Source organism: Gymnogyps californianus, chromosome 10, assembly GCF_018139145.2.
Source record: "Gymnogyps californianus isolate 813 chromosome 10, ASM1813914v2, whole genome shotgun sequence".
Taxonomy (NCBI): Eukaryota; Metazoa; Chordata; class Aves; order Accipitriformes; family Cathartidae; genus Gymnogyps; species Gymnogyps californianus.
The window spans coordinates 732,098-853,208 of record NC_059480.1 but is presented as its reverse complement, the minus strand read 5'-3'; the positions used below and the strand labels follow the sequence as shown (position 1 = coordinate 853,208).

Sequence of the window (121,111 nt, the reverse complement as noted above, 5' to 3'; positions counted from 1 at the left end):
TGGGAGCCCAGTGTCAGGTCAAGGATATGGCTCCCCAGGGCAAGGGGCTGCTGGAGACCTTCAGGCAATGACCACCTCCGCTGCGGCACCGTGAGCCTCTCCTACCTGTGACTGTGGCTGCTGGAGGTCCCTACAGGCTGAGCAAGAGGCACTCATGGCCATGCTGGTTATTTCAGCATCATCTTTAGCAGCTCCTTCGGCATGGCTCGTTCCTATTTCTCACCCCTTCGTCCCCTGCTTTCCCAGAAGAGCAACACTTCTTGTATCCAGAGCATCTCCAAACACTCCCCCAACTGAGAGACTGACTTGCTCCCACTGCAAGCCTTCCTTCCCTTTTAAAAGATCTCCCATCCGTATTTACTCCAGCAAGCCGTGGCCCTCCATGGTGTTCCTCCACTGAGACGTGTAGATGCCACTGAAATCCATCCCCAGCTCCCCGTGGGTCTCACCAATCCTCGCCTCACTCAGGGTAGCCTTAGCAATGTCCCCATCCGTGGGAAGAAGAGGCACAAGGGCTCGCAGGAGGCCGTCCAACACGGTTCTTCCATAGCCTTTTGTTGATTTGTTCCAAAATGCCTCTTCTAACAGATATCCCGAGAGAGCCTAGAAATTGCGGTGCCACTGAAAAATCAAAGATATCTGAGCACATAAATAATGGTGAAAATATTTGGACATCTCGAATCCACAAACTAAGTAGTTACAACACTATCCAGAGCAGATAAAGGTGGTTTTGCCACATGACAGATGAAGGGAAAGACACAGAACAAAGTTTGGAAAACATAAAGGATCTGTTCAAGCAACAGAAGAGCAGTTGCTGGAAGAGCCCATACTAGCTTGCCTTCTGCACATGGTTCCCAGCCTTTTTTACATGGACCACCCGCTGCTCCCCTCTCACCTCTCAAATCGCACCTGCATCCCCAATGCACTCTCTGTATCTGCCGAGGGGATGGCTGCGATGTGGTGACGTGATGGGTGCTTTTCACTCCACATTTCTTTCCCTTGCCCTCCCAGATGGCATCAGGGCAGATCCAGGGGTGAAGGAAGAGGCTTGGATTGCAATAGATTTTACTGCTTACCTCTTGTCCTCCAGCCGTTAACAGTAACCTCCTGAATTTCCAGATGTCCAGCCACTAGTCATCTGGAAAGTCACCAGCCACATACAGAGCTGCTTCTATACCTGCTTTTGATGCTATTAAATCCCACCCTTCTCCATGATGGATTTCCATTCACCTCCTGGTATGAGCCCATCTCGTGGCTGCTCCTTCAGCAGCTTTGCCTCCTGTGGCCAAGGTCCGCTGCTCCAGCCTGCTGCAGAGCAGCTCCGGGGAGAAGAAACTCTTCCAACACACAACTTGCCTTGGAGGTACCCACTGGCAGAATCACAGCAGATTGGTGATGTGTCCTCTAGGCCGCCTGGGCTTGAAGCCTCAGACCTTGATCTCCAAAGGACCCAACAGGCCTCCGAGATCCTCCTTTCTGAGGAGTACATTCCCACCAAGGGAAGCCTTGGATGCAAAGGGAAAAGTACTCTGGGTGGCCTCCAGCTGCAAAATGCCTTCTCTTTGGAGTCCAGGAGGGACAGACTTCTTGGTGCAACCAACTTCTTCCCCTGAACGTCTATCAGAAAACTGCTTTTCCAAATTTGGTGTTAGAAAATGCACGCTTATTCACACAGTGGGTCCCCTCTCTCACTAAATACACACACATGCTTCTACAAGTTCTAGTTAGATCCATACCTCACTGCCTGGGTGCACGGTTTTGTGCAAAAAGAGAGCTCCTCCCATGCCCAAATGCATGTATATCTGGCTGACTAAGCTGAGATGGAACAGCGAGGGCCAATTCTTACTAACGATGGAAATTCCTGTTGTCTTTCAAGGTAAGAGGTCAATGTTCTGGCTCATGCAAGCAGGAGCAGCTTTACCTGAAAGGACAGAGCTAAGCCAGTGCCTCTCGGACTTTGTCCTTGTTATCCAGAAAGCATCAAGTCTTCTGTAGTGTACATCTTCATGAAACGAGCTGAATTATTATTACACGTCACAGGTTCATTGTATTGCAACACTACAGATCCCGGCTGTTCTGTTTTCAGAAAGAGGATGCTGTTAAAAATTACACGAATGATGAAGAAATACAAATTAACACATCCTCTGACCAACCCGGAGTCACTGGTGATGCATAAACACATCTGAACCCCAAGAAAACAACAGGGCTCAGCCCCACGCTAAGTAAAATTGAAGGTAAAATAATACTACTTATTTCTAAATCTCCCTTATTACTGCAAACCACGCTGCGGTTTGTGGCTGAGACGAGGCTGGACTGGGTTTTCGTTGTGTCCTAAGGAAAGGACATTTGTTGTAATTGGGCTGGGATAAAGTTAGAGCTGGCACGACTGTCTGAGAGAGGGCTCGGCTTTACCACGGTGCTGGCTGCTCCCCACAGCAGAGCTCATCCTGGAGCCAACGCAGCTGAATGGAGGCTGGAGCCGAGCTCTGGTTGTGTGTGTGTGTGTGTGAAACGCTAACGGGGGAGAGGGAAAGCTGCGATCAAGGCACCGCACCAACGCAGGCATCTCGCTCGACTCTTCGGAGCAGTTATTTCCGTAGAGGTGCTCCTATCCAGCGGTGGAGGCCTTTGGAGCTAATGCTGCTGGTCCCAGGGGTCACCAGGCTGGCAGCTGTTGTGATGAAGACCCAGCTCACCTTGAGATATTAAGGAGAAAAAGCACTGAAAATGGAAGGAAAAAAAAAAAAAAGAATCAATCGAATCTCGAGGTGGGATGGGCTGAGGGCAGAGGGCAATATACACCCACCAGGACTTTGGGCTTGTCTATAGAGTTGGCTTGTTTCCCTCTAGAAATGGGGATTTCTAGTTTGTCGAGAAGGCTGGAGCCTGCCCACGACAAGGACATCAGCGTGGTCAACCATGAAAGCTGGGCTCAAGTTCTTGTCCTGTCCTGGCCCCACAGGTCACGTCACAGCAGGTGAAGGCAAGAAGATGAAGGCAAGAAGGCTGCAGAAGCAGCCTGATGGGAACCCATTTTCCCAGACCATCTTCCCTGCTCCTCTGTCGATAGCCCAGGGTGGGACACAAGACTGAGACTGGCACTGGACTGGCAACGGTGCCCATCTCAAGAGACGGGAGACGATGATGCTGGGTGGTGAATGTATGGGGAGCAGCCCTGCGGAGAAGGACTTGGGGATACTGGTGGGTGACAAATTGGACGTGAGCTGGCACTGTGCAATTGCAGCCCAGAAAGCCAAGCATATCCTGCACTGCATCCAAAGCAGCGTGGCCAGCAGGTCGAGGGAGGGGATTCTGCCCCTCTACTCCGCTCTGGTGAGAGCCCACCTGGAGCACTGCGTCCAGCTCTGGGGTCCCCAGTAGAAGACAGGCATGGACCTGTTACAGCCAGTGCAGAGGAGGGCCACGAAGATGGTCAGAGGGCTGGAAGACCTCTGCTATGGAGAGAGGCTGAGAGGGTTGGGGTTGTTCAGCCTGGAGAAGAGAAAGCTCTGGGGAGACCGTACTGTGGCCTTTCAATATCTAAAAGGGGCTTATAGGAAAGATGGAGAGAGACTTTTTACCAGGGTCTGTAGTGACAGGACAAGGGACAACGGTTTTAAAGTGAAAGAGGGTAGATTTAGATTGGATATAAGGAAGAAAATATTTACAATGAGGGTGGTGAGGCACTGGCACAGGTTGCCCAGAGAAGCTGTGGATGCCCCATCCCTGGAAGTGTTCAAGGTCAGGTTAGACGGGGCTCTGAACAACCTGACCTACTGAAAGATGTCCCTGCCCATGGCGGGGGGGGGTGAACTAGATGGTCTTTAAAGGTCCTTTCCAACTCAAACCATCCTGTGATTCAATGTTCAGGTACCCAGGAGGGGCAGGGAGAAGTGAGGGGGCTTCTGCAGGGCTGGCTTACCTCGTCAGTGTAAGCATCTGGGGGAAATCCCAGCCCTCCTGCCCGATGCTGGGTCTCTCCTGGAAGAGGGAGTCACTCGTCCCTGGAGCCCAGGTTGGCATGGGGCTTGCAGCAGCTGTAAGCCGCACCGTGGGAGTGACAGCTCTGCGAGCGTGTCCGTGGCCGACGGCGGACTGGGACCAGCTCGGCATTCCCCGTGGCTCCCCAGGCCTGACAGATACCTGGAGAGCTGTGGCAGTCTTTCCAGAAACATGCTTTCAGGCCCTCTTTGGACCTACAGGTCAATTTTGAGGCTGTGCTCCAACTCCAGAGTCATTGCAGTTAGTTTATTTTTCAGGAAATGCCACAAACCAGTTTCCCCGCTGGTTAGGAGAAAGAGTTGGTGTCAGGTTTTGACTGTGTTGCAATATGCTGTTTTCTACCTGGGATGAGCTTAACTGGCCACTGGAGAGTGGGAGCTGATGTTGTTTGAACCAATATTTGCTTCTAAGTATTGCTTCTAGGTATTGCTTAATTCCTAAACTGCACACAGCAAACAAAGAGCTCTCTGTCAATTTTAAGCAGCTCTTTCTGGCTCAGAGCACTAAGCCCAGCTGCAGACTGTAGCATCTTGTCCGGAGCTGTTTACCATGTCATGGCATTACAGGTTTGCATTTTTAGGTTGGAAACTAATGTCAGCTCGATAGCCGGGTACCAGCAGTTCGACCCTTTCTGCCTTGCACAGCAGCTCTGCAGGACGGTGCCGCTGCCCCGCGTCCTCTCCCTGCAAACACCAACTGGCCCAGCATCAATGAGGAAACAGCTTTTCTTGATGTCCTCTCTCAAGCAAGCCGCCGCTAACTCCCCAGCCCCCTTGCTGAAGTCAGCAGTGGTTTCTGCTCTGCCAGCCAGCGGTCCATGCAAAACTCACCCTCTCGGATATGCAATTAGTGCCATTCCTCCTAATGAAGGATTCCAGTTTGCTTAATTAACCCAGAGGTTAACAGGATTACCAGCATCTCCTGCAACCTTGGGAGCTGTGATGTTCTTGAAGGGCTTTTGGAAGGGAAGGCAGACAAACGCGGTGGGTTAATCATTCCTGCTGAAGGCACGCTTGCAAATAGAGGGGCTGGAGTCTGATAACATTCACCCCCGTGTATTTTCCAAAGATCTGTGGGAACAAACCACTAAATACTGATAGCCAGGAAAGAAAGGGCAGGAGTGTCAGCTGCCCTGCATGGCCACAGCGCCCTCGGCTCGTCTCCCACAGAACCCCCAGGTCCCGCACCAGGGCATGCACCAGGTAGTTGCACAACTCTTCTGTCCACAAAATGGTTGTGTCCAGCTCCGTGGGACATGCCAGACAGTTTCCAGGGGGGCAGGTACCCCCAACGAGATGCTGGACCATCCCAGAGGATGTGGCTGGGTGAGAACAGGAGGAAGGGTGGCTTATTTCCAGGGGAGGAGGGAGCTGTGGCTCACATGAGGCCCCGTGCACACATCCAGGGACAAGGGAGTAGGGGTGTGAGCGGGGACGTTCCCCTGCCGTCACAGAGCCCAGGTCACCAGGATGGGGACAGAGGCAAGACGGTGGCAGAGCTGGTCAAGGAGATCCCACGGTGAGAGGGGAGCAAGAGCGGAGAAGCACGAGGTGCATCTGGAGGTGAGCCACAGCCACCCCACCACCACAACGGGACACCCAGCTGGGTCCTACATCTTCGGCTGCCAAAGGAGCAGGGGGACATCACTGAAGCAGGCAGAAGAAAGCTCCTGGCAGATGCAGCCAGCCTCGCTCGGGGAGCAGCCCTGTGCGTGCTGCAGAGGGGGGCTGGTGATTTGGGTCGACCAAGAGCGACTTTGCAGGAGCTGTGGGCACAGAGCTGCCGGTGGGAGCAGGCAGCAGAAGCCAGCAGCCAGAAGGACACAAAAGGAGAAAGCAAGGGGAGACACCAAAATGGGAAGACTTGTGAACCGGCTTCACGGAGCAGCGCCGGCGGCACGAGCCCCGGGGCTGGCAGCGCTGGCCGGCTGCTGGAGCAGCTCTCGCTGCTGGGTCCAACCCGAGGAGCAGGGACTGAACCTCTTATCGTCCTCCGCAGCCCCGGGCTGGGCTGGCACGGCCACCCACCGCTGTGCCCAAGCATTGTGTTCAGCTGTTGGATAGCCGCTCTGGCCAGAAATGAGATTTGGGCATTAAATGAACGGGAAAAGGGTCAGCTCACCAGTGGGTCAAGCTGAACTCTACCACTTGCTGTTCAACCCCTTTCCAGTTAGTTAATTCATGGTAATCATTAATACCAAGACCCTGTCCGTATGCAGAGCCTCACAATAGCTAATTTTTAAACTGTCACTGCAACTACAGGCTGTTACATGTGTCCTGGTTGAAGCCGCTTTCCCATTTAAACACTGTTATGGCCAATACATTTCCTCGCTGATTAAGAGTGGTTGTTTTGAAACCACCAAAAAATCTGTTGGCCAGCATTCCCTTCCACTTTGTAATTTTAAAGCAGCATTAAAGGGAATTAATGGAAATAAGGCTTCAGAATAACAGCAAGGCTTAGTCTTTATTGGAGACCCTTTGAACTCTAGTTAAATTAATTTTCCTTCTGCTCTTGAGCTTTTCAAACACAGATCTGGCAGTTCAGCAGTCACAAGCCATGCAAACATCTCACCCTTTCGAGGTCAAGAGCGAAGTACGACACCAATGACTAAATACTGGACCCAGGACCTGGGAGGGCATCTCTTCCCTGCCAGCGTTGGTGACCACCATACCATCAGTGAAAGACCTCCCCTGCCCAGGGATCTCTAAGGAGCCCACGGGCAGGCTTGATCTTTCAACGCCTGCCAGCGTTGGTGACCACCATACCATCAGTGAAAGACCTCCCCTGCCCGGGGGATCTCTGAGGAGCCCCCAGGCAGGCTTGGCCTCTCAGTTCCCCCTCTCCCTCCCAAGCGGCAGAGGAATTTGTTTCCTGGTTGTTGGTCAAGATGTTCTCATCAAGATAAAATCCGAGGGGAACGGCTCCTCCCATCCTCACTGCTCCACTCCCTGGTCGCCCGGGGCTGGCACAGCCCCGAAGGCACCGCTGGACCCTGGCTTTCAAACCACCTCGTCCTTTCCAGTAATTACTGTTTTGCTATGTGGAAAATAATAAAAGTCTTGGGACTATTAAGAGCTCTGGGAGGAGCAGAGAGGTGAGAGCAAAAGGCCAAGCTGAGCAGATTTCAAACCCCCTCCTGAGGGCTTTTAGACTCCCGTGGCATTTTAATCCTCTCGGCATTTCCAGCTGCAGGGGTAAAGGAGCAGAAATCCTAGGCAGAGATGTGGGGGCTTCAGGGCACATGTCTGGCTGGGGCTGGTCCCGGGGAGGGAGCTCTGGGGTGGGGTGGTCAGCAGGACGCAGCAGCCCTCTCCCAGAGCCCCCGCAGCATCCTCCATCGGCCCCTTGCCCACACGCTCTGCTCATGCGGGTGCCTCGGCGCTGGGGAAAGCGATGGCAAAGCCCAGCTAAAGTGCGACGTGGCCCTAACAGCTCCTGAAAACTGTTGCAAGAATAAGGAAGGAACTGGAAAAATTTCTTGCTTCAGATGCTTTGCTAGAAGTTGCATAAGGTGGGGCAATGTGGCTGTGCTCTGTAGGTGAATGATCGGTTACGTTATGGACAAAGCGTGCTGTATGGGGAGAAACGGCTTTGTGCCACTAACCTTTGAATCGCGATGGAAAAGGAAAACAAACTCCTTTTGGGGAGTCTGGGCACTGGCAGTGACTGAGGGTCTCAGCACGGCCGTGTCCACAGCCTTGCAAGACTGGAGCTGAGGTCTGTTGTTCTCCCCTCCACCAGAGGATTTGCCCTTCAACACGCACTCCTCGGATCACCAACACCCTTCTCCCATCATCTGCATCTGCCAGTGGCATCCACTGCAGGCAGAAAGCCCTGCCGCTGTTCTGCCACGCGAAACCCGGACGGACGCCACAGCCAGAGTGCACAAGGACCACATGCTGAGGTCAGAAAGAGAGAACAAGCTTTGGAGAAGCACCGGTCAGCTGTGCAGTGCTGCAAGAGATATCCCTCACCAAAAGGCATTACCAGCTCTTACAACCCCATCCTCCCTCATTTTCAGCCTCGCCGGGGGCTTCCAGCGACAAGCCTCCAGGAGCCCGTTCATGCTCAGCCCATCAGTCCCTGCCCGAGCAATGCTGGAGGAGCAGCCCAAACTCCACCACAGCTCTGCCCCTGCCTGGCCGTGGCCCCGTTGATCCAGACCCCAACCCACCAACAGACTTCCCAGCCAGACCTCGGACCTGCCTGGTCACTGCAGACCTGCCTGGTGGTCCCCGGGCTGTGTCCAACCCTGCTACAGTCCCCAGACCTGATCCCAACCTCAGACTGGCCTCTTCACTGCCAGCTTCCCAGGGGATCTGGACTCTGGGCTGACCCCAGCTGCTATCTCAGGGCCTATCCTGCTCACCTTGCACGGAGACAGTGATGGACGAGTCCCCTGCCCGCCCGGCCATGCCATCACGCTGGGCTCCTCATCCCTCCAGGAGCAGTCAGCCCTTGCGGTACCCTGGCACATAGGAGAGAACAACACAAAGCTATCTCCTGGTTCAACCAGGGAATGGAAAACAAGACCCTGACTTTCTTGTAGGGCAGTGAGCCTATATTTCAGTCCATTTACAGCCCACTTTATCCTGGGCAATTATTTTTTGTATGCAGCAGTAAAGATCTGCCCATTGAACCAAACGTTTCTACTGAGTGCTGGCTCTTGACGGAGTTCCACAGCCCCGAGCCGAGATCAACACCGTCGTTCTATAAACATGCCATGGAGAAATAACATGAACAAACAGCAGGAAAGGCTTTATGGAGATCCTATTACAAACAAGATATTTGTTTCTCTTGCACATTCCCCTTGAGGTGGGAAATCCCCATGAAAAGACCAGCTGGCCTTTAGTCAAGGACATTAGAGTTGTGTAACGATGGTGGGCTCCAGGGAAGCTGGACCTGCCAAGCCATGTCTCCTTTCTTGTCTGCCACAAGGGATGCTAGCACAGATTTTAAGACCACGGCAGCAAACAGCTGCTCCAGGGAGCATTTTACACCAGGAGAGCAATCAGCTTTTTACTCATTAGTGTAATATTTCTATTAGTAACACTTGCAGGCTTTGTCTGTGACAGAGGACTTAATAAATTGGAGAAGCCAAAAGAAGGGACCATCTTGCTCCGTTTTAGCCCTCTAAAAGTTAAATCTGGACTGCCTTTGTCATCCCAGGGGGTAGACATCTTCAGAGGCCGATTCACCCCACTATAGCAGAGGCAGCACGAAGTGTCCCGTAGACGTGGTAGAGGACACAGACGGTGGCTCAGACAGGGCACCCACTTGCCTGCTGGCTAGGGGAGGTTATTCCCACCTTCAGCAATCAAAGCTGAATTAAAGGCTTAACTGATTGCAAGTCAAGCTGTCCTGTTTCTAAGGAGAGGCATAGGCACCTGGAGCAGTTCGGGGTTAAAGCTACTGTACTCACAAATGCCAAAGTACAGGTTGCTCATTTATCCGGCAGCCACAGTGCAATTTCTTCTGGTCACAGGTGACCGCTTAAAAATAAAAGAGGCGGGGGCGGAAAGGTAGGGGAGGGAAACACAGAGGATGTGCCGCGGCCGGACTCCCATGGCAGGGACATTCCCCCCGGCTGGGGCACCTTGATGGAGAGCTCGGGGCTGTGGCCAGCTCCTCTCCCAGCTCATGCACTGCTAGCACGCAGGGTCTTGGCTTGAGGGGATAAGCCAAGGAGCAGTATCCCAGCCCAAACCTTGGACGTCATCATCTCCTGCCTGAAGGTTTTCAGCAGGGTGCTGAGTCTGCTAAACTCACTTTCCTGCATCTGCAGTCTTCAGCAGCAGAGTGCTGAGCCAAGAAGCAAACTCCAGCATCTTGGGCACGAGACACAGCCCTCCTCTCCAGGAACAGCAGCTCTTTCTGCTCAGACAGCTTGACCTGGGGCTGCTTTTTGAGCTCTAACACATGGCAAGATGGGTTCCCAGTTTGAGGAAAGATCCCACTTTTCTTTTTTTTTCCTTTAACTCAGCCCTTACCCAGTTCACAGTTGTCAAACTCTCACGTTCATGCATCTCTTACTCAGAGACTTTGGTGGTGAAAGGGAAAGCAGGGGAGATCTGTAAGATCATGATCTGTAAGATTAGCTAAGGTTAAGGAGCAGTGTAAAGATGGAGAAAGGCTTTATGCACTATCTCCTGGTGTTGGTCTGTTCAAGGGAAAAAAATGCTCCCAGACTGGCTGAGGAACATCTGGAAAGAGACACATCCTGCACGAATAGAAGGACAATGGCCCAAAGGTCTCTGAACACTAATATCCATTCCCTGGGGCACAGGGGCTGTTGTAGAGGGGCATCATGCCAACCCCTCCCTGGAGCTACCACGCATGGGAGCACACCGACCACCCTCCAGAGATGGTCTTCAGGCTGGTGGAAACCACTGCAGCTACACAGACACCAGCAGAGCTCTTCTGTTCCTTGTGATCTGACCTCTGGCCTGTAATTTGTCCTAGGCCACTTTAAGCCATACATATGTCTATGGCTTCCCCCTTTTCTCCTTTTGATGCCAAACAGTCTGAAGTGCTCTAGTCTCTCTCTCTCCTGGGGCTCAGTTCCTCATCTCTTAACTTCTTCCCAAGCTGGACCTGCATTCTCCTTATTCAGAAATTGCCTTTTCGAAGATGGGGTCAACAGATGTGAAGAGGGGAAGGCTCCTCCTGGGATGTGGTGTTCCACTACACTGTTTGCAGCAGTTTCTATCCCATTCTTCCCTGCTTCCCAGCTGGTTGAACTGCTGAGCCTCACTGGGCGAGTGTCTCCCTTGGGCTACCTTCAACATAGATCTTCTCTCTGACAGGGGAAAGATGTCTAGAGCCCACTCAGCTGCACGACCGGCGCCAATCGTGTTAATATGTACCCCTATGCCTGCACGCTTCTTGCTTCGATCAGCTTTGCATGGCATCTGCATTTCCCTCAGCCTTGTTTTGCAGAGAATTAGTTGTCTTCCTAAATACCAGCTCTCGCCTCCTTACAGCATCCCAGGGAGAGGCACCAAAGAATGCGTCGACCCTACCCAGCTTCATGTCTGGTGTGTCGTGGTTCAACCCCAGCCAGCAACTAGCACCACGCAGCCGCTCACTCACTCCCCTGCTCCCCCCGCCTCGCCCCGGGTGGGATGGGGAGGAGAATCGAAAACAAGTAAAACTTGTGGGTTGAGATAAGAACAGTTTAATAATTGAAATAAAAAATAAAATATAATAACAGTAGTAGTAGTAGTAATGAAAAGGAAGACAACAAAAAGAGAGTGAAATATAACCCAAGAAAAGACAAGTGATGCACAATGCAATTGCTCACCACCCGCTGACCGATGCCCGAGCGGCGATCCGCCCCTCCCAGCCAACTCCCCCCCAGTTTCTATACTGGGCATGACGTTCCATGGTATGGAATACCCCTTTGGCTAGTTCGGGTCAGCTGTCCTGGCCATGCTCCCTCCCAGCTTCTTGCACACCTGCTTGCTGGCAGAGCATGGGAAACTGAAAAGTCCTTAACTTAGGATAAGCGCTACTTAGCAACAATTAAAACATCAGTGTGTTATCAACAATATTCTCACACTAAATCCAAAACACAGCACTGTACCAGCTACTGAGAAGAAAATTGACTCTATCCCAGCCGAAACCAGGACAGGTGGGACAGGAGCCCCTCCAAGGTGTCCTGCCAGCTGCCCTGGGGCAGCATATTGCAGAAGATGCAGAGGATAAGCGTGAGGAAGAACCACAAAGCAGCAAAGATGGAAATAAATGGCCCAGAGGAAGGTCATTCCCTTGGCCCACGGCAGAGAAAGGGATCCAAAGCCAAGGCAGCAGACGTGAGGGGGGCACAAGTTGTAATACCTGATCCCCGGAACAAAGTTCAACCGAACTGTAGCCTAATGAATCCCCTCTGTGCAAACAGCAGCTGCTTGCTCAGCAAACACACCTACCCCAGCCCCGGCTGCTGCAGCCTCGGCCAGGATTTTTGGAGGAGGGGACGTTTTAACATCTGCAAAGAACTGGTGTTTGGACCACTTATGCAACTGTTGCATGTTCGGGGGGTATACCTTCGCATGCAGCCACAGTGCACCCCGTTCCCCTCATTGAACCACCATCGTCAGTCTTCAGAGGTGCAACCAGGAGTGCCTTTGCTCTGCTGGATGCAGGACAGTCCACCAATGGGACTTGGCAAAACACCCATGTCCAAACCCACAGCACACGAGGGACTCCATCCCCACCTTCTTCAGCTCCTTGGCTTTCTGTAGGACTATGTTTGTGCGGCAATCACAAACGTGCCCTCAGACCCCACGGGAAGAGAGAGAGCTCTCCAGGCCCAGGAGCAAGATGAGAAAGGACATCAGAGATGTCAGGGCAGGAGGAAGGAATGAAAGCAGCCTAGGAGATGGTGCAGGGGCAGAGTGCCTGTGCTCAAGTGTGCAGAAAGGAAACAAGTTGATTGTGCTCCTCTTCCTCACCACATCCGCAGGGCTGCTGCATCCACCTCAATCTTCTCTTCTCCTCCTGCCCCACAGGTCTACACGGAGCACCCACTCTGGCTCCTGAGACCACAGCACGGTGCTCTCGGTCCCCAGACCCTATCGTGTCTCTGATGAGTCACAGCTCTCCTCACACATAGACTCTGGACCCGAATCTGTCCCTCTGAACCTCCGACCCGCCGCTGCCAACAAGAAATGGCAACGGCAGCCTTGGCCCAGCACGTAGTGCTGTTTGCACAGCCCTTGCTCAAACACAATGGCCGGAGCTGGCTCTGCACAGGGCGCAGCTCCCCACCAGCAACGCCGCGACCTCCCTCCCACCCTGACCTGCTGCCTTAGCAAGATTACGATGCCGCATTTTGCGCCTCCACCTCTGCTTCAGCGCCTGCGGGAGCTTGCAGGCAGGTGTCCACGGTTCAGCTGCGGAGGATGAAGGTTCACACTCCCTCCGCGACACGCCTCGGCACTCTTCAACTAATCCACGGTGTCTCAGAGGGCACTGACTTCCGAATTAGGTTAAATATTGTGGTTGTATAGGGTAATTAAGCATAAACCTCAGACGGTATTGTACAGTGGGGCTTTACTTGTCTTGGAGAAGACAACAGTGACTTGGCCAGCGTTCAAGCCCTGGATACCTTCTGTGTCAACACTGTCCTGAAGGCGAGAAGTGATGGGAATGTGGTTTATCTACAGCCTCCATGCCAGCTGAGCTGCGGCAGAACCAAGCAGAGAGCTCGGGAGCCCCAGCAGGAGCCTGGCCTACAGCTGTTGCTCAAAGCAAACGCTCCCCATTTACACCTTGAGCCAGGAACCCCCCAAAGCAGCACCATCGCACGCAAAAGCCGCAAAAATAAATAAATGAATGAATAAATAAATCGATCCATCAGCAGGCACTGGGTCTCCGAAAGGAGCAACTCCCCTTGTGGGAAAGCTTCAAGTCCAGAGTCCTCCTGGCCAAAGGGAGAAGCGGCAGACCCCTACCTTTTGTGTACATTATGGGTGCAATGGAGTCGGTTGTAGGAACAGAGCATCAGCTTTTCATTCATAGTCGAAGGTATCACACGCTCGCTCCTGGAAGCTCCAGCGACCAGACCAAGAAGCTGGTGGGACCAGCACAACTCAGACCTGAATGCCTTTCTGTGGGGATTTGACTTCAAAAGTCCTTCCTTCTTGGGGTGAAGAGGTCGGTGGCAAGGGAGCCAGGCCAGAACAGACCAGTACGTGCTGGTGGAAAAGCAGAGGGGCAAAGTGAGGCTTCCTGTGAACTTCTTCAGCTCCTTTGCAGGCTTCCAAGGCCTGCAAATTATTTGTCTTGCCCTGAAAACATTTTGGACATGTCGACAGATTCGTCCATCGCAACCGGGGATAGAAAATGCATATCTCAGGGGCTTTTTTCCAACAAAAAGTAGCTCTGATCAGGAAATACTTTATTGTGCCTGTTCTCTGGGCAGCTACCTGCGATTTCCACGCTGCTTTGATGACCCCTGCAGGGACAAGCAGTAAAAAGTCCTGAGTTTTTAATCCCTTCCTCACCTAGAAGAGCTGTGGTGTGGACATGGGCACTGCAGTTTTTGTAGGGGACAGCTATCAAGGCCGGCCAGTCTCTCCTCCCTGGGGGAAGCAAAGATTTAACACTCGCAGGAAGCTCCCGGAGTTTGAGGTCCTTGTGCAGGGAAGGCTGACTGCTCTCAGTAGCATCCAGCTGTGGTTGGGTATGAATGGAAGAACCAGATACAGCATCTGCTGCATGGAAATTGCTGCACAAGAGCCAAAATATGAGCGCATGCACGTTGCTGATAGCACAGAGTGGTGCTGGCTGTGTCCAAGGACATCTCCTGATGTTTTCCATCTTTCCCTTCCCTTTCACATACAGAGGTCCTCCATCCCACCCAAAACTCCCAGATCTCTAGATAGTTGTTTTTAAGCTCATCCTTCTACATAGCCACATAGCCACTGCTTTTTCCCTTTCCCTGGCGGGCACTCTTTCTTCTCCAAGTCCTTCAGGGACACTATTGCTAGTCCTCCTGTTCTCCTCCTTGCTGATGGGACTCCATGACCAAATTCCCAACAGATCTGACACAGCCTCACACGAGGACTAACACTTTCGGTATATGAGGAGGAGGCAGCTCTGCTGTCATGATCTACAGGAAAAAACAACTGCAAACCCATGACTTCAGCATCCTTCCTCTTACTGAACTGAGGCTCGCTTGTGGCAGCTGGGACTTGGAGAGAGCAGGGCAAACTCTCACGTCCCGCCTCCCAGTCATGAAAAGATGGAAAGGTCTGATTTCATTGTGGACACCTCCTCCAACACTAACGAACCATGACCCACGCAGTAATTACATTTCATCATGGCTGCAAGTATCCCTAATACGAACTGAACCCATGTTTTAAGAGATCACGGACAAAAGGCTCTTAAATGAATATCAAACGGCACACACTCTGCTGTGATGCCCTCCTTGCAAGGTGCTCACGGGAATGCTCTGCAGTATCTCGCCATGCACCCTCCACCACTGCCAACGTTTTCCTTCTTCTGATCTTGTCGTCAGAGGCAGAAGGCGGGACACTGCTTGTGGCATGACCCTGCAAAGACATCTCAGTCAGCAGGGCAGGTATGCAAGGGATACTCCCCTTGGAGAGCCAGCAGAGCAGCCCGTCTTGGCCATCACCTTCAGATGATCACCCTCAGCTTCCCTCCATAACCCAGGGAATACCCCTCGGTGAGAGGTGAGGCCAGGGTAACTCGCACATCTCCACCTTTGGGGCAACTGCTTCGTACTCACTTGTCAATCCTGTAGCTTTCCTAGAAACAATAAAATCTCTCCTAGATTTCACTCCATTTTGGTTTTTTTTCACCAGGTGAGGCATTGACATTTATCTGGGTGCCCTGTCATGCTTTCCATAACTAGGACGTGGCATCAGACCATGAGGTCCCCACCCTGTTTGCCTGCTGATTTTTTTCAAAAGGCATTTGCTCTGTAAACGCCTGCTCCACCTGGTTTCCTGCAGTCAACGTGGCTTTTCTAGCCAGGCTTCATCTGAAAACCATTTCCACTATTTTATTGCGGGCACCAGGTGCTGGCCGAGGCAGAGCCGGGGCTGGACCCAGCACTTACCCACTCCTCCAGGTCAGATGCAGCTGCACAGGACTCCTGCTGGCTATGGAGAGTCCTAAAGACGTCTTTGGCCATCCCCAGGTCAAACACAGCTTCCTGAGCTCCAGCAACCTCCTTTCCCGCTCTGCTCAGTACTGTTGAGGCCACATCTGCAGTGCTGGGTCCAGCTCTGGGCTCCCCAATACAAGAGAGAGATGCGCTTACTGGAGCCAGTCCAATGCAAGGCCACGAAGGCGATGAAGGGTCTGAAGCATCCTTCATATGAGGAGAGGCTGAGAGAGCTGGGGCTGTTCAGCCCAGAGAAGACTAGTCTTGGGGGGACCTCATAGGGAATGAAGACGAGGGAGCCAGGCTCTTCTCAGTGGTGCCCAGTGATGGGACAAGAGGCAATGGGAGCAAACTAAAACGCATGCAATTCACCCACGGGAGCTGCTTCTCTCCACCTCTGCTGAGGAGAGCCCATGGCACCTCGTGGTTCGGATGCCCACTTTCGTTTCTGCTTCCAGACACCTACAGACGGACCAGCAAGTCGTCCCAGTAACATGTAACCTGGTGTCTTCGGAGAAGACGACATGGACAGCCATCAGGAATTGTTCAGAAGACCCTGGATCCTAGCAGGCCCTGAGGGATCTGGTCTGATATCGAAGCCACCCTAAAATATACAGGTCTTTCGGCGCGCAAGTGCTGCCAGCACTGCAGGCTTCAGAGGATTCAAGGCAAAGCCCAGGTTTGTGAGGGATCACTCAAATCTCTCGGAGGTCTCTGGCAAGGAAACAAAACCAACCGAAAACAAATGGCAAAGCCTGTTCCCAAGGTGAATGGAGATGTATTTGGTTGTTCAAAGGCTTCTGATAAGGGGACTGAGATTAAAGAACAAAAAAGGGTATGGTTAGGGCCAAAGTCCCAATGCAAGCCGAAAAGCGTACAGCCAGAAGCAACCGCGCACTTCTCACCTAAACCCGAGCACATCCAGCTGTTCTTCAGCCTGCACGCCCAAGAGGAGCTCTGCCGGTGCTGGCACAGGCTCTGCCTCGTCCCCTCTGGGACAAGGTCCCCATGCCGGCGGGGATCCCCTACAGCCCAGCAGCTGCAGCACGTCAGCACCGGTCCTCTCTCCACGCTTTGCTCCCGACTTCCCAGCTGGATGCATCTGCTCCCGTTGGCCCTGAGCGTCCTTTCAGAGGGAGCTGGTATCGACGGGCACATCACCGCAGAGCAGCCTGACTTCAATGTCCCAGGACAGCTGTTGAAGCTAATAGAAACTAATTAAATGGGCATGCCTCACTCCCTCTGCAAAGTGTAAAATTAACCAAGTATCAATTTAGGTAGGCGCTAATGGACCGCCAACTGCCCAGCAGCGGAAGGGGAGGCCCGGTGTGTGATAGATTTCAAAACGGCTTGGAAAGCAAACTTGCACGTTGCTGATAATGTGGTGTGCTGGATTCCCTGGATAAAGTCATCTAGAAATTATCATGGGTCATTTCATGAATAGGTCTGTCTGGAAACTGGTCTGAAAAGCAAACAGAAAAGCTGCACAAAGGGTTTGCTGGGGGTGGGGGGAAAGCTTGTCCCTCTCCGAAGTTTCTCTCCATCAGGGGTTTTGCGGGAACGACTGCAGATCTAGGAAATCGGGATGTCCCAGACCCTGATTTCCCCAATCCGTCACTGCCTCTGGGGCTGACTCGCTGCTGAGGAGACACACACAAACCTCTTTGTCTTTTCATCCCCCTCTGATATCCAGCAAGCTCCAGGCTGCCAGGGTACAAATGACATGGCCAAACTGACCGCGTGTAGGCAGAAAATGATGAGGATAAGTCCTTGCTTAAGCAAAGTGCACACACACACACACACACACACACAAAGCAAAGCAAAGCAAAGCAAAGCAAAGCAAAGCAATAAAGACGGGGAAAAAAAATGCCGAAGCAACGTGAGCAGGGACAGCCCTGCCAGCCTCGGCAGCGTGCAGGACTCGGCCGTCCTCCTCTCTCTTGCTGGGGTCAGGACAATGAATTGTGGCGTTGCTCGAAGGTACGGTTTTGTGCGCCAGCTCAGGTCGTACTTTTGCGCCTGTAAAAGGCAGATCCCCAGCCTCAGCCACAGCTCGTCCCTTTCTTGCAGGGTGGGAGGAGGCAGCAGCGCTGGGTGACCTTAGGACTAAGGACCCGAACCAAGAGGCAGAGGTGGGTTTAGGGGTTTGCTGATGGGATGCTGCGAGTGTGCGATGAGAGACGGGTCAGTGGAGCCTGGGCGAGCAGCACGGGCAGCACAGGCTCAGCAGGAACCAGACAGTGGGAAACAGGACCTTGTGATCATCCTCAGTGAGGAAGGGGACGCAGTCCGACATCGGATGTGCCTTCCGTGACTTATCCCAGTGGCAACAACCTCCTTCCAGGTCCTCCAGCTACCTGCATGAGGCAAAGGGACAACAGTCTCCAGCCAGGAGACTCTGGCTTCAGGTACCTGGACTCCCACCGCAGATGCAGCCAGTGCCACCTCCGGTCCTCCCTTGTGGGAGGGCTCCTCAGCCCCTCTCCCCAGCTGGGCTTCTTTGGAGGTCTGCCCCACCATCACGGCACTGCAGTCTGGAGTCTTCCAGGCTCCCCTAACATGGGATCAGTAGTATTTTTACTCCTGGCCCTTCCTAGGATAATTTTAACCCTGGGCAAGGCTTTTCTGTAGCGCTCTGGTTTTTCCCCTCCAGCTAATGGCTTCACCCGGAATTTAAGGAGCATTGACTGCTTCTTTTAGACACAAAGAGGTTTTCATTTATTTTGCAGATGTTCTGCTTTGACTTTAAAAGTAAGGCGCCATTTCCAGCAGCAGCTCGATCACTCTCCATTCCCTGCTAAGGAAACCTCTGCGGGCTACTCCCACCCCAGGAGATCCCCAGGGCTTGCCCCAACCTCTGTTGGCAGAGCCCAGAAGCAGGGACCAGGACCCCAGTCTCTGCTCTCTACAAAGACACCTCCCTGGCTGCCTGTACCCTCCGGGCTACAGCTGCCTCCCTCTTGCCAACACACCCGAGGACATCAGTCCCTTCCTCGTTAGCCAAGGAAAACATTGTCCCAGAGAGCAGCGGTGGCCTTTCTCCTGCCCCTCGCTTTCGCAGCGCTGTCTTGGCATCCTGGCTCTCGCAGGAGAACAAAGCTTCGCTGCTCCTGCCTGGAAAGCCCTTGCTGGCTCGTCACCTTTGCAAGGAGATCTGTCATGCCGCCCACGTGAAGGTGGCTGTTCATACCTCGGGGCTCAGTGAGGAGCGTTGTTGATGGCAAACATATCTGCCTTTAGCAAGATCAAACAAAAACCCACGTGCAGCTTTCTGCTGTGTCATTCTTATGCTGGAGTAGTCCCCACCCAGCAGGGAAAGGAATGAGGTGCAGATGATGCGAGGCAGGCAGCTAGCTGATGTTACAGCGAGGCTCAAGCCCTTGCAAACCCCACTGCTCTCCCTCGTACCACCCATTGCTCCGGCAATTGATCCAGCCCCCAAGGTTGGAAATCTGGGTTGCAGGTCTCCTCTCCTCCTCACCAGCGAGGCAGTCACCTTCCCACATGTTCCTCTTCACCTCAACCCCAGGTACAGGCTTGCAAATGGACCAGAGATGCCCGCTTCCCAGGTGCAGGTGCAGCTTGTCCAACAACCCTGGGAAAAACCCACCAGCAGCTCCTCCAGGCCATGGACAGGCCAAGCAGGGAAGCCATTGCATGAGAGCGGCAAGGTCCTGGGTGTCTTGAGGCAAGCTGAGGTCTCCTTGCTCATCATCTTCAGCAGGGGTGGGAGTACAGGGACGGGGGACACGAAGGGACTGGAGTCTTTGGGGCTCCTCAACTGCCTTCTGCTGAGATCAGCCCGTCCCCAGGTAGCAAATATGCACCCACCTGGGAGGGTGCACATACCATCATAGTATGATGACCCTATGGGGGTCATACTCAGCAGTGGGCAGCTGGGGCAGTTCTGCATCACCAGGACAGTCCTCACGCCTACGCAAAAGTTATGAACCCGTTAGGTCACCCCAGCAGGACCCAGCTGCCCGGTGAGCAGAGACAGAGCCCAATCCCTCCTCCAAGGGCACCTTTCGCTTCTCAAGAGACACAGCTGCAAAAGACGCATTTGCCTGCCCGTATCCTGACCCCTGCTCCAGCATCTGTGGGAGAGAAGAGACCACCGGGTGTAATCTCAGAGGACTGCCATCTCCACCAAGGCCCTCAGACACTGGTCCACAAGTGGAGCCCCATCCCTTCCAGGTGACGCTCCAAAACAGCCTCTCTGGGACACAGTTGCAAGGTAACAGAAGCAGCCCAAGAGAGCTGCTGAGGTCCTGCAGATGTGGCCTCCAACACAAGAAGCATGTGGGCAGATGAGAGCATATGCTGTGCTTCACGTCACCAGATCCCAGCAGGGGCAGACAACTTGCCCTTTGGGTTTCTCTTCCGCAGATGCGTCAAGTCGTGCCCAAGAAAGAGGCTGCCAGGCAGCAAACAGGAATACAGGCGATCCTGACCAGGATTACATACCGAAACTGGACCTCCCATGAGGTCCCCATGGACAGATAGGCTTGTCCTTAGAGAAACAAGCAAGCTGAGCAGTGGCAAATCCCACCAGTGGCAATCCAGCAAGACGAAACAACCAAAGAGGAGCAGGATCAAGCCAGTCTGGGCACCCTCACGTTGATGAGCCTCTGGATGCTCCCAGGCAAGGGTGCCCCATGCCCTGCAGCAAGAGGATGTCTCCCAAGGTCCTGCCTGGGGGATGCTTGCAGACCCCTCAGCCACCTACCCCACATCACCGTGGCCCCCCAAGCAGGCTTAGCCATCTCAATTGCATGGGGCATGGTTGTGCAGAGGGAAGGAGAGGGGAGAAGCACCGACCCTCAGTCCCAATGGCAGAAAGGGGTTTGAACCCTGCAAACAGTGAGCTAGCCCATGGCTCTCACCCAGCCCCGGACTCCCAGATAAGCTGCCAGCCTGGGTAGATAGCCGGAGCGCAGGATGGGTGGAGAACACGACAGCCCCACAGTAAACTTGTGGTTTTGATGAAGTGGACAGGGAGAGGCAGCGCCTGCCTGTGCCAGAGTGAGGGGAATGGCTGCCTCCCTGTCTGCGAGGGGGGAGGGAGGAAGCTGGGCCCCTTTTCTCCCTTGAGAAAGCCAAGGTCTGGGCTGGAAGTGACTGGGATCTGCCTGGTATGCATTTCCTGAGACCCATGGGCACGGGCGAAGGGAAAGCACGCATTGCTGGGGTCCTCTCCACTGGTGCCAGGAGGCATGTGGGGAGCCTGGTCCTGCAGGATGGGTGTTGCACAGCCTTGAGCCGCTGGTCCTCGCGGCACACATCACAGCCACGCATCCTCCGTCTCCACCACTGCCCCAGGTGTCTGGTGCCCAAATATGAGAAGCATGTGGTCCCGCTGCCTGGGCTTAGGGCCCCTGGTCACGCAAAGCCGTGGGCTGTGTCTTGCTGATGCTGTGCATGATGCCGAGATGAGCCTCAAAGGGGAAGGATGTGGAGGAAAAGCTACTGAAGCGGGAGGAGACCCTGGTCAAAGGACCGGCTGTGGACCTCCATCATGGAGGGCAGCCTCCCGGTCCTCCTTTGAGTTGTCTTACGTTGTCGACCAGCCAGCAAGAAGCAGACCCAGTGACCATTTTTCTACTGGTACTGGAAAACAGTTGGCTTCCTAGCAGGGCTGTCCTCTTGCTAGTCATCCCGGCACAGCACAGTCCCAACACGGGGGACTGAGGACTTTGCTGGCTTGGGGGAACATGGGAGGCCAGTCTGAAGATGGCAAATGCAAGACATCAACGTGTTAAGCAGTGCCTGGAGCCACAAGTGGTTCAACGCTGTGCCTGGAGCAGCGAGTATGGCAAGGGCAAGCAAAGGAGGGAGCTGGGGATTGCTGTAACCCCAGCCCAGGGTGGCTGGAGCCAGGCTGTGTTGGAGAGGGTTAGCTCCATGCCATGCAGGTGTGATGCAGCCTGCACGGGGTCTCAGCAGCACAGACCTAAAGACTGTATCAACATAGGGATTATCAAGAGCTAAACACTTACGACCAAACCGTCTCCGTCCTCAGCTTTGTCAAGAAGTAAAAGCAGGACACGAGAAGGGAAAAGAAGGGACAACCACAAAGAGCAGAGCAGGAGGACACGAGGGGTCAAAGCGGGACATCAACAGCCATGGGTGAAACCAAGGAGCAAGGCAGGGATGCAGACATGGGTGGCAGTGTCCACGAGCGCCCGGACAGCCTGCCCACCGCTCTACGTGACGTGGCAGCGGTTTGCAGAAGGCAGGTCGCTGCCAGCAGCCCTCGAGGCCGTGGCCGCGTAAATGTGCCACTCACCGGAGCGGAGGCTGGTCACTCCCTGGGGCAGGCGCTGGGGAGCAGGGCACCAGTGGGAAGGTCTGCTGCGGGCTCGCCATCCCAGGCGCCCACCCCGGGGAGGGGCCACCGGCCGCAGGCACACAAGCCAGGCTCCGGGTGTTTGCTTTCCATTCTCCCAGTCTGACGATAACCACCCACTCCCCAGCCAAGGCTCCAGCTCACCATGCTGAAATTCAGAAGGTATTTGATCACGTAAGTGGATTTTTTTTCATTATTTATTTAAGTAAAATACTATTTCCTTAAGTAAAATTCTATTTCCATCCTACCCTGAGGTCATGTCCTTGTAGGTCCCTCTGTGTTGAGAAACGGTTGGGGATTGAAGCGATGACGGGAATGGGCAGAGGAGCGCTTCTGCTCCGCATAGACGCGAGGAGGTCTGGGTTGATGGGGCTCTCTCTTCTAGTGAAGCTCCAAGGGCGGCACTGCTCCCCTGCGTGCTAGGCAGGAAAACAGCATCTTTTGTAAGGCCTGATACTGCGAAGGAAGAAGAATGGCAAAGAACTTGGCGGGGCAAGTAGGACGCTGATCCCTCTTACCTTGTCCCAGGCGAGGGCTCACCGCTCTCAGCTCTGCACGCTCACCTGCGGAGTAGACGTGGAGCAGAAACGTGTCTCTGTGCAAGTCTTTTACGTGGCCGACCTAATGAATGCATCTAGGGTGAGGTGCGCTCTCCCACAGCCTCTGTTTTGGAGAGGATGGACGAGGAGCAGAGAAGGGCAAGGCTTGGCTTCGCGGCAGTGCCCTTTTGCTGGGGGAGAGCGTTTCGGGGCAGGACAGCCTTTCGACACGCGCCTGCAGCATCTGGGGCATTGCACGCCCTGTTGCTGCGCACCAAGCTGCAGTGCTAGGGGGCTCGGGGTCTTTCCTAACCCAGCTGTTTCCAGGGCAGGTTGGGCACCGACACGGGCAGGCAGTGCCGTTGTGCCCTCGCTGCACTACCTTCTCCTGAGCCTCCTGCAGACCGTTGTCCCCGTTTTCTCATTTATTGCGATGCAAGTGAAGAAAATGGCTCCAGTCGCCGGTCAGAGGAAGCGGGCTATCGCTGGTGTACATATCGTGTGCATTAATTCCCCGTGCAACGTCGCTCGCTGCCTGGAGCACATCTAGCCGCAGCAAATCAATAAAGTCATTTTCTGCCACCTGTCTGCCCGGTGAACTCAGCCTCGGCACCTCCCGCAGCAGCCGGCAGTCGGCTGAGACCCTGCACGGCTCAGCAAGTGCCAGCCGACCACAGACCCATCCCGACCGGTGCGTTTATTTTTGTGTTGGACAGGGAAGGGGCACAGGTCGGAGGGAAGCAGGTCGTCCTCTCTGCTTCAAGCAGAGGGGAATAAATGGAGGGGAAATCTGCAGTACCGCTGCAATCAAGCAGTGCCTGCTTCCAAGCAGCACCCCAGGCACTCCCTCCTCTGCCAGGAGCACGCAGTGAGACACGGCTGGGGGCATCATCCCTTGCAAATAAATGACCAACAGTTTGGGTTTTGATTAAATCCATTGAGTGCTGTGGCTCTGCTGCTGAGCCCTAGCAGCCAAAGGCATCTTTGGGGTGCTGCATTCATCTTTGCACCCTGCTTTGTCACTTGTGGAGGTGACAGCACACAGGCTTTGATCTGCGGGGGCTCTTCAGCTGTAGCCTGCCTGCAGCCAGAGGCATTTCCAAAGACTCTGCAGGTTGTTCTCGCAGCCTGACCTGCCCTACGGGGCAGCATTGACTCCCGCCAGCTCCGAGTACATATTGGACATCTTCCCAGCACTTTGATCTCAAGTATTTAACTCTGCCCCCAAGATGCCCACGCCCATGATCTGATCCCGGCATGTTAGACTGAGAGAAGGCTGCGAAGGAGTTACCCGTGGAAAGCAGTTGAGCCTTTTGAAGGCTCTTTGCCCAGCTACAAATCATCCAGCTGCTCCAGCCTCCAAGACAAAGGCTCTCATGCTACATGTGCCATTTTATCCTGGTTTTGCTGCCTTCAATGCAACTTCTTGGCATCTTCAGCGCAAACTTCAGTGCTGCCACAGCTCTCCCTTTCTCAGCGCACCCTCCTTGATGCACGCGTGTCCCACCAGAGCCAGCCTGGAGGAAGGGCTCTGGCTTTATGCTAGCCTGATCAGACCCAGGCATCCAGCAACATGTTGCATGTTCTCAACTGGTTGTTCAACCAACACAACGGCCACCTCCAAAGAGGCAGCAGGCTAGCAGCAAAAGGACTTGGATCTTTCACAGATTCTCTACGGGTTGAAAGTTTAGTACTGACCAGGAACCTCTGTGGAAGCAAGTCCAGAATTATACCTGCACAAAATGCAGATACCGGAGTAGCAGAGGGTGCCGCCCTACCTCAGCGCCGCTTACCGGGGGGAGGCGTTGCATCATTCTACCTTCGCTACTGGGTGCTCGTGCAGATCTCCCCGAAGAGAAAGTTTGGGTATATCGCTAAATACCACAGTTAGTTAGCTCTTCATTCCCTTCTTGCTGCTTTTGTTAGGCTGGCCAGGCAGACAAACTTATCATCAGCTGTACTTTGAGTGATGGGAGAGCTGGATCAAGTCTCCAACAAGATCTGTCCAGCAGCATCACTTCATCCTGGAGCAACTCCTCCTTCACTGCCTTCTCTCTCTTTGGTCTCTCTGGCCATCGGTGATCTTCCACACAGGGGTATTTCAACAAGCCTTGCCTCGCAGCAGCTCTGGGCAACCCCGAGTCTCCGCTCCAACCCTCTCCTTTTAACGTGTCTTGGCATTTTAAGTGCTGTTTAAGCATTTGGCATTTTTCTGATCCGTCGCTTGTCATACCCATTCATCTTTGACAGCATGAGGCTCTCCTTGTGCTGCTTGCACGGCCAGGCAGCGAGCCACGCGCGCGTTCGCCAGCCGCCTGTCTCTCGTCTGAGCTTGGCAGTCTGCTCCTCAAGTGGAAAATGAGCGTGGATACCTCCAGGTTGCCATCAGGTTTTGGGGATGCTGTGCTGCTGACAACTCGCTCGTTCACCGCGCTAGTAATTACGTGCCTTTTGAATCCTCAGGAGCACTGTCATGACCTAAGACCTCCCAGCTTTTACAGTCCCAAGTACTTTAGACATGAAAAATCTCCGAGGAGGAGCTTAGCGTTTCAACTCAGTAAGTGACATTATTGAGAGCAGGACAGAACCGTACCCACGAGTGTCCAAACTGATGCGCAACCACTGGAAGTAGTGCTGTAATAAGCAAGCTACAGTTAGTCGTAACGGTCAACAACTTTTCTGGAACAAATCCAGTTTTTCAATAGCAAACCCAAATTCCTGACCAGTACCAAGGAGATGCACGTGACCACTTCAGAGAGCCCGTGTTTGCATCATTGCTAGCTCATCAAGCTAGTACTTCTCCCACATGTCACAAGACTGCCCAGAGTAGGAGATAAAGCACCACGGAGGTGGAGAAGCTCCCGGACAAGCAGGTCTGTGCAGTCCCAGGCCCACTCTCTTGGTCCAAAACTGACCACTGAAGGAAGCGGGCAACATCGACAAACACAGATTAGCTGTTGGAACGTGGCTTCCAAGCAGGCTCTGCCCAAATTTCTGCTTTCATTAATTCCTCCTATTTAGATCCCTCCGTTTCATGCTCAGCAAAGCAGCCTGTGCCTGCTCCCTCCCTCTGAGAGGGGGAGAGCAGACATCTGGGGCTTGCAGGTTGGACTCCCACCCAAGGAGGAGCCCACGACAGAGGATTTAACCAGATTCTCAGTACAAATCATCTCCTGTTAGGAAACAATAAGTTCCCTGGGTAGAAATCAGCAGAAATGAAATGCAAACTAATCCTTTTTTCCAGGAAGCTTAGTCCCCCGACTGCTCTGCTTAAGGTAAAGACTAAGATTAAGACTACGATGAAGCTCCACCAGGGTTTGCAGCAAGCCCTACAAACGGCAAAATTCCCGTGGCAATGTTTTTCATGGCCTGAAGGTCCCCACGCACAACCCAAAACCCCATCGCGTAGTGCTGATGACTTGAAGAAATCACGCTGCCGTTGTAGACTTGGCTAAAACCAGAGTAAAAGCCAGGTCAAGCACCGGAGAGGCAGAGCTGGGCCCCCCGCCGCCCCGGGTAGCATCACATCTGCAGCCACAGCTGGAGCCTGCGCAGGTGACAATCACCTCCAACGGCAGGCATTGAGAGAAGGAGAGAGCAGGGAAAACAAAGTTTTCTTGTCTTTGTTTATAAAGATAAGGTCCCGATATTTCTAGGCCAGGCAGGGCAGGGAAAATGCAAGCAGTGCCTGTTCCTGCTGCCGAAGTGGGAGCTCAGGCCGTGCCGGTGAGGCGTTCCTGAGCAGCCAAGGGACTTTGCGGTTATCGCTGTTTACCTTTCGGTGTGATATTCGTGTCCCAGCTGGAAATTTCCACTGGGCTACACTGCCTGAGCACAGCCTCTGAGGTTTGCTGATTATCGCTGCCTCTGCACCTCTTCCACCCGTGATAACATGACCTTACCTTAAAAAAAAAAAAAAATTAAAAAAAAAAAAAAAGTCTCAAGGCCTCTTTCCCCCCTGCCTCACAAACGCATTTCTTCTACCTACTAATGGTCTGAAATGTCTGCTTCCTTGCAGGAAGTTGAAAGCAGTATACAGGTGCCAGCCAGGGCAGCTCTGGGTCTTCTTCAGCCTCCTCATCCTCCTCTTGGTCATGCTACAAGTCGTGGAGAAGCTGCAGCCTGCCAAGTAGGTCTCAAGCAGGATTGCAAACCTGCACTTCATCCTCCAGCCTTTCGCTGACCACTGAGGTGGGCTCAAAACCGCCCTCCTGAAAACCACCCAACAGTGTCTTCTTTAGACAGGGAGGAAAATCCAGATGGGATAGGACCCCTCCGGGGCTCTCTCATCCAACCCCTACGCCCTGGCCAGAGCTGAGCCCGCTCTGGGTCCAGACCAGGCTGCTCTGGGCTTTGTCCTGGCTGGCCTCAAAACCCTAAAGCCCTTGAGCATCCTCCCAGTCCTCCCAATCTGCGGTCATCCGCAAACTTTCCTCCAGCTTCTCCAGGCCACCTACTCTTCTCTCTCCCTGCCTCCTCTTGCTTTGCCCCTTTCCACCAGCCCACAGTGCTCCAGCGGGACAGGGGCATTAGCACCTTGCTGCTGACTTGTTCTTCTCTTCTCTCACCCAACCCAACCTCCCAGGTCAGTGGTCACCCACCAGCAATGCCACCCGCCCCAAAAAAGATGGGGGAGCGCGCTTTGGGGTGTCTGCAGGGGGGATTTGTTGGGCTGCAGAGGAGCTGCCCTCTTTGCACGCTCCTTCCATCCTCTGCAGCTGAGCCTCACGTCCTCCCTGTTACAGAAACTGCCGGTGCGAGCTGGAGCATGCCCTGCAGCAGACCACGGACCACGGGCAGAAGGGGCTCGGCTATGCCCTCCAGACCCCCGACTCGCTGTGGGCGGACAATTCCCCGCACTGGCAGAGGAAAGCCATGCCAGACCCCACTTTGACTGAGAGCGCGCAGGACATTTTTCAGATGCATCCGTACTTCAGCTGGGAGACCCCACTGGAAAGCAGCCCAAAGAGCCAAGAGGAGCACTGGATGTGGCAGCCCGTGGAGAGCAGCAAGAAGGTGAAAGCCCACCTTTCATCCACGAGGCTGAAATCCCAGCCTCCTGGCCTGAGAAAAGCAACTGGAGAGGGTCCTTCTCCAAGTCTTCCTGGGAGGAGCTCCACAGTTTCGGGAGATGCTGACCCTGTCACCAGCAAGTTCATCATCTTAGCAAACAGGATGACCGCAGAGGAGCACAGGAGAACGTCACCACCAGGAATGACGCAGGTGGTGGTACAGAGCCAGTCTCAGCCTCAAGCCGTGGGTTTCCCCCACCATCAGCGGGGCAGCTCGCTTAAACACGCCGTGCCAAACTCAGCTCAGCCTCCACGGGCAGAGGACTCTTACAAGACAGGCCTGGAGAGGGGATTTTTCCCAAGCTGGACAGAAGTCTCTAAGCTTAAGAAGGTGACACCTGGAGAAGGCCAGCAGATCAGAGGGGTCTCCTCTCAACGGGAGACGTGTGAGCCGAAGACTGACGTCGTCTTCCTGAAAGTCCACAAGAGTGCCAGCAGCACCGTCATAAACATCCTCTTCCGCTTCGGCGAGACGCACAACCTCACCTTCGCCTTCCCCGTCGGGGGCGGCAACCAGCTCTTCTACCCGCACCACTTCTTGGCGAGGTCCGTGCAGGGCTTCTCCCCCAGCAGCCCTCGGCGGTTCAACATCGTCTGCCACCACATGCGATTCCTGCAGCCGGAGGTATGGGCAAAGCCGTGATGCCTCAGGAGGGGCGAACGGGGGGAGGGAGAGAGGGGCTCGTGGGGAGCAAGGTGGGACACCCATAGAGCATGTCAACTCTGCAGGGATGAATCTAAAGAGAGACGGGATTGCCCTCAGGTACCTTCCATGTTCTGGGCATCTCCTGAGAGCTTCCGTAAGCAAGTTTGATGAATCGTTGTGCTGTGACCTGAGACAAGCCAGGGGACAGCGTCAGTAGCAGTCAGCAACTACCATCTCGTTCTTGTCTGGTGGGGCCTTGGAGATGTCTTGCTCCCTGGACAGGCCCAGAGGGTACCAGCTGCGAGAGGAGAACGCCTTAAGTGCATCAGGTCAGCCGTGCCCCGCACCCACCCTTCTGGGTTCCACTTGAGGACACGCAGATCTGGGGAAAGGCAAGGAGATAGGATCTATCTCAAGCCCGGACAGGCCACCCAGCAGCGGCAGCATGTAGCGGGGAGCTTTGGTCGCTGCTCTCCCCCTTTACCTCCTCTGGGGCTCCCCACAGCTGACACAAATGCTCCCTTGATGAGCTGTACCCTGAAACCCTCCCCAGCACCCACCACCTCCAACCCCAGCAAGCATTTCTGCTTTCCAGCAGAGCGCAGGATTGCGAGAGAGCAGGTCCCTTCTCCCTGCCCCACCTTTAAAACCTCCTTTTTCTCCTCCACAGGTGCAGAAAGTGGTGTCCAGCTCAGCCGTCTACTTCTCCATCCTGAGGAACCCTGTGCAGCTCATGGAGTCCTCCTTCATGTACTACAAGGGCACATCGGCTTTCTCGGGCGCTCACAGCCTGGAGGAGTTCCTCAGCCAGCCCTACCACTACTACAAGCCCACAAAGAGTGACAGCCACTACGCCAGGAACCTCATGACGTTCGACTTTGGCTTCAACCCCGACGGAGAGGTCTCCCCTGAGCGGGTGCAACTCATGCTGAAGGCCATCGAGGCATCCTTCGACCTGCTCCTCATCTCCGAGTACTTCGACGAGTCCATGGTGCTGCTGAAGGAGTTGCTGTGCTGGGACCTGGACAGCGTTGTCTCCTTCCCGCTCAACAGCAGGCACAGCAGCACCAAGTTCCCCCCCTCGGACGCCATCGTGGAGAAGATAAAGGACTGGAACAGGCTGGACTGGGAAATCTACACCCACTTCAACAGGACCTTCTGGGAAAGGATCGACCGAGACTTTGGCAGGGAGCGCATGCAGCGGGAAGTAAAGGCTCTTCGGGAGAGGCAGGCAGAGCTGGCGAGGACCTGCCTGCAAGGGACAGGCAGCGTGGCCCCGAAGGACATCAAGGACTCTTCCCTGCAGCCGCTGCAGCACGGCAACGCGAAGATCTTGGGCTATAACCTCAAGCAGGGTTTGGATAAGGAGACGGAGCGCATGTGCCGGCGGCTGGTGACCCCGGAGCTGCAGTACAGCAGCGCTCTCTACAAGAAGCAGTTTGCCCCGAAGCGTCCCCAGACCCACCAGCTCACTCCTCAACAGGGCAATGCCCTGCGGCACAGGCTGGAGGGCACCCAAAACTGAGCCTCCTTCTCCCTTTCAGGCATCGTTCTCCAGCTGCCGTTGCTGAGGACAGCGAGGCGCTCGCCTCCTGGGGTCGGGGGCTGCTTCTGCCCCGGGGGGGGGGGGGGGGGGTGGCTGGGGGGCAGGCAGGCTGGGACGCTGCTGCCCACGAGAACCCCTGGCCACCTCTGCCTGGGCAGGACTGTGCACAAGGCTCTTGGGTGCTACGCGCTGCCGTTGCTGCTGCAGAGCAGGACGGGCTGCAACGGGGGGTCCCAGGGGCTCGACACGACACGACTCTTCCAGGGTAGGTCCTGAGTAAACAGGGCAAAACCCCCCCCCGACCGGCAGCCAAAGCCTTGGAGGAGGCGATACGGGGCTTTGCGTTGCGTAGCACCGACTCCAGCAGCGAGCAGCAGAACCAGGAGGGCAGCTCAAGTCCTCGGCCCCACGCCGGAGACCGCAACAGCGCAGGGCCAAGCTGTAAATCAGAGCTGCGGAGCTTGATTTACAGCTTGGGAACAATGTCTGTCCAGCTGCGGCTCTCCTCCACTACGCCTTAATGCTGCTGTGCTGGAAAAGCAGCCTCTTAATTAAAAATAACAATATTCACCGTCACTTCTATTAAGTTCCCCTTAATTACATCAGTCTGCCAAGTAAACAATCTCCCCAGCAGCCCAAGAAACAGAACTCAAACAACTGAAAATGTCCGGGGGGGGGGGGGAAGGAAAGAAAAAAAAAAAAAAATCAGTGTTTTTTTTCCTTGACCCTGTGGTTACACACTGCCTTCGGATGCGGCACTCGTACGCTGCATTTGTAGGATCGGCATCCTACCCCGGAGCTGACGCTGACACCGCAGTGTCAGACTGCAAGTTAAATACCCACGCGTCCGGGAGACGTCTCGTGAGCATCTCTGCAGCCAGACATCCCGACCCACCACTTGGAGCGGCTGTAGGAACACTCTACGCTCTGCTTGGGGAAAAATACCACAAGAACGGGTTGCGGTGGGCTAGTCAACCTTACTTTTCACAGCCTACACTTATCCTCAAATCAAAAGCAGAGCCAGCAAATCAGTTTGGAGAAACGGAGGCCCCATCTCAGGATTTTCGGCGCGATTTCCAAACCAAAAGAGGTTCAGAAAAAATTGCCGGGGGGGATCTGAGCATCCCAGGCTCTCCCTTGGCCAGCCACGCGGAGCCTCAAAGGTTTCGGTTTCCACCCGAAGGTGCCCCATCTCCAGCTCACAGTTTAACCAGGATAAAAGCCAGACTGTGTTCCCACTGCCCTTCCCCGGAAGGGACCGGGCAGCGCCAAGCATCTGGCCGGCATGATGCGGGGGCATCGTTTTTTAGGGTGTTTGCTGCATGTTTTTTGCGGCGTTGTTTATTCCATAAAGTTTCATCTCTAAGGCACGTCCATGTGTTGCTGCATTGGTCCCTTCCCTCATTTCTCCTGTTGGGATGCGGTGTGGTCTCACGGTTTGCAGAGGTCCAGCTCCCCTCTGCGTTCCCGGGCGGTCTGCGGTTCACCCCAGAGGGCAATCTCGCACGCGAGCAAGGGAGATGGGCAGCCCACGGGCAGCGTAGCCAGGGTCGTCCCCCCAAAACCCAGAGGGGACATAGCGGGGGTGCAGGGAGGAGCAGGATGGCACCCGGGTATGAAACCTGCATCCGACACCTTCGCTCCGGGTTTTAATCGGGCGCCGCTTCTTTCTTCACTGTTTGCAACTCAGTAAATAGGAGCAGATCTTCCCTGCTCGAGCTCCTGCCAAGGTGACCCAGGGCAGGGACACTGTACAACCACAGCATCACGTCCCCCCGTCCCCACTGGCACAAAAAGCACGGCCTGCCCCGCAGCACGCACCCCGCCGATTGCTCCTTTATCGTGGTGTAAGCCCAGCCGGCAGCTCAGCACCACGCAGCCGCTTCCCCCTCCCGCCGCTCCGTGGGGTGGGGAGGAGGAAAAAAAAAAAAGGTAAAACTTGTGGGTTGAGATAAGAACAGTTTAATAAGTAAAGTAAAATAAAATACACTACTAACTAAGAATAATAATAATATAATTGTAATGAAAAGAAATATAACAAAACAAAATGAAAAAGGAAATAAAACCCAAGAAAAGACAAGTGATGCACAATGCAATTGCTCACCACCCGCTGACCGATGCCCCAGCGGCGATCCGCCCCTCCCAGCCAACTCCCCCCCAGTTTCTATATTGGGCATGACGTTCCATGGTATGGAATAACCCTTCGGCTAGTCAGGGTCAGCTGCCCCGGCTCTGCTCCCTCCCAGCTCCTTGCACACCTGCTTGCTGGCAGAGCATGGGAAACTGAAAAGTCCTTGGCTTAAGATAAGCGCTACTTAGCAACAACTAAAACATCAGCGTGTTATCAACATCATTCTCACACTAAATCCAAGACACAGCACTGTACCAGCTACTAAGAAGAAAATTAACTCTATCCCAGCCGAAACCAGGACACTCCTAAAAGCCATGGTGCATCAAGAATATATTCAACTCAGGAATTTTCTGCCCAGAGAGGTCCTGCAAAATTGACTATTTTCTGCAAAATGCAGGAACCGGCCGTTTTCGGCAGGGGAGACCGCTGGGCAGCAGCTCAGTATCCAGCCGTGCCCAGCAGCCCTGCTCCAAGGATGCTCCACATGGGATTGCCCCAGCCCCTGCTCTTCCCCACGGAGAGACCGCCGGGGCGCAGCACCCATGGGGTGCCCAGTACTGCCTGGGGGAGCCCCATTTACCTAGCGGGTGTTTCCACCCAGGTTACCCCCCCTTCCAGAGCAAGCAGCAGGCAGGGCAGCGTCAGTTTGGACATCTCCACGGTGTCTCCCATTTTCAGGGATCAGAAGGGCTGATCTCCCTCCGCAGAGCTCACAGGAATGACATCACTCACCCAAATGCCAATCACAACATTTATTTTTATTATTATTTCCACAAAGTGTAATTTTATCTTTAGGAATATTTCATGTAGACACGGCGAGGAGCCCTGGGATGCACTTGCTCACCCACACCGGCTGCGTACCGGCTGCCTGGGTCTCGTTTTTTAACCACAGACACTTTGTGCACTGTTTCTTGATGCCTCACAGCACACGAAACCCAGGCCAAGCACCGCGTCCACAGAGGAGCAGGGTCTCCTGTGGCCAGTGAACTCCCTTGCCCCGGAGCACTTTTAATTCCTCTCCAAGAACTGCCAGGTTCAGCCTGTGCAATTCAAGGACCTCCGTTTAACTCAAAGAACGCCAATTTTTGACCAATATCCATTTAGTAACTTGAAAGATCAAAGCCTGCTTCCTCCTCATCCCAAGTTGCCAAGGCAGTTACTGGTTTATGCTTTGTTTTTATGGCTGCAAGAGACCCAGTCAGATTATTTCAAGCATTGCATGATGCAATAACCTGGGAGTTGCTCAAGCCTACCCACGTAATGGTCCTGACTTTCTGTAAGCTTCCTGGCAATACAAGACAACCAGCAATTTATGCAAAAGTGTTAGTTTTTTTTCCCCCGACTGAGCCAGCGATGCAGCCTTGAAACATGTTGGGCTCTCCAGGGAGACTTTCAAAGCTATTCCCAAAGGAGCTCAGGGATTCAGACATCCTGCAAGGCCAGCTTGGCCGATTCCTTTGCAATGCTTTAAAAAAAAAAAAAATCTCACCCTGCAGTAGGGAGCGAACGGGCAGGACGGGTGCTGGGTGGGACGAGCAGCAAAATCCTCCGTGCCGGGAAATCCGCTCCCAGGAGAGGGGCTGCAGGGACCTCCTTGGCCCCCCTCCACGGCTCAGGCACGAGGCTCGGAGTTGCTCTTCTCCCTTTTCTTCTTCTGCCGTGGCTCGTCACCGTCTCCGTGCGCCGCCACCCTCGCCTTGGGTACCTTGTATTTGCTCTTCTGGCTGTAAAGGAGATTTTTCTGGAAGAGTCGTGGGATGTTGCCTTGGTACAGCAAGAGGGCAGCGAGCATCCCTGAAACGAGAGGACGGACCCCTTCCGTGTGCTGCATCGAGCATCTCCGCGGCCGAGCAGTCATTTTCAGGCCCTTGCCACAACCTTCATCATGACCAAAATGTAGCTCAGCACCACTGAAGTCCCCACTGACAGTATCTGAAAGACCCTCGCTATATTACTTAAAAATTTAACCATTGTGTCCTTAATATCATAGCAAGGCTTGTTTTGACCCAAAAGGGCCATAAACCACGCCAGCAATCTTCTGTCCCTGCTCTCTACATTCTAGGCAGCACATATCCAACTCCCCGTGGTCATCCTGAAGCTGTGGACAACCTCAATAGCATAGCTCAGCTTATTGTTGCCCTAGAACATCTTTTGCTCCCCCAAACTTTGGCCTCAGGAAGAGTTTTTGCCTACGTCCCATATAGACATTGGATTTAAAAAAATTGGATAGCAAAGGGATGACTCGAGTGACAGGGGAAGGGGAACAGAAGAGGACACTTGCCACTGGCAAGACGCACGTTCAGCCCTTTGCCAGGAACGGTTTGCGTTACGCCCAGCATTTCTGCCTTGCCCATTGCCTCCCCCCGTGCCAACCCCTGCCCCCCGGTACCTCCCGGGCAGATCTCACCTACGAGGGGGCCCAGCCAGTAAACCCAGACGTAGTCCCAAAAGCTGCTCCCCGAGCAGTGGAAGGTGGTGACCGTGGCCAGGGCAGGGTTGAAGAAGGCCCCCGTGAACGGTCCGGCTGCGTGGGAAGAGAAGCATGGCCATCAGTCTCGCTTGCATCCTTTGAAAGACCGACAAAGAGCTGGACCAGGAGACCCGGGACCCTTCCTGCCTGCCGGGAGCATCTCTGCTGCCGCCCAGCTCCGGCGGCTGCATCGCCGGGACTGTGTAATAGGGGGGAAGCAGATGGGGAAATCCCCCCCCTTGTCCCCCTGAGCTTTGCGGGAAGCGGAAGAGCTCAGTGAGGGACCGAGGGGTTAGGGACGTTCAAAGAAAGCGGTCCCAGTCTTGAGGCAAGCTATAGCTTCTCATGTGCTGACATTTCACCTGCTGCCTAGATATCCTAAACTGCAGTCTTCACCCCAAAATGAATATTCCCCAAAATAAGTAGAAAACAAACGTCTCAGTACTTGTTCTCTCTCATGTCTTGGAAGATGAAAAAGGGACAGTTCCTCCCCCACAAATTAGGTATTTTTCTAAATTACTTAGAAAAAGAAAGGCAAGTGCTGCTCACCTGCGTAGGTCAGGAAGGTAACAGTCACTGCCAGGGCAGGGACCCGGTACATCAGGTGACTCTGGCGCGACTTGAGAAGGACAAGGTGGAAAAGGAAAGAGCAGGTGCCTTCCACAAAGGCGCCGTGGTGCAGAGACGTGTGGATGGAGGAGCTGCACTCTGATGCTATCAGGTTCTGGATGAGGTGGAAATGCGTCAGCTCCCAGGACCAGTAGAGCTTGGTGACAGCCCAGCCCGTCCCCGTGCCCGCACCCTGGGCCAGCAGCTTGGCAGCAGTTGCTGCGAGGTTGGACTCGAGGAGCAGGAACTCCTGGAGAGAGACGGTCGGGTTGGCGGATGCTCCATCGAAAGAGGCGCCGTGAACCGCGAAGAGGAGGAAGAGCAGAGTCAGGACCACATCTGGGCCAAAGCCACCGCCCCACGGACCGATCTCCAACAGCATCCTCAGCTCAAGGCAGCTCATGCACAACTGCAACGAGCCAGCAAGTTCTCTGGCAAGGCAGCCGTATGCTCCAGGAGACAGAAGCCTCTTGGAAAGCCGCCTGAGCGCCTGGCACACCCCAACCACCAGGAAAAAAAAAGCAATGGAGACATTCAGGCCAGCCATAGCCAAGGCTACGCGGGGGAGAGAGACGGAACCAAACCCTGGGAAGGAGCAGAGAAAGCTTCTGCGCCTCCTCTTTATAAAGCCGTGTGTAAGCAAACGTGGCGCAGCCCGACAGGCTTGGGAAACGCCGCACGTGCTGCCCTCTCCTTTGCGGGGCAATGCCTGCTGCCACAGGGAGCTGATGGACTCACCCGCAGCTGGGTCACCCGACAGGTTGTTTGTCCCAGCGAGCAGGTCCCGGTGTTATCTCCACCGCGCGGTTGCTGAGCCTTCAACCCCCAGCCTTTGTATCTGAGAGCCTGCAGCAGCTCCTCGGAGCTGCTCAGGTCTTCCAGAAGGAGCAAAAACCTTCATTTCATTTCTCCTTGGCACCATGCGACGCAACCTCCTGCCCCAATCCCAAAGCCTGGGACGCGAGGGGACTCTTAGAAAGCCAGCAACCCAGGCAAGGAGTTCCCATTTCTCCAGGGCAGAGCCGCTCTAAGCCACAGCAAAGTCCGTCTTTGGCCAATTCGAAAGCCTGACTTGCTTACTGCTTCCTATCCTTGTCTTGAGTGAGACCTCACCTCGTTTTTTGGTGGTGGCACTAATTGCATGTGGCACTGGTCTGCAGGTGGCATTTTAGTGACAGTGACATTTCAACTCCTTCTGCTGGTAACACGTGTATCGGGGACAGGATCTTTCCCAGCTCCACCAAAACCACCCCTCGGTGTCGTCATTACCTGACTTCTGAAAGCCACGCCATCTAAACATCTAAATACATTTGGGTTAGACCTTTGAATACACGACGGAGTCAACAGCAACTGTAGGTGACAATATACGCCGCGTTTGCTCCATGCATGACTCCAGCGGTTGCATCCTCTGCACCAGCTCCCGCCAGGTCACTGGGGACCCCCGGCCTCCCACCGCTGGGGTCTGCGGGAAGAAAGGGGACGGTGAGCGATGCAAAGCACCATGGCGGGAAGGGTGGGATGGGGTGGGTAATGTCATATCATCAGGGATTTATGGTTAACAGAGCATAAACAATTCATTATGTCTCTTCTGGGTCACTTCCCTGCTCTGCAGCAGCAATTACACCACCCTGAGCTCACGTTTCCCATCCGTACAGTCAGAATAGCATCTCCTTCATTGCCAGCATGCTGCAGGGTTAAATGTGCCCACGGCGTGCTCTGCTATCGTGGGAACAAGCGTCGGGACGTACTGTGAAACAGCTGCTGGGCATCGGGACCACCATGCTGGGTACGCCGCGACCAGGGCAAAGCCCGGTCCTGTGCCCTTGCGCAGGCGAGTAATGCAGGCTCCTCTCACCGCCCCATCACACGCAAGGAGCCAACAGCTTTTATTAACGGCATTTTATTTTCCCCTCAGTCATTTATAAAAGAAAACGCCAGGAGACACAGGTTTGAAGGACGCTTGAGCTGGGGATGAGGCACTTAATACAGTTCAAGCCAGTTATGGCAACGCAGACCAACCCGTGAAAACCAGGAGCATACGCTTCGAAAGCATTGGAGCTGCTCAGCCTCTCTCCCTTACAGCCTTTGCCGCAGTGGAAAAGAAACACGACGTTTTGGTAGGGCATTTTGGAGAGGTTTGTGAAGGTCACGGCCAGCCTCAGCATCTCCTCCTGCAACGCTCTCCCTCCTTTCATCTTCATTCCCACAGTCGTTTCTATCACCAAGTGCCCACCCGAGGGTGGTTTTGGGAAGGTTCCCGGTCCCCAGTGATCGCCGCACACAGTACTTGCTTTGGAAAACCTTGGGAAGCCCAAGCAAAGAGAGGGACCATGCTGCAAATCAGCCCATCGTCCAAGCCCTCCCCTCCTCCTCACCAGAACTGCCCTGGTTTTGGTTGGTCTGCTCAAAACATATCACAATGTTACCATTTTGAACCCATTTCTCTCTCCAGAAGACAGGATAAGCGTGCATCTTTCATCTCAAATGAGCAAAAGACCTTGCCCAAATAAAGGAAGATGAAACATGCTTTAAGAGACTCATAAAATTTGTATTTTTGGCCTCGTGAAAATTCACCTCTGGCAGCATTAAAGTGCTGGTCAGACGAAGCTACTCATCAGCGCAGAACAGACCACAAAAAAATTTAACATCACAATCCAATTAGCTTCTTTCCGTCTCCCCTACTTTTGTGTTTCTCAAAGGTAGAGAAACTGGTAGAGTTTTATCTTAGAAACAAAACCTTACGAGGACCCAGTGACACCAGCCCAAACCAACCCAAACCAAGTCCCTGGAAGAGAACCGCCGGCTCACGGGACACAAGAGATAGATGAGCAGTTTGCACAGAGGAACACCACAGATCTTCCCGTACCACGTCTCAATCCTTCCTATGAGCATTTGAACCTTGGTTTCAACAGAGGGTTTTGCTAGAGCAGACGAGAGCTTTCTGCCAGCTCCCCTCTGGAGAGCGTCTCAGCCACTGAGCAGAGTTCATCCAGATCAACAAAAAAAAGGGGGTTAACACATGTCCCTTACGCTAATACTTCTAGCTACTCTTAGAGACAAAGCTGCCATGCGCTAATGCCCAAGAAGCAAGTGCATTCTCGTCCCCTTCCTCCAAACACAGCTGTGACATGGAAAACATTGTGACAGCCATGGTAAAACTGGGGGGGATAAAAAAAAAAAAAATCCCAACATCTCTTCCGTCCCACAGGAACTGATTTTTCCCTTCTCCTTCTCAAGCATTTTAAGAGTTGGGCCTTAGGAAGTCAACGTTCAGAGGTCTTAAAAACTATTTCCCGTCCATCGCCTGTAATTATGCCCACGGCACATCCTGCAATTGTGGGACACTTAACCCAGGCTGGAGAGAGGAGCTGGAAGCTGTTGCTTATGAGGATAATTATGGGATTAAATAACGGCAGTGACAGATCCGCAAGCGGCTCGTTTCCTATCTCGCTTTAGTGCCGACAGCAGAAGGGGGCCCGCTGCAAGCTCTGTACTGGAGCACGTCTTCAGGCCGCCGCAAAGGCAAAACTCCTTCAAGGAGACCACGCAGCTTCGCACGGCTGCTCTTCTAGAAACAAGACTGTCTAAAAATTCAGATACTCCCACTGAAAAACCACTTTTCTGGGGCTGGAACATCAGTGTCTTTTCTAAACCAAATTTGCTTTCGGGGCTGTCAAGAACTACAACAGCTTAAAATGCAGATATTTTAAATGGGGGGGTTAGCCATGGGATAGGAACAAGCTGGCATTTCCACAGTTCAGTAAAATAAACACTCTCCAAAACCACCGAAGGATAACAAAAGCTGAACAGAACCACCCTGGCTCCCCCCACACCCGCTATTTTCACTCACAAAGAGGCAATAGCTACAGCTGAATACCGCTGTAAGGTTATTTAAGGAGAGTTTTACCAGGCAGGGGGGTGGATGAGAGCTTTCCAAGAGCTCTCATCATCACTTGTTATCAGCTACCGCGACAAGGCAGCAGAAACAAGCAGCAGAAACCCGGCAGCGGTCCCTCCCACAAGCAGCCAGATGAAAAGGGCTCAAGGAGAGCCACGAGTTAATTGGGCTTTGTCAAAAGATCTGAATCCTTACAACAAGCATTCGCTGGGAGGAAGAAATAACAAAGATGGATCGTCCTTGGCTCTAGAAAGCTTGAATTCAAGGGAGACGTCTGTCCCTAGGAAGGTCACCCCTGTACCCAGTATGGGAAGAGAGCATCTATGTGTTCCCTCTCCAGAACATCCCGTGGGGATGCCCTGAGTCACATCAGGGTCTTCTCCGTTGATCGGCAGCTATACCGAGCCGGATTCATTATTCGCAAGCCCTTCAAAAACCACCAGAAACCGGAGTCTGTGCATTGAGACATCTCTGTGCATTGAGACATCCTGTCTGCTATTCCAGTGCCATCCTCCTCTCTACTGACTCAATACATCTTCTCCAAAGCAGAAGTCAGGTGGCCTTTTAGTGTCCTAAAGAGAATGAGCAATCATTAACTTCCCAGTGTGCAAATCCCATTAAAGAGAAAGAAGGAGAGAGAAAGAAGGAGAGAGAGAGAAAGAAGGAGAGAGAAGAGAAGAGAGAGAAAGAAGGAGAGAAAAAGAAGGAGAGAAAAAGAAGAAGAGAGAGAAAAAAAAGAAGAGAAAAAGAAGAGAGAAAAAGAAGGAGAGAAAAAGAAGGAGAAAAAGAAAAAGAAGGAGAGAAAAAGAAGGAGAGAAAAAGAAGGAGAGAAAAAGAAGGAGAGAGAAGAAGAAAAAGAAGGAGAGAAAAAGAAGGAGAGAAAAAGAAGGAGAGAAAAAGAAGGAGAGAAAAAGAAGGAGAGAAAAAGAAGGAGAGAAAAAGAAGGAGAGAAAAAGAAGGAGAGAGAAAAAGAAGGAGAGAAAAAGAAGGAGAGAAAAAGAAGGAGAGAAAAAGAAGGAGAGAAAAAGAAGGAGAGAAAAAGAAGGAGAGAAAAAGAAGGAGAGAAAAAGAAGGAGAGAAAAAGAAGGAGAGAAAAAGAAGAGAGAGAAAAAGAAGGAGAGAAAAAGAAGGAGAGAAAAAGAAGGAGAGAAAAAAGAAGGAGAGAAAAAGAAGGAGAGAGAAAAAGAAGGAGAGAAAAAGAAGGAGAGAAAAAGAAGGAGAGAAAAAAGAAGGAGAGAAAAAAGAAGGAGAGAAAAAGAAGGAGAGAAAAAGAAGGAGAGAAAAAGAAGGAGAGAAAAAGAAGGAGAGAAAAAAGAAGGAGAGAAAAAAAAGAAAAGAAAAAAAGAAGGAGAGAAAAAGAAGGAGAGAAAAAGAAGGAGAGAAAAAGAAGGAGAGAAAAAGAAGGAGAGAAAAAGAAGGAGAGAAAAAGAAGGAGAGAAAAAGAAGGAGAGAAAAAGAAGGAGAGAAAAAGAAGGAGAGAAAAAGAAGAGAGAAGAAAAAGAAGGAGAGAAAAAGAGAGAGAAAAAGAAGGAGAGAAAAGAAGGAGAGAAAAAGAAGGAGAAAAATCAGTCCCTACAGGCCGTTTCAATAATCAGGTCAATAGGTAAATGGGATTTGAAATGACGTCACGATGTGCTGGAAGATATTGCCCCTGCAGACGCTGGCTGGCGGGCAGGAACGGGAAGAAGCAGTATCACCATTGCGATAAGGGAACAACAGCATGAGAAGCTGCATCGGCACTGCCCTCCTCCCTCGTAACAGACTGCGAGTAGAGAAATTACAGTCAGAAATTCATTGTTCTCACTTGTTCGTATCTCCCCCCCCTCAAGAAAAAAAAAAGATAATAATCCTTCCTTAGGCTGGAGTTCAAAGTAGGGGAAAAAAGCTCCTGGAAAAACCTGCTTTCTCCACACATCTGGAGAGCAACATCAAGAACTCAGCTGAGCTCAGCACAGTTTCACGTACCTTTCTCACGTGACCGAGGATGGCTGTTTTTATTAAAAACAATCTTCAGAGCAAAATGCAAGTTATAAAAACAGGAAAAAAATGCAGCTGGACAAATCCCTGGGAGCAGGCATTTGCAGACAACTGCTGCGCTCGCACACGAGCCACGCGAGTTGCACTGAAACCCAACGCTTTTCTTCAGGCACCACTGCAAAAACGCTAATTAGAAATGAAGATCCTTTTCGGTTTTCCGCCATCCTGGTTTTAACCAGTGTGTTGCTGGCGCAGGCCAAGTAATTGCGCTCAGCTTTGCGGTAAACTCACCGCAACCAAACAGCAGCCCTGAAAGGGAGAAATCGTTGCCCCCAACTTCACTATCTTGAAGACCAATGTTTTAAATACTCAATCTTGAATAAACGGATCCAAAAAGATGGGGCTGCTCTTGGTTTTAGTCTAGGCCAGGTATATGCAAGGGATGAGCAAGTTCACACAAGACTTAATAAGATTCATCAAGCAAGGACTAGCAACTTCCAACTTGTCCAAACCATAATTAGCGAGTTCCACTAAGCACCTTCTCCCTCCTCTCCTCAACTTTTTCCCCCATAAATCAAATGCAAAATCACTTAAATGCAGAGTTAGAGAACATCCGTTTAAATGCATAAAGGGTCAAGTATATATAAAGACAAAGATACTATAACAAATTAATTAACCTGAAGAGACAGTGCTTTGTGCAAAACAACATTCTCATGTCTGGTTGAAAAGGCTTCTGAAGACGACTGGTTTCTTCATTTCCCTTTGTCAGTGGTATGAGCAAAGCTTGTACAACATGCAAGAAAGGGGAAGAGACGATTTCCCAATAACACATGGGAAACACACGACACGATGAGTCCTTGACATTCACAACCGAGACAGAAACTTCATCTGGATTTCAACTGAACCGGTCTCAACCCCAAAGTAAATTCGTTTAGATGTCCTTTTCTTTAGCTAGACCGCCACGCCAACACGCCACAGCATTTTTGTAGTTCTGTTGAAAAAACACGAGCGACTCTCCGCAGCCTCCCAACAGGCACCATCCATCTCCTCCCAAAGTCCTAGGCGAGCTGTCGACACCCAGCGTCCTCACCCCCTTCGGCTCTGCCGCTCAAACGCTGATCAGCGGGAGACGGTGCAGACCCAGGAGCCGCGTCTTCCAAGCGGGCACCAGGACAGCTCATTCCCCGCGTTTTCCTGTGCCGTAATGCTTATACGCAGGATACCGGATGATATTCCCGGTCCAATAAAGCAGTCTTGTTCGGAATAGTTACCGGAACATCATCATATTGCCACGATTGCAGTTTACTGGCCCATCAGTCCTCCCCAGTCACTACCAAAAGGCTACCTTATGGCGAATGGATGGTGGAAGATGCGGCTGTGACGAACTAGGCCGGTCTTTGCTTCGCTCCCTTCGCAAGAAGAGCGAGGGATTTCTCTTCCACGGCGGGGTGAAAAGGGTTTTTCAGAGCTGCCCTCCTGCCGTCAGTGATCTGGAGCATTTTGCGGGAGGCATAACCATCTGCCAGCAGCGCGTGGCAGCAAGGAAAGCTCGCCGTTATCACGGGGTTGGTGCAGACCCTGATGAGTAATAAAATTTTAAAAGAAACAGGACAGGCTAGTATAGCATAAAATTATATCCATCATAATTAAAGCATTCGTAAGAAGCTTAATTACAAACAAATACATTCTGTTAATCTCATTAAGACATCTAAACATGTACTCTTTTCAGCTACTCTTGTCTTAGAAGGTATAAACTCATGACAGGGAAGGGGGGAAAAAACCCAAATGTTTTTTAAAAGTTTATTTCTAGCCCTGAAAGAACAGTTATTAAACAAAGTCAACAAATACAGTAGTTAATATTGCAGTAACAATTAAATAACATAATGGGATTAAATTACACAAAAGGCAACATTAAAATCTGAAGACAGTTAAAAAAATAAAAAGAAAGCTTGCACCTACTTCCATTTCCATTGACAGCGTGAGGAACAGAGGGAAAAAACGGACCAGAGACATTTATTTATTCAACTCCAGCTGAAGAGACCCTTAGCAACCTCCTTGCTCCCTCCCCAGCCCACCCACCATCCCCTCTGAGAAGGGGACCCAGCCTCTCCCGTCCGCTCTAGCCACACCTTTGCACCGGAGAGCCGGGGGGGGGGGGGGAAGCCGACAATTAGTCTCGTTAACACCTACGGCAGATCAAAGTGCACATTCCCAGCGCCATGGTTGCTTTTAACGAGAAGTCCGGTTTTATTCTACGATAACAAGAAAATCCCAGGAGTCACGCATTCCCTGCACACTTGCATCTCAGCCATAAGCTGCCCAGCTCCATATACCCAACTAACCACACCCGTGTACGTTACACTTCATACGTTATCACATGCGTATTTGATCCTGACTCAGGATCTTATGCGAGACGTATGGGAATCCCAGCACTTGCAGATGCAATCCTTCCCTTACCAGCAGCTGCTCGGAACTCTGGCTAGTCTCTGTCTGTCTGCCCCGGTGATACAGCAGAGTTGAACAGCCCTGCAGCAAGTCTTAAGGACGCTAATCTGCTCCCATCAGGGGGAAAAAAAAAAAAAAAAACCACCACAGCTTGCATTTTTTAATCTTGCAGACACATCCAGCTGACATCGTTAGAAAAGCGATGCCTGACCCACTAAGACACAAAAGCACAGCACGGCAACCTTCTCGTGGCTCTCCTCTTCTGCCGGCTCCATCTCTGACCCTGATTTCTGGCAGCGGCGGGGTGAGAAACCTCACCACGTACCAATAAAGCTGCTGCGTGGGGAAGGGGAGGTGTGGACGCTGCTCCACCTCGGAGCTAAACACCTTTCCAGGTCACACAGCAAGCGCCGAGATGTTTTGGTAACTTCTGGATTGAGCCAAGTTTTGTGTGCTAAGATGGCTGAAAGTTTGGAAATCATCTCCTAAGTAGACTAAATTGGACAAATTTTGTAACATATGTTTTAAACCATTCTCATTCATCAATAAAAGTGAACTAATAAGTTAAAATTACTTATGATTCCTCGCTTTTCTATTTTAAAAAACCCTAAATTTATCGCAAGTTATCTTACTGTCTAGATTGTGCCATCAGAAAAAAAAAAGAAAGAAAGAAAAAGCTCCCAGTTTAACTCTGGCACAAGGAGTTTCACAAAGTCCATTGCCAGCAATGGACAAAGAGAGAATCATTGGTACGACAGGTTTTTTTTCCCTCAGCCAAGCCTCCTCGCTACTTCATTTGATCAGGGAGCCAGACGCACTCAAACCAGGGCATCGCCATTACAGCGTTTACAGTGTCCATGGCTCGTAATACACTTTGCCTGGGAAACGCATCTAGATTTCCTTGCCTGGAATGAGACGCTTCCTTGAATTTAAAACCGTAACTATTCTTACGCTTAGAGCTAGAGGGCTTTATCCCTGTGATGGAGCAGTTAAGATAGTTTACCCGACGTAAATTTTTACTACCACGCAAGAGCAGAACGCAAGCTGAACTGCGATACTGCAGTGCCCTGCACAACAAGGCATCTTGTTGGTACCACACCAATTCCTAGAAGCTAGTGAGCCGCAGCAGCAGATGCTGCGAGACCCTAGCCCCGCTTCCCCTCCATCATCAACACAAATAGCCTCCGCTGTTCCGGCTGGCCGCTCTCAGCTGGAAGTTGGTTTTGTCATACCTCGGCTACCAGTCCCCAAAACGTAGTTATCTCTATCGCTACGCAAATACTGAAATTATCTGAAAATGACGTCTATCTTCTGCCAGCAATGTTTGTAAAATTGTGCAAAAAATTTTTATTCAGGGTCCTCCGTCCATACCCAGCCATAACCCTATCTGTCCCAGGTCCTGCCCCACTGGGAATGCAATAAAATCCCACTAAAGTAATGGTTGTTCTTTCACAGAATCATTTGGCACATTGTTACTACAGTTGGCTCTTCGTTAAACTGGTGGGGAAGTTGAAATGCATAGACTGTAGCGCTAGAAGCAGCCAGGGGCGCAGGCTCTTCTACACTTGCCCCTGGTAACGCCCCAAGAACTCAACCGCTCAAGTTGCTCACTGTCCTTCAGAGGGAGGCACTTTTTCTTGCATTGAATGTTTGACTTCAGCCATTCTAGCTGGTACAACGTCTTTAGTGAGAAAGGATCGGCGTGACACATCACGTCTCCTCAGCCTCGAACTAGCCGGTCAAATAAGCCCCGTGAACATCTGACGGCACTGTTCTCCCCTCTCAGCTTTCATCTTCTCAGAACAGTGCTTTGGCATTTCCAGGTGTTCATAATCTTCTGTTTGAGTCATATTTAAAAAATCCTGTATCTTCAGTGTCCTCAGATCTGATTATTTGTTCTTCTGATTTCATTAGTACAAATGGAGCACATACAAAATTGGAAAAAATAGCTCTAATACTTAAACTCTGACAACTCCATAGGTTGATGCATTATTTGCTTGGGGAAAAAAATTACAACATATACAAAAATGTATTTGATACAAAGAAGGGAAATGTAAAATAAAAAAGTCAAAGGCACCAGCGTAACTTCCAAAGCCCAAGTCAGAGCACAGATACAATACATGTTTTTGAACCACCCACCGCACCAAGCACGTTATCCCTTAAGCTTCTGGCCAGCAAGTCTAATGGGAAAAAAAGAGCAGGCAGGAAGACAGCTGGAATTTTTTTTTTCTTGCCCTGACTATAGCTGATCATTTGATCATAAATAAAGTATCTGACCCCTACCTACATATCCATAAACCGACATCCAAAGACTTGACCAATCAATAAGTTTCTACAAAGAGGCCACATCTTTGATTAAAAGTCCACAGAGCACAGGCATACAAGAAACAGCTGAATACTTCTCTTCCCCCTCTCTCCATATTCATCTTAAAAAATGAAAAACATCTCAATACATTACGATTTCTTAAGTAGCCAAGTTGTCAATTCTACAGTACAGTGACAGCTAATCCATAAAAGAAATGAGGGGCAAGATGTACCTTCACATTTGTCACACTTTCCGTAAATCTAGTCATATGGGAGCTTACTAGAGCGATTTAAAAGTAAACAGGTAGAGGGGAGGAAGAGGAGCGTGAAAGAGATCAGCAGGTAAAATTAGTACTGCTCTCTGAAAGCTTGAATCTGTCATTCAAGTATTGAAAGTACCCAGAAGGGTACAATGAATGGGAGCTGTTACAGCAAAGTCGTTAAAAACCCTTAAAACCCCGGGCACAGTAAGTGGCATTTCTGGGCTGTCTGAAAAGGGGGGAAAAAAAAAAAAAAAGAAAAAAAAAAAAAGGCCAGTAATTCAGTCCTCAATTCCTTCTGGACCCCAGACAGGGATTGCTAGAGTCACCACAATTTATTTTGGGTGTCTTCTGGATGAGAGTTTCTTCCCTTCTGCAGATGTTTTCCCCCCCACAAAATCCCTTCCCTCCCCCCAGAAGTGTAACAATTTCATATATTATAAAGATTTGTAAAATACAAACAAACAAAAAAAAAAAAGGATGAAGGCTGTGGCAGTAATGTTAGCGGTTACTCTTCATTGCTTCTTTGGCTGCCAAGATCAGTGGCGTCAAGCTAGACAGAGGTTTGGCCAGTTTCAAGAACGGATGCTGCCAGGAAGAGAGAAAGACAGTAAATTAGTGAAAGACATGGTTTAAAAAGCCATGTATCTACATAGCCCTTTTCATTCCGAGATACGAAAAACAGATCCAGAGCACTTCAAGCCTGACAATCATTCCTCCTCGCCCCAGAAGAGCCTAGGCCTTTCCTTTTCCAATAATTCACTACAAAGAGGTTTCCTGCTCAAACATCTTCTCTCAGTCCCATTCTGCTCACTTCAATGGCTCTATTACAGTAAGTTTGTAAAATGCTGGATGCTTTAGCAGTGGCAGAATGAAGGCACAGATCACTGATGGAAAGACTTCAGAGTACGTATCACAGTCTTTGATGACTGTAGTTCCTACTAACTGCTCTCCACTAGTCCTCAGAAGAAAACACAAAAAAGAGGGTGCGAGTCGACAGTGTGGTTTATCACACAGTAACAGGCTGACCTTACTCGTGGCTTCTGTATCTCAGACTGTGAGAAGAAGCGGACTCTCACCTGTAGCAATTCTTTGGCTGATCCTCTTTTCTCTACATCCATCTCCAAACATCGGTTCAAGAAGTCCCGGAATATTGGGGACAGTTTCTCGGGGTTCTGCAGCTCTGGTGTGCCGTTAGTTGCTATCAAATATAAAGCCTGTAAAATAAGGGATATTGTATAACCAAGCCAAATCTTTAAAAGATGCCAAACTGACCTGCCTAGCGGCAATCCCTTAGTCTCGATGAGAAAGGGCTCTGCAGCCTACTTCTGCTCTCCCTGATGAGATGAAAAACTGTAAAAATGCCACAATTATAAGCAGTCATGACCTATTCTTGCTAGTAGCAAAATAACGTTCAAAATCTTTTGGCAACAGATACTTACCTTGGCAAAGAAAATATCAGACTCTGACACAAGCAGCATTTTTCATAACCTAATGGACTTACTTTCCCTAAACTATCACAGAAGACTGAGTTCAAAGTCCAATGTTTTAGTTACAAGCAGGTACTCATCTTCTAAACAGAAAAATTCAGGGTAGGACTGACTGCAAATTCAAGACAGCTGTCTTCCTTTTGGAGGAATTTTCTTGCACTGCTGAAGCTTGTCGGTTTTTTCATTTCATTTTCTTTTTAATGTAGATGCTATTAATGAACGATTACTGAAAACATTCATACGGTAAACACCCGCAAACAGTTCTTGCCACATCTGGGCTTCTTACCCTCAGGGGGTTTTCGTTGAGGTACGGGGGTTCTCCTTCCACCATCTCAATAGCCATGATGCCCAGAGACCAGATATCCACTTTAGGGCCGTATGCTTTCCGTGTGACCACTTCAGGAGCCATCCAGTAAGGAGTTCCAACCATAGTGCTGCGCTTGCTCTGCTCTGGGGTGATCTGAGCACAGAAACCAAAGTCGGCTGTAGGATAACAGAATTTTAAAAAGTTAAATTGGTGCACCCCAAGTAAGTGGGCTTCCTAGAAGACTTCTCTATTACTACACGTATATTTTACTCCTCTACTCTTAAGAGGGGCTTGGGGGGGGGTCTCCTCCCCCCGCCCCCCACATTCTCCATATTACAAAATCCAATGTGCAAGATAGATAGAAAACCTGAAGGTGTTTAAGCAGGGCAGAATTCCGTGGAATGAAGATAAAGCTTTTTGTCCTCTGGAAAAGGGACACGAGTATTACCCTGCAGAAGAACGGTATTTTGCCCAGTCCTTCCTTCAAGAATCCTAGACTGGTAACAGCCAAAAAAAAAAGTAATCGAGCAGAACACAGACGGCAAGTGTTCTGCGCATGGTATGTTATACAGCCTGAGCTAGAAAAAACGAATCCACAAACCATGTCTTCTGCCCTGCTAAACAGATTTTATTTGTGCAGCTATTGAGTTCAACATTTCACAGCAATTTGGCCATCAAATACAGGTACTACAGCTGACAGAGACATGGAAACAAGGCTTCAGATAAGTGAAGTGCTACCCCACTCAGCAGAAGGAACCTGGACAAACAAACCTTTCCACAAGCTAACTACCGAAGAGAACAACCACACTCAAGAAAATGAGAAAAGTCACCTATTCCTATAGCCTTCAGGTGCAGCAGCAATGCATGTTCCATCATGTTACTTTATCCAGCTGCAGCACTCCCACTTCCCAGGCATGTAAAGCATCAATAAGAACACAGTTAAGGCAGGAGACAGATATTACCTTATCATTGACACTAAGTTTGAGAGAGAAAGAAAGAAAGAGAAAGAGAGAATTTAAAATTTCGAGTCGGTTTTGAAAGTGTTATGCCAAGCAGTGCTAACAAAAGAGCCACAGTCATGAAAGTGCTAAGTTGTACCAAGAGGACAATTTAACAAAGAACTACCCCCACCCTGATTCACAAAATGCTGCCTTAAAAAAAACAAAAACAAACAAACAAACAAAATCAAACCTATGGGAGTCACTGAGCTCCTCGCCAGCACTTCTTGGCCTTTATCAAGGTGCCACACTCAACTCAAAAGCACAGCTTATTTCAATGAATACACCAGAGAAGCAGCAGCAGTGCATGTCTCCTGACCTACCAACGAGGCCTTCGGCACCAGGCCATCAGCAAGGAGAGAAAAGGCAGGCAACATGTAGAACCCAGTTTCACCAACCAGTAGTGCGTGTAGGTATGTAGTGGCGACAGGCAGACTGGTATCTCTTACTTCTCCTGTCACCAGTCTCCCAGAAGCCAGACTCCCCCAGAGAAGGGGAAGACCTTGAAAAGAAGGTGCAACTTCTTCCACCCTCCACTCTATAAACAACTGCTAGAAGCTCTATAATCACACAGCCAAAGAAGAGCTAGTCTCAACACCGATTACAATACCTCCCCTTCATATAGGCCATTTTTACAGCTGACTCCTGTTTTCTCCTGTCTCTCCTTCCTCCTCATCTTCCCCCAATCTCTGGGGGCCGACGCTTCTTTACACAGGCTGCTAACCCGTCCTTTTGCCACTCTGCTTTGCTTTGACAGCTCTTACATTTTTGAGCCTTCTCCAGCTAACTCTTCTCAGCCACCTCCTCTACTGTAACTATTCCCTTCAGCCTCTGAATCCATACAGTTTGTGCACAAACACATCACAGCCTTAAAAAAAAAAACAAAACAAAACAAAAAACTCCTATGCAAGCAAGCAGTGCATCCAACAATGCTGGTGAGCAAATCAGGTTGCTCGTAATCTTTCTTCACACTCCATCTCATAAACAATACGAGACTGCAAACCATCTAGACTAAGGAATATTGCTGAGATACATTTTCATGGCATTTCAAATTTCTACCCAACTGTAAAAACACCGTCCCTTAACTCTTTGGTCGCTTTATGCTTTGCACATCCCTACATAGCAAGAAGTCAGATAACGCACCTCTCTCTCAACAGCCCTGACAGCTTCTTCAAGTGGTTTCACATTTTTTTATTGCCACACACATTTACACACACCAGAAACTGACTTACTGTACACAAGTCCATGCATGCACAACAATTACCTGAAAAGCAAGTGGTTTCTTTTGTCATTTCATGATTATATTAATGAAAGTGTGTTACACTTTCAGTCCAAGAAAAGGAGACCCAGTACAGGCGCAGAATAAGACTAGACTGCAATATAAATGGTTAATAATGTACAATTTTCTTGTTAGTGAGCTTCCAATGAAAAGGGCAAAACATTAAAAGCAAGTCATGACAACCCGAAGAGACTAACAAAGCAACTGCAGATAGCTGCAACTTTTCTCTTGCAATCATTCACATCTTTGCTTCACTGTATGGTTCCAGTTACTTCATATTTACCAACGTATTCATGTGGCAACAGGTTTGCTTCAACATCCTTCCGGTCTAACATGTTCACAGCCTTAGTCTTAGAATTTCAATACCTGCTACCTGCGAGTTATACATTTTATAACACAGAATGAATTTCTATTACTCATAGTCAATAAAAATTCACCTCAAATTTCCCTGCCAACTCTCATTCTACCAATTTACACTCTCTGAGTCAAAGTTTACTGGGGAAGGGAAGACAGAACATTGAAACAATTGTCTGGTACTCACTTAGTTTAACTGATCCATCCATTCCTAACAGCACGTTGTCACTCTTAATGTCTCTGTGGATGACCTGGTTCGCATGTAGGAACTCAAGCGCTTGCAAGCACTGGATGGGAGGAGAAAAAAAAAAAAATTCAGCATATAGAAACACAATTTGTGTACATGAACACAAATTCAAAGGCAATGCTTACACCCTCAGCCAGTGTGGAGTGCAAAAATATAACAGGTATTATTTAAAATAACCAGCAGAGGAAGCTCTTGTGCTAAAAAATACTCTCCAGATCTCATGAGGTCAAAAGTAAAGGATTAAGTGAGAGCTTTTTAGCCTGAAGTCTGACCAAGAGGAATTGGTGAGACTTCATTCTCAACATGCATGCAACTTCTCCTACAGTGAAGGCTGTAAAATATCTTCATTATGAAAGCCACTAATACTGGTTTTGTATTGTTTTTAGATTAAAACCTTTCACACTAAGTTTCTGCCTAAAAACATAATGAAATTTACTTTTGCAATTTGAGAATAAAAGGCAAAAAAAAAAAAGTAAGATTTTTCTCTTTGAATATAAGCAGAACATTTACCATTTGCAACTTGGCATGGATGCAGTCCCCAGTGGGTTTTTTGCGTCTTCATTTGCTTTAGCAAAGTGGTGCTGACTTGCAGAACAAAGCGTGTCTAACATACTGGGCAGCAGAGTTTTGATGAAGTACAATAGTTCAATATTAGACTTTTGCCTCAGAAAAGTTAATTACTGTTACAGTAAACAGTTACTTTCGTTTCTCTGCTTCCAGCTCCGGTTTCTCTGGAAACCATTACCTGTCCATACACGTTAATGTACAAGTTTGCTTTCCATCCCCTCCCTTTGGGTGAGTCATCAAAAGCACATGTCATGTTGATGTAGTCAAATGGGGTTTTTAAAAGCCTAAGTTTCTCCTGCACAGCAGATAATACAATTACTTCTCCTTCTGCCATAATAAATCAAGCCTGAGCTGGATGCCAGCACTCTCGCTCAGGGCACAAACCACTGGTAAGTTGTGACATCAGCTATTTTTAACTCTTCCATTTGAAATCTTACTGCAATCTTAAAATTATTCCAACTAAAATCTTCTGGAGAATTATTTTTCTGAGAAATCCATAAAGAAAGCTTAACTGTCACAGAACTACAGATTTCACACACTATGAAAACTACTAAAATGAGAAAGGGATAGTCTGCATCAAATTCATCTTTATTTTAGTACCTGTTTCTTAAAGTATTCCTGTTTCATCAGATCTACTTTCACACTCTAAGAAAACACAGTTCCCCTTCTTCCTTCTGGAAAACACTCCAAGCTTTCAGCCTTTTTTCTTTTTCTTTTTTTTTTAAATATGTTCACATCTCTACCTTCTACATTACCTATATATGAATACTCAGTTTTCTTTTTGGTGCCTTTGAATATTCTTCCTTAGTCAAAGTTAAAAAAGACATTCTTTCCAGCTGCTAAACTTCGTTGCCCTTCCTCGAACTTCAGTCCACATTATTAATACCTTTCTGTTAACATTGTCAGCAGGACTAGGCAACCCAGGTACCAAAACCTTTATTTGCTCCATAACCTAACATTCCCAAACACCCAGCTCAAAACCTGCCGCAGCTCTTTTGTGTTACAACTTGCAAACCCCCAATTTTCTGAATTACAATTCATTTTGTTCTTTTCTGTAATTTTAATATTGATTTCTGCTCTCCGTATCGTTCATTCTTCCTAACTCAATGGCTCCAACGGCAGTTGTTGCAATTAGTCCTAACCTAAGTGTACCATAAAACCTAGGGAAATAGAGTGCACCTTCATTCCTCTACCCGTCAACTATAATACTCACCTCTCTGCAAACAGCAGCAATCTGTGCTTCATCCATACATGTTTCTGTGACCACATCTGTTAGTGAGCCTCCAGCTAGATACTCCATCACCACAAACAATTCATCTCCCACGAGGTAACTACAAACAGAAAACAAAAAGCATGCCCGTTTGCCATCAAGAGATCGAGAACTGAAAAATGACTGATAAAAGCTGGTCAATGAAATGATTCAGAAGCACTTCAAGATAAAGAGTAAAGAAAGTTAATCTCTGGAAGGTAGCCTGAAATGTAAACGCTGACAATAAAAGCTGCATGCTTCTTACTACCTAAACAGGCAGGAAAACACCCTACATATCTCATGCACAACACAAGCATTGCTCCAGCTGTGCTCTTGTCCACCACTGATCCCCAACTACACGTAGCACTGCATTCATGACAGAAGCAGCCTTCTTACTGAATCAAGACCATTCCCTGTAACAGATGACTTTTTTTTTTTTTTCCTTCCAGATGACAGTCTAAACACAGTCTCATTTGCTTATAAGACCCTTAGGTACACAAAGTCCCAGTCTGTGTAAGTATATCAAGTTATAACCTCGTGAAACCCTTGGGGATGAAGGAATCAGTCAGCTGTCTGCATTTACCTGTCCAGGAAGTTGACTATGTTGGGGTTTTTTAGCTCCTTCATTACCAAGATCTCATTAATAATCAACTCCTTCTTGGGCTGTTTCTGCAGGTTTATCTGTTTAATAGCAACCTGAATAGGACACAATAAAACAGCAATCACTCAAACCTCAGTATCAAAACCTTTCGGTCATTCTTAATACAGTGAAAAGTTAGAAGAAATTCTGTAACAGGATTAAAGGAGTTTAGCACAGCTTGCAGCTGGCATGTTATTTATTTACTAGCATACAACTTAAAAGAATGCAACTTGATGAGCATACAACTTGCATTCATAGCCAAGATCATCCTCTTGCAGCTGAAAAGATCCACAAACAATAACAAAGGCCAGAAGAGACAGCAAAGGAAACATTCAGGAGATAAAAAGATAGTCGCCCAATTTCATATCAACAGGCCTAAAGCAGAAGAGAATTGTGTAGCAACTAAGAGACAAAGTATAAGCCTTCCAATGCAAGGCAAGGCAATTCGTTTTTCTATATTCTGACCAAATCAGTGTTTGGGTATAAGGAATGCTGGGAGGCAGAAGGATTCCTCCCAAAGCAATTAAGCCAATGATCTATCCCAGGGAGAGAAGGGAAGATAAAGACCTATCTTGTCCAGGAAATAAGCTAACCAAGACAAGTATTCCAGACTTTAAAATGGAGAAGAATTGTCCCAGTTATGTTAGCTACAACACTTTGAGGAGGCAGTTTGGAGTTTTACAAGATAACCTACCCATGAGTCCAAAACCAAACACAAGAACCAATATAATCTTGTAGAAACAATCATTATCATATTGCCAAGGGCATTAAAAGAAGAGAACTTGTGGCACAGAATCACAAAATAATTAAGACTGGAGGGGATCTCTGGAGGTCATCCGGTCCAATCCCTTGCTTAAAGTACAGCCAACGTGGAGCAGGTTGCTGAGGGTCTTATGCAACTGAGTTTTGAATGGAGATCTCAATGAGCAGCTATTCCACAACCTCTCTGGGCTCCTGTCCCACGTTTGATCATCCTGACTGTGAGGGGAAAAAAATTTCTAATATCTAACCAGAATTTCCCTTATGGCAATTTTTGTCTGTTACCTCTTGTCCTGTCATTGTGTAGCTCTAAGAGGAGCCTGGCTCCATATGCTCTACACCTTCCCATGAGGGCACTGAAAACAGCAAGAAAATCCTCCTTTGGCCTTCTCTTCTTACCGCTGAACAGACCCAATTCTATCCTCAGACATTAAGCACTGAGGAAGCCAGAGCACTGCATCTGTTTAACGCACGCAGACTGCAAGCAATCAACTGGTAGCCCACCTGCCTGACAAGACGCAGAGGAGGTCTAAGAAAGGAACTGGACTACCAAATTTACTCTGCAGTCAGTAAGAGGACATGAAGTCCTGCAGTACGTAGAAAGTAAATTAAGAGACAACATATTGAGATGACTGAAAGGCTTGCGTTTTATCAAGATGTGGTGCTCCGCTACAGTACTGGTAAATGTGGTTACTGTTGAAAGGGCAATTACTTATCAGTGACCTCAGGAATGGCTACTTGCAGATATTTAAAGGAAAATTAAAGAAATCTGAATTTAAAGAGAAGCAAATAATTCCTAAAATTTTAGCCCCGGGAACCAGAGATGACCACTGGATTACAAGCATGCAGAGGTTTGCTGATGTCATCCATTTCACCAAGCGGGTTTGGAGACACCAAGGAGTAAAAGCAAAAAGCAGGATGTGGAGAAGGCATTCTAACTACAACGAAGAATCATATGGGGCAAGCTGTTTCCATACAGATAGGCGCATCCATCACCTCTACTGAGACAGGACTAGAGAACAAGCGTGCAAAGACTAAAAGTTTTATTTCTGAAAATGCAGGACACCATTGCCTGCAATTCTTGAAGGATTAACTGTTTTCAAAACTCATTTCTGGAACACCTCACTCCCTCTGCTTTTCACTGGAAAGACAAAACTCTATTTTTAGCTTTCATCATCTGATTACTACAGAACAAGGCACACACTGTTGCAAATGACTATGAGAAACATTCTTCTGAGAGATGATAGCAGAGATGGGAGCCACAGAAAGAGATCTAGTCAAATCATTTCAGCCACCTACAGAAGAACATTTATACAGAAAAAGTATTTTCATTGCAATGAACACAGAAATCTTACCTCCTGCCCCGTTGCCACATCAATAGCTGTGAAAACTGTACCTGAAGCCCTGTGAAGAAAAACATTACAGCCAGTTGCATCTCTCTGTGTAACAAACACGCACATGAACAGACAATCACAAACACAAAATTGTGTCAGCTTTCGATGTTGCAAGAGCTGTATCAAAAGGAAGGCTATTAAAAGTAAGTGGTATCATAGAAATGTCAGTCAGTTCACACAAGACAAACTAATCGCAAATACACTCTCTTCTGACACCAGCCACACCTCCTGCATTCAGGATGTCTAAGCCCCCAGAACTTGTGCTGCTCCCTATGATCAGATAAGCTGGGCAGCCCTTTCTGTAGCAGGTATTACTTTTCATTTTCCCCCAGGGGAAGCCTGCCCACAAACACACACAGACCTATTTGCAATGTATACAGCAGGAGTTAGGCATATATATAATCAAAGCTGGAAAAGCTAGAACTTGTATATACTTTTTTTCTCAGAAGGATTCAGAGGACCACTAGAAGAATAACTTAGTGAAGGCAGTATTGTTAGCTTAGCACACAGAAAGCCTTCTGACGTGCCCTCATGCTATTCAGCAGTCATACTACAAAATAGATGAACACTTCTTACTGGGAGAGGAGAGGACTAGCTACACCCACAGAGAGGTTACAGAGCTATGCTTTTGCATTAAAAGACACAATTCAAAATTTCCACCATTGTGTAAAGCCTTCACCGTCTGTTCATCACTGCTTAATACAGCCAACATTTCTGCCTGCTTCAGTAAGGGCTGGCTACATGATAGTATCAGATAGAGAACAGCATACCGCTTTTAATACTGGCTCACGAGGAATAAAAGTTGCGGTGAACACTTACCCCTGCCCGATTTTTTCATATCTGGTATATTTTTTCTTGGGATCTCCTATGCTCACAATAGTGCCTAAAAAACAAACAAAAAAAAAAGTCAATCCTGCTGTCCCCCTTTAGTGGGGCTGGCCTGGCCAAGTACCTCCAAGAGTGGGTCAGCTCAAGTAGTAAATGCTGATGCATGAACAGCCAAAGCGTCCTGATTCAGTTCCAGTCGCAAATGGCCCAACTTCAGACAACCATTATGCTAGGTTATACTCTTAACGAGACAGATCATGCTATTTCCCCTGGTATCACAATGTAATGATAGTCTTCCATGTAGCAAAACCCAGTATGAGGTTATGACAAATCCATTAGCTTAGCCTAGTCCAGAAACGAGTCAGTTCTCGGCTTAAGCACAGGAACATTAATATGGTGAAAAATTATCTTCAAGATGATTACGGAACAAGCAACAGCAGAAACTATTTTTGTGTTATTATGGTTGTATTATACACGCAGATCACGTTATCACAACTGAAATCCAAAAAAAACCCGTTCTACAATTTTTTTTACCCAATATGGCTCTGAAGCATATAAATCAGCAAAACTTCTGAATGCAGCTCTCTCAGCTACTGTCTGACACAAAACCCATCAAGCACAGTATTCACACAACCCTTACACAAAAATAAGGACGAGGGCAAAAACTTAATATTCCTCCCCCAGTCCTAAAGCCTTTGTTTATCTGAAATAAAAAACACCTACGTAGTTTTTCCATGATCTCTTCATCCGACATTTTGGTCTTCTTTTTCTGCTTATCGCCCGATTTCGTCGCACTGTCAACAGAAGTGTCACTGGCTGGTGCAGGGATGGGGTCAATTACAGACCGTGTATAAATCTGTTAAGAGAGACCATTTACCTGAGCATTTTCTTTGCAATCATCGACCTTCAGTTGAAAACAATCACAGTTCTTCAAAGATCCCTAAGCACCATTTTACATAACAGGTTGGGGGCAGAAATTAGACCTGAGAAACATTAAAGTCCAGTAAGTCAAAATGCTGGCAACCTTACTGACCTCTGAAAGAAAGACCCAGGCACCTCCTGAACAGAGTGGATGCTAGGAGATTAACTTCCACAGACAGATGTTTTGTGGGTGTTCTACCTGCTTATTCTTTATAACGCAGGCTAGTTAACAGAACAGAAATCACTATTTAATAGCGAGATCAACTACTACTAAGATCTAAAGGAAAAAGATTCATGCTTCGCCATGAAAAGAAGCACGAGACTCTCAGAAATTTCCCAGTTGCCCCCAATTTAGGGGATTTTCTTGAAGCTTTATTTAATTTCCTCCTGAGCTGTTCACAGACATACACAGCTACTCTAGAAATATCAAACTGCAGACCTGTCACATTTTATATGTCTACACACCCAGAGCGGGCAATTATAAAGCAGCATCACTTGACAAATAAACACAATTCACATTTGCACTCCTGGAGCGAGAATAAGTGGGCAACAGAGTGGCAAAATGTACACCTGCCACAGTCAAAAGAATGAGCTGGAGTAAGTGGGATCCCTGGGACATTATTAACAAGGTGCGTAGTTCAGGACGACTACACTAAAACTTAACGAACAACTTCTTAAGCATTTAACTTTTCATGTAATGCTGACGACTTTGCGAGTTAAATAAGCTTTCAAATCTTAAATTTGAATTGTTTTGGGTTTAGGGTTGGTGAGGCAATCACACTGCAATCAAATAAAATAAAAAATCAAATACACTACACTTGTACCGCTGTACTGTGCAAATTTACAGAAACTAGCTATAGTTTTTTAGGACTAAAAAGCCTCTTCCTCGCATGCTGGGTTGAAGGATAAGCATAGCTGGATACCTTCAACACAAGCCGACAAACAAATCAGCATTAACTTCAGGATTTCCGATCCAACCGATATCCAGAAATTAGGCATTTTCTCAGCAAACTCAAATAAAAACCAGAACTTTTCCCCAAAACTTAAAACAGCTCATTTCACAAATGTAACACTTCGCTAGAAAACAGAAGTAGAAAAAGTTCTGCAATACTGAGAAGTGCAGGTCGGCACTGTAAGTTTTACAGCTGCTCACCGATTTGTGTGATCTGGCCGTGGAGCTATAACAGGAGGAGGAGCTTCTTCATCATCCTCATCATCATCTGCCACAGCTGTTGATGGTTCTGAACCTTTGGCATTGGTCTACATTTTTACCAAAGTTAAAAAAAAATTAAAAATAAAAAATAAATTGTCTCCCCCACAGTGGTGAAGACTTGCTTCCCCCTCCCCCACATGAAGATAAAAGAATTCTTACTGATGTCAAAAGAAAAGGATAGGCTGAGTGGTTTAAGTGCCCTATTACATTTTATTACGAGACTCAAATGCTATTGCTCCAGTGAAATATGCTCTATTGACTCCTCAATTTATGTCTTTATTCCACAAAAAATTCTCATTTTGTTTTATACTGCAAGATTCAGTATATAACAAATACAGAAGACCTGAACTTGTATGCGCCTAAGAATACACAAAGAATAATGAGCACACTCACCGTTGGTGTTCCTGAAGGGAAACCATCTTTTTCTAAACAGGACAAATAGCAGAATACATAAAATCATCAGAAAAAGAATAAAAAGTGAACTTTACAGAGTAAAGAACACAGACCGCTTCAGAGATTTTTTTTCATCTCTCAGAAAGCAAAATTTCATGGTCACAAATGAGAGAAACCAGTATTGCACTGTAAGACCATGCAGAAGGAAGCTGTAACTTTCTAAAATCCTCCCCTAAGGGCAGGCAAACCTACTCATTTCCCGACTTGCTCTTCACCTCACTTGAGTACTCACACACAGTTTTCCAAATTGAGCACTGCTCATCAGACTTATGTGTTCTGTCTTACTGAGATGTGAAATCAGGATCAAATGGATATTTCTGTTCTCTTAGCGGTATCTTGACTCAAGGATGAGAATATTACAAAGCCTTATTACTAAGCTATTTTCAGAAATAATTTGGAAGAAAACTAGGTAAAACTGCATCTGTTTGTAGGACAGTCATTCTCTCAGCCCCCCCCACATAGCTCCCGATCTAGGAGCCACGATTTATTTTGCATCGTTGATGTCACCACATGGTGACATCAAGTTCACAGATAGCTGTTGTTTCAGCCACAGACAGGAGGAGCAAGATCTCCAGCACGAAACCAATTAATCACAGTGTCAGAGCCCCAGCTTCATAAACACAGCCTGTTAAAGTTAATTTTGGCTGCTATTTTGAATTATCCAGTTCCATTTCTTCCCCTCTCCACTTGAAACAGGAAATTCACTGGACAACGCCAGTTTCCAGTAAGTTTTAAATCCATCTTCAAATATTTGTTCCTCGTTGAAAAGTAGCTTGCTCTTTCAGCATTTGAATCTGATTTATTATTCTGAAAGAGAGGAAGACTGTGTTCCAAATACCCAACTCCTCTTCAATATGTCTTGCACACACTTGGATCTCACCTGGAGCAGAAAAACTCAGATATTTCTGTTTTGCTGTGTCTTTGGAGTCGTAGAATTTCAGCACATCTAGTACCGCCTGGGGGTTTTTCTTCTGTTCTAGCTTCGTGATATTTGAGGTCTGAAGCAACCGAGCCCATTGCTCTGGCATTCCCTGAAAAAATGGGCTATTTTAAGCATCCTTCTAGTATTTTAAAGGTTTTTAAAAAGCAGAACAAATTTCTTTCCTCTATAAAAAGCATAACACGCACAGCCTTAAACACATGAACAAGTAGGATGGGGTTTTAATGGGGAGCCATATGTCCATAGGTGACAACACAAATCACTGCGCCGACATGAGACCACCTCTTTCAGGTGTATTAAGCCAGAGGCGAGGAATGGGAATACAAAAGCACTCAACAGAACCAGTGTTACCCACTAATGAAAGTGAACTGAAACGGGTTTCTCAGGGAAGGCTCTCCCAGGTGACACAAAGCGTCAGATCTGACATTTACACTGTAGAAGTACTAACAGGTCACAGTCTCATTACTCTGCATGCTGTACAAATACACAGTAAAATTATTTCTTTGATAAAAACAAAGACTAACTCGCACTTTATTCTAAAACATCGCAATGGCTTCACTACAGCACTGACCCACGGCTGTTTTCTGAGCAACTCCAAGGCAGGTATACTTACAGTGAACTCTCCAGTAACAGCATCAAAGCCAACATGGATGGTATGCTCAAAATCTGATGGTGGGGAGATTTCTGGCCTTTCCTTTTCCTTCTTTTTGCTTCCTGAAAAAGACATTCAAAGATCTACTGAGCAAAGATTTAAAGTCCTATTGTCTCCATTTAATATAATCAACCCAAGCATTACAACAGTGAGGATGAATGTAACCATTATTCTGTTTACTGGATAGAGGTGTTTACATATGCAGCACAGTGATTTGATATTTTCAAGTTGGTATAGACTTCACGTAAGAATCAACAACTTGTTCCATTCAAATCATTTACACTATGGTAGCAAGCAAATAAGAGATTAAGAGCACCAGAGTGCAAGGAGCTCTGCTGAACATATGAAATCTAAACATATGAAATGTTTACAATGCAAAAAAAGGACATTTTAATATGGGTTAAGAACAACACCGAAGACAACTTCAATTCAACCTCAATTTCACTATAAAGACAGTTAAAACTCAGTTGCCTCACTGCTTCAATTCAAGGTAATTAATGCAAACTAGGACTTCCTGTGATGAAGATAAGAGTTTGTAGCCTCAGAGCCATTACCTAATTTAAATGGGGGGTGGGGGAAGCAAGCATAATAAGTACCAGAAGCAGGAACAGATAATGAGAGGGACCATGTGCACAATCCAACCTAGATTCAATTAAATTTATAGGATGTTTTATAATGCCTGGGGCTTCGGTTTTTTGGGTTGGGGTTTTTTTTTTCTGACAAAGAGAAAATAAATAAAAGTGGAAGACAATGTGTAGTTAATTCTAAATATAAAATACACCATTCTGTTCCCTTTACTCAGAAAAGGTGCGGAGTTAAGTTGAAAAGTTTCAGGAACCTGTTTTCTTGTTCTTGCAAAAAAGCCCGAGCCCTGCTTTCTTTCCCTGCCAGAGCAGAGGAGTGTACTTGCGGTTTGCTCTCCAGGTAGAAAGACGATGCTCAAGGCCTCATCTCATGGTCCTCTGCTGAAAGGCAGAGGCCTGGCAGCGAGGTGTAGAGGGTGTCTAACCTGATACCGAGAAAACTGCACGTGTAATCCTGGGAACGCCTGTGGGCTCGCAGAGCATATCGCTGAATCAGCTGCATTTATTATAGCATGCATGAAGCCAGCAAGAATGCCATAGTGCTCATAACCACAAAGGAAAGCAGCACACCATTTTGCAATCTAACTTGATTACCATTTTATGTTTGTATGTCAAAAACCAAACAAACAAAAAAAAAAAGGTTTTTGCTTTGCTTTTAAATTCACCTCGAAAAGAAAAGTCATGTAGTTTCAGTACAGAAAAAGAGACGCTAAAACAGCACCCTCTTCGTTACTACATGGTAAAAAGGCACTGAACATGGGGCAAGCATAGATCATGCTGCTCAGAGCCAGAGAATCCGTCTGAAATCCCCTCACGCTGGCGGGAGAGGAAGGACAGGGAGCCGAGGACAATACTTACAAACGAAAAGCCATGTGGGCTGCCTCCAGCTGAACAATGCAATGGAAAGACACGGCTATTATAAACAGGATATCTTTAATATGGCTGCACAGGTCAGAGCCAAAAAGCAAACGGACTCACTAACATCGTTCAGTCACAGGACAGGAGAAACTTGCTTATGTGAAAACCTTTAAGGAAAGTACTGTTTCTTCCCAATCTCTTGCAGTTGTTTATGTGAAAGCAAGGGGGGAAGAAAAAAAAAAAGTTATATTCCTCAGGAAGGTTCCTGTTCGGGAGCACTTGACATGTAGGGAACAGGAGCTGGTGCTCAAACCCTCCAGCATGTGCTGCACAAATAAACCCACTCCTTCCAAAAATACACAGATCTTGTTAGTAGGCTAGGCAAGGAGACTAAAAATCACTCCTCTGCCCACAGGAACAGCAGATCAGAGCAGCACTTCAAACAAACACAAGCAGCGAGCTTCCGTCAAGAGGCAAGTCCCGTGAGTCATGTGTTGGCAGGACATACTCGAGGCTCTGCGAACAAGGCCACTGTGAGGCCACGCTGCTTTTCAACCTCTGATTACGTTTGCAACAGTTCTGTATTTGAATGGGAATCCCTTTAATAAAGGGCAACGCTCGTTTCAAACGGCAAGTGAATCTAAGATGTGGTCCCCTGGCCCTGCAGAGAGAGCAGCATATAGTCCCCTTGTTCCCAGGAGGGGGAAGATGCAGGTCCTTCAGAAGGATTCCATGAATTGGAGAATTGCTCTGTCTGATTAAGAAAGTGCCTCAAATACAATTGGACTCTTCTCTTCCCCAAATGAAGCCACAGGCGCTCAGCAAGGCGTCACCCAAGGTACTTCACACACCCTCCTGCATCGCAAACCCATCCTCAAGCATCCCTCGCTTCCCACCAGCCAACCTCTGTACACAAAGCAAGAAACACAGATGTTTCTCAACAGCCTGGTCGTAGTAGGTAGATGACTCCAGATGGTACACTTTGAGTTACTGAGCCACAGCTGAAACCACACTGAAATGTGCCCCGAGCCAGCGGTCTTGAGCATGTCATGTGCATGATCCCGGGTCCTGGGCGATGCCCCACAGCACCTCCTTTAATAAGTTCTGCTCGAAGACAAACATTTCTTGTTTTAGGGGACTATTTTAAAGCTTTCCAAAAAACACACACAGGTTCATTTGACTTCAGAAGTCTAGCCAAGGAAATTCATGGCAATTAAGTACTCTAGTAAAAAGATGACTATCACTTCATTTATTCTAAACAATGGAACGAGAGGAAAAAAAACCTCCACGACTAGGTCATTAAATAATCCCTTCAAACTCTTCTGATTATTTCAGCACAGAACTAGCTCAGACTTGGGGCAGAAACTCTGCATTTGCTAAACCTCACCGTCTGCAGCGAGTCCCCCAAAGCACACCGCCTCCCCAACGCCATCTCCTAAGCAAGAGAAACCTCCCAAGAGAGGACCCGGGGAGGGGGCAGAGCTGTGGCAATAGATATGATGAAGCTGGCCAGGAGGGACCTTGCAAAATCATACGGACAGAGATCTGCAGAACAAAGCCAAACAACGTTATCTAATAACAGGTCTGTTTGCAGTAGCCTTGTACATCTCCTGGTAAGGCATCCCTTCGTTTTCTGAAAAGGAGAATTTACCGTTTTTGTAGTAATTTGTTAACTTTTGCACTGGCTGGAGAAATTTTTCCCATGAAAAAATTTCTACCCCAGGTTGACAGATTATGTTGCATATAGTCCCAATATATTTTTAAAATCCAAGTAGGAAGATAATATTTCTGTAAAGCTTCCCAGCAGCAGAATTTAAAAAAAAAAAAAAAAAAGTATTTAAATGGGCATTTCTGGTGAGGGTGCGCCTCAGCCATGCTAATGAACAAAACAACTAACATCTGACTATTGTTTTAGTGCCAGAAAGTCACTGTGTCCATTTATATTCTGCTTACATTTGACAGCCAGTTTTGCAGTCTTGAGGGCCAAAAACATTTCTTTGGATGTTTACATTATCCTTGCTGCGGGTCATCCAATCGACAATTTTTTCCAAATTAAAAAAAATACAACTTTCAGATAGTTTCTTTAAGCTAGGTAATTCAATTACCATTTTTCCTAACTACATTATCTTGCCATGCAGTAAAACCTTCTGCTTTTTTTTTCAGAAGCACATTACTTTAAATACTTTTCAACAACAAGAAATTGTTTCTTCCATTTTTAGCTTGCATCACTGAATATCAGTAGGTATACAGACACATGCTAAACAAGTATGCAGATTAATTTCCATAAATTTGGTACACGTCAGTATTTACAGAGCGGTCTGAATAAGCTGAAGTAATGGGACTCCAAAGCAGTTTCAGATGAGCCAACACAACTTTAGACAAGTCTTCAACCACCTCCCCGGCCATTTCAGCAACGAACAAACCCACCGTCAAGACGGAAAGAGGAAACGTCCAAGGAGAAGTAAAGGCGCTATAAAATGTCACAAAGCTCTCCAGCTGCACTGCACCCACTTGCATTCATAATGCGTTTCACAACGCAAGCAAGTCTTACACAGTATTACTAATTCAGAGCAAGGAAAACCTTCCTTCACATGGGGTTTATGTTCTACTTGATTATATCCCTGTCTGTAAAAAAGGGCTACAAATGCTCTGATGAACAATCAATGCAACAGCATAATGACAAGTGCCATCCCAGCTCCTAAACCATTTTCCTAGTCTGAAGGTGGACAGATTTGATCCTTCCACAAGATTTTCTTGCAGCACTCACCACGACAATTTCTAGGCATTTCCTCCCATGGCCAACAATATAATGGTAAAACACCAGTTTCTCCGGACACGTGGCACTACACCTAGCTGACAGCACCCAGATTCACCACCTTCACCAACCTCAGAGGCCTGGAGTCTCTCTTGGGGTGCTGCCACCAACCTGTAGTAGCTTCTCACATTCTCCTTATAGACTTACCTCTTTAAGGCTTACCCCCATCAGTAAAAAAAGACCACCACTTCTATTGCTGTAATCCAGCCACGGACAGTTATTTCACAATAAGCGACCTTGTGAAATAACTATTCTGCTTCCAAAACCTACACTGGCCAAATCCTTCCATCCTTCAAAAAGGAAAACATGCCCACTGTCGAGCGCAGAAACTCTGCCAGATCATGGAAAGCCAGATCTTCCGAATATAGGGAAGCCTGCCTCTAGCGTTTGTCTCCAGGGTGAGGCATGGCTGCAGAGGGACTCCTCACACAGCTGAGCAAGAGTAAAATCCAGCCCTTGGGAAAATACTTAGCCAAGCGAATAAATAACCAGAGGAGAGAAGTCTCTTGAAACAATCAAACCTGTGTCGGCATGACTGAACCAGTCCTGCCCAGCATACCAGCAATGAGGCGCAGGAAGCCAAGAGCAGAACTAGAAGACGTTAAGAGCAGCAGGGTCTTCCCCTTGTGCATCTTAATAGTAATCACAAAAATGCTAACTGATAGAGAGTAATAAAATGCATAGCAGTTTCAGGTCAGGCTTATAGGTTCCAGCGCAGTTTTACCATACCAGATGTTAGAAGATATTTCTATCTATGCACTATTTTGTTGTACATGGATACAGACATCCTGGAGTACCAGGATCAGGGCTCCAGCACTCTACATACATTCATCATACAGAAAAGAGGACAGAAACAAAGCACAAATACAGTCTAGTTTCATTACAATGACTTTTTCTCAGAAATAATCCTTGTTTACAGCCATCCAGATTTTCCCCCCACTAGTAATTAATCCTAACAGTGCAGTTACAGACAGAAGGACTTAATTTTTCTCAATTCTCCTTCATGCACACTGCACCCTCCCCACTATTTCTTTGCTACCTTTTTTCCTCCTCAAGGTACCACATAAACGGTCATCAACATGAAGTAACTTCCAAAACAGCCGGATGCTCAGTTTAAACTAGAAATCTGCATTTAGCGTAGCAAAATGGTAAGTAATATGATAGCCAGGAATCACAAACATTTATTAGGGTTGTTTGGAAATGCATTACTTTAAACTGGGCAGCAAACATGAGAAGCAATAGGTGGTGGTTTTCCTCAGTGAGCTATTTAGTTTTTCTTACTTAGCATTTCATCTTCAAACATGCCAGTGCAAACAGAAAGAACATCTCAGCTCATTGAACACACATACCCAACTTTCAACACTTCCTCCAATCCCCTACACTTGGACGGGCTGGACTCAAACATTTAAAGTGCTACCAAAACTTAGAAGAAGAGTAAAGGAATACAAGTAGTAACCTTGGAAAATGGAGGCATCTTACCTTTTTCAGTGCTAGAGAATATGGAGATTATTTTATTCCTAGGTTTTCTCTCTTCTGGTACAGAGGGCAGGGGTTTCAAGCTGTGGTTGGCAGACAACTGGTCTTTACCCCCTGAACTGAAGATAGTACTGCTCATCCGGACAGGAGGAGCTGGTGGCTTGTCTTCCAGTTCTCCGTTGTCAGACATGGTTCTCAATAGCTAGTGAAAGCACTGAAATAGAAATATTTGTTTTAACATAGGAAGAGAGCATAGAATACATAAATGTAGCATTTCTTCTGTTGGCCAACAGGGAAAGGAGGTGTGAATTCAACTGTGGGGAACTCGGCACGCACGGCACTGGGAGACACTGATGTCTCCGCCAAAGGAAGCGGATCCCTTCCTCACTGCCACTTCTGGGCCACCCATTCATTTGTGCCAGCAGCAGCGTTTGTGGGATGGAGTGACAAACTTTTCCAGTGATAAAACTAACCCAGCTTATGTTTATAAGTCATAATTCAGCACACTGCCCACATTAAGTCGTATTAAGAATATCTCTACCCAAATTATGCAGCCTACATTAAAGAGCATGGGACTAAGATCCACTGGATGCGTTCCACTTCTGAATTGAGGACTTGCATTGCTTCACCACTTTGTGCCACACCTTCTCCATTTGTAAAAAGAATATATACTATCACCACAATCCTCTTCGAGTCCTTAACAAAAACATGAGCAAGATCACAAACAAATAGCTGCTAAAGCTAAAATCACAACATAATAAAGCATCTACATGACACATTCCACATTCAAGAAAATCTGCCCTGGCCTTTCCTCCCTCCCCATAATATCCTGGAGATTTTTCTCTGATCACCAAGAAACAGGCAGCCTCTCTGCTACAGAGTAAACAGCACAAAAAGATTTACAGAAATTACCTCTCAATGACAGCTGAATAACAAACATGCCCCTCATTCCTCCATACGCTCAAATGATGAGCTACCTCTTTGGAACAGGAGCCAACACATCTCCTCTGTGTTGACGACCTCCTCCTCCTCCTCCTGTCACGACAGTTTGGGAAATAAATGGCTTACTGGTGTCTACCAGCTGCTCATCATAGTCCCAAAGCATGACTCAGTCCCAGCCACACCACTGAAGCAATCATTATCAGTGTCACGCAAAAGAGTCAGGATAAGACAGTGCAATTCATTCTCAATTATCACACCTTATTTCGAAAGTATAAATATTGTGCTATACAACATCTCGGCACAACACGTGCATCTTGCACGACATGGTCTTAGCAGCAGAACTAAAAACATGTGGACTGTCATTCCCTATCATTTCACTGGGTGGGTGGATACTGCCAAATCCCAAAAAAGGAAAACAAATCAGGCTAGCACCCTGAATTCAAGCAGCACAAGAGCACGCTATTTTATGTCATGAAGCTCGAGAGAGGTTAAAAGTAATTATCACCACAAATGCCCGTGAAAGCATATAATTTCTGTACAAATACTTTCAGAGGCACAACCAGCACAAAGCAAAGCTCTGGCAGTGCAAGTAAAAACTGGACATGTGCTGGTTGCCCCATCTACTTAAAGACTGATGGGGAACAGCGGTCAAACCTGTGCAGCCCTCTGCTTGATGAGGGAGCGATAAATAGACCCGCAACCCTTGAACATGTCTGCAGGGATGCAGCTGTGAATCAGACTGCGATTCCCATCTTCCAACAGTCTTCCAAATTCACTTACTGACTGCTCTTTCAGATGTTGCAATTCATCTACAGGATCTTCTGTATTTTCCAGTACCTACACTGCAATATGGGGAAAATAATTAAGAACGCTGCAATCTAACAGCAGGTCTCAGAAGCCTGTCCACAGGGATTTTAATTCCAAACGCTTCCGTAACAATACACACTGTTTGCACAAAGTGCGTGCCACCAATTTGAGACGTACAAATTTCTGGTCTGAACCACCAAATCAGATACATGTTATTCAAGAGCCCTATTGAAGTTGGGCTTGGAGCGATGGCAGTACAGGGGACCATAATCCATTTCCCATATGCTAATCAAATCTCAGAAAAGAGTAGGATATAGGGTCCTTAGCTATCCAAATGGGAACAGACATTTAAAGAAAGCAGTCCTCCTTTTGAACAGAGAAATATAATCAAATGGCTAAATAAATCATAGTAGGTAAATAAGCATATCACACAACTTTAACACCAAAATGATATACTATGTGAAGAAAGCAACATCATGAGTAGCCTTTTGTATTTTTCTAAAATAAACCCTATTATTTCCTCCACCTGTGCAGTTTTTTGTGCCTGAGATTAGCAAGAGCAGAATGTAAGGATAAACAACTAACCTGCATCTGAAACTGGACAAGAACAGACTTGACCCTCCAAGCCCATACTAATTCCCCGCACACTCCCTTGGAGAGCCCAGTCACTAAATTAACAATGCTGTAATGTGGTATTCAGGCTGCAAATTTAAAAAAAAAAATAAAAAATTTACTGCACTTTTGTTTACATATTTTTAAAATAAAAATCTCACTATAGTAAAAGGTCTTAATTTTCAGTGACACAAGCAGCACAAGTCAGCTCATCGCCTACTCAGTATTACAGCTTCTTGATCTGAAATGAATTATTCCTTAGCACCTTGCGCGCTCAGGAGAAAAAACTGTTAAGCAACAAGATGGAAGCAAGTATATGGAAATCCAAAACTCATCCATTCCACAAGAAAATCAGGCGCTTCAAGAAACTGGCATAACAGCATCTGTGCAGAACCCTCAAGAGCTGCAGCTCTGATCAGCTGTTCGGTGTTCGAAGTGTTCAGAAAGATCCTTGACCTCGCTCACAGTAGAGCGGAGAAGCTCGACCGGAGGAAAACAAGCTGCGGGGCTGCAGGAAGACAAGCTGCAGGGCTGGGAGAGCAGACTGGAGTGGCAGAAAGAGCTCGGGCATCGGCTTCCCACCTGAGGGACTGGCTCCGTCATTTGCAGTTAAACTCCTTCAAGCTCATTAAATCTGTGGTTTAGTAAAACCTCAGCTTTTAGGAAAAACTTAAGAGATGTGGTTTATTGAATAACACAAAGTAGTATAATTTCTGAGCAGCTGTTTCAAAGACCATTGTTAAAATAAAGTGCTAGATCCAAAACTATTTTGCACAAAGGACGACTTCAATGCACAGCAGCTTTGAATTCACAGTTTAAATAAATTACAACAGCTCCACTCACAACAGATCTCTTCAGGAAACAGAAGCCTGATCCTTTAGTCATCATCGGAAGTTAAAAATCAATCATTTTGTTCAGCTTCAAATCCAAACAGCTAGTCTCTTTCTGACAGCTGAATGCAGAAGAAAAGAGCAGTTCCCCTCTCCTTTATCCTTACCCTGTCTTCATTATGCAGGGAAAGTTTCCACAGCGTCAGGAAGTACTTTTGAAATTGCTGCGGAGGTTTGGCATTATGGGCAATGACTGGAGGAGGGATTAAAAAAAGAAGGAAAAAAAAAAAAAAAGAGGAGTGCAAATACACTCTGAAGCTCCTTTTTCTGCTCTCTCACTCCCCCAAGGAGGAAAAGGAGCCTGCTCATTTCACAGCAGCTAGGCGTAATCACTCTTGCACCATCACCCACGTGGCTGCCTTGCTGAATCATGGCTTGCGCAGGGAATTGCAAGGACCAGGGGAATTTTCTTTTTTTCCAGTGCCTGCCAGGAGTCTGTATACTGGCAAAGGGGATGTCAGGTTCATATTTCTCTGACAGAATCAGACAACGCAATTAATGGCGGGGGGGGGGGGGGTTTAGCTTGGTTGAAAGACATTTACTAAAATGGTTAATCTAAGTTTGAGCAACCTCATAAAGGTATGCTAAATCTGGATGAAAGATGGCAGAAGCAGCAAAGGTAATATATGGAAGAGGACATAATCAGGGGAAAGGGATTCACTTTCATCTTTGCCAGTGAAGATAATACCAATAATAATAATAATGTATTCAAGCACATCAGCAACTCCCCCACAATCACTAGTCGCACTACATTTAATTACAAGAACTAGAAAGCAATGGAATGAACCACAGAAACAAGCTGTGAAGCTGCAAACAATACTTAACTACAGACTTCAGACAGATTCATTCCCACCACAGGACAGTGCTGCAATCCATTCCACTCACCAAAAAAAGAGACACAAAAAGAGCTAAAAGCTTTTCTCCCAACAGCTCTGCTGCTTACTCCACAAAACATACTCATAGGTCCCAGCGCTGGTGACCACAAGGCTCTGATTCTCAGTCCTCATCTCCAGTATATGACACTACTCCCAATAGCTGTCCTCTCCTTTTGACAAAGGTTTCTTGCCCTGCACTGGGGCAGCAAAAATGGAAGTACTCTCTTCATCCTCGGCAGCCTTAGACACCATCATAACACGAACTGCAGCAGCTGAAGAGCAAACGCGCTCTCTCCTCTGCTGCAGAGGCAGCAGCAAGCGGCCAGCCAGGGTCTGTGCCGTCCTAAATCACTCACCACCAACAGTGGGAGACCTGAAGCCAGGTTCCTCAGAAATGCAACTCTTCTCTTTCCACCTTTGCCCGGTGAGGCTGAGGCAAGACAAGCACAGGGAAGCTCCTTGTGTAGCTTAACCTACCTTCTTCCTCCCAGCCCCTGAAGAGACCTGCAGTGACCGATTTGCACGTGCGTTCAGAGTTTCATTTTTACGACGACGTTCCAGGAGTCAGTTCTGCTGCTCACTAGCTTTCTTCCTTTTGGGGAAGAAAAGGGCCCGATAACCTATGGCATACCCAGGTCACAGAAGAGAGACAGCAGTTCCTGTCGCTGCCACTGGTGGGAAAACACGCAGAAACATAACCCTGACAGTGAGTAAAAGCTGGAAAGTAAAGTGAGAATTGGGCAGCATTTTCAGAAAGCTGATGAACACACACTGCTGCAGCACGTAAGTCTGAATGTTCTGGCTTTGACTTGTTTTGTTGTTGGGGGGGCGTGGGGGGGGGGGGGCTTCCCCCCTCAATTCCCCTTGTGTGAGCATAAAGCTGGGCTGCTTCCTGAAGAACTTCCTAAGTACAGCTCTTGTGCCGGTCCTGGCTCCCTCGGCCTCCCTCGTGATCTGTATCAAGGCTGACACGCACCCCCGTCCCAGCTCAAGCGGTGTGCTTGTTCGGCGGCAGGCTCTACCACGGAGGCCCCTCTCCACCACGGGGCTGCTATTTACCTCCTCTGACTTCTAAAAAAGGACAAACATTTTTCCTCTCAAATTTGTTTGCAAAATGACTAAAGGGAAATAAAATTAAATTGAAGACAATCATTTTCCTATCTGCTATAGTGCACAGTTACAATTTTCCTGGAGCACTTGTACTTCAGCAAATTAAGTTTTAAATGTGCATTATGTGTGCATACACATCAGTCTTACGGGGTAGTACTGTAAGGCCCCAAGCAGGGGTAGGAAGATGGTACCATGCGTCAAAGGAAACAGCTGGTGTAGAAAGTTCTCATATCATAATGAGTCGAATTTGTCATCTTAAGATGTTCAACTTAATGTATTTGAGGAGTCTAGGCTGCATCTGTATTTCACTGCCTGGAATTTGATGCAAAAGTAAATTGGACTACTGCTTGGGGAAAAAAAAAAACCAACCCAAAACACATCAAGCTCAGAGCTGTTTGATAACATGTACATAAATTCCTACCCCTGGCGCACAATATCCTGGCTTTACACTGCCACTTAAGCAATAGATCTCTGAGGAGCCAGAACTAAATCAGTGAAATAAATCAAATCCTCTGTATGTACATACCCTGACAGGAGGCTCAGAGAGCTGCAAACTGAACTCAGTTCTGTTTACTGCAGGTAAAAATTACTCATTTACTATCGGCAACATAACACAGAAGCAGCAACACAAAGATCAAATTTAAGTCTATTTTGCAGGGCTGACCAAAAAGCAGAAGTAACGGATTTCAGGCTAGCAATGCATTAAGAAACATAACCACTTTGCTTTTGAAATCATAATCCTTGATGTGCCACTACAGCTGCGGGACCTTATTGGGACACCACCTGAACTGCTGCAAGGAGAACTGCAGAACATTAGGGCCGTGGTCACAGATGGCAGGCACGGTGCTTGAAAGCAACACAGCAAAACCATTTGGTGTCCGACAGAAGGAATAGAAGAAAAGAGAACAGATCAAAAGCGAAAAAAGCCCTCACTGTAAGCGCATTTCCCTGTCCCTGCTCTAGCAGAGGGCACGAGGGTTGAGAAAAGAAAGTTATCCTTGCAGCAATCTGCACGGCGGCGGCTGTCATTTGCTGTCTTCCTGTAGAGCCTTATAGGGTGCTGCTGGCAACATTTGTCACGCACAAAGCGTGGCATCCGGGACAGCCTGGTCCAGAGCAGAGGAAAATAGCAAGATAGGTGTCTCGCAAAGAAATCTCCGAGGCAGAAGATGTCAAGTGAAAAGAAGCGCAGAGTAATTAAAAACGATACAATAAAAGAGCTAGCATGTGATGCTCCAAGAAAAGACACGTGTAACAAGACAGATTTAAGATAGTCATGTCCCACTCTTGGTTTATATTATAAAAATCCTTGTTGAAAATGTCTGGAGACTCATTCCCAGTACGTTGACCCCAAGCTTCCAGTGGTTTTGGTAGCTAGCTTATCCTCAGCCTCCCCACACCACCACCTTTTAATACCTGAAAAAACACCTTGCTGGAGATGAGACTTGATGCTTCATTATTCTGGAAAAGAGGGCAAACATATACACATTGTGCAGTTCTCAAGTGGAGATCGGAGGGCTGCTCATTTCATCAGATATTCCATTTTCTTGGACCAAACAGATTTTGGAGTCCAAAAGCAGAATGAAATGTCTGCACGGGTATTTTTCTTTCCTTCTTTCTCCCGCCCCCCCGCCCCCCCCCCCCCCCTTTTTTTTTTTTTAAAAAAAAAGGCTCCCGTTGAGCAATAGATTTCCTGTGATTAGCTCACTTAGTGCTGATTATAGCTCACTTCCTCCCAGGGATTAGCTGAAAGCAGCTTTCTGACAAGTTTTTATTCAGATGGTGCTACCTAGCCACAGTTCACTTCCTGCCCCATCACTAACAGCGTGCTAGTTCAGCAGCTCATCAACTTGAAATTATTTCACCGCTGCAGAAAAATTCACAGAACCAGCAAATCTCAGACTGTCTCTTCTCCAGGAAAAGCAAAACAAATCTTTTTGGATGTTTTGCTTTCCAACTTGAAGCATTTGGATCCATGAGATTTATTTAATCAGATCCAAAAAGGAGTCTTCTGGAACAGTATGAGACTACCTTCAGAGACTGAAAATACTTATCTCTTCATTTCAACTCAGAAAAGTTGTGCAAAAAAAAAACAGCAGTGGCAGACAAAGAATTACTTTCTCGCAGACTTGGCAAACGCAGTCGCAGATCTTCTGCCTGCCAAAAGAGGACTTGTGCAAAAGCAAGAACAAGAGTAACCTTGATAATGGCCAGTAAGAGCCAGCAGGATAATCTGTTCCACCTACGGTTATTAAAAACATGTGCAGATGCTCTAACACAACACGCAGCTCTCAAAGCCTTCCCACGTCTAAAAAGGCAGGCACCAGTCTCCACGGGACTTGCTGAAACATCTCTTTCCAGCTTTAGGGGGTCTCAGATAAAAGCGTTTGGTCAATGCCAAACCACATACCTGCGAAAACTAACAGTTCTTTTTATTTAACTTTCCTTTATGGGGAAGGGAGAGGAAAATAGACTAACCTAAGATACTCCGAACAAGCACAGATCTCCCTAATTTACAAGCACAAACAAGCAAGATACCCCCTTCAAATGATGCAGTTGAGAAAACAGCTAAAAAACAGAAATAAAAAATATCTGAGCCTGTCAAACATAAATTTTTCATTAAGATTGATGAAGGAACACACATTAACCAAACTGACTGCTCAGCAAGGCCGACCCACTAATGGAGCCAATAAATTGCCAGCGTCTTTTTTTTCCAAGATTAACAGCCACAAGCACCAATTTGCCTCCTTCAACCAGCAAGGCTACAACCATGAAGTCTATAAACAGGTCCTTTCTTGCTGTCTTCCCTTTATTGCTACATGTGACAGAGGCAACGCATAATACTCCCACTCTGACGATAGTATAGGAGGACCTCCGTCTTTTGCAAAATCAGACTGGATGACACATAAAACATACCCAGCTAAATTCTTTCCAATTTGTCTTTTTCCGACCCCTCAATTTCCTTATGATTTTTGCCGAGTCACACAAATAGAAGGGAAAACATAGCACAAAGAAAAATAACTGCCGTTTAATTGCCAAGTGAAGAAGAGAGTTGGGGAAAAAAAGAAGAAAAAAAAGCATGGTCAAACAGAAGAAATAAAAAAAGCAGAAAGGAAACTCTTTTGTTCAGAAGAAAGAATAGTGTCTCCAAAACTGTAATGATATGTGCTTACTGTGAACCAAGTTACAGAAGACAAATATCCTATTCATGGGGTATCTGAAAGGGTTACTAAGGTTTCCTAAAGAAAAATATTCTTCAAACCCATTGCCAAAGTACATTACAACCTAAAGCAATCCAACTATTTACTCCTTAAGGCACTTAGCAGATGTGCAAAGTCTTGCACTGAAAACGAGCAACCAGTCTGCGAAAATGTCATTTTTGAAATAAAAACAGATCCCAGTCTTCTAAGAAGCAACCAGTGGTAGACATCACCTTCTCATCCCCTAGAGAGCCGACACAAGCGTATTTCAGCTAGTACTTCTTCACCACGCAATGCTTACCGCTAAATCATCCTCACCCCTCGGTGCAGGCACAATGAAGTACAACTTTCATATAGTCATCGATAAAGATAAGTGAAACAGATTACACTTCTAAGATTCTGGCAGCCTTCCGAACTGGCAGATCAGGTTCACAAAGTCTGTACATACAGCAAAAAACCAAACGAAAACAGCAATAGCAGAAACCTTGGTAAGGACAAATTTTTCTCCCACATTTTCAATCTTTGACTTTTTGAATTGGGGAGGGGGGGGATAATTTCTTAATGATCAGCTATGTTTTGTGACTGAAAGAGATATCAACAGGGCAAAATCAGAAGAGGCACAGACTAGAGACAAGATATGCAAGAGTCCTGGTAAAAGCCCATTAGTGCATAGAAAATTTAAGCAAATTAATGATACTTGACTTCACTGTATACTGCGGCCACCTGCGAGTCTTGTGATATATCTCCACTTTCTCCCTTTAAACCATGCATAGCAATCAACTCCCACCTGAATCGTCATTTCTGCTTCATAAAATAAATTTGGCACTATTGAACTGTGGTGGCATATTTTACCACCAGTGAACTAGAAACCTCTTCTCTGCTTTATCGCCTCTGAAACAGCTCAAACACCACAGGTGACAGTACCAGACGGGCCTCAGAAGTGACCCCCCAACTGCCTTTACTTCCCATTTCCCCCGAGTTTGGCAGGAAAACTCACCCGGCGAGGCTACGACGTCATTATTGCGAGCTGATGACAGCAGCGCGCAGGAACGAGCCAGACGGCTGAGCTGACAGCCGCGGATGCCCATTCCCACCTTGCTCCGAGAGGCAGCCCTTGCAGGTCCGCGGAGCGCGGTGGAGGAGGAATTAAATCAAGAGGGATCCATTTCCACCCTCTGCCGCAGGGCTGGGTAGTTACCGCCTACCAGCTGAATTCAGGCCACGCTTCATTTTATACAGCCCACAGCCACAGTTTTCCTTCAACGAACCATTGTGCAACGCTGCATAATGATAACATGTACTCAGAGGTGTTTGAAAAAGCCTGTTCAACCCTCAACAAGGAAATTACTTACCCCTGCTCTACCTACTTAAAAACCTGAGTCAACTAAAGACAGACAAGACAGCCTGCAGCGTGCACATCGCATGCAAATCCATGATTCAAGGTGTTTGTGCTTACTCATATTTCACTAACTAGAAGACGCTTTTCAGCCTTCATTTTCATGAGCCGAGGTTTTCTAAAGATCAAAGGAGAATGGGGAAAAGGGCAAGCAGGGAAAGTTTACAAGAAGAAAAAAAAAAAAAAAAATGGAGTCTGCATCTCATCGTTGAGATTCTCTCTTAATTAAACCTGGCATTTACAGGCAGGGAGGGATCACACATTCCAGAGCAAAAGTTATTTGAATAAAGGCTACTCTGCACGAGGTACCTGTACAGCTTGGTGCAATTCTATATTTCTAACAGCATTCACAGCTGTTTAACCTAGACAATCACCACTCAATAGAGCAATGATATAGCTCTAAAAATGTCAGGCTACTGGTGTTGTGCGGAGAGATCACCAGCAACTCTTAATAGAAAGCAAAGGCTTTTTTTAACCTCTGGAACTATTATTGGGCAACAGTAAGACAAGGTCGTGGCTTACCCATCCAGATTAGAGGTCCAGGGCTAACTGGAAAAAGAAGAGGAAACACACAGTGTGTACCAGGATGGCAAAAAAAAGAAAGAATCCAAGATTAAGGGATTCGTCACTCCCTCATCACACTGGTAGAGCTGTCAAGTGTCAGCTACGGAAAAAAGGAATAATAAGGGAAAAGACAAAGGGGAAAGAAGAGAGAAATAGCTCCTTCCAGAAAAGCTATCTTTTTCATATGCACTCAGAATAGAGCTCTTTGTTTCTCTCTAGTGGCTGGCCAAGCCTTGCTTCAACTGCAGTTACTGCTAGCGGATAGTGGTAACTTCAGCTCAGCTCAACAGTGCTGGGGGCCAAACCCTCGACTCTTCTTGCAGCACTGTCAAACAGTGCCAGCCTGGCACAAAATGCCACAATGGGAAGTTCTGCCTCTTCCGAGTCGGTTTTCCCAGCCACGGTGTGCGCCAGTGGACACCAGTACAGCGTGCTGCTGCCCAGATGATCACAACCGCTTGGAACAGTTCACCAGTTTGCCAAAACCCCGACGTGAACAGACCCAAGCTCAAGAGGCTTCCTTCTTCATACCCACGCTGAACATAAATTCAGCCAGAAAGAGCAAAGTCTACAAGAAATCAAATGCAGGATCTGTAAACACAAAAAGCACTTGAGCATGGCAACAGGTCTTTAAAAAAAACAAAAAACAAAAAAAAAAAAACAAACAAAAAAAAAACCAAAACAGAAATGGCTTGGGTGGATATAACTCATTTCCTAAGCATATTCTAGCAGCCCCATACAGAAAACTAGAGGTCATTTCTCCTGGGAGAATTATATTCCATTTGTGCCATGACAGACAAGTACAATGACTTCTTCAAACATTCAAACTCCTACATGAGAGGAGTTCCCTGCAGCATCCCGCTTCTGCACCAGGCAACTTCACTTGCCGCTAGCTGGGAAAGCTACTCTTGGCTAGTATGCACAAATTGTACAAGCCTTAAGCCCTCTTAGAAACACACGTAGCTTCTCGACTTCACTGTCGCCAGAATAACCTACAAACATAAATCAGTGCAGTCGTGTCCAAGGCTCCAAATAGCACTGCTCCCACGAACGGTTTTGCCAAGGTCTGGCTCTCTCCCCCCTAACCAGGGTCCTGCCCACATCAGCAAAACTGATAATCCCCCCACCACAGCCAGACTGCTTTCGGTAACAGGAAAAGTACAAAGCAGTGTTTATTGCTGCAGTTACTTGGAGGAAAACTGGGAACAGGGGACAACAGCAGACTAGTTTCCCTGCAAACAGTTAGCAATAGCCAGCCGTAGATCTTGATGAGTTTGGAAGTGAGGCTGTCAATTTATTAAAACAAAACAAACAAACAAACAAACAAAAAAATCAATGAGTAAGCAACACGCTCAGGAATGGTCACCCCAATATTTCTCTATCAACAGCAGCTCAGGACTGTAGGATGGCATCAGATCTTAGTAAAATAATCCCCAGAGCCCAGCGACGAAACCTCACTAACACTACTTCTGCCCACAGCTAGTTTGTACGAGTGTTTCAGGATGGTCACATTCAGAGAGAACTTCATTACGCTGCTGAAGTTTAAAGTTTTACAAATTTTATACAAAGAGACAACTGATTAACCTATTTTTTCCGGGCATATTTAACTCTATTAGGAGAGGTACAGATATCTGGATGGGGCATACAACCAAATTCTGCAGTTATTGCACAACATCCCAGGCAATCCCTTCTCCATTATTTCAAACAGCAATAAACAGTACGAAAAGCACAAACTGCAGCTGCCACAACTCAAATCAACATGAATTTCTAAGATCTCTATGCACATAAAATTTTGGACATCAAGACCTGCGTTCATCAACAGAAAAACAGCAAAGTGTAATACCTAGAACACCACAGGGAAAAGCGAGTGAGGCAAACAGGCTCCGTAAATCATTCACCTGTGTTCACACTCCAGTACTCTTTTTGTGACACTGCTCTGGTTTGCCTTGCATGCTGTTATAGGTTTTCTACTTTAAAATTACTTGCACACATACAAGCAACATATTAACGTACAGTTTAATGCAGCAATTCCCTGAAATCTGGGCAAATGTTCTTGTATGTCTTTCAGGGAGCCAAAGCACTTATTTGGAAGCTGGGAAGAACAATTTGCATTCAAAAAACTGGCTGCCAGAATGAGTTTTTAAACTAATTGTCTCATTTTTCTTTTTTAAGTCATTCCTGGTAAAACTACTTTTCTCACTCTTCTCACTCATAAACAGGTTTTTATCTAAAATGCTGAAGAAATGAATCCAAACCAACTAAAACTGGTGCACAAGCAACAAATCAAAATATATTAAAAAATCAGCCAAAAAAGCTTATAAATTGTATCATCATTCAAAAACAACACATCTTTATTCCACATATGCTGATGTGGAAACTAGTTTTTGCCAAGCCTACAAGACAACTGTAGGAGCCAGTAAGCGGGGGCGGGGGGAGATAAAAAACCCAACCACTTCTGTGTATTATTACTACTACATATGTGTATTATTACTACTACATATGCTTCTTACAGTTCACAAATCAAATGTATGCTAAAAATATCCTAAACATATATGTATGTAAAGAAATGTACAATGGTTTAAACACCAATTGTGAGTGGTCAAACAAATTTATCAAATTTTCAAAGTGATGTAATACATCCTACCATTTTATGTTCGCCCACTTCACGGAAGTTACTATTTTATCCCTGCTTTACTGATGGAGAACTAGACACAAATTATCTCTGGCCATCTACGACTGTTTATATGGGATGCTGCAGCACCAGGACCACAAAAATTGATTTTACACCTCAAGAACAAAATATTTTTTAAAAAATAAAAATACAAAGTGAAGAACACAGTTACCAACTGAATAGACAAAAGGACTGTGAAAATTACAACACCACAGGATAACCAGTGCCCTGTGAAGCAGAAGAGCTTCCAAAGGAAGCTGTCAAGTTAAAATAATATTTAAACAGTTGACAAAACATAATATTGAACTTAGAAAGCTGCAAAAGACTTTAAAAACCTATTTATATAGTTGTACAAATTATGAGAGGAGTTTAACGCAGAAGCACATATAAGAGAGCAAACATCGTGTGAATGGTATTGCTGGTGACAGGTTGTCTTTGGGCATCTATCTATCAGGTTGCTTAATTTATACAAGATGTTAAGCAACTGTAAATGTGATCCTATTGAACTTAGTGTTTCCTTAGGGTGTTTTATACTATTAGTATTTCAGCTATCACAGCTAAGCTGTAAGGCCTGGGCTGTCTAGGCAAGAATGCTGCAGTACTCCAGCACTTGGAGAAGTAAGTTTAAACTTAAGTAGCCCTTCCAGCTCCCCATATTATAACTATGTACCCGTTCAATACAGAATGAGTGAAATTCTTATGGGCAGAGTGATAAGATTTCAGCAAAATATTACAGAGCAAGAGAAAAGCTTCAAAAAAATGCATTTTTGTCAGAGTCAGGCGTTTACATACGAAAAGGACGCAGTTCTCAAACCTAGTTCTACCTTATTACCTTGCCTCCAATAACAGTTGCGCAAGTATAAAGCAGCTGAAGATGTCTGCGAGGATGAGACTGAACTCACATAAAACAGACCTCAAAGACTAATGTCTACCATCTACAAAATGCAAAAACTCATCGATGAAATGGAGGCTTCTGTCCACGAGGTCCTCGCATACACGCATACCACCCCAATAAAAAATTAAAGCTACTTACTCTAATAGAAATAAGAGATACCCCACTTATCTGAGGGGCTCTAATTCCATTGCAAGGGATGCATGATAATAATCTATGAAAAAACAGAAGAAAGACATTGCTCATGCTGTGCCATCAACACAAGAACTGAAGACTTGCATTATAGCATTACCTTAATCTTCAGCACTAGCTGAGCCCTAAATCACAGGAAGATGAAGGATATCTCAGGGAGGCATCACTCTGGGATAATCTACTCCTTCATCTGGAGGTACTGCAAAACCAGGGTACTGCAGACAGCAGCTGAAGCAAGTCCTGGGCCACATCCCAGCTCCAAAAAGCCATTTAAGAGAGTCCTTCCACTGAAGCCGATATCCACCAAGAAGAGACTGCAGTCAGTACCTTGGGCGAGACACATCGACGGCCTGACCCAGAACAACAACTTTATACCTTCCAAGTCTTCCTCTTTTTAATTTACAATACTATTAGCCGCTACCAGTGAGCCTGAACATACGAAAGAGGGCATAAAACATTTTTGTTGCAACAAATGAGCATGGAAGACTTCCAAATTCTGTGATTATGAAAAGTCAAACACACTTTTTTTTTTAATTAAAAAAAAAAAAAAGATTCTTCTCTCATAAAATTTATTGTAACTATGAAAAAAGTTAACCCTAATATAATACCTTTAGAAGTGGCCAACCTTCCAAGAGCTTGTCATCTAAGGGAAAATTTTCTCAGGTCCTTTCAATTCTGTTAAGAAAACAGGAAGCAAATTTCAGTAAGCCAATTCAATAGAGTAAAAGAGAGATAAAGATCTCTATTAAACTTGGCAACAAAGAAAGAGCCCACAAAATATCCGTTTGAGGGGTCACTCGCCACCAGTCTATCACCACACTGCTCACTGGAAAATGGCCCAGCATCTACCATTGACCAGGTATGTATGAGGACATAGGCAGTACGTGTGAAGCCAAAAAGAAAGCACTGATGACACTACCTTGTTTAGGAAATTAAAAACATAAACAAGAGAAAGGGACAATTAAGACCCCAAACGTTGAGGATTACTGACCAGTTATTTGACAAAATGACAAAACCATTAAGGGTTAGGAAGAGAAAGCTGTTTTAGCAGCACAGGAAACACGATCACTCTCGTTAATCAGAGAGACATGGAACAAGAGCTACATCTATTTTCAATCTTGACCAAGATCCCTGAAACAAAGAGATTTCTCCAGTTAAGATGCAGTTTTAAATTTAGAAAGCTGGCATCTCACTTTGGTCCGTGGGCTTTGGAAGGGCTAGGGAAGTAAAGTACAACCATCACCAGTCACTTAGCCAAAAAAGACCTGGTAGGAAAAAAGTACTGCCAAAGACTAACTTCCAATGATTTTCAATACCAGGGCAAGGAGGATCCCCAGCAAGTCATGCTTCACGTGTTACAAGATAAAAGTCCGTGCCAACCATGTGTCTGACAAGTATCTCTTAGCAGCAATGAGGAATGGAAAAAAAATCATTTAAATCCTGTTAGTGTTAATACAAATTTTGTTTTGCTAGAATTAAAAAAAAATCACTACCATGAATTAAACCAAATTAAAAATAATTTCATCTTGGTATTTTCACTTATCCTTCATTCTTTTAGTTTATTCCCTAACCCTTCTTTCGAAAAAAAAAAAAATTTTTTTTATTAAGACACTAAAACTTTATTACGTTAGATGCTCCAAGCTCTGGTACTATTGCTGTGGATTTGCTATCATACAGGTTTACCAGATGTCTTAACTTCTTCCACAAGTAGTACTCAATCCAGTTTTACCAAGCATGAGTACATTTGCTTGTGCTGTAAAAATACTGTAAGACTCTCCAGCGTACACACAACAAGCCAAGGAGAATAAGAATTATGCCTCTCAGAAGTAAAATATTTTACAATGGAATAATTATTAATAAATAAGAAAATAAAAGACTTCACAACACACACTAAAACACACAGCTCTGCTTGTGAAGAAAACATCCAAACCAGCTGTACTGAACTATTCTGAATTTTTATTTTCTATTTCCAACAGCTACCTGGAAAAACAATCTACATTTAAAAATCTCAACACCGATCCCCTCTAAAAATCAAAAAAAAACCCCAAACCAAAACCCAACACAGTACTATACCACATGTATAAAATCCCTGCAAACAGGTCTAGAAGGGCTGGAAAGAAAAAGTAGCATTCACAAAAGCAATGAGTCACCAGCACTGCCAACACACACTTTGGTTACTGCGAAATAGTCCTCATCCCACCGCTCTGCCATAGACTTTGCAACATGCCAGAAACAAAGATCAGGAGGAGGGACTGCGGCAGTCAAGGCCCTCTTTACCACAAAGAATTACTTCGTAAGCTTGGACATTAGTATCAAAGAGCTTTAGCATGTTAGCACCAGATTAAAATTAACTGTTCTTGTTGCTATGTATCTTTGAAAATCCCGGACTTCACTTGCACCCTTGAGTGGAAAAAGCAAGGAGACTAGCAGAAAAGGTTTTACTGTGTATTTCACACTTGGTGATAATGACTCAACTCTGAAAATCAAACATTTCACATAATTCATTTTTGGAACAGTGACAGCTAGCATTTCACACATTAAAAAAAAAAAGGCCTCTTTCAAAGTAAATTCCTTAACAACATTAGAAACCTATTTTCTATGCCATAGAAAAGGATGCTAATATTTTGTGATGAGACCTACAAATAAACACCCATTGTTCATTTTGTGTTTGATCTGAAGTAACATTCCCAAAAGCTCAGAAACACATGTGAAAAAGCAGAAAGAGCGGAAAGCCAGACACACAACTCCCCAACTATGATAAACTGGGCCATTAGTGTCAGACCACTGAGCAAAATTTTCAAGCCAGGTTTAACATCAGTGATTCCTTTTCCACCAAGGTAGCTCCCTGACGCAGATCACCGCAGACTCAGGGATGCCACAGCGCTAGCTCATCGGAGTGGGTAGAAACAACTGTTTTGGGGCCAGGGGAGAGCAAGACCCTCTCCTTTTCCCCTCCAACCCAAACAGCTGGTTCTCGTATTTACCTAGGTGTAAAATCAAGCAGCACCCTTACAGTCACGTATTTCTGGTCTAAATTAGACGCAGCAGGTGGACTTAATGTCCTGGTAAAAATCTCAAGCACTCAGCTTATTTAACACTAGTATAAAACATCAAGTATTTCATGAACTGCAATCAACCTGTTGGCCCAAAGCAAGCAAACACGGTAACAGCCATCCGAGATCAGGTAGGAAGTCAGCCAGGTTCAGAAGAAGACTCAGCTAAGATCCAAATGTTTTGAAGCTGCCCGAGCTGACCACTAACCCCATTGCCACATTCTGTATTCCCAAACTACGTGAGCTGCAAAAACTAAAATCACATCTTTTTATGACACCAAGTAGCCGCTGTTGAACTAGGAAGCATCTCTCCGCACGCTCGCAGCACACCGACACAGCGGTGGGAAAACTGCCTTAGTGTGCGCATTTAGAGCAACGTTTCCGTGTGAATCGGCCAAAAAGAGCTTACGGACACGTAGCTGGGACTCTGTATGGATGACTGTTCTCACCCTTTGGTCCCTTCTCCTCCAGCACCTTCAGGGAGTGTTTGCTGCTGGCATTTTAGGCAGTCTCCAGGCTGTCAGACTGATGTGACCTGCCCATAGCAAAAGAGGGAGATCCTTTCCATGACCTCCTAAATTCCAAAGAGGCCCTTTTCAGCAGTACCTGGAATTGGGCCAGAAATTGTTTTTCCTCAATTCTGATATGCTGAATCCTGGCAAAAAGGTAAAAAATGTTTAATTCCTTGTCTTATGAATTCCTGATTGGTCAAACAGTTTCAAACAGAAGAAAAAGTTGAAAGACACTTACATTTCTTCTCCTTTTCCCTTTTCAGTAATGTTTTGGAATTTTAAAAGTTGCTCACTTTAAAACATTAACATAACTTATTAAACAATATTTATTTTTTTACACCCTAAAGCAGATAATACACAAGCTGAAGCCTACTTTCAATTCAGCCCTTCCAATGAGCTATTTCCACAAGAAACTGCCCAGCCAGCTTCTGTCTGAAGCCCAAATCCCCAGAAGACCCCTTTAAAAGAGGGTGGCCTTTTGCAGTAGACAGGCTTAGGGGAAAGATATTTTCAGTTTCATTCCTCCAGGTTCTCACTTTATCGGAGACCTTTTCAAGAGGAAAGGGCTTAAACATTCAAAGGTGATTTTAAAAAGCATCTTCCAGAAACAGCCTTTTCTCGCTCTTGTCCAAGAGATACCTCTGTTAGTTAAAGCAGTTCTAGAATGATTGTAAATGAAGAACAAATACAACTTAGAGTAAAAAGTGTTACACTTGTTTCTAAAATAAATCCCACGCTATTGGACAGAACTCTAACTTCACTCATTAAAGAAATTATGGGAAAGCCTTCATATGCCGACAGTTACAGCTCTTGTGGGTACACACTGAGTCAAACATCCAGCACCTAAACAGGAAGCAGAAAACTTCAGAAAAAAAAAAAAAGTAGAAGTTGAATTGGAAAGACTTTTTAGTGTATTTCCATTCCTTAACACACTTGCCAGCTGCCCTCATTCTGGTTCACATTACGCTAAATCCCTTTCTTAACACAGTACACCACTTTTAAATCACACTCACCGTTGCCCTAACATGTTGGTTCCTTCCTACAGCTGCTTTTCTTTGAAATGAAACTACAGAATTAGAAAGAATTAAACCTGTCTTATCAAAATAACTCCTTTAAAGATAGGAAACAGTTTTTGCTAATTCACAGAGAGTACAGCCCTGACCAAAGATTCAAATACAGTACAGTTGTTGGCAACAGGTAACCACGTATCCTCCAGGACAACAGCCAGTATTTCAGTAACAAACTCGCGCTGTTTAAGCATTCAGCTTTGGGCAAACTTGTCATTGCCAGAGCTACACCGACACCGATGCTGGGCTTAGAGCTCTTGGGAAACGACGACCTATCTATTATACAAAGCACCCAATACTTTCTAGGAGTCTTAAAAATACTAGGTGTATTCATTAAAACAGTTCTAAGCACCAGTACATCGTTAGCAGCTGAAGCGAAGATTTTTAAAAGCATTTTGAAATTCACGAAGTTAGATACATCAATTTGAGGATTTAAAAATCCACTTGTCTTGCCTGAAGAAAAAAAGAAGCCTCACCAATTTCTGAAGCGTTTCAATATACCGTAACCTCAGCCTTTCGAAAGCATAAGGAATTCCTTTTGTGAATTCACAGATAGTGTGTCTAATCACCCAAAATTTATCTAAACAGCTAAAATGAAACTCCTGACAATTTTAAGGCATGTTCCTAACATTTACACCTCTGCCTGCCTGCCAGGTGAGACATTTTCCAAGCCTGATTAATCCCTGTTCCCAGCTGAGAAAATAGAAAGCTAAGAAAATAGAAAGAATGGATCGACTTAAAAAACTGGTGAGTCAGATACAGAATTGGGACCAAAACCAGCGTTTCCAGCTCTCAGTGACAGACACTGTCCACTACATCAGTCAAAATACAAGCACTAAAGTGTGTATTTTCCACTCAAAGTAAGGCACAACTTTAGGTAAAATCATGCTCTGAGACCTCACAAACCTTGAGCGGTGAAGTAAGGCTTGAATATAAATGGTGAGCTCAATCTACACCTTGCAATCTAGGCCCCAGTTAGGTAGGTCACTAGGAATCTCTTGTTCTCACCTGAAAACATCTACTACCTCTTACCACCTGCATTTAAATGCAAATAAGAGCTTTCTAAAAATCTTACAAGACAGCAACCTCAAGATACCCTAATTCCAAACAGCAAGGCACAGTAAGAATCCTTAGGCCTTCAGGGAACGGTGCAGTGTTTCCTTGCTAAAAGGAAACTTCCTTCCAAACTGGTCCTGCCTTCAAAACCAGTGCCTTGCCCAAGGGTTTCTCGCCCTTTGCCACAAGGCGAGTACCCTGGACTCCTTTCCTCTTCCCCTCCTACTGCCTACCGTCCCCCTGCACAAGCATGGCTGCCCTCACACCACGTCAAGAGCCCAGAGCTTCCCTTCTTGCTCGCACACCCCCGCACACACGTGTGCGCCCCTTCCCCTATGGCCTCGCTATGCCAGAAGGCTGGAGCAAACACTGATTTTTGTCTCCATGTGAAGTCCTGCAAATACTGAAAGCTTGCAGGAGATGCAGCCTCCTCCATGGCGTTTCCCCGCTCAAACTGACCTTGCCGAGGTGCAGAATCAATACAGCACCAGCCAAACGCTGCATTAAGAGGACTGTATCGTTTCTGAGAGTCAACCAGACTGGCACCCAAGCGCTTGGAGAGATTAGTTATCTTCAGCGGCGCTGCGCTTCATAGGGCAAGTGGTAACCTCAGCGTTTGCAATGTTAAACTGAACTGAAAATGTACGTTCAGTTACTGTTACTACCACAGCAGGTACAGAAACCTCTCCAAGATGACTGTGCAATTACAAAGAGCTCTCAAAGTTTTGGGCCAGACAGTCCAATTTGATTTAGATTTAGGAAGGAGGTGCCTCCTTGGAAAACTAAAAATTGAGCTTGCTGCAGCCTTTCTGAATCTCTCCCCTAGCCCAAGAGAGCGCCTCTGCTTTGACAAGAACAGAGCAGAACTGATCGCAGCAACTACGTTTCTAGAAAAAGAAGGGAAAGCTCCACAACCCCCTTCTTTCGGCAACTCAGCTGCCTTTTGCCAACTGCCAGCAGAAATACAATTCACTAGGATACATGCTAATACACGGTGCCTGGCTGCTGAAGACCTCTCCTTCCCCTTGCTCTCCCCATCACCATGCCTCCGCTACCTTCTCCTCCTGGATGCTTTGGCGAGTCAACTCACTTTCAAAGCTTTCTGCCCGCGTCCCAGTTTCTGACCCCAGGACTTGCATCTCTGCTCGCGTTATCACTGGGCCCAGCCATCTAGAACAGCATCTCTGTAACTAGGGGTTGTTTTCAGAACAAATAGCTTTTTCTTTGTTGTGGCTGCCACACAGACACGTCAATAAATGTGCGTGTTGTAAGAAACAAGAATATACTGGCACAAAACTCACAGGGAAGCTCTCAGTGCCTCAGAAACCTCCTAATGCAGGAAACAGATAAAAGGTAAAAGGGAAAAAAAAACCCCAAGACTGATGCAAGAACTCTGAAGCAGAAGTATCTCTTATTAATAAAACACATAGACCTAGATTCGGATCCCAGTGGCTTTTCATACCATCACAAGAACAAAATCTGCAGCATCAATACCCTTAACACCTATTCTAAAGTTATTTAGAAACCAAAGGTACTCGAATAATTTTCTCTTTTAAACATAACCAAAAGGCTGACTTAAACAACGCAGGCACGCTTGAGTTTTTAAAAGGATACATTTTAAAATAAGCACAAGATTAGACCTGCCATACACGGTCAAAGCATTCACCCATCCACTCCAGCATCCATTCCAGAGAGGGAACATGAGCAGGTACCTCCAGAAGGAAACTCCCCTGGTCGGCCGAACGTCCAAGTCGTAACTCGGTACAAATTTCATCCCAGTAAATCAGCGTCTGACAAGCTGCCGCACAGCAGCTCAGAAAGCACACGCCTCGGATGCACCAAGCACATTGCACCGTGTTAAAAAGTGCAAGATACATAGACAGAGGCATTATTCCCCATTTAATAGCCCAACATTTTTGTTTTAACAACTAAGTCTGCACAAAGCCAAGTTGAATTCCACATACAACTTAGAGTAACTCAGATCTTCTGTGTTGTCTTTCTCAAGCATTTTTGTTCTGGCCTCAAGAACTGAAATATCCAGCCAGTGAACTTTAGAGTGAGGATTTTCCTTCCTCTGAACATTACTCAGTTAATTTTTTTTAAAGTCTATTAGTCTGTAATAATGAAATGACTAATTCGTCAGTTCTCCGGTAACATAAAACTGGAACAGCTCATTTGGTTACACATGGATATTTCTTAACCTGCCCCCACAATATCTCCGTGAGTTAAATTGCCTCCGTCCCCTAAATGAAGAAACTGAATCATGAAGTAGCTGGTCCCTGGCTTTTAGGGAGGCACCACTCCAGGGCTCACATTGTGAGGACACTCCATACTGCAAAGTAGATCCTAGGCTTTCACAAGAGCGGGCCCACTTTTTCAAGTATAAGGAACACCAAAAAAAAAAAAAAAACCACAAAACCAGACAAAGACAGAAATAAGATAAAAAGCCCCACAGTACACCATGTTTGAATTACACCTAACGTTGCTATTATTGCAAGACCTCCAAAATAATGATTATTAAAACGCTGCAATATCTGGACTGTCTTCACTTACCGTAAGGCAGCACGCGAACTGGTTTATTTTGGCTACAGGCAAAGTGCAACATTGCTCCTAGGAAGCCAGCTGATGAACTCTCTGCTCCCAAACAAACCTTTGGGCAGTTGCTCGCACATACCAGGCTAAAACCAACTTTATTCTCCCTGCTCCCCCAACAGCTTACCATTAAACAACTAAACCATCCTGCATAGCTTTGACAGAATAAATACAAAAAGCAGTAACAAAAATAAAGCAGAAAACACAGGGAGGAGAAAAAAACAAGCAGGTGAGGTGCACAAAAAGCAACGGTTTTTAACCGGCACGGAAAGACGTGGGCTAATAGCAATTCAGGTATGACAGCGGCTGCACAGACAACCGATGCATTTAACAACCTGCCGCAATACCTGCATCGCCTGCACTCGCTGCATGGGACGGGCAGGGCTCTGCGCTCCGCGTCTGTACTGAAGCGGATCTTTCCCGTAAGGATTTATAACAGCGACATCCACACCGATGCTTCCCCCCCCCCGAGATCAATGAGGTTTTAAACAATTTCCCAAGGGTTAAGAGACACCCCCACCTAGGGCGGCGATGTCCCCTCGGGGCGCGGGTGCTCCCGGGGGCGGGGGGGGCCGAGGCGGGGCCCACCGAGGCCCGCAGGAAGCCGGGGCCGAGCGCCGGTCCCGCACCGCCGCCTTCCTGAAGCCGGACGAGGCGAGGCGCCCTCCGGGCCGGCAGCCCTCGGTGCCTGACGCCGCGGGGACAGCGGGCCCGCGCTGCCGGAAGCGCCGTGAGGTGAGCCGCCGCCCCGAGCTCGCCGCCCGCCGCAGGCCCGGCCCGGCCCGGCGGACTCCACAAAGGACGGAAGGCGCGGCCGGCAGGTGGGAGCGGGACTCACCGGGCTGAGGCGGTGCCTGCCGCCTCGGGGGACGGACGGGCTGAGCGGGGCGCGGCCGCCACACGGCGCCTCTGCAATGGCGGCGGCGGCGGGACCCACCGAGGCGGCGGCGGCAGGAGCCGGAGGGGGAAGCGGAACCGCCGCGCGTGGCCACAGCCCGCGAGGGCGGGCGGGGGCGGGGCGCCGCCCACACGACTACAACTCCCGGCGGGCACCGCGCCCGCGCAGGAAGTGGCTGTAGTGGCGGTGCGCGGGGGATCATGGGAGGCGCAGTCCGTCGCTCGCTTCGCTGAGGAGAAAGGGGCGCCGGTGGCTGAGGGAGCGGGTGGCCTCGGCGAGGTGCCCGGGCCGGGGAACCACCGTCCCGGCCTCACCCCTGAGGGCCGGGGAGAGCCCCGGCTGGGACGGGAGCAGGAGAGGCCCGAGGCACCGCTGCTCGGGGCCTCCTTCCCCCCTCCTCCTCCTCACACCCAAGGCACAGCGGTGCCGTTTTCGGGTCATGCCATCTAAGCTTTACATATATGTAACGCTTCTTTTTTTTCTAGGGCGGTGGGCTATAGCCAGCTGCAGGGGTAAAAGCCCACCCCTCTAGAAAAACAGAGGCAGACCGCTTCTAAACCGGCTCTTCTTCACCCCTCGCTTCCATCTTCTGGCATTTACATTCAAGATTATTTCCTCAGTGCTTCATTTCGTGAGGAAAACCGTTTCGGTTTGGCACAGCACAGGGACTTCATGCTGTGATTCAGTGTCTCCTCGAGGTCCGTCCCGGCTCACTGAGGTAACAGGGCCGGTGGCAGCCATGAGGTTGGGAAAGGTGTCTGAGAGCACCACGGTGGACATGCTTCATGTTCCTCCTCTGTGCTATGCTTGCTCTTCCTCTTGCGCTGAAGGTACTGGAAGGGGCTCATTTTTGTATCAATACAGCTCACAACAAATTAACCCTTCTCCCACCAACTTCTCAGGTCCAGAAGTCCACACAGCTCAGAGTTCAGCATTACCGGTGAAAGCAGCACGCATTAGCTACAGCAGCAGGACACAGCAGCTTTCCATGTTGCCACCTCCTACCATCAGCGACCTAAGCCACTACTCAGGTGCCCAGGTTCCAAGAGATGCGGTAGTAACACAGCTGAGAAAGCAGCGTACGTGCCCTCAAGGCTTCTCCCCGGAAATTACTGCGATACATTTTATCTTCCAGATGACTTCCCCAAGCATCCACCTGCCCTGCGGCCTGGGCCTCACTTCCTCTGTCAGTCCAGGCTTGACGCAACATCTGATTTTCCTTTCGGAAGGAGAAGGATATGCATCAGGCACCTCCTCTTCATGAAGGTCTTGGGGGAAAGTAGCAGCCTTCCACTGTGGCCTCAAACCTCCATGCAGGTCCAGGCACAAAGAGCGCAAATCAGACTTGCCAGCTTCTGTGCTTCAGCCAAGGCTTGGCTGGCTATCTTCTCTCCTACTCTCCACAGAATTACTGCAGAGCCAATGGTCACAGAAAACTTGCCCCTACAGACCTGTCTTATTTCAGCCCCGTTCTTCCAGGAACAGTACTCCAAAGTGACCCTGCTGTGGCTGCTGGAGACTGCTCTGGTCTGCTTCCTACTGCGGGCAAGGCCATCGTCTTCGCTTCTCTTTGCGTATCGCTTTGTTACTTTCCCATTCTGACTCAGCTCCCTATTTTATCCTCCCAGGATCAAGCTTTTGCTAATTCATCTCTGCGTGTACCTCTCAAGAAACCACAGCAGATTTCTGAACTTCACACTTCCCTCAGCTCTACTTTCCTTTCCTCTAAGGTGACCTTACTTCTCCTTGCTGCTTCAGCCTTGTACCCCTAAACCCACTCAGCTCCTGCCCCAAACCATTTTCAGAATCCTTACCCCCCTCCCGTTCGTCTGTCTCCTTCCCCAGGCACATCTTTTTAAACAAACTAGGAGGGTTTTTTTGTTTTGTTATACCCATTCATTTGTGATTCAGAAAGTCTTAACTCCTAACATGGCCTTTAACACCCCTGCCCCTTCCCCTTTTCTTTCATTCCTCCAATTCCATCCTTACGCACATTAACGATGGATACGTTTGTGTCCGACCCTTGTATCTATGTTCTCTTGCTAAGAACTCATAGCCACCTCATTTCTGTCTCCAAAGCTGCCAGAATTTTTCCACTGCCTTACGGCTCGTCCTCCGTATCTGCCAGTGATCCCTGCAGGGCTGGCACCTGCATCCTCCTGTGTCTGGCACACCATCACGGCACGCCTGCTAAATGCAGTGCTTGCTTAATGACAGTCGTTTCTGGTATGGGAGAGAAAGTTTAACTGGCAAATTCCTTCGTACTTAACACTACCATAGTTATTAGACTTATTTACAGCTTTTAAAGAAAAACTTGTCTACTATATTTGTAATACAAATGCTACGGATTTAAAACCAGCAAATATTTGCTATTTGCCATAACAAAAAACATCCGTTGAGAAGTTCTGCAACTTCTCCCACATTTTACATTCCTCAGAATCAGTATTACTCAAGTTCAGCTGAAAAGCTTATCGGTGGGATCTTGATGAATTTTAGATACACTTAGTGAGCCACGTGCCAGCCAAACTGATTAGTTTGCTGCACATTGAAACTGTTGTGAAGTCAACTATTTTAGTACTGACAGTGCTAAGCCCCCTGTAATTCAAGCCCCTCCTGCCTCAGTTTCTCCTACAGCATCTTACCACTAACGTGGGTTTCCATTCTCACATCCTCACTCGTACAGATTTCCAAATCATCCACTTACATATTTTTGCCACTTGCAATATTTTTTTCTCCTTTGTCCAGAGGACATTACCATTTCCTTTCACTAGGCTATGATATCAGGCAGCTTGCTTTAGCTGAGGAATTCAAGCTGTGATTTTCAACTGGTATTATCTGATGTTAAAAAAAAAAACAACTGAGCTTTCAGGCGTTAAAGACCTGCCAGAGCTGAGTGGCAATCTGGGATGTTGCCATTCCAAGGGTCAGACTGCAACACAGAATTACTTACCTGCATGAGAGAGAGAGAGCATGAGAACAAAGTCAACTCTGGGAATTAAAAATCCCCCTCGGAGACAAGCATTACAACGCTGGTCCGCAGCCCTGCTGCGCTGATGTGGTTAAACAGGCCGCCAAATCCCTCTGCAATTGTTCTCTCTCTAATTTCTCCCTTCCCCCAAGCAGATGCAGTGCATGACTCCTCTGAGGTAGCGGATGAAGTACTGGCGCAGCCATCATCATTCAGCACAGTCAAGGGAAAACAAGAGCCCAGTGTCAGAGCACTTGCCAACCTGTCGTGGGCGAAGTCACAAGACGAGCTCTCTATTGAATTCCAGCAGAAGCAGAAAGATGCCCAAGGGATCCTGAAGCTACAGCTGGACAGCGATGAAAGGACGATTCTGCTGATGAGAAGTCTCGGCTGCACACAGAGCCCTCAAAAGGAGGACAGAATTTGAAAACCAGAATTTTCATTCATCCCCCTCACACACGCACTCCCCAAAATCCCCTGCTTTTACTAACTTCCTCTCAGCTTACAGAGGGAATAAAATCTATTTTCTCCACCAACAGTCCCCAGGAGTTACCGTAAGCTCACAATGCCACCTACTGACAATTAGAAAGAGCAACCGAGCCCTTCTGTCAGTCCAGAGCAACTCAGGTTTTCCATTAAGTAATTTCCTCTCCATTTCCTTGTATTTATCAACTGTTCTGATGGCTGAATGCAAGTCTTCTAAATATTTGCTTCTAGTTGGTATCTTTTCACCAGATTTCATCTTCCAAGGGTTACTCTTTCCGCTTCTGAAACAGGGTGAAATTCCTTTCAAATTTGCTAAACTCTTTCAACTCTGACTAATTTGACCAAGAGCAGCTAATCCCTCCCAGTTATTAGAATGGGAGAGATTATTTAAGCCTTCTCCTGTCCCAGGTAAGCACAGAATGTCTCTTCACAAATTCATACATAACCCATCTGGACAACAAGCTTAAAGTTCAGAAACTTTAATGACAAGCTAATGTTTTTCATACCCTTAATAACCAATCCCTGAGTCCATTGGTTTAAATTCAAGAAATACAAACACCTCTGCAAGAAGCAGCACTGTCATCGAAGCAGGCTCTGGGCCAGGGGGAGGGAATCGGAACCAAAACTGCGGCAGTCCTTCCAGCTTTTTGCAGCACTATTCCTGCCCTCCATCTGCTTTGTCTCTTGACAACGCACCGAAACAGTCTTCTGGTGTGTCAAAGGTGTTTGTAAGAATTCGGCCAAGGGAACTATAACCCATTATGGGACCCTCGCACATTACCAAGATATAAATAACAGTAGAATAGGATTCATTTAGGAAGCTGATGTAATATTTAGTTAGTTTTGCTGGATGGAGGTCAGTCATTCCATATTTCTTTATTCTGAGCAGGTCATCGGGGAGAAGTGTCCATATTTGCATACGGCTGCGAGAATCAGACTGGAACAGAGCACCGTGGCAAGAAGAGTCACGACACACACTAAGGAACTATGTTGCCTGAGCCCTACTGGAACATGCAAAATCGATTCCTCATATGCCTACAAAGAAAAATAAATGGATGCACGCATTTAACGAGCCATTTCTTTTTGACTGCAACTTAGAGGATTAGTAACCAGACCACTATTTAATTAGCCCTCTGCTAAGGCTTCTTCTGGGATTCGAAATCAAAACCGAGATGGGACATCGCCTTTCAATTTACAGCAAACGGAGCGCCAGCCGCTCTTGCAGTACAAAGCTCAATAAATGTATCTGCTACCATTTTAAACGGTAGCTATTTATAGCCTCTGTATCTTTGTTCTTACAATAGGCTTGCCATTGAGGATATGTACGTAACACAGCATGGAAGAGAGCCGCTCTCAGAATGAGCATTTCACAGATCACCGAGAAGCCAGTTTTTTCCAAGACGAACAACTATTTGGTTTCTCCGTGATGCAGGAAGCTCCAAAATGTTTTTGGACAAGAGCTGCAGATATCCCAGACGTCTGCAGGTATCTTAAATATAGGAAGGCACGTGTGTTACAAAAACAACAGATTTGTTATGAGACAAATTAGTCTTATTTCTGAATCTCTATGCTACTGCAACCCTTTCGAGTATCAAAGGCAGCTGTTGACCACGCTAAAGATCCATTTTTCCTTGGTTTAGAACACAGAATAAAGAAACTTCACCTTTTCCTAGATACTTAGCCGATCAGATAACAACGAAACAAACAGAAGTGGCCTTTTTTTAACATGTTATCCCTTCAATCTTTGGGGTTTTACCCCTCCTTTAGTTAGATCATAAAGTAGTTTTCCACTTTGCTACTCCTCTGAAGCACCTATGTTGTAAAGACTTTTCTTAATTTGACCAGTGCCAATTATATCATAGAATCATAGACTGGTTTGGGTTGGAAGGGACCTTAAAGATCGTCTAGTTCCAACCCCCCTGCCATGGGGGGCGGGTTGGAATCCTCGAATTCTAAGTAAACTATTAAGGAGGGAAAAAAAAAGGTGAGGAGGGCAGCCATCATGAAGGGCTAGAAGAGCACAGAGTGACTACAAGCATGTCAGAAGGGCAGGAGGACACCCATTAAAAGCCAGTCAGAAAGAAAGAAGGGAGCCTCCCTAAGGGGGAATCACACAACTAGTCTTTTACTGATTAGTTCCTGCGCTATGGAAGTTGCTAATCACAGAAAAAAGGCAGCAGTTGTTAAACGAGAACCAAGAATTCCCACCAAAAACAAGAACTCACAGGTTTGTGCGTTACGCTGTACCACTGACAAGGGCCGACGTTTTTGCCTGAACAGGGAGCTTCCACTTCAGCAGGCTTCCAACACTCTGCTGACAGGCGATCTACGGGAAGACGTTAACGCGTCAGCGGGATCCAGCCGGGATGAAGCAATATGGCCTGCGAGACTTTTCCAAATGAGGCATCTTTCCTCCACAACAGCTTGACAGAATCTATTCCCTGAAAGCCAACAGGTGAAACAGCACTGACAGAAATGTGCCAAGCTAACCTGCGCGGTCAAAGTGGTGGCAGGCAGTCCTTTTCATGAACTTTGCAACTCTTCCCTTCCTGCTACAGTAGGCACCCAAGAAACAATCTCACCTGTGTGGTATCTTGGCCCTTCTGTCCTTAACAGGACAAACAATTCATCATTGGCCTGTAGACCCCTCAACTTTAGCCATATAGTTATAATTCTCCTTGTTGGCACTGTTGGCAAGAGCTCCCCTCCAATACTTCAAATGCTTTCATATGAATAATAAATATGTTTTCCTGCTCATAAGTAGTAAATATAGCAGAAAAATGGGAAGATTTCACACCCCTTTTTTAACTGACCACGTAGTCTTCCCTGCCTCTAAGTTTATCCCAGAAAATCATTGCTCAAATAATGCGCAAGTGAAGATAAAGGAGCTGAGAATCATTAGCACATTTGACTTGGCAGCTAGCAAGAACGATTTTGTGAAGGGAAGTAAAATTTGTAGCAAAAAGGGAGGCTTTCATTGTTCATATAACTTAAAATATTCATTGTCAGTGGATAGCAGGTTTCACAGGAGTCTCAGACTCCAACCATTCCAACCTTCAGGCACACAGTTTTCTACATTCCCCCCTTATACATAGGGAATGCAGGAAGAAAGTGTTAGAAACCATCAGAATACTTTGATTACTCGAAATATGGGACAGTGAATATTAAATACGCCCTGCATGGCTTCAGCTGCCAGAGAAACACTGTGAAAACGCGGTCTGAGCAGCTGACCTTCAACAAGCCAGGGCCTGCCGGGAGCGTGACAAACAGGCGAAAGAGCCCACACGGCTCGCTACAGTACAAGAGTACAACGGCAGCAGCGCAACACCAAGAAGACTGTTGACAATTAATCTGCCTTTGGTCAGGCAGCAGCAGCATTCAAAAAGGAAGACAACGTGGTCTTTATCAGGGCCACTATCTTCCCCTCGCGTTCACATGACTGCTGAGATCTCCATCTCCGGAAGACAAATACAGAATCAGATTCCAAGCTCTGGATTGCCCACGGTTATTACTCTCTCCCCCAAAAGAACACGTAACGAGAATCTCACTCTCGCAGCAGCAGACCAGTATTTCGGGGCTCTTCAGAACAACCAACGCTTCCTCACTCTCTTCTGCCGGCCGGTGGTACCGCCCGTGCACAGGCAAGGCAGCTCTAAAACAGCGAGAGCACCGAGGGTCGGGTTCCATATACAGGAGAACAAGAAGATCTGTGGCTACGTACTCGGGAGCCTCCACATCAATTACATCAGGAATTAACACTGCCTGCAAGTGGAGAAAGATACAGATGTGGTTGCAATCAGAATTGACACAAGGGAGGGATGCGGGGGGAAAAAAAAATTTATGAACATTTTGTGCATGATTCTGGGATTTAAGAGGCCACTGTCTTCTGCGGTAACCTACTGCAGCATCAGAAGGGAAAACTATTTTCCTCATTCTGTTTTCTAACACTGGGCCTCATTTCGTGGTCAGGAAGATCAAGTTGGAAATTCTGTCCTTACGCTGTTCCAAAATAACTTTTCAAGTCCCTCTCCAATGAGTGATTCTTACGTGTGACAAGTTTACAGTGCAACCATGCCTATAGCCAAACCTAAGAGGCATTACCTTAATGATGCGTATAAGCAAGGCCATACCAGCACTTACAAACATCCCAACAGCAGAAGTTGCCCGGAGTCTTTGCATCCATATGTTTTAACTGAATTAAGCGCCTAAGGAGATTACCTTAAAGCCACAGCCTTAGCACATCTCTCTACCCAAAATGCGAAGCAAAGACTGGAAAGCAACACAGAAAGCTGTGATGAAAACGAAGCCGTGAAGCTACTCAGTCTGAATGCGCAGGACGCTACTTAGAGCTCACCACCACCTCTTTTGTGGGGATTAACCTTCCGTCTTCTCAACCGGAACAGCTTTTACCATAGCTGCTCATCTGGGGCTGAGCAGAGTAGCAGTGGCTCCCTGGTACGCACGCCTACGTGTAGAAATAGCAGCAGCACACGACACAAAAGGCCCCGCACCGGGCGATGCTGATCAAGCGGAGAGATACAATGAGATGTCACGAAGGTGATACTGTGCGGGATTTCCTTCCAGGAAAAGGAATTAATCACCTTGGTCCAACGAGCCAGATAATGACCAGAGATTACAACTTCCTGAGCGTACTCGTCCTTATCTGAATAACTGCCAGATGTCTTAGCTTAGGAGTTGTTACCTTTGTTAAATTGTGCTGCTGCAGCGATGCCAGCTCGTAGGGATCCACGTAGATTCCTGGTGGAAGACGAGTTCTAGCTGCCACCGTGCATCCTCCTGCATCCTCCCCCACTACACCGAGTTCCACCTTCACCAGCAGGTCCCTTCAGACAAGCAACAGAACCAAAACGTTTATACCCGCGCTTCAAAAGATGGCACAGAGACCCCCGAGAGACGTACTCTCAAATGCGCAGAGACGACAAGCAGCTCGCACGTCCTGTGTGCGACAAATTCAGGAAACAGTTCCCCGTCGAGCCGTGCTGTCCTTCTCCGGTTAGGACGATGTCGTTCACCCTAACTCCACATCTATGACCAAAGCGAAGTTTCACTTCTTTGTTCACTTCTCAGAACTACCAACGGCCTCCACACAGATCTTGGAAAGGGGCCTCCTGTTCTTCCTCCGCTATAGCTTGTAATCGTTAATTACTTGATCATGCTAATACATTCCTAGCGCCTAGCCATGCCTACGGATCGCAGCTCAGTGAGTTGATACAACTGTGTACGAATTAGAAGAGAAGCTCTTCACACGTAAAATTACCCGGCACGTTATTCCGATGCAGCGCCAGGGTGACAACTTACCTGTGAAACCCCTCTTTCAGAAGCTCCTGCGTGACAGCGGCATCCCGACAAGCAGCCTGCGCATCTAAGATAACACAGAACGAACGAGTTAACGGCGTTTACAGAATAGCGCGTGTAATTATCACACGGGCAGACAACTTTAACAAGCGAAGTCGTATAATCTAGGAACACATCATCTGCCAAACCTCTCACAGCAGAAGGGAAACAGCATTTCACTGCGATCGACAGCAGAAAAGCTTTCTTCGCTCACCGACCGAGCCGTGCTTCCCAAATCCAGCACCCAGCCCTACAAACAAGCAGGCGCACGCAGCTCCACACGCGTGTAAATAAATATTTTCAAGATGAAAGCCCGAACCACCTGGCCCGAACCCTCTGATGTCGGTACAACGGGATCCCAGGTGCTCACGCTTGGATCGAGCGGCGGCGGTGCGCAGGGCTGGGCGCCGCACCGCCAGCGCCGGAGGCAGGGGCTGCGCGGAGGCACTTGCCCCACACCGGTGTTTACCGACACGCAGCCCGGCCGGCTTTAATCACCGCCCGAAACCTCGGTTGGGCCGAGCTCTAAGCGAGGGGAAGGGCCCCCACCACCTCTGCACAGGCCCGGGGCCGCCCGGCCGGCTTCACCCAGCCCCGGCTCCCGCAGCGGCGAAGCGCAGGGAGCCGCCCGCGGGCCCGGCTTCCCCCCACCGGGCCAACAGGGAGCTGCTCCCCCGCGGCCGGGCCGGGCCGGCACTTACGGAGGGCGCAGAGGAGCGCGGCCAGGCCGGCGCGGAGCACCGCCTCGCCCCGCCACCGCGGGCCGCCCGCCATGGCGGACCCGCTCCTCAGGGCCTTCGCTCCCGGTCCGGGCGCCGGCGGCGCCCGCCTGACCCCACGGGGCCTATCCGCCCCTCGCTCCGCAGCGCCGACGAGACCCACCGCTAAACGCTGCCCCGCCGCTTCAGCCTCGCCGCTGTCCCCAGCCCGTGCGGGGGTCCGCAGCGGCAGGGGCCGGCCAGCCGTCGCCGCGTCCCGCAGGCGCTGGCGCGGGCAGCCTGGAGGGGGCCTTCGGCGCAAGGGCCCGGCGGCGCGGCCGTAGCCATGGCAACCGCGCAGGGGAGGCCCTGTGGTGGAGCGGGCCGCGCCCGGGCCGCCGCCTCTCGTCCCCGGCGCCGGGAGGAGGCCGCCGCCGAGGAAGCGCTTTCCTGCCCGGTCCCGCCGGCGCCTGAGGTGAGGGGAAGGGGCGAAAGGCGGGAAGGACAAACCCGATCCTGCCCCGCTTCCCTTCCGTCTCAACGTTGAGGCCTCGACCGCGCACGGCCCCGAGGGTTTGCTCGTCTGGCGGAAACAAGCGATAGCAAAGCGGCTTCTTAACGGCAGAAGTGGTTCTGCTGCAGCACAGAAGTTGGCAGGGCAAAAAAACCCCCACCTGTTTGTGTTTCAGAGCTACTGAAACCAGCCTTTCACGCCTGGTAGCAAAGGTCTCTGCTTGCTTTACCTGATGCTACGAAACCTCTCTCCCCTCTTTTACGCGGCGCCGAATGGCTCCTTCGCGTGTTTGTATTTCTCGTCTAAGGATTTCTTTGCCGTTTCAGAGATGGAGGCCGGCTCTTGTGATTGTCAGTGACCCTTCAAAAAGCCACTTCAGTTCAGTTTGAAGCATCATTTCTCATTTTTAAATAGTGAAAGTGGCTCTTGAGAGACTTCTGCTTTTCTACCTGACTCATAGAACTATTTAAAAGCAAAAGGTAGAGCAGCTGTGGTTAACTTTCAGTATTGAGAACATTACTGCAAATTTGAGCTCTTTCCTACGTGGTTTTTAACAAAGAAGGAAGACTTTTCGACTCTACTTCGAAGTTGCTTTTGAAGATTAATGCAATTTTTCTTGGAGGCATTTGTTTTTGGGGTGTAATTTCTTACTTTGCCTTGCTGCAACCTGTAGGGTAGTCAGAGAAGGAGATAACCTTCACGTTTGGCGTATTTTCGCTTATTTAAAACCGAAAGAAAAATAACACGTGCATTCAGTGTTGTACGCTAAGCTGGGAAAGAGGATCTGCAGTAGATCTGGATCTTTAAGTCCCCTCTGATGTTTCATCTGACTTGAAAAGGGGACAGAGCCAAGGGCAGAGCTGACGCTGAGGAGTTCTCAGGAGCATTTCGGGTACGGACAAATGCGATAAGGCAGAAAAAGAGAAGTTGTTGCTGCCAGTCGGATTGATGTTCCCCCCCTCTCCTGTTGCAAGACAAAATGCTTCAGGGAAGAGTAAAAAGGATAACGGTGGATTAACTTCCTAACCTCATTCATGTAGTAGCTGACCGACGTGCTGATACTTGAGGGTTTAGTAGTCCTTACTTTTAAAATGAAATTCTAGTTTGTACAGTATGTCCTTGCTATCTATATAAATACAGCTGTATGTTTAGTGGGTCAGTCAGCGCTTCCTCCCCACCCACCCCCTTTCTCCACCTTTTAAGTAAGGCAAAAGTTCCCCGTTCCTCCGCACGTGCACGCAGCAGCTCAGCATTTTCAAATCTTAAGACGTTCTTGACCTTCATGAACGTTTTATAGCTTAAGCTCTACCAGTGGTAATGTGCTGTGTAAAAAGCATTTCCATTTGTCACTTGTAAATTCTCAGCTTTTCAGTTTCGTTGGTGGTGTTTGAGAAGAAGCAAACAGTGGAGCGTCATCTCTCTCTAAAATGAATTCATATTTTCATTGTCGCCTAATAAGGAGTTTAATTACTTTAGTCCTTCATTTCTGAATCTCTTCTCTGACCTTATCCCATCTGTCATCCGTTACAGATACGCTGCTATATCGAGGTCACTCTGAAACTGCAAGAAAGCTTTACAAAAACTGACTAGGTACCCCTCCTCTTAAAATCTTTTAAAAAAAAAAAAAGGGGGGGGGGAATTCCAGTGTTACATATGTCACCATTATGGATGCAAGGTTCTCCCTTACCATATGAAATAAGGAGTATGATATCCCCAGGTTTGTGACAGAAACAGAGACAAATAAAGGATATTTGAACCATATCAATCAATTTGTATCTTTTTAAAGCAAATATGTATAATAGACAAGTATGTATAATAGAATTCTGTCTTTGTCACATCTCTTGCAACATTCAGATTTAATTTTGTGGAAGCTCTCTCAGTGGGGTTCCAAGACGTTTCAAATTTTCATTTTATCTGCATTTTTCTGACGATCTTTTTAAAAATATGCTCAAAGAAACTTACAGCAAAAATGTGTCGTTATATCTTTACTGAAAAATGGGATTCTCCCTGAAGTCACGCCTGGAGCTTTCATATGAACTATCAGGCAAAACAAAGTTAAAAGCCTGGTGGTTAGAGCAGAAAAGGGTTTGGTAGGTAAGCAATTCCTGGCTTTCCAGAGCAATGGATATAATATGCAGTAAATGTTGTTTGTGAAGAAACAGTAATACATTGATTTACTATTTTATGACATTTTTCGCTTTAAAAAAGGAATAAATATTAAGGAAAACCATCTTTTAGGTATCATTTGACTGCGTAGTACTTTACTTAGCTGGTGGACCAAAAAATTAACTTGCGTGTGATAGGTAATCCTGGCGGAGTAGCGACACAGGTGTAGCCCAGCAGGTGGGAGTCGCTCTGCGCCCTAGCACCCGTCTCCCAGAGCACGCAGGGACGTGTTCAGCTCCCGCTGAAATCGGGGGAGACTTACACCCTGGCTGCGGGTTTTTGCTGAGCTTGGGCCGCTCTAACCCTGATAAAAAGAACAGCACCGAGAGACACCACGCTTTCTTTCCCTTTTTTCTTCTCTGTTTTTCAGCGAGCTTTGACGTCGCTGAGGACATCTCTGATAAAGCTGACCACGCTTCAGCCAGCGGCAAGAACTGTAATGACTTACGTTGCAAAGAAGTGCGGCGTCTGCTTTCAGCCCCCCTCCATTGTCCTGATCTACAAAGAAGGCGGCAAGGATAAGACTCGCCGGCGCATCATGCCTGTCAGAAATTTCTCCAAGTTCTCAGGTGCGGTGCGTTTACTTGTAGCATTCCCCGAGTCCCCTCCCGTCCCAGCGAGAGGAACGGGTAGTTGGTAACAGCATTTGTAGTAACCGCTGGGTAGCTTCTTACCAGCGTGCAGGGAGCGCAAAGAGGGGTTGTTTTGGGGTAACACTGTCTCCCCTGAGGAGCCCAAGGCTACAGCTTAACCTGAGTAGTGGCTCTGCTAAGTCTGGAGGTCTCGCTTGTGAGGGTTTGGGAGAAGAGGATCTGTTTATGGGAAGAGATTTGCTTGCAGCTGTAAGTCTTCACGGTGGCTTTCTCTTTAGACTGCAGCATGGCTGCCGAGCAGCTGAAGAACAACCCTCGGCACCAGGCTTACCTAGAAGGAGTCTCACTGCGTCAGCTACGGAAGCTGTACGGTTTGCTGAAAGGTCATTTGGGAGGAGAGAGCCTGGCCGAGAGCTTGGAAAAGTTTCGGCAGGAAGAGACCATTGATCCGGAAGAGGATATGAACAAACTAGATGACAAGGAACTAGCCAAAAGGAAGAGCATCATGGATGAGCTCTTCGAAAAGAACAGGAAGAAGAAGGATGACCCAGATTTCATCTACGACATTGAGGTTGAGTTTCCACAGGATGAGCAGCTGGAGTCCTGTGGCTGGGACGTGGAGTCAGGTGAAGAAATCTGATTCCGGACAAAGATGTCTTGGATGGGCAGTTCGGAGACAAATCTCGCAGTCCTAACAGAGAGAATGATGTCAGCGTACGTGTTCTACCGCATCGTTTTCGGCTCACGCAATTGATGCACGTTACAGTGGCTACGGAGAACCCGAGGCTTAAGGTGCTACAGCAATTCCAGGTTTAAGTGAGCTTTGTCGAAGAAGCCAGACTTGATGAAATGGAAATTGGGCAGCTGAACTTATTGGGTGGTTTTAGTCTTGTCCTATGTATGAGTGCCTAAAATAATTTTAAATTATTTAATCTTTGCTTGTTTACGTTTCAGTCAGCTTTGACTGAAAACCTCACCAGCTTGCCTTGCTGTGATTTCTGTTCAGCTTTGTCTGAAAACGACGCGTTAAATATTTATGTCTTGAAAGCAATGTTAAAGCTTTATTGTATAAGTAGGGTATTTATTATTACTTGCTGGAATGTTAAATATATATTAGTCTTTCTGGATAAATCAACATTGCATTGAGAATTGTTACTCTCACGTTTCCTGAGCGATGCTTAAATCTCCAGCTTACACACATATAAATCCTTATATTTAAGAAACGGACTATCTAGAAAATAAGTTAATCTTGAAAGTACTTTTGAAAATACAGTGATTTCAAATTGCTGAAGTGAGCTGTTTTGCTTCCTTATACTACTAGATGATGCTTTCTGAGTAAGTAAGTGCTCAGTTCTGGGAAAATGTGCTTAAACTATCCGAAAAAAAGTAGCGTGGTAGAAGGTCACAAAGGCTGGGGATGGTTTTAGACTAAAACAAAACCTTTACCCCTGCTGCCTCATCAGACTGCAGTTCCCGGCTCGCTCGAAATCATGCTAGGGGAGAACCTGATGTGACAAGTAAAGCCACAGCAAAAGGTCCTCCCTGTAATATTTTGATGGTCACTGAGAAATTCGTCTCTGCAAACGATTATTTTACTTATCCCGCTGAAGTTTTTAATCCCACCGTCTACCTCAGCTGGTTTGTGCTAGCCAAATCCTGCTCTCTTGTAAGAACTGGAGGACTAAGTTTAGGATTCTTTAGAAAATTGGGCAACTCCAAAAGCTTCCCAGGTTTTGGCTTTCTGAACCTGGGTGGCTGTGAGGGTTGTGAGTGGGATGGGCCTTCATCCCGAGTTGATTGGCCTCAACAAACCGATGCCTGAGGTAACTGAGGGGAGTTGTAAATTGCCTCCAAGACGAGTTTAGTTCCTGTCTAGGAACCTTCTTGCAACCACAAATGAATTAAAACGTGTCAGTTTTATCAATCAATCAGACATCATGCCGTAGCGCAGAAGCTGGGGTTTGGAAGAGCTCTCCTCCTACGCACTGAAACGATAGAGTCAGTTCTGTGACAAATCTGAAACGAGAGTCAATTAAACCACGGTACTTTGTCATCACTGGAGAAGATGAGTGAGCTTACGTTTGTCCAAGGGAGCCTTCAGTTCAGAAGAGAACTGGAAGCCGATGCCTCCCTTGCCAAAAATTTAAAAAAAATATAAAGCCTGACTCAGCGCTCCCAGGAAGGGAAGGGGTGTGTAGATCTCCGGCACAGGCCTTGCTCCGTTTCCAGTTAAAAATTGCAACATAACACCATATAAAGATCTCCCGCTTGAGTGGGAGGGGACCTGTGGGGACCTCTCCTCCGCACCCAGCCTGCCTGGGGTCAGCCCAGCCTGCACCCAGCTTCGTCCTGGCGGGGCTCGGAGGGTGTAGCCTGCACCCCCCTCCCCGGGCACGGCCGTCCTCACCGGGTGAGGTCTACGTGAGGTCTAACGAGCGCTGAGTTGAGGCGGGTAATCACCTCCCTGGATCGTGAGGTTCCTGCTGGCCCGTTCCTTCAGCCCTCCTGCCGCTCCTTCAGGACGGCTGCCTTACCCAGTATCAACTGGTCCTCCCAGTCTGGGCTCATGTGTGAACTTGAGACGAAGGCACTCCAACAGCCTCCTCCACATCGTGGACCAAGACATCAAACGGGACAGATCCCCGATCAGACCCCTGGTGTCTCCTCACCAGCCTCCTGCTACAGCGCGTCCTACAAACTGCTGCCCTCTGGGCTTGATCATCCAACTGATTTTTACCTACCGGGTTGCCCACCCAGCCAGACCATGACATCCTCACTTGGATGCAAGAACGTTGCGGGACACGGTATTGAAAGCCTTGCTGAAGTTGAGGTAAATGGTGCCCACTGCTCTCCCCTCGCCTACAAAGCCATCCATTTCATCGGGAGAGGCGAGCAGGTTGGTCAGGCGTGACTTACCCTCGGTCAGTCCACGCTGACTGCTCCCAGCCACCCTCCTCTTCTAGAAATGTGCTCCAAGAAAGCATACTTCATGGTTTTTCCAACACGAGGGCGACCGTCCTGTTGCTCCCCAGGATGTCCTTTTGGCCGTTACTGAAGATGGGTGCCACATTTGCCTTTCTCCACTCACCGAGGACCTCCCCTGATCGCCGTGACCTTGCAAAGATGACGAACAGCAGCTTTGTAAGGTCGTCAACCACTCTAAAAGCGGAAGCTCGTCTTCTTGCCCTGACATCCCTTGCACGTCCCAGCTCCAGGTGAGCCCCGCCAAGGCTGCTAACACCTCCCACGATGGAGGAGTGTTGCGTATCCCCCACATCAGCTCGATACGAGCAAGAACACCCACTTTTTATCCATGCCCCAGGTTCCTACCTACGTGCCCGCCCATGGCTGTGCCCCACATCCCCCCACCAAAAGGAGAAGCAGCAGCAGCAGCCGCGGCAGTGGAGGAAGCGCACACAGCCACCCTCCGAAGCCGGACCCGGCACCCACAGTGGGGGGAAACAGCCCCAGGGAGAGGGGTGCTCACAGGGGCACCCTGCTCACCCTTGAGACACTGAAACGTGGCTGCGGTACCGGCGCAGACCCGACGGAGGACATCGCAGGGACGTATTTATAGGTCACTGTTGTCCCTCGGGCGTGCAGCTTACGGGCAAAAGAACGGCTCAAATAGATTGAGGGATTCCCCAGCTGGGGCCTGATTTAGTTTTGGCGATTTCGGTCTAAAATAGGGCCAGAAAGCAGCTGTTTTCTGAGACAGATTTGACAGCTGGGTTTCCAGAGCCTTGCCAGCGCTCGGCCCCAACGGTGGTGCCGGCTGGTCCAGCATGGTCCAACCTACGCCGTTTTTTTCCAGCCCGGCACGGCAATCAGCCATGCAAGGCTCACCAATGACCCCAATCCTCATCCCCACACCGGAGGATGCTGCCCTGCTGCCAGCCTTGGCTCCCGCTGCCTGCACCTGCCTGCGCTTGCCCCCCGCATCACTCCCGGCCCCACGCCAGCCTTGGGCATCCCCTTCCACCACCTCCCAGCACAACTCCAGCGTAAGGTAGAGCGACGCTGGGGCTGGCTGCGGGGGCTCGAGCCCCCAGCACACCCCCACATCGCCTCACTGAGCTCATCCGAGTCCAGGCGAGGACAAGCCCCCGGCGCGCCCACGCCGGCAGCGCCGCTCGCTTCCCCGCACCCCGTGTCCCCATTAAACTCAGCCGCATGTTTGACTGGAAAAATCCCGACGGTGCCACGGGAATAAAGCCGCTCCAGTTCTCAGCAGGGCTTTTGAGTTAGCACAAACCACCATCACTTCTCGTTTCCACCCACAGTAACCCTCCGAGGAACAAAGCGGCACTTCCCCAGGTAGCGTGCTGCTGGTACGGGAGAGCTGGTACGTGCTGCGACCAGGGCTGGGTGGAGGAAACCCCCCCACGCCACTGGAGCCGACAGCCCGGGAGAGCGGGGCTTGCGCAACAAGGAGGAAGGCTTTCTCTTATTTTATCTCCTTTGCCTCTGTTTAATCCAGCAGTTGCTGAAGAAAAAGCAATCGACGATAAAATATTATCAGTGATATAATTTATTCTCCTGTCTTTCAATCAATATTTTACATCGTTGCAGCCTGGGCTATTTTTAACGGGCGTTTCTAACCGGGATCGTGACTTAACCAAGCAACAACACCCCAAAACGTGTCTTTCAACCCTGCTGACAACGCCTGTCTTATCAGCAGACGCACACGGGTGCGCACCCAGGGCTGCCTGCGAGTTTGCCGGTGCCGGCAAGAACGGCGTGGGAAGCTGTGGCCACGGAGACCCTTCTCCGCAGCGCCCGGGTGATGCTTGCTCCAGCCCGGGGCGATTCGTGGAGGCTGGTTGCAGACCTGGAGGATGTTTTGCAGCGGAGAGTTGGCTACGGGGGTGAATAAATAAAAGGAACTGCCTGAAAGGGGGGAAAAAACCAGCGCGGGGGGGAAACTGTCTGTGCCCCTTCGGCCAAGAGGTGTTTGGTGTCGCGTCCGCTCAGCTCTCGCCAACATCAGCTGAAGGTTTCTGCTGAAGACGTGTCCCATGAGGATGCCCAGCACGGCCCCAGGCTCCATCACCGGACACGGCCCCGCACCCTTTGGGTACCCTTACGGCATCCGTAGCAGGAAGAGCAGCTCTCCTCCCAGGACCCCCTGATCCTCCATCCATCAAGTCTCCATCTCACCCACCTCGGAGGGGTTATCGCCTGTAATCCTGACAACCCGCTCGCGGTCACCGTTCCCGAGCCCTTCCTCCTCCTCAGCCATCAGTAAGGGCTGGACACCCCGCACCGGCTTTTCACCATTTTCAGCAACTTTTGCTTGAGCGTGAGGAAGACGACGGCGAAGGCCACCAGGAGCGTCAGGCAGGTGGGCAGAGCCAGCACCAGGTAGAGGAGCGCCAGGTCGGCCGTCCGCCAGCGGCAGCTCCACAGGACGGGCTCGGGCAGCGCCCCGGGGCTCAACGTGCGGGAAGCATAGCTGCAGGTCACCTCCTGCCCGTCGGGGACGTGCAACCCCTCGACCCGCTGCAGGGAGTCCCACCAGCCCAGCGTGCAGCAGTTGTAGGGGTTTCGGCTGAGGTAGACCTCCCGCAGGCTCTTCCCCAACGGCGTCCGCGCGACGTCCGGCGGCAGAGCCGGCAGGCAGTTGTCCCGCAGGTCCAGGCTGCGCAGTTTCAGGACGCCCAGCGAGGCGGGGAAGACGGTCAAGGCGTTCCCCGACAGGTCCAAGCGCACGAGGCTGTTAAGGGCGGAGAAGTCCACGGCGGTGGAGGAGAGGCTGGTGTTCCTCAGAGACAACACCTGCAGCGTCAGAGCAAGGTCCTGCAGCCACTCCAGGTCCCCGGACAGTGCCTGATGGTTGTCGGAGAGGTCCAAATGCATCAGCGATGTCCCCTGGAAGGGGTGGCCGCCCAGTCCTCGCAGACCACAGCCGGCCAAGGAGAGACGAGTCAAGGTCTCGACACCCCTGATGTCCACGCAAGGGGGACTCTCCGCCTCACCTGCAACGGCCGGCTGGGGACAGAGGTCAACCCGGTTGCGGCTGAGGTCCACGGTAGTGATCTTCCTGGTGTAGGTGAAAACGCCAGGAGGAAGCGCCTGCAGCCTGTTGGTGCTGAGGTTGAAGAGCTGCAGGTTGGGCAGGACGTCCCCAGCCCCCAGCTCCTCCAGCTGGTTCTGGCTGAGGTCCAGCTCCGTCAGCATGGCTAAGGAGTCCCCCTCCGCCAGGTGAAACGTCTCCAGGCAGTTCTGGTTGAGTTTCAGGTGGGTCAAGGAGGGCATCTGGGCCAGGAAGCCCTCCGGCAGGTACCAGACCTGGTTCTGGCTCATGTCCAGGAGGCGCAGGGAAGAGAGGTTGCTGTGGCAGATCTCATCCCAGAGGCTGACCGTCGTGACGTTGGTGGAGTTGCCGTCAATGAGCAGGAACTGCACCGTGACGTCTGCCAGGGACGTGCCGTTGGGGAGGCGCTGGTAGAAGCTCATCTCGTTGTCCTTCAGCAGCAAGGAGTGCAGCTTGCTCTGCCGGGGCAACACGGGGAAGAAGAGGAGGCGGTTGTGAGACAGGTCCAGCACCTCCAGCTCAAAGAGGTCATCGCTTTCCAGGGCCAGAAACCACTCAATGACGTTGTTGCTGACGTTGAGCACCCTGAGCTGGGTCAGGCTGAACTCCACTACGCACGGGAGGTAGTTGTAAGCTACGTTGAGCCTCTGCAGCCTCCGCAGCCCTTCGAAAGCTTGGTCAATCTCAAAGATGTAGTTCTTCTCCAGGTTCAGCTCCAACAGCTGTGTCAGGTTCGTGAAGACGGACGAGTCCAGCCTCATGATGATGTTCCTGGCCACGGACAAGGACTCCAAGGAAGACAGATTCCAGACCAAAACCGATACCATGTCCTCAGTGAGGCGGTTTCCAGCTAGATCCAGCATCCTCAAGGCTGGCAGAGCAGAAAGAGCAGCTGCTGTCAGCGAGTAGTTGGTGAAGAGGAGGTTGTCTGCCAAGGAGAGCACGTGGAGGCCTTGGCTGCTGAGAAAGGCGCCGGGTTTGATGAGCTCCAGCCGGTTCTTGGTCAAGCTGAGATGCCGCAGCTGGTGGTACGAGAGCAGAGAGGCATTGCCCAGGACCTGGATAGTGTTCTCATCAAGCAACAGCTCCTCCGTATCACCGCGAAGATTTCCTGGGACGGAGCTCAGCCATCTCCCAGTGCAGTCCGCGGTGCTCTGCACCTAAAGCAAGAAGCAGATACGTTACGCTGCTCTGAGAGGCAGGAGATGGGGGGAGATGAGGAGGGAGAAGTTTGGGAAGCAGAGTGAGGATGGAGGAGGCGGCTCTATAGTTAGAGCCTCGGCACCCCAGTCCACTCCAGTAGGTGGGAGGGGGAAGGTCTGGAGATGCTGAGGCACCACCTGGGCTTTGCAGGGCAGGACCAAGCAGTCGGAAGGGTGAGGGTTGGCAAGAGAGGACTTACGAGCTTGCAGCCGCCGGGAGATCTTGCCCAGGCTGCGACCGCCCCGCTTCCCCATCCCACTGCCAGGAGGACCAGAAGCAGGGAGAGACCAGGGAGCGGGGCCTCCATCTCAGCGGCAGCACTCCTGGGGAGATGGAGACAGAGGTGAGAAGGTCAAAAGCTGCAGACCGCTCATCCTGAAAGGCCCAGGTTTTCCCAGGGAGCCCATCACGGCAGCAGCGATCCTTGTGCACGGCCGGCCTCCTGCCCACGGCTGCTGCCTGCAGGCAGGCACGCAGCTCCCGTCGTTGCCCGCAGGAGCACCCAGAGGCGATGGGCTCCCAACATGCCATACTGGTGGCCACCATGCCCCACGAGACCTGGGCCACCATGAGCTGCCCATGGAGAAACGGCGAAGAGCCCCGGCACCGAGCCCACCCGCCCCAGCAGGAGCCCTCGTGGGGGGTCCACCAAGGAAAGCCCGGAGGGCAGGAGAAGAGAAAGGACGGGGAGGTGGCAGCCCGGTCCCCGCACGGGGCAGCGCACGTGGGAAAGGCACCGTCGTCGCTGCACAGCTGCTCGCAAACGCCACTGAACTGCAACCCTTGAGCAGAGGCTTCCCCCCCCCTGCCAGGGCTCACGTCCCCCCTCTCCGGTGCCAAACGCTCCCCCGGGGAACACCGACCCAGCCACCACCGAGTCCCCTCCAGCACCCGTCCCTGCCGGAGGTCCTCCCGGGGAAGCGGAGGCTCTCCGGTGTGAGGTGCCCCCGTTACTAACTTGGTGGAACCGGAGCTGACGGCATTTGCATCTGGGGAAAAGCTGAACCTCAGGCAAATGAGCAGCGAGGTCTCGGCGAGGGCTCGGCAAGCGGCGTTTTCATAACTGCTTGAAGATGAAACGGGGGGTTATTTTTGGCAGCCCGGGTAGCCGGAGCCTCGCCGCACAGAGGGAGCAGGGGACACGTCCCGGGTTGTCTCCTTCCTTGGGACAGCCAAAAGCGTTAAGCTGGTGTCTTATCAAAGCAGCATTTATTAATCTGGTGGGGATGGAGAGGAAGCCCCCCTTCCCCGGGCTGGAGCTGAGGCACAGCAGCTTGCGTCCTCCCAAGCCCTCGGTCTCCAGCAGCGCCTTGCACCCAGGCACGGCGGTAGGAGAGGGAGCCTGCTGTGTCCTCGCTGCACCCAAAAAACAGGGACTTTGGCTCCGGCTCACCTTCGGCCCCCCGAACCCCTCCCGCAGAAGCTCACACTTTGTTCACCCAGCTCAGCCTTTCTTTGCCGCCCAGCATTGGCCTCCCCCAATATCAGAAGCACCTCCATCCTCCCGCGCTCCTCCCCAGGGCTGCGGGGATGGCGCCTGCTCGGCCAGGAGAGCGGGCAGCAGCACCGGCAGGAAACCCCTGCCCGCAGCCCCGCAGAGGAGCCCACATGCAAGAGGTCTGGGAGCAGCCGGGGTGCTCCCCACGGCGCACGCCAGCCCCGGCACCGGCCCACGCAGCCGCGGCTCTTGCGAGCGTGGGCATTAGCGATGCACGGCCACCACGGATCTTCAAGCTGGCAAGGGGGGCTCCCCAAAAAAGCCCCCACGGGGTTTTCCCCCCAGCAAAGGTATCGGGGGGGGGGACACGGGGACGACACAGATACTCACCACGTGGGGTGGCACGCAGGGTTTGCCGCAACTCATCCTGCAGCCGGCAGCCCCTCTGGCTGCGCTCAGGGGGCTTCTTGGGGCCAAGGGTAGGTGCGACCCGCTGGGTTTCTCTCCCACCCGCTTTCTCACTTAGCACTAATATAGCCTTTGCGGAAGGAGCTAACGGAAACTGCAGTCACATGGAGGCAGAGAGCGCGGCCAGGCACTTCGCTTACTGATCTCAGCACTTACAACCCGGGTCATGCACTTGCAAACAGCTCCCCAGCAAGGAGGAACCGCGGGGGCCGGGCAGGCGGGGAGGGGGATGCCAGGGGGAACCGGCCCCCGCCAAGGGTCCCGCAGCTCCTGGCTCTCTCGCTGCTCCAGGGGACAAGCCAGCACTGGGGACGACCCTTGCACCGTGGATTCCTCTGCATGGCTCCAGCAGCAAAACCCGTGCAAGAGTTTCAGCAGAGCTAGTGACCCGGGGGGGTTTCTTGCCTGCGGAGCCATGCCAGCGACCCTGCCGGGGCTGGAGAAAAGCCACCGGCTGGGCGGCACTCCCCTGCATGGCACCTATTCCCATTGTGTCCCTCCAGTCCCCCCCGCTTGCCTCCAGCGCCCAGCACAGGGGCTTCGACAGGAGCCAAGGGATGCGCTTCCCGCGGGGGACGAAGAAGGTGCCGTTATTTCCCGTTGCATCCCAAGCCGAGGTTGAACGTGTCCCCAGATGTTGAGTCCCCGCTTTGGGACACCAGCGCCCAGCCCCTCGCGTTGTCCCAGGTGAGATTCGGGATGCTCAGATCCCGCTGCCCGCAGACCTTTGGGTCTCCTGGGGCTGCTCGGGATTTCGGCAAACCCAGCAAACCCAGGGTGCGAGCCAGACCTACGTGGATACAGGGACCTCGCAAGTGCCGATTCCTATGTGAAAGTCAGCGTAAATGGCTTTTCCCACAACTGCCAAGGCAGAGAGAGACAAAAATCCACATTTCCAAGGCGATATGAACAGGGAGGCCCCCTTCCTCCTCACCTCCGTCTACTCCTGCTCTCCATCGCCCTTCCCACCCCATGTCTCCCCTCTCCCAGGGTCCTCATGCACCCCCAAATCTCCAGCAAATCCACCCGCCGAGGGGGAAAACAGTTTGCCTGGATTTACCTAGCTGGGAAAGAGTTCAAAACTATGCCGAAAGGATTCAGCCCTGCAACGGGAGCCTGTCCGGTGGGATCAGCAGGTACCACCCTGCAACGTCCGTGCTCCACGTCCCGGGCACCGGCGCCAATGGGACCTTCTGCAGCAGTCGGGAGATGACCTGTGGTTATTGGGGCGCACCAAGCACCCCACCAAGGGACATCACAGCCTGGGTCACCCCCACCTGCCAGACCAAGTGGCCCCCAAGCTCCTGCAGCCAGCACGAATGACTGGGGAGATATTTTTTCTGCCTTCACCCTAAATTTCATTTCTTCTCTGGAAGGAGACTGAGCTCTCCCATGTCACTCACGAAAAAGCCCTGTGGTTTCATTTCCTCCATTTTCAAGGAAGTTTGAAGTATAAAAATCAAGAAGGAAAAGAGAGAAGCACTCCTCATCCAAGTGAACCGGAGCAGATGGCAGAAGCTCCGCAGCGGGGCAAAATTCCCATGGTGTTGCTCGAGGTCACACAAAGGGCTGAGACCGGCCGACGATTACAAACCCACTCCTCATCCCCAAAACCCTGCCACAAAAGCCCAACCCGCACCGCAACCACTCATCTGATGCTTGGAGACGCAGGAGCCGGCAGAGATTCGCCCCGGGGCTGGGAAGTCCTGAAGCCGTAAAACTCGAGCACCCTCACCTGCGGCAATGCTCCACTCTCGGGGGATCTGGAGGCTCCTGGGAGACGTCCCGGTGGGATTCCTTCACGTGGTGCCACCAAACAAGGTGATGGCCCAAGGGTCAAACCAGCTTCCTCCCTGCAGCCCAGGAGGAGCCGGGAGAGAAAACGACGCGCTTCATCCCCTGCTTCATCCCCAGCCCATCGCTTTGGCTGACCGAAGCCAAGCCAGCGTTAACCCCGTTTCCCCAGCAGCGAAGGTGCTCGCTGACGGCGCACCGTGGGATGGGCGAGCCCCCACACCGCCCGGCCGCATTTTACCCACCCTGTCCTCCCCGGAAAGCAAGCCACACACCAGGGCTGCTCCCCGCAGAGCGGCCGCCGGCTCCGCGCTGGGGCAGCTGGCAGCAGCCTTGCCTTTCACGCTTTCCCCACATCCTGCTGCCGGATGGTTTTGAAAACATCCCGAAGCTGCTGCTTGCTCCCCTCCTCTTCCTCTCAAGCACCATCGTGCCCCCACCCAGCCCTCCCAGTAAGGACTGGATGCGTGCTTTGAGAGGGTTTAATTTCTTTTTTAATATCAGCACGGTAAAGGGATAGGGATTGAGCTGCCGGGAGCTGCTGGTCTGATCAGCTCTTCATGAAGCTCCAGTCCAGCTCAACAGCAGGAGATTTCAGCCGCTTGGAGCCGTGTCCACACATGCAGCTGCAATTCCTGCAGCTGTAGGAGAGGACCGGGAATCCCCAGACGGTTTTTACACCCAGCGAGCTTCCTCCATTCCTCCCACCTCCTCTTCCCTCCAAACCATCTTTTTCCCTTAACAACCCTCAAATTGTCAAGCGCAGACCAAGGGAAAAGTTGCAACGAGAGGGCAGCCTCCCGGTCGCCCCTGAACTGCTGCGCCCAGCACAGGACCCCATGGGAAAGGAGAAACCGCGACAGAAAACAGCAACGCCATCATCGCCGTACCTCGGCGTGCCCCTTGTTTTCCTGCAGGAGACGTGATTTCTTCCGAAGTGGAAGCACCAAGAGAAAGGTCACTCACTGTTTCACACGCCAGCAGGACCACAGCCTCGGACGAGTCGGGGCAAAGCGAAACAGAAATGTTTCTCCGTGGGGTTTCTTCCTCTACTCCCACTGCGATGGAGAATTGGAGAGAATTAAACAAGTCGTTCTGCAAGGGATGACGGCGCAAAGCGTTCCCGGCAAGGCTCCGGCTCTGCTCGGTCTCCAGCATTTTGCCCGACAAGGAGAAGATGCAGAGAGCACCCCCGCAAAGGGAGAAAAGAGACAAGGAGGAGAACCGGCTGCTCTGGGAAACGAGCCTGGGAAGGCTTAGATCCATACCTACAGGAACATCACGATCTCCAGGCTCATGGGAAACTGCAAACAGCATTACAGAAAATATTAGGGAGGCTCGAGCGAGCGGCTCTGTCGCAGCAGCGTCTCGCCTGTCGGACCTCAGCAGAAAGGGAGGAGCGGCCGCAGGGTGAAGACGGGCACCTCCCTCCAGCCGTTCACTCCCAGGCACTGTGGTCAGCGATAACTCCGAAAATTAAAGAAAAAAATCCCGATTTTATCTTTAAAACCCACATCAAATTTTCATTTGCTGCTTGGCTGAAGCGTGCACAGGCAGTGCAAACGTATCAAGAAGACACAAGTGAAGAAGTTATTTAATTTAATCACCTGCTCTGGATAAAACAAGGGAAGCTGAAGGTCTACCGTGTCTCAGAAGCTGCCGGTAGCGGTAGCTGCCTCTAATTTAAGATGAACTACGAACATAAAAAAGAACACAGATCATTGTTACACGGCCAAAAGGGAAAAGCTAAAATGGCCAGCTGGATGGCTTAACTTTAAACTACAGCTCTGGAAGTCCGCCTGGCTGAATTTCTCGACAGGAATCCACCCGGTTTATCCCCAGGGAATAGCGAAGGATGCATCCCGTCCCGGGATGGCGCGGAGGGAATAGCGAAGGATGCATCCCGTCCCGGGATGGCGCAGATGCACCGATGTACGCAAGCATGGGCATCTCTACAGCCCCAGCGCTGCAGCTGAACTGGAGCTCTGCAAGAAGCACAGCTTCCCTCCAGTGTATTTCTTGCAGGGGAAACCAGGAGACAAAAATCAGCAATTTATTATCAGCTTCAAAATCTTCTTTTTTTTCCGCCCCCCCCAGCTGTAGCCAAACAACCTGCTCGGTTGTTTACCTACCCGCCCTCCGTCTTCTTCCAAGGACAGGCATGTGCTAGCACTGACATTAAGCACTAAACTAAAGCTTCAGGCTCTGGTTTCGCAGCGGCTCGCATGCCTGGGAACCCCCCGTAGCCAGAGCATCCTCCTCCGGGCCGACTCCACCGCCCCGCTGCTCCCGCTCCCTTTCCAGCAGCAGCCCACGCTCCGGGCAGGGTCTCGCTCTACAATTACCCATTTATCCACAACCAAGCTCACCCTTGCTCCCCACTTTCGGGCGTCAGGAGTCTCCTAGCTCTTGCCAGGTTTACTGATGGCAAAAAGGGGGTTCAAAGAAGTCGTCGTCTTCTTTGAATTAATTCTGGGTTGTTCTGAGCAGAGCGCAGGGCTTGCTCGCTTGCCTTTGCAAGCAAGGCGCTGGTCGCTGGCACCTGCGGACGTCGAGGCTGCGCGAGCTCGGGGAGGAAGGGGACGGAAATAACCCCACCAGACTGACAACGTGCAACGAGCCCGCAGGGACCTGGGTGGGCTTCCAGCACGAACAACTGGGAAAATGACACCTTTGGGCTTGGGGGGCATTTCACCAAGGACCTAGACACCAACCAGGAGCCCCACAGCAGCAATTTTCAGAGAGGATCCCCCCCTCTTTGACCCTTTAGTCTCCAAAAGGTGCAAGTATCCTCTACGGGGCTCAGAAGAAAGGCAGAAATAGGTCTTAGTAGAAAGCAAAACCGTGTTTCTGAGAGCGCAGCGCCGTGCGGGAAGGGAAGAGGGGAGCTGGTCAGCGGCTCGGCCACGGCCGCTTCCCGGAGCCCCGCGCCGGGGGGGCGAGGCTGCGCCCCGGTTCCCCTCCCGCAGGGAGGTCCAGCACAGGCGGCTCCGTCCCTGCGGTCGCCGCTCTTCCTTCTCCCACATCTGACAGCGTGCGAGATGTAAATGAGGAGGAAGCGGGCCGCAGAAGGGAGAGCCGCAGAAGTGATCTCATTTCCCCCCTCCGCTCGCCCACACGCGCGGCCGAGCCCACCCTGCGGCCAGGCTCCCGCCGCCTCTCGTAGCCTTCACCCACCCGCCTTTCCCAGGCCGGGGGTTTGAGGTCTGCACGAGGGATCCGCCACCACGCCGAAGCGAACCTCCTCCTCGGAGAGCGGCAGAGCATCCGGATCACAAGGTCTTTGGAGCGGAGCGTGCAGCAGGACGCATCAGATGCTGAAGCAGCAGAGCCTTGTATTTCTGTAGCAACTGGAAGCCAAGTGCATCCACTCCCGTACGCCTCGAGGTCCGAGACAGACGCTACTGGAAGTCCAGATGCTCTAGAGAGCTGCTTGCAATGCACCTGCAGGAGAAGCAAGCGCCCGGAGCCAGAGAAGATAACAGACTTTTCCTCCCAGATCTCCTCAAGAGCTGGAAAGCCCCAGGACCAGGTTGCTTACATCGACAGTTCAGTCTTTGGTTGCACCTAGACCTGAAAGTGTCACCCGAGTTTTTCCCACAGGGTTGCCAGATGTGGATAAACTGACCTTATTTTTGTACTGTATAATAAAATAAACCATTAAAAGCAACAACCCCCCCCCCGACCCATCTACTCCAGCATATTCACCAAAGTTTGTAGCGTAAAACTGTCAGGACTGGAGGCTCCAAGTCACCAGAAGGAGAAGGTACGGACAAGTCACTGCCGTGACATCATTCAGCAATGCAAATTGCGGCAAGAAAAACTACTCCCATCTGTAATCACATGCGCTCCCTTCCTGCTGCCGTTCCGCTTAAGAGAAGTGAGTAATTCTGTCATTAATGCGCAGGGAAGTGAAACTCTCTCAGCTCCTTACAGAGCTAAGCGTATCCCCACCCAGCTTTCCCCTCTGGCCAGGAGAGCCAACATCCCTGCTACGCGGCGTTCTCTCACAAGCGACTCTTCTTGCAATCAGGGCTGGAAGCAAGCGGGAGCGTTCACATTCCAAAGTCTTCCTTTCCCTGGTCTTCAGCCTTGGGGCTCAGCACCCCTCCTTTCTAGCGTGATACTTGCGGGACAAGTGACAAAGAAAAGCCAGCCTGCAGGGTTTCGGGATTGGAGCGCACTCTTGCACATAGGGCATATTCCTTGGTCTCGCTTAAGAAAACAGAAAAAAAAAACCCTGCCAGGATGTAAGTTTCTGTGTTTGGTTTTTTTTCTCAAACAAACTCTAGCACAAAGGTGACATCATTGTTGTACCTGAAACCTCGTCCCCGCAGCTGTATCTGGGAGAAACTCAAAGCAGGCTTTCGCCTTTCAATTTGAGACCTGAATTAACGCAGGAATGCAAGAGGGGGGAAGTTCAAACAGATACATCGATTAATAAAGCAGGTCTTCCCCTCTTGTACTCCATTTTCCTTTCGAGAAGAGCCGCTAACAGCCTGCCAGTAAAGACAAGCCGCGTCCCAGAGATGCACAGCACGCTGGGGTGAGACTACCGGGCCACAGGTTGACACTTAAAAAACAACTCATTTCCGTATTGCACATTCTCCTGAGTCCCACTAAAGTTTGTTCCAACTCTGCTCCAGTTCTGCACGGATCAATTATTTTTCCAGGAAAAAGACAAAATCGTACGCTAAAGCCAAGATAAAATCTCTTGGCCGTTCACAAAGCATGAGATCCTACCCTCGAGCTCTGCTCTTGCACAAGACCTTGCAGAAGGGCTCAGGTGCCCAACGTCAGGTGGGATCCGGCGCGAGAAAAGCGTTCTCTGGCACCTGAGCACCGAAAAAAGCGACCAACCAACCAAACAAGCCAACAAAAAAAACCCCAAAAAGGTGATTTGGAAGCGGCAGACGTAGAGGCTGAAAAGCTTTAACCACTGCGCTATTTGGAGTATCATACAAAAAGCATTTCGGTCAACATCCATTTCCTTACTGGCAGGTTTGTCCAGGACTTTATAATTATAAAGTCACATATTGAAGCTGGCGGACCATACTCTCTTAAATTACTATTTAAAAGCGATTGGATATGGCTGACTTCTCCTAGGCATAGGACGCTACGGAAACAGAAGAACTTCATAACCTTGGTTTAATAACTCACTTGCAGGCTTTCAGTCTCCAAGCACTGAAGTCTTTCTTGCGGGTGAAGCTGCAACCAGCAGTTTGTTACCTGTGAACAGGTCCCGTGGAGGTTTTGGGGACGGGGAACAGCCCGCATCCCACTCGCTCTCGGATTTAACACATTATTGAGCTACGGAGAGCCCAGGGAAAGGTCATACGCGCGGCACACGCTCACCTACGTGGGTTGAAAATAGGTCTGTGCTTGCTGTTATTGATCAGGTTTTGTCTTGCCTCGATTTTCAACTCACTGGCTGCAAACCGAAGCTGCTTTAAACAAAGGCATCAGGAACGAAGGATGCCAGGGTGTCTTGCTGCAGGTACGTAACCGAGCTTGAATGTTTGCAAAAGAATGGCGTTTTGTAGCTGTAGCCTACACACTGTTGTGGAACAGCTGTTTTCACATCTGTCCCTGGCTTCGGAGCGTGCCTCTGAAGGTGCAGGGACAAACAAGAGCATATTCACAGCCTGAAATCAGCAGTTCAAGAAAGGACAGTAAAATTAAAAAAAAAAAAAAATAAAAAACACTTTGCAAAACATACAGTAAAACATTTGGGGTAATAGTGCCCGTCCTGAGCAATCACGCGCTGTAGATCTATAAAGGTCGCGTGTCCCAGGATGGTCACTCATCTACACGCACGGCAACGCTCCTGTTTCTGGATAAAACTACCGAAGGTTTAAGCTGCAGAAACTGGGAGCTCACAAGAAGATCAGACACTGCGCAAACAAGAACAGGCAAGGTTACACCTCCGTACTTTTCCCCATTCAAACGTTGCCTGCAGGTAAATATATAGCTTTTAACATAGGTAGAACAATATGGATTAAAAAGACAAATCAAACAAACATGAAACAACTCCAGCTAGCTCACAACAAATCTGCAAGTGCAGGCACGGAAGGAAAAAGACACCCTCGGTTCCTGAGCTGGTAAGATTGCAGAAGAATAAACAACACTTGTACTATACAACGAGTTTTATTTTAACATCCCTTTTCAATGATTTTGGGGCTTTTTTTTCCAACTGCAATGGAATTTTTTTTTTTTTTTTTTAAATAATCTTTTGATGATATCACTATTTCCCGGTCATAAATGCCTGAGAGGAAGAAAAGCAAGTCTGGGAAAAAGTAGACCTTGAACGGCAACAGTGACATTTTGTTCGAGCCTCTCAAATCCCTTTCTGTCTTTCAAGGTGATCTGAGAGTCTCAGCTCAGTTCGCTGTCACTGAACATAACTTTCTGAAATGCAAAGATTTGCTCAGCCTAATTTCAGGATCAAGGGTTCAAACGAAGAAGTATATTAAAAAAAAATTCTATGTCCATTATCCACTTCTCCACGATCATCTGTTTTGTCGAGGCTTTTTTAGTTTGGTTTGGTTTTTTAAGAGGACAGGAAGCAGATGCTAACGGAGCAGGTTCCACGTGAAACGTTTAGTTTGCACACCACGTAGGAAATTCAAAGTCTAGGCTCCCACAGCGCCGTTAACTTTGCCCTCTTGCGGGGAGGTGTGAGAATTCATTCGGAAGTCACAGAACATGTACAGCATCATACAGCAGTATGAAAAAAAAAAAAGCTGCTTAAAGTATAAATCAGCAGGTTCAGCATCACTGCAGGAAGAGCTTTCTGTATTCATTTACCACTTAATTAATTTTCCGTTCAACCGAATTATACCTTAGTGCGAGGTAGACTACTATCACTTACAGAAATCAAACACATCACACTCCTAACCATTTAAAAAACTGTTTTGTAAACGTAGAAAGGATCCTACAGCAGATTTCAGTAATGCCGTTTTCTGGCTACAGATTTCACCGAATTCTCTGTATTGTGCAAGAACCGGCACTGTTCCGGAGAATGGCAGCACGCAGAGCACTTACAGCTGCGTTCCTGCCAGCGTCCAGAGCTATTTATAATGCATAAAGATTTAGCTAGAACTGAAATATCAGTATTGAAATACACAGGTTCAGGAATTGCTGAGGGCTCGTTACCTCTCAAATACTTAAAGCAAGTAAGTTTTGTATGACCAAACTATTATCAGGCCGAGCGTTACTTTAATTCATCACTGCTGTCATCATCCCAGTGAAAATGGAAGAAGAGAAAAAAAAAAAAAAATAGAGGCAGCCATCTGGAAAACACACCCATGCGTTAAGGAAATTTAAAAATGTAGATCATCGGTAAGCGGAGAGAAAAGCTAATATGTTCCGGCTTGCTGTTGGATTCGGAGGCAGGCAGAGAAAAACACAGCCACATCCAAGGCAGGAGCAGTTCAGCCCACAGGATCAAGGCCATCTGCTCCTGGCTAGTTCTGTCCCCTGAAACGTGGCCAAAAGTAACACAACCAAATGGCATTTGCTAGTGGAAGGCACGCACGGGACTCCCAAAAACGCACACTCACCGCTGCGTTTTAAGCAGGGGGAAAAAAAAAAGACGTTTTCAAGAAAATATCCCTACCAGGGTGTTTCCCACGCCACCTTGATTTATTAGTTCGTTCCAGCAACACCTCTGTCCTCTTACGGAAAAAGAGGTCACGCAACTGTCTTTGGGCCAACACAAGCCGCCACCGAAGCCAAGAACAGACTCTGCCCCGAAACAAACGGCCATATCGGCCTCTTCGCTTCCTCAGGCACAGAAACGTGACCAGATCAGATGACCGACCGTTAAGCTCCCAACAGATTTCACAGCACACTTAAACCACAAGAAATTCTGCGTTTTTTTCAAATGATAGACAAAATGCTCACTTATCAAAAAATTCTGGATGTCCTGCAGGAATCTGAAGCCAAGACCTGTGAATCTGCCTGATTTCTCTTATGGGGGCTGTGAACAGTTGATGTTCCTCCTGACCAAAGCAGTTAAATCACTAGTCGGGGTAGGGAAAATACTTCAGACAGCTGTTTAGCCAACTCCGCAGTACCTCAGGCTAGAAAAAGTGATTCTACATTTTTGGCGAGCCAGCATCAAACCTCTTCGCTCCTGAAGAAGCTCAGA

General features: G+C 48.7%; 6 protein-coding genes across 6 annotated transcripts; 2 read left to right on the top strand and 4 right to left on the bottom strand.

Moving 5' to 3' along the window:
• The first annotated feature begins 21,793 nt into the window (after positions 1-21,793).
• Positions 21,794-29,771, top strand: LOC127020149 (galactose-3-O-sulfotransferase 2-like). Its single transcript, XM_050902612.1, has 4 exons — positions 21,794-21,912; positions 26,547-26,657; positions 27,274-28,225; positions 28,917-29,771. Exons 1-4 carry the CDS (start codon positions 21,794-21,796, stop codon positions 29,769-29,771), a joined length of 2,037 nt encoding a protein of 678 aa, XP_050758569.1.
• Positions 29,772-33,535: 3,764 nt separating this feature from the next.
• Positions 33,536-35,705, bottom strand: LOC127020309 (aquaporin-12-like). Its single transcript, XM_050902824.1, has 3 exons — positions 34,943-35,705; positions 34,331-34,447; positions 33,536-33,717 (listed from the first exon to the last, which is right to left on the bottom strand). Exons 1-3 carry the CDS (start codon positions 35,547-35,549, stop codon positions 33,536-33,538), a joined length of 906 nt encoding a protein of 301 aa, XP_050758781.1. The 5' UTR covers positions 35,550-35,705.
• Positions 35,706-46,304: 10,599 nt separating this feature from the next.
• Positions 46,305-89,243, bottom strand: PAK2 (p21 (RAC1) activated kinase 2). Its single transcript, XM_050902809.1, is given in 15 exon segments — positions 46,305-46,474; positions 46,966-47,103; positions 47,663-47,859; positions 50,502-50,601; positions 52,342-52,459; positions 52,961-53,073; positions 55,132-55,180; positions 55,990-56,053; positions 56,722-56,854; positions 58,063-58,179; positions 58,526-58,557; positions 59,466-59,616; positions 60,139-60,239; positions 65,914-66,124; positions 89,180-89,243. Coding segments are annotated over 14 exon segments (1,587 nt in total). The 5' UTR covers positions 66,101-66,124; positions 89,180-89,243; the 3' UTR covers positions 46,305-46,387.
• Positions 89,244-93,162: 3,919 nt separating this feature from the next.
• On the bottom strand, positions 93,163-98,822 carry PIGX (phosphatidylinositol glycan anchor biosynthesis class X). The gene is made up of 6 exons (XM_050902814.1): positions 98,750-98,822; positions 98,013-98,076; positions 97,396-97,537; positions 96,242-96,455; positions 94,919-95,019; positions 93,163-93,728 (listed from the first exon to the last, which is right to left on the bottom strand). The coding sequence occupies exons 1-6, from the start codon at positions 98,820-98,822 to the stop codon at positions 93,570-93,572; spliced, it is 753 nt and encodes a 250-aa protein (XP_050758771.1). The 3' UTR covers positions 93,163-93,569.
• A 1,280-nt stretch (positions 98,823-100,102) lies between these two features.
• On the top strand, positions 100,103-103,306 carry CEP19 (centrosomal protein 19). The gene is made up of 3 exons (XM_050902825.1): positions 100,103-100,152; positions 101,797-101,995; positions 102,298-103,306. The coding sequence occupies exons 2-3, from the start codon at positions 101,866-101,868 to the stop codon at positions 102,657-102,659; spliced, it is 492 nt and encodes a 163-aa protein (XP_050758782.1). The 5' UTR covers positions 100,103-100,152; positions 101,797-101,865; the 3' UTR covers positions 102,660-103,306.
• Positions 103,307-106,548: 3,242 nt separating this feature from the next.
• On the bottom strand, positions 106,549-112,970 carry NRROS (negative regulator of reactive oxygen species). Its single transcript, XM_050902808.1, has 4 exons — positions 112,901-112,970; positions 110,218-110,325; positions 109,459-109,582; positions 106,549-109,216 (listed from the first exon to the last, which is right to left on the bottom strand). Exons 3-4 carry the CDS (start codon positions 109,564-109,566, stop codon positions 107,261-107,263), a joined length of 2,064 nt encoding a protein of 687 aa, XP_050758765.1. The 5' UTR covers positions 109,567-109,582; positions 110,218-110,325; positions 112,901-112,970; the 3' UTR covers positions 106,549-107,260.
• Positions 112,971-121,111: the final 8,141 nt, after the last annotated feature.

Bases quoted from the DNA above. Each gene is read 5' to 3' on its own strand.
- PIGX (XM_050902814.1), bottom strand. From the start codon at position 98,822: ATGGCGGGCGGCCCGCGGTGGCGGGGCGAGGCGGTGCTCCGCGCCGGC. The intron at 98,077-98,749 runs GTAAGTGCCGGC...GTGTTATCTTAG, and splicing joins CGCGCTCCTCTGCGCCCTCC to ATGCGCAGGCTGCTTGTCGG. The intron at 95,020-96,241 runs GTGAGATTCTCG...GTCTTCCCGTAG, and splicing joins ACTGGTCTGCTGCTGCGAGA to ATCGCCTGTCAGCAGAGTGT.
- LOC127020309 (XM_050902824.1), bottom strand. From the start codon at position 35,549: ATGGCTGGCCTGAATGTCTCCATTGCTTTTTTTTTCCTGGTGGTTGGG. The intron at 34,448-34,942 runs GTGAGCAGCACT...CTTCCCACGCAG, and splicing joins TACCTTCCTGACCTACGCAG to CCGGACCGTTCACGGGGGCC. The intron at 33,718-34,330 runs GTGAGATCTGCC...CTCTCGTTTCAG, and splicing joins CTGGCTGGGCCCCCTCGTAG to GGATGCTCGCTGCCCTCTTG.
- NRROS (XM_050902808.1), bottom strand. From the start codon at position 109,566: ATGGAGGCCCCGCTCCCTGGTCTCTCCCTGCTTCTGGTCCTCCTGGCA. The intron at 109,217-109,458 runs GTAAGTCCTCTC...TTCTTGCTTTAG, and splicing joins CTCCCGGCGGCTGCAAGCTC to GTGCAGAGCACCGCGGACTG.
- LOC127020149 (XM_050902612.1), top strand. From the start codon at position 21,794: ATGCAGACATGGGTGGCAGTGTCCACGAGCGCCCGGACAGCCTGCCCA. The intron at 21,913-26,546 runs GTAAATGTGCCA...GCTTCCTTGCAG, and splicing joins GCCCTCGAGGCCGTGGCCGC to GAAGTTGAAAGCAGTATACA. The intron at 26,658-27,273 runs GTAGGTCTCAAG...TCCCTGTTACAG, and splicing joins GAGAAGCTGCAGCCTGCCAA to AAACTGCCGGTGCGAGCTGG.
- CEP19 (XM_050902825.1), top strand. From the start codon at position 101,866: ATGACTTACGTTGCAAAGAAGTGCGGCGTCTGCTTTCAGCCCCCCTCC. The intron at 101,996-102,297 runs GTGCGGTGCGTT...CTTTCTCTTTAG, and splicing joins AAATTTCTCCAAGTTCTCAG to ACTGCAGCATGGCTGCCGAG.